At 46.1% G+C, this 144,179-nt stretch overlaps 2 pseudogenes; both read left to right on the top strand.

Annotated features, from left to right (window-relative positions):
* Window positions 1-18,410: 18,410 nt before the first annotated feature.
* LOC136637058 (5S ribosomal RNA) lies at window positions 18,411-18,529 on the top strand (annotated as a pseudogene).
* Window positions 18,530-35,734: 17,205 nt separating this feature from the next.
* On the top strand, window positions 35,735-141,444 carry LOC136645985 (interferon-inducible GTPase 5-like; annotated as a pseudogene).
* The last annotated feature ends 2,735 nt before the right edge of the window (window positions 141,445-144,179 follow it).

The raw sequence follows: 144,179 nt of genomic DNA, 5'->3' as shown, positions 1-144,179 counted from the left end.
AAGCCATATATGCTTGGGAGTGTGTTTGGTTTTCCGTGTTACTGTATCTATCTGCTGATGCCACATGGGTGGGTAGATCAGGGCTCAGAAGACGTTTCAGCTGTCCCCACCCTCCCCCCATCCTGTTTTACTTCTCCCAGCCCCCATTCTGCTTGCCCATCACCACTTTCCCCCACTCTGTTTCACCTCTCCCCTTTTGCAAAGGGGCCCAAAAGAAACTTTGTACCCCCTGATAAAATTTCTCTCAGAGGCCCTGTCTGACATTATTTCATCAATCCATGCTCCTAGGAATCCAGGATTCCTCCTAGGAATCCAAGTCTAGTGTTATATAGTGGGTCTCACGCATCAGTAGACTTGAATAAAAGTTTCATCATAGTTTATTCATACTCCAAATGAGTTAAAATCACACTCACACATACACAAACACCCCAGATATATATACAACTCCAACAAGCCTACATCCCTCTTGATTGGACAGCCAATCACATATAACCTGTTGCTTTTCCCACAGGTGATAATACTCACATACATAACATCTAGAATATTGTGAACCTGAAGATTCCAATGGCAGTTATGGTTCTCTAGATCCACTTTGAATTGCAGAAGGTCATGGGGCATGTGGAACCAATGGGGATCTGGTCCTCTCTGAGCATCCAGAAAACCATGGTGTCAAGATCCATTCCAGTGCTGAGGATTGCCCATGACCCAGGATGTCCAGCAGGTACGTGTGCCCTGACAGCATGTGGCACTGATGACTTCCTAAATGGTGCTGAAGAAGGCTTTGCAATACCTGCTGTACTGTATACCCTGGTCCCATCCAAGTGGCAGCACAGGCTTCTCAGCAGCCTGCTGGTACAGCACAGGAAATTTAGCTGGCACCCAATTGGAAGCATGGGAGAACTAGAGCCTTCTTGTTCTTGGGGACACCTGCAGAATGAGATTCAGCAGCATCTGCGGAATACTGGGTGCCCTGGGGGATCTTCCTCTGCCCAGCAGCTACCCCCAGAGAAGCTATGCACCAATTGCATAGCAGGATTTTTGTGCCTTTGAGTGTTCCACTGATGGCCAAGGAACAGGCGCCAGTTTGGTCTGGCTGTGTTGATTGGTTGGTTTTCTGTCTGCCATGGGGTTTGTAAAGTCACAACGCCCTGGCTGGACAGATTCTCAGCAACCTCACCTGGGGCTGCAGGGCCCCACTGATCACAATGAGGAGGTTGTGGGCTTCCCTTAGGGTAGCAAGGCACTAGTGACAGCAGTCTCATCTATCTTTCCTGGCATTGCGGGGAGGGTAATGTCCCAAACTCTGAAACAGCAGGTGTCTTATAAAGACTCTCATAAATAAAATTATTCCAATTTCTGCAGGCCAGGCAGTCAGAGCAGGGAACATACCAATAGGGGCCTGTCCTTGTAGAGAAATGCATGTTTTGAAATAACTTGGCCCTGTGAAATTGGCATGCTCATATCGGCACTATTAATCCCCTGCTTGCTTAGAATCAAGCATGATTTTCCTGTTTCAGTTGTCGGAATGCATTTGGCTTTCTTTGCTCCATTTTCTGTAAGAAAGGAACACTGCAGAGATTTCACATGATTCACTTTTCATTTTATCCACTTTGTGTGTACTGTAAGCCTCAATGAAGTTTATTACTGCATTTTTATTATTTATAATGGCAGGCTTCGTACACCTGTGTCTGTGAGCTGTAGGTCATGCAGTGTGTGTCCCACCCCTGGCAGCCTTCTCAGTAATGATGATTCTGCAGTAAAAAGTTACCTAGCAATTCAGACCAAACTGAAGTAAAGGCACCATAAAACAAGGCCTGCTTTCATATTGGTAGCACCGCACTGAACTGATAGGAATATACAGTGTTTCTCCATGCTACAGTTGCTTTTTTCTGTCCTGGGGTTGCTATCCTGGGGTAATCCCAATTGGAAAGAATGGTGCTTGCTTCAGCAGATGTCAGATTTTGAGCTTGAGGTAGGCCCTTATGTGCTGACTAATGCCTTCTTTCTCATCTGCAGCGAATGGCTCCCTAGCTTTTAGAGCCAGGATGGTGTAGTGGTTTGGGAGGTGGACTTAGACCTGGATGATCCAGGTTCAAATCTCCCCTCAGCCACAAAGCTTCCTGGGTGACCTTGGGCCAGTCACTTTCTCTCAGCCTCACCTACCTCACAGGGTTGTTGTGAGGACAAGATGGAGGGGAGGAGCAGCTGTGTAAACCGCTCTGAGCTCTTTGGAGGAAGGGCGGTCTAAAAATGTGAATAAATAAATAAATTTTAGATAACAAGTTTGGATCAGAGAACAAATGTGTAATCTGTAGAACGAGAAGTGGCAATAGATATTACGGACATTGGTGGTTTTGTGCTCCAGATCTGTTCATAATCTAGCATCTGTGCAAACAGCAATTGCAATTATTGGTGTTCAACCTGCCCTTGTGTGATGATCCTATAAGGAAATTCATTGGAAGTCCCATTTAACAGGGAGAAAAATGAGGTTGTGACTAAAGTTTTAGTGAAGTCATAATTGGTTGAGCAATGTTTTTTTTGTACCAAGGTTTTCCTGGTCTACCTTTTAACACTCTGTTGCCTGGTGAACATAAGAACAGCCCCACTGGATCAGGCCATAGGCCCATCTAGTCCAGCTTCCTGTATCTCACAGCGGCCCACCAAATGCCCAGGGAGCACACCAGATAACAAGAGACCTCATCCTGGTGCCCTCCCTTGCACCTGGCATTTATATACCTTTATATGGTATGGGGTGCTGCTTATATAATTAACTACCTCTTTTGATGCCAAGCCACCCTGAGGGTACTACATACTGAGCAGAAGCCCTGTCGTATTTGGGGTGCCTGTCAATTCCCCTGCCTACATGCTGCTGCCTGTTTAAGTGAGTGACACTGTGCCTGCACCCTGCTCATGCCCACAGTCCTTAAGGAGACTGTGCTCCCATGTTTCTACTACTGTCTGGCTCAATGAGAGACAGAAGGAGAGAGATCATTGGTGCTACTATTTTCTTCAGGGGAGCAGAAGGGAGAGAGGCTACCCATGGTGTCCTCACGCTGTTGCTGCCTGTTTGAAGGGGGGGGGGGAGAGAGGTGCTATGTACCCTGCCAACTCCTTTAATGAAAGAGGTGCTGTTTGGGGAGGGAGAGGGCTTTCTTGAACATATTTAAGAGAATGGAAAGCAACACAGTTAACCCCTCTGTCAGCACTGCTACCCCCGGGGTGACTGAAATTGAGTCCTTGTGAGAGGTTCCTGCTGGACCCAGAGAAGGTTGTGGCCAGGCTCCCTCTAGTTTTCCAGTCTGTCACAGGGTCTAGTTGCCTCAGAGATAGGCAGGAAGAGGAGGTTCCATCAGCCACTGGTCCTCTAGTGAACCAGGTTTGTTCAGGTTCACTGGCTGGCCAGCATCCTACTTGCTAGCCAGCTTCCTCCAGACTGCCCTCATCACTGGCTAGCCTGGGGTTATATGGCTCATCCCCACCCTCCTGCTCTACCCCTTTCTGTTAGCTGGGCTGCAGCAGCCTGCTCTGACAGCCTCTCAGCTCCCTGATCCTATGAGTACTCACAGCTTCTGGTTCTCCAGTGCCTGCTGACAGCAGCTCTACTCCCCTTACTCTGGACATCAGTTGCCCGACCAGGCTTCTCCCTTGATTACAGGGGGATCCGTGGCAGGTGAACCGTAGGGGCAAGCCACCTCCTGGCTCAGCACATCCTCCTTGGGGTTGGCCCTGCTAGTGAGGTGGAGAGGCCTCACGTTACTGTTACCGCCACAGCAGGGAAGCCCACCGACTGGGCTGGGTACCCTGGATGAGTGGAGCCCCAGACTGGAAACTGAACAGCCTTCCTCTTATGCTGGCAGAGGGCTCCCTGAGGGGATCCTCCTCAAGGAGGCGAGACAAATCCGTGTTTGCAGGATTCTGTTGTTGTGATAGTTGAGCTGGTACAAGCACAACAGGGGTGTGTAGTCTGTGATGAGGACAAAGACATTAGCAGTCAGATAATACTTCCATGATGTCACCGCCAATTTCACAGGCAAGGCCTCGTGCTCTACTGTGGCATAATAGTGCTCAGCAAGCTGCAGTTTGTGACTCAGGGTAGGCTTGGGCAAGGATCTCTCCCAGACCCATGATGAATGCGTTAGCTTGTACCAAAAAGGGGTGTGAAAAATCCAGGCTGTGTAAGACCGGGTCTCTCAGTAGCATTGTCTGTAAATCTATAAAAGCCTCGCATGCCTGTTGCCCCAAAGGAATCTGTAAGGGGGCCGGCCCGAGTTGTGAAGTGGGGGATGAAACAATTATAATACACCGCCAAGCCCAGAACTTGCTTTAGCTGCTGCCTGGTCTGCCAGCAGGGAAAGGCTTTTAGCTTCACCACCTTCTCATACCCAGGGGTTTATTCCGGGGGGCAGGGGGGGTGATTGTTCACAGCCAACCACATGCCCAAGATATCTCAGGGAGTCGGTCCCTAGTAGGCTCTTCTTGGGATTGGCATGGAGCCCTGCAGTTTGCAATGTTGCCAGAACCTGCAGCGGGTATGTCAGGTGGTCAGACCATGTCCTGCTGAAAACAAGGATATCATCTAGGTAGGCCACACAGAAAACTCGACAGGATCCCAGAACCTGATCTGCTAGTTGCTGAAATGTGGCAGTTGCTCTGTGGAGCCCAAATGGCATGATTGTGAAGTGGAATAAACCCCTGGGTGTGGAAAGGCTGTCTTTTCACAGTCTTGTTGGTGTAACAGCTCTTACCAATACCCTTTTGTAAGGGCCTCCCTGCCCTAGTTGAGGAGAACGTCTGCCCAAAGTATGGGGTGTGTCAAATTTGGCCTGCTGATTGACTCCCAGAAATTGATATAGAATGGGATGGAACCATCGGATTTCAGGACAAGCACTATAGAACTGTGCCATTCTCTCTTAGAGAATCATTCCCAGACATAGCATATTGTCGACTTCCTGGTTCACTGCTTCCCACTGTTTCTGGAGCAAGGCTGCCAGGCGGTCTGCATCACTGTCCCCAGGGTAGTCTCCATCTCATTTTCCCTGGTGGTTGCCCTGCTGTGGGTGGCTGTAAAGGCAAGGGGAAAATTGACCAGCAGTCAACAGAGGGACTGTTGACCTTCATTAGGGACAGGATACAGTGGGTGCCAAGCCCATCGTGGCTTGGTGTGTCTCTCATATGGCAAACAAGATGGTGTCCAAGTTGATATCCTAATATGAGAAACAGTCTTGGGCCAGCTTCTGTATCTGTACCAGACCCTTTAGGGTCTGGTTAAAACATTCAATCAATCCTTCTGTTTAGGGTGATAGATCGCCTTGAACTTTTGGGTTATGCCCAAGGATGGACAAAGAGTTCACAGGATTCCCAACATCTTGTGAAGGGTTTGTTCCGGTCCTGGGGTAAGTCAGCCCCCACACCAGCCCACCAAACAGAAGCCCCACACTTTAATTCCACCCAAAGGATGGCGGTCACAGGAATGCAAACAAGAGAAAACCTTAAGACTGCATAAGAAAGATAGGAATGTGAGACATACTTAAGGATATTGTAATGGGACTATATTATTATTATTATTATTATTATTATTATTATTATTATTATTAACAGTACTTATATACTGCTTTTCAACAAAAAGTTTAAAGTGGTTTACAGAGAACACCATATAACTAAATGGCTCCCTTTCCCAAAAGGGCTCACAGTCTAAAAAGTTGCAGAAGAACACCAGCGAACGGCCACTAGAAAAGATACTGTGCTGGGATGAAAAGGGACAGTTACTCTCCCCCTGTTAAGTACAAGTGAAACACCACTTGAAAGGTCCTTTTGCCCATTCTGGAGTGATGAGTGTTTCTACATCTGTGTTGCCATCAACATCCAGATGTTATAACAATTGCTTACTGCTCCATAATCTTGTTTCTAGCTTATTAAATTATACCCACTGGTAGGTCGAGACCCATAGTTTGAGAATCGCTGTCTTAACCTATTGTTATAATATAAATCCTTAACAGAAAAGAACATGTAAGCTGGTCCTGGGTTGGCATTGCTCCTGACTATTAGGAGGTTGGTGGACCCCTGGCGTTTGACAAGTCCTGGGGCTAATTCTTTTATTCCTCTCATTTTTTCAACCTGTTCTACAGCCAACCGTGTCTTGGTTCCATGGCATGGATCAGACAGTGATGGATTCATCAATCAAGACCTATTACTGTCTTAGATCATGCATCCATTATATCCATAAGAAGGCTTGATGAGAAACCCCATAGGTTAACATTGCACTTAAACTCTATTCCCTAATAGACAATGCTCAGCAGACAGGTTCAAAGTGAAATTGAGTAGTATCTTTGCATTAACAGGAATGGTTATACATCATGGGCCACAGTGGGGGGGGGGGGGACACGGCATCAGTGAATTTAGCACCATTAAGAAAACAATCAATCAATCTTATAGGGAACTGCTGACCTGCGAGTTCTCCACAAACACAAAAGCAACCACACAACTTACAGGAAGCTGGCAGGCAAAGCACAAAGAACTAAATTCACTGGATGTGGCTAAATGTACAAATCTATGTTAGGCAAAACAATTTATAACTTCGGAAATAGGAATGCTAAACTCTTGGCCAACCAAATGCACAGAAAATTAAACTGCAAGAAGATGCTTGCTTTATCTGCACCATTGCCAGGGCCCAACCCTGACAACACAGACTTCCTTGGGAGCAAGGGGCACTGAACAAGTACTGCCTGGATCCAGTCCCCAGGCAGGGGGTCTCCCTGGGAGTAGGGCCTGAAATCTCAGGCCATCACATGGCTGGAAGGGGTGGGGCCACTTGGGCTGGCTGCTGGGTTCATAAGGAGCCTGGCAGTCAGAGGGTGAGGTCATTCTTCCTGGGGCTCAGGCTCCTTGAGGACAGCTGGGGAACGCAGTAGTGGATCTGTTGCCCTTGCCTTGGAGGGGTGGGAATTGCTCCTCCGTTCAGGGAGACAACCCAGCCACCAGTGAGAGGGGGAGAGGCCAGCCAAGGACAAGGTGGAAAGGCTCTGGGATGAGTCATGCCTGGAGCCACATACAAGACTGGGAGTCAGGTCACCAGCCCCTCAGCTCCCCAAGGAAGGGGCTGCCCCCCCCCCAGCAAATCACTCCAGATAGGGCAAGCAAGGCCCTGCAAGACCTGGTACTGGGGAGCCTGGGTCCAAGATGACCAGATGCAAAGGAGGACAGAGTGCCTATACCTTTAAAAGAGATAATTTTGGCAGGTGCAGCTCAACATGGAAGGGATTAAACAGCTGCACCTGCCAAACTTCCCTCTTCTGTGCAATGGTTAAAGGTTTAGGCACTCTGTCCTCCACTGTAGCTGCTCATCCTGCCTGGGTCCTACCTGTGGAGCAACATCCCCCTGGTCCAACAGCTCACTGCAGAAGCAACCCCACCACAGCATCAAGCATGCCAGAAGCACTCCACCCAGCATCACTAGCATTCATGTTAGTGCAAGAACTTTAAATCTGGGCCCTTGTGAAGCAACAGGGCCCCACTGAATGTCAAAACTTTGACCTGAATAAACCGCCTATGTCAAGCCAACCAAAGGTCTCTGTAGTCTCTCCCAAGGGGAGGTAAGTCAGCTGCACCTCGGGTCCCAGACCAGCTGCACTAAGGCTACCTGGGGGAAGGTGGGGTCCCGCCATGGACTTACAAATGATGGAGAATGCAGGCAGTGGCCCTTCAGAGGCTGGGGGAGCCACCCCCCCCAGAGTGGATGCAGTGGTGGCTGAATCAGCAGTAGGGCCAGGCAGAGGGCCAGCAGCACCTGATAACAGCATTAGTCAACCAACAAGTGGCCCTCTTGCAGTGAACAGCCAACAGGGACCCCAACCCCACAATAGCCATGTTCGGGTCACCACCACCGGTAGCCCCAAGTCCTAAGGAGCAGCTCCTGCCCATCAGGATGACAAAAATGGGGCCAGAAGATGACCCTGAGGCCTATCTGAATACTTTCAAGAGAATACCATCACCGGGGCGTGGCCCCCATCCCAGTGGGCATCGATCCTCACCCCCTGCTTGACAGGTCTTGCACAAGAGGCAGTGGACACTCTCACCCCCAGAGAAGCTGCATCCTATGGGACTGCCAAGTCGGCCATTTTGGGCACATTGAATGTCTCAGGGGAGACCTAGCGGAGGAGGATGCGGGAGAGGGAGTATGCCCAAGGAGCCAGCATACACTTCATTGGGAACTGTATATGAAGCGACGGGCTCTGCTGCCTCAAGCTGGCTACCCGGTCCTTGCAGAAAGTGGCCGAGCTGGTCCTCCTGGAACGTTCTGTATCCGTTCTTCCTCAAACCACCTGAAATTGGGTGCTGCGTAACAAGCCAACCACCTTGGAAGCTGCTGTCTCCCTAATGGAAATGTATGAAATGGCCACCAGCACCACCTTTGCAGCAGGCACCCATGGGATAGCACACTGAGCCACTGGGCCCAGCCCCAAGGTCCACTGGAAGGGGAATTATCCCCTTACCCATTATTAGGGTAGCCTTCGAGTGGGTGGGGATCAACACAGTAGGGCCCCTGCCAGTGGTCCAAGGGGACTACACCCACAACCTGGTGGGTTGTGAATGACATGAAAGTGGGTCCTGAATGACATGGAAGTAAATGTCCTTGCAGCCCTTCAATTTCAAAGTTTATTACCTTCAGGGCCGATGCTATGCTAATGCTGATTTTCTATCCTGGCAGAACACCTGGAACCCCGTCATGGGAGGGGGTCTGTTACCAGGGCCCGGCCCCAACAACACAGGCCTCCTCAGCAGCAGGGTACTCTTTGGGACCAGGGGAGTTGAACAAGTATTGCCCAGATCCAGCCCCCAGATGGGGATCTCCCTGGGAGTAGGGCCTCTCACAACGTCTCAGGCTAATCACATAGTCAGAAGGGGTGGGGCTGGCTGGGCTGGCTCCTGGGTTCATAAGGAGCCCAGCAGCAAGAGGGAGAGATTGCTTCTTCCTGGGGCTCGGGCTCCTTGAGGAGGGCCAGGGAATGCAGCAGTGGACCCCTTGCCTTCCTGTTGCCTTGGAGGGAAAGGAATTGCTCCTCCATTCAGGGAGGCAACCCGGCCCCTGGAGACATGGAGAGGGCACTCAAGGACAAGGTGGGAAGGCCCTGGGACAAGCGGCATACCGGACTGGGGATCAGGTCACCAGCCCCTGAGCTTCCCAAGGAAGAGATTCCCAGAGAGGGCAAGCAAGGCCCTGAGAGACTCAATGCCGGGGGTCCAGGTTCTAACAACAGCCCACCACAGAAGCAACCCCACAACGTGAAACACACCACAAACATTCCACCCATCACCGTCAACATTCATGTTAGCACAAGGACTTTTAACCTGGGCCCTTGTGAAGCAACGGGGGCCCACTGAATGTCAAAATCTTGACCTGAATAAACTGCCTATGTCAAGCCAGCCAATTGTCTCTGTGGTCTCTCCCAAGATGGGGTAAGTTGGCCGCAGCTCAGATCCCACACCAAATGCACTCAGACCACCTGGGTGAAGGCGGGGTCCTGCCCTGGATTTACATGCACCTAGAAGGCTAAGGTTCTTAGCTTACAGGAAATAAATAGCTACATTAGACATTTTGTAAATGTATACATTTACAATTCTTACCAATTTTGTTTGACCTTATTTGATTCTAGTAAACATCTTGTTAGAGGAAATGTAAGTACTTGTACTTGACCCAACTTATCAGTTCCTCAGAATGCTGAATAATTAAAAGCATATTTTTAAAGCTGAAGAACCAAAATATCCCAGGAGGTAATAGGCTCATAATCAAGTTTTATATTTTAAAAAAAAATTGCTAACTTTTTGTTCACATACTTTGTTCCCAATGATATTCTGAAAAGTACCATGATTCCCCATCTTATTATATGCCGATGATGCCGCTCTTCTTTCAATCTCCAGTTTGGGTCTCAGACATCTTCTTGCTTTATTTCAATATTATTGTCTGCGTAATAGCTTGTCCATAAATGAGGAAAAAACCAAAATTTTGGTTTTCTCCAAATCTTGGGGGCCCCTTCACTGGGTAATTAACAACCGGCCTATTGAGCAAGTTAAAACCTTCAAATATCTCGGCATTCTTTTACATTTCCAGCTTAAGTGGTCTTTTCATAGGAACTCTGTGATAACGTCTTCTTCTCATCTAATTGGCGCGATAACTAAATTTCATTATACAGCCGGAAACCAGTATGTCCCGGCAGCACTTCTTATCTTTAATACTAAATTGGTTAGTCGCCTGCTTTACGGGGTTCCTATTTGGATTCAGGCCATGTCTAACAAAATCGACCAGTTGGCTGCTTCCTTTTACAGGTGGATCCTTGGGGTCCCCAACTATATTAAACTGTCCACTCTGTCTTTTGAGTTGGGTACTCATCTCCCTTCAATAATGGCCTGGAAATTTACCTTTAAATTTTGGTTACGTCTTTACTTTAAGACTGATCCTGATTCCCTCCTTGTTCATCTTCTTAAAGACCCTTTTCAATCTTCTTGGTCTGCGTATTGTATATCCAAATTAGCCTCTATTGGTATTCCCTTAGACTCTCTTCTCAATAGTAATTTCAATCAGGCGCTTTCCTGTATTTATGAAAGACTCTGGTAGTCTGAACATCTTTGGCTATCTTCCAACTTGAATCGGGTATGCTCTCCCATCTATTATGGAATCCTTCCCTCTTTTGCCAACGGTTATTCTTATTTTCAGTCTCTTGTGAATCCCCTCGAGAGGAGGGCCTTCATGTTAGCCCGGTTAAACATTTTCCCCTCTGCAGTGTTGAATGGTCGTTATACTGAGATACCTTTTGATCAAAGGTGTTGTTATCGATGTGGTATTGAGCCTGATTCTGTTATCCATTTTCTTTGTGTTTGCCCTGCGTTTAGTAAGCTTCGTTGCTCTATTTTGGGCCCTGTCTTTTCCAGTTACTCTGGTCCCGCCCACCTTTTTGCAGCGTTTCTTTTACATGACTTTTCACAAGAAACTACGACTTGTAGCCGAGTTTCTTGCAGAAGTTCTTACTTCCAACAGTTCTAGGCAGCTTTGACTGGGGTATTTGGGTGAGTAACTTCCTTATGGTTTTGTTTCCTGTTTTATTTGTTGTTTTGTTTCTGTGACTGTTTATGTTTTTGTATGTATGTTTTCAGTATTTCTTATTCTATGCCAATGAAGGTTGCTGAATTGAAATTGAAATTGAGTACCATGATTCCTGAATCACTATGGGCTCGATCCTATCTGTGCCAGTGGGGCGTGCACTGCATCCTGCAGTGGGGGGCAGTAAACAGAGTCCTCTTCAAGGTAAGGGAACGTTTGTTCATTGGTTTGCTGCATTGGCACTGAAAAGGTGGATAGGACTGGGTTCTGACTCTTTCTAGAATTATAGCAATGCCCAAGCCTGTTAGGAACCACAGGCGAAGCTAACTCCAATAGATCTGGGACAATTGGATCTGGAGGGCACAATGTAGCCTCTGTACTCTACAATGTGCTGCAAAAAGGAGTCTGATAAGGACTGAACATTCATATGGCATTAAGAAACATGTGCAATGAGACCAATTCAAAGAGAAAAAAAAACCTCTTAAAAATTGCACACAGATCATTTTGCCAATAGTATTTATAATTTATGAATGGTAAATAGTATTTATGAATAGTTATCTATTCATAGAGAACAGTCTCGTCTATGCAGATAGTGGTTTTATATGGGGCTTGTACTATATGTGGCATTCTTGCAAAGCAAGAGAAAGAAGGAAGTGACTGGCCTTGGATAGGTCTGTTTGGGGAGACCAAACTGGAAAGAAGGTAGAAGCCTGATCCTAAACCAGCCCTTCTCTTCTCTTTTCATAAGTGAGCATTTCATTAGTTGTATTCCTCCAGGAGACTCCATAAACACCCACTTTTTCTACTATCTGGTACTCCTTTCCCACATCAGCATGTGCATTTCTGTTCCAAGACCCAATGGATGACATGTGTTCTTATGGAAAGACCCTCTTGGTTCACACTGACTCCTGTCGCTTTGTTGTAAACAATGATTTCCAGATGTAGTTCTAATTTCTCATGCATCTTTTCCCTTGGACTTTGTTTGTTCTTTAAGTCCCCTTTCCTTGATTTTATACAATTTCTGTATTCATTCTGCCAATTCTGAAAATACAACTAAAAAAAGGAAAGAAGACTGATGGTGCAGCGTTCTGAAAACAGAAAGAAAACATCATTCATCTTGCTTGACACAACCCATCCTTTCAAGATACCAGCTGGGAGGCGGGGACAAGATGGCTACCGAAGCAGTCGTTCTTATGGTCTGCTCCGGTTTTTAATCTTATTTATTGGTTTTAATTATTGTTTTATTGAGAACTGATGTGGCAGCTCGGGTTGTGAAGGTGTCCTCCTCCAGTTCCTGTTTAAAGGTATTTCCTCGGATGTTTTTGGAAGCTTTTAAAAACAATTTTATTATCGTCATTCCTTGTTCAAATGGGAAGAAAACGCTGACTTTCTTTGGAGAGCTCTGACCTTGGGTCTCCTCCCTCATCTGTTAAACAATCCAAGCAATCTAAACTTGAGGATTTTTTTGAACCCACAAGGAGTTCTCCTCAAGTTTCACATACGGAGGCCGATAGAGATTCGATGAGGACTTTCGACTATTCGCGCCTCTCTCCTCTTACCAGAGGCCTGATTAGAGACCTGATTGATGATCAGGGTCGGGACCCTCCAAGTGTCAAGGAAGCTTCATCAGACTCTGGTAATATAGAACTTTTATTGCAACAATCTACCTCCATGTCTTTGGCTGTGAAGCAAATTCTTAAGCATTTAGAGAATATTTTGCTTCTCTTAAAGGACCAGTGATCAAAAAATGTAAATTCTTACTGGCACTTTTGCAGACCTAGTTCTACTTCTAAATTTTCAGAGTCTCAGGCTTCCCTTCCCCTCCCAGAAGAGCCTCTTCTTTTATCATCTGGTTTTTCTGCTACTAAGTTAATATTGGATCCCAAGAGTGTTGCCTTTTCAATACATCATCATCCAAGGTACCCCCCGGACTGGACAAAGCCATGGAAGGTCAAGAAATATTTGTCAAATATTCTGAGGATAAATCCTAAGATAGACCTGCAGAAAATTGAGAAACTTTCTTCATCTCTACGGCAGACACGCGTTCTTTTATATTTTCGATCGCGCTCTGTTCCGGCCTTGATATTTTCTCATGCCTACGTTTTTAGAGACATTGGTATCTTTCCTCAAAGACATTTTAAAAATTTGATTATTGCACGGCTGCAACCGTTTAAATCTGGGAGGCCTTCTAATTTTTCAAAGGAGGCTCCTGCAATTTATAATAACCATACTGCATGCAGTGTGCCACAACCAGAATGCCTCTTCCATTCATTATCCAGCTCTCCTTCTTCTCTGATGGTCCCTAGTCCTAAGGACTTGAGCTGCCCTCCTGCCTCTACTCTTCTCCCCGATAAGCCTACTGAACTTAATGAAAGCGTGCCATTTTTATGCTCCTCCTCCTCCTCCTGGGGGTGTTCCCCTTTAACCTATCTGCGTTGTGGATCGATCTCGGCAGAGTGGTGTTTTTACTCTTGTCAACGCTCAGACGCAAGCAGTTCCTCCGAAGACTTTCCTCCTCTCCTCTACGACGTCCTCCAAGTCAGAAGCCCTTTCCACGACTTCACATCCTGCTCCCTCAGCCCCTTGTTCTATGAATATTCGATCCAATCGGAATGATAAGTCTTTTTCGCCTGAAATCTCCGGCTCAAACAGCTGTGTTATTTTGGAAGTTCCTTCAAATATTGATGCTGATGTTTTGCTTCAATGACTATTGAACTTCCCTTTATCCCTTTTTCTTTCTGGTCTTCCCTCCCAGTCCTTATCTCGCCACTCATTGTGTCAGCTTAAACCAAGAGTTGTGTATAGATCTGAGTTGTGCCAGGCTGCCAACTGGATCACAGAAAAAAGTTTATTGACTCCTTTGGAGAGGCCATCTCTACCTCCTGTATTTCATAGCCCTCCTGAACCTATCTCTTGCAACTCTGGTTTGACTGTTCCGGAATCTAAAAGGGTTCTTATCTTCAGTGTCAACTTCTTTTGATACTATAAACGTTATTTCTTGGAACATCGCTGGTTGGACTTGTAAACTCATGGATAAAGATTTTAAAGATTTTTGTACTTGATTTGACATAATTGCTTTTCAAGAGACCTGGCTATTATCGGCAGCATCTCCTTCTATTCCTGGGTATGCTGTCTTTGTCAAACCTGCTACTAAATCTCTGTTTGCCGGAAGGGCTATGGGAGGGCTAGCTATTTTAATTTCTACCTGTAAATTTTTAAAGTTTGAAGTGTTAGACATCCTTTCATCCCTAAGTATTTTGGTCATATTTGTAACTTGGTCTCCCTCCTTTAAATTTATCTTGCTAAATGTATATTGTCCCCCCAAGGATTTGCATTGTATTGAGAGTTCTACCTTGGCTGCTCTGGACCAGGTGTTGTCAGTATTGTCTGAGGAATACTCTAGCTTCCTCGTTTGATTAGTCGGGGACATGAATGCCAGAATGGGGCAAAATAATACTGTTATGGGAGATAAACTGGGTTTAACTCTGGAAGAGATTACTTATCTCCCAGAAAGATTTTTGCATGATGCTGGAGTCAATAACGCTGGCATAATTTTATTTAGTTTGATTTATAAATACCATCTTTTCATATGCAACGGTTTAACTCCAGACCCTGATTCTGCCTCCTTTACCTTTCTTGGCCAAAGGGGCAATAGCGTTATTGATTACATGCTGGTCTCATCTACCTTTTTGTCCTTTCTTCAGTTTTTTAAGGTTTTAGGTAGGCCAGAAAGTGATCACATGCCAATTTCTTTGGCCATTTCTTTTCCCTCAGGCAAACAGGTAAATTTTAAAGGACCAAAAGTATCTCCTTCATTGCCCTGTGACTTCATTGGTCAGATAAACTTCAGGATAAAGTATCTTGTTTTTTGGGATCCACTACTTTGTTAGCTCTTAGAGATTCCATTTCTGAGGCCCCAGATCCCTTGGTTATTTATAATCAAATAGCTGAAGAAATTAGACCTCTGCTTGTCACTACCAAGCCTATGGGACATGAATCACATTTGTATGGTGGTTGGTTTGACTGGGAGTGCGTTCAACAAAAATGTTTGTTGGCCAGAGCTCTTAGAATCCTGAGGAGGAGGGATTTGGCTGAAAATTTTGCCTCCTATATTCATCTGAGGAGAGACTATAAAAATCTTTTAAGATCCAAAAAGGCTGAGTAGGCTAGAAAGTCTTGGCAAGATCTCACCTTGGCTGCGCTTGAAAAGGATTCCTTTAAGTTCTGGTCTTTGATTTCAAGAGGTATGAGGCCTCAACATGGCGCTCTGGATAACCAGATAACCGCTCTTCAGTGGCATAATCATTTCTCTGCAATCTTTACTGAAAATGCTAATTTAAATTTCCTATCTCCCTATTGCGACTTGGTTGTTCCTTCCCTTCATCTCATACCTGATTGGGACCCTGTCTCCTCGGTAGAAATAAAAGATTTGATATCTTCTATTTCTAATAATAAAGCCCCGGGCCCTGATATCTACCAGGTGAACTTTTTAAACACAATCCAGACTGGTGGTGTAAAATCCTCACTAAAGTATTCTCCTACATAAATTATTCTGGAGATTTTCCTCAGGGCTGGGAGGACAGTATTGTGGTTCCCATTCACAAGAAAGGCTCCAAATCGGATCCTAAAAATTTTAGACCTATTAGTCTGCTTTGTTTAGTGTCTAAACTCTATTCCAAGTATCTTTTATGTAAATTGGAGGTATGGGCTAAGGACAACTCAATCATCGCAGAATAACAGGCTGGGTTCCAAAAGGGAAAGTCCACATTGGATCACTGTTTTGTTATCCATCATCTGATCCATAAGTACACCCAGATTGGCAACAAAAGACTTTATGCCGTTTTCGTGGATCTTACCTCGGCACTTGATTCCATCAACAGGACGCTTTTATGGAAGAAGTTGTCTGCCACCAACATAGATAGGAGACTTCTCTTTTTAGTGCAGAGGATTCATACGAACACAAATTTAAGAGTTAGACTCGGGACACCTGGTATGCTATCTGAGAAAATTCCTACTGACAAGGGAGTTCAACAAGGCTGCCTGTTAGCTCCTTTTCTTTTTAACTTTTATATAAACGACATTGTAAATGCTCTCCAAGGCCCGGAGTTTTTCACCCCTGCAATAGGGGACATCAAACTTCTGATCCTTTTGTATGCCGATGGCAATTGTACTTTTCTCAATTACAGCTATTGGGCTGCATAGGCTTCTGTCAAGATTAAGCTCCTTTTGTTCTCAGGAAAAATTGGCTATAAACCACAATAAGACCAAGGTGGTTCTCTTTGGTAAACAAAAGTTGAAGCCTAATTGGAGGATTGATGATAAACCCTTAGAACAACTTAGAGCTTTTAAATATTTAGGCGTCACCTTTAATGCTCAACTTGCCTGGTCCCCTCATCTAAAATTGGCCAAGCTTAAAGCAGACCACACAATTCAATCTCTCTTATATTTTATAAGAAATAAAGGCGGTAATCTTGTGACTCCTGCGGAAGAGGTTTTTGCAAAGAAAATAATTCCCCAAATGATTTTTGGTGCAGAAATCTGGGGTTATTCAAAAACCTCCACACTAGAATCAGCCCAAAATGCTTTTATATGTTCATTATTAAGTGTCCCTCGGCAAACTCTGTCCCCTCTCCTTAGAGCGGAAGTGGGTCTAATCTCAATAGAAGCTCATTGTCATTCTGCGTTAGCTTTGTACTGGTGTAAATTAGTTGCAATGGATGATTCTCGTCTCCCTAAGATATGTTTTAGAGAACAACTTATTAACCCTGCTTGGTTCTCTTAGGCAATTTTAGTAAAACTGATCATGGAGAAATATGAAATAGTCACGGATGCTTTGCCCTCCTATATATCTAAGGAAGTTAAGGCCATGGTAAAAGACAAAATCCGTCTTTACCATATGCGACGTGACTTGTGTGACATCTCCAGTTCACCTTTTTCATCCTGGCTTCCACTGTATAAGCTATCTTTTGTTTTAGAAAATTACTTAACCTACCTTACAGTTCCACCACTGCGCAAAGCTTTTACTGCTCTGCGCTTTCAGTGTACGCAGACGATGGTTCTTGAAGGCAGATATAAAAATATTCCTTATTATCTTAGGACGTGTATCTGTAATTCTGGCAAAATAGAGGATATTTTTCATTACTTATTAAAATGTCCTTTATATGAGCTTCCCAGAGCCAAATATCTGTCTAATATCATTGCTTTGCTTCAGGAGAGATCTCCTTCAGCCTTGATCTCCTGGCTTCTTGCTGATTCTGACCCTGATGTCACTCATAAAGTAGCTATGTTTGGCCTTGTGGCAAAGAAAATAAGAGCCAAAATTTTGCAGTCTTAAATTTTTTGATTTATGTTTAGTATTAAACCCCTTGTTCATTTGCCATGTTTTGTAGGCTGTGATGCTATTGTGTGTTTTTATATGTATACTTTGCTATAAGTGCTTTTAACATTGTAATGACCTATGGTTATATAATAAATTATTAAATTTCAAATTTCAAGGTACCAGCTTACATCATATGTGCCCAACAGAACTGGGTGAGGGGAGAGGAGAGTGAAGAGCAGGTAGACCTCTTAGGACGAAGGCCTAACCCGGTGCTGGGCTGACCCAAGTCCCTTGCGCTGGCCCAGGAGGGTTGCAAACGTGCCTTAAAGCATGTTTGTGCCTCCTCGTGTGTCAGCTGGCCCAGCACAGGGACATGCGCCAGCCCATGGAGGCTGCATCCAACCTCTGCACCAATGGGGATAGGCAGATGGTGCAGGCCCATGGTGGGACAGCGGAGGGGTGGGGCCAGGTCCTGACCCTGTTCCCAGGCAGCACGGAGAGGCTCCTGGTGGCTTGGTTCTGCGCCATCTCTTTAGGTGGCGCAGTTCCAAGTGGACTCGTTGGGGCTGCTGCAGCTCTAATCAGGATAAGAGGAATTATTTCCCTTGCCTCAGGCCGAGCCACAGTCAGCCTGAAACTCACACTGGATACAGCACAGGCCAGCTGGCCTGCCTGTTCCAGCTCAAGTTAGGTTTGCGCTGCCTGTGAAATTGGACCAGATTATGCAAGATTGCTTCAGGTGATTTCAAGAACAGGCGCTTCAGGATCACTATCTTGGACCAATAATACAAGGTGAGCTTATACAAGCTTTGTAAAAATGAAGTAAAACAAACCATCATTGCAAAAGGCTTGAAAGCTAATTATTTTATTCTTTTAGTTTGCACTCCAAGTTATAAGGAGTATATGTCTGTAGTGCTAAGAATGTATCATGGTGAATATATGAACATGGACATAGTTTGAACACTCTGTACATTTTCCTGTACTTTTTCCTGGTATTACTGCTTTGGATCTGTTATCCTGCAGATACCTGATCTCGTCTGATCTCAGAAGCTAAGCAGGGTCAGGCCTGGTTAGTACTTCGATGGGAGACTGCCTGGGAATACCGGGTGCTGTAGGCTTATACCATAGTCTTCCGAGACTGAAGGTTGCCAACCATGCTCTTGAGAAAGGGCTGTTGTTAATTTTTGCTAAAATTCTAGTCATGGTCTTGTTACAATGTGTAATTACATAAACTTTAGACTCGCGAATCAAGAACAGGATTGTATTGTCTGCGCAGGATACCCTTTAAAACTTTAAGTTTAAGCAAAATCATATTTCATATCTGAGCGAGGCATCACTCCTGCTGTTAGATGCAGCTTAAGGGACAAAGGCAAAGAACAAGAGGTGAGGAGAATTCTTACAAACTATTTTCAGATTTCGTTGCCAGTGACTTGTTTGTTATAGGAAATGCAAATTCAAAAATGAAAGATGAACATGCAGTACAAGAGGCACCAAGCAATTTAAAATTGTGCTGACATGAAACTCTCCTGCTATTTTAAAAAAAAGTGCTGTACTATACAGTTTGGGGTTGCAGGCACCATCAGTCTCATCTATCTCCTTTAATTTGCAAACCCAGGCTCTATATACTTACATCAACCAACCAATGAAACTGGATTACACTAATGTTAGTTATCATCAGTAAGACTTTTATTATTTCACATATGCAGAGAATGTTCTTCAACAAACTCACAGTAAACAAAACTAGATGAGAATTTTGAAAAGCAAAATATGTTTCAGCTTTTTAAAAAGTTGTCTTTAGCTTTGCTCTTCCATAGAATCTATTGATCTATAAATTAAGTGCCAAAACCACCAATGAGTGCTTAACCAAATATATGCTTCTGATTTAAATTTCCCATGCTATATTATAGTACCCTAAGGCAAAAGCTGGTGTTGAGTTTGTGAGAAAAGCCCAGCCCTGGTGATTATCCAATGACCTTCCTGAAAAAGGGTAGAGAGAGGATTAGCCAAAAAAAAAAAAAAATTGAGACCACATGTAAAGCCAAGTTCTTTACCTCTCAAGTTCTGAAAACAGTCAAAGACTTCTCTTTTCCCACATACATACAGCCAGCTAGGCTGCAATTCAGGTTTTCTACAAGGCAGAGCAAACTATTTCATTCTAGAATCTGTGACACAAACAAAGGATCTTGTCTTTATTGATGCTTGTAACAAGGAGATCTAGAATCCTGTACAATAAATAAATGTCTCCAGTCCTACAACTAAAGAACCAAAAGTGTTTTGATGTGACTATGTAAGGTGATTTTAGAAAATCACCTAAATTGTTTTCATAATTAGCATACTGGGATGATGGGGGGAGGAGAAATTTAGAAAAAGTGCAAGGGAATGAAGAATTAAAGACTTTTTGGGTGCTTCTCTTGATGTTTAAGCAAAGGGGTGCCTGGAGGAAAATTCTTATTATCCTTTAATTGAGTAATATGGAGTTCCCTGACTCACAATCACAATGCACAATTACTCAGAAGTAAATCCTACTACATTTAATAGGACTTTAACCAGGAAAGTGTTAAAAGATTGCGGCCTGATAGCCCAAACCCCCTGCAAGCCTACTCAGAAGTAAGTCCCATTATAGTCAATATGGCTTGCTCCTGGGTAAGTATGGATAGGATTGCAGCCTTAGAGTGCTCGAGAGTACCAGCAACTCTTAGGTGTTCAGGAAGGTGGCTATGAAGATATGCAATTGGGGAAGCTGCCCGCTCTTATCTTGAAGCCAAAGGGGAATTTTATTAATTTTTCACATTTTTGTACTGCCCTTCCTTCAAGGAGGTCAGTGTGGTGTACATAGTTTCTTACCTCCTTTTGTTCTCAGAACAACCCTGCAAGGTAGGCTAGACTGAGAGATACAAAACCAAAGTCAGCAGATCAAGGTCAGTCATGTCAGCTGCTGTCTAGGCTCCAACAGTGGCAGGGCTGTATCATAAGGATTGGGGATCATGCTTATAGGGGAGGCACAAGCCTGGCCGAAGATCCCTGCCCAAATAGATGCAACAAGAGACTCACACTGCTGCCAAGAGAGGTTTTCTTCACATCTGCTTCTCTTTGCAGATAAACTTACTTCTAGTCCCAAATAAAGCTCAAGCAGGGCTCCAGTTCCTGGCTTCAGTTACCTTGGAATAGAAGCCAATGAACTCTGGTCTTTAAATGGCTTGTCAGAAAAGTGCTCAGTGTCACCCTGCTTTCATGGGAATCTCCCTGAGGTCTCCAGTCGACAAGTGAGGGCCCTGAACTCCAATGCAGGGGCCAGTCCGCAGCACAAGGTGGCTACTGTGGTTCATGTCCTGGCACTGTGGTCAGCCCAACCTAATCCAGTGCTAGAACCACTGCTGTAGGGACGGCAAAGCAGCCTAAGGCATATCCTATGCTGACAGCACCATCATATCTCAATGGAGGCCACAAGGCAGGGGCTGCCAGTGGGCACAGACACAGTAGGAACACCAGAAACAAGGCACAGAGAGAACCAACCCAGCTCCAGCACCATGATCAAACAGCACGTGCGCACAGGCTGCCCACCAAGCAACCGAGGAGTGCCTGCACGGCACCGGTCAGGCATGCTAGGCCCAACATTGCCTTGCAACCGAGGTGAGGGCATCACACCCCTTCCTACCCCATGCATACCCACATGTGGAAAAGGCCTCCCGACCAGAGTGCCATGGACAGGTTCCACCAGAATGGTGATATATGATGCCAGCCCAGACACCCCCCCTGGTGCTGAGGACCTCTGGCCCATGCCCAGGGCACACTGGTAGCCAAGCAACCCCCAGTGCCTGACAAGGACACTTGGCTAGGCAGGTGTGCATTGGGGTGGCTGGACAGAGTATGGAGTACAGCGCTGCTTGCCAGTGGGCAGATCTCTGGAGCACAGTGTAGCCTACCAGCGGAGCACCGTGGTGCAGAGGGCCATGGGCATGGGCACAGCAGTGTCAGCTGGGCTAACAGGGCATATGACATGGGACCATGTGCATCAGCTGCACGCCACAGGCAGGGTGGTGGCCGGGCTGAGCAGCTGGCCAGGGCCTCCACCTGTGAGCAAGCACTCACGGTGGCCACAGCCAGACATGCTGCCACAATGCCTGCAGCATATGTTATCCCCCCCATGCCATGGTGAGGCTGCACATAGGATTCAGGCACAATTCCCAGAGAACCTGGCTCATAAAATTGAGCCCCTGGCCCATCAGGACTTTGGCTGGGGTGGGGATGTCCTGTCATAATGATTTGTCCAGGTGGATAGGAAGCCCACCCTACTGTGTAATAGGATTCCATCAGCCAGACCACCTCTTCTAAAGAATCCGGCTCATTGCAGTGAACGCTTTTGTGGGCCACCAGTGGCAGGATGGCCATGAATGGTTTGACCATGACCAACTGCTATGGCCTCTGCTGACCAAACCCCTGGTTTTAACCACCTGAGGCAGTTTGCCCTAATCTTATTCCCAAAAAGGTGGGGGATCAAGCCTTCGGGGTGCTCTACTTCTCTCAGGTGGCACCAATAGGTTTCCTTTGAGATGTTTAAGGTTCAATATTGCATATCCACCGCCTCCTGGGCAGCCCCCAGCAAACAGGAGGTAAGGAGTATTGCCCACCGTTGTATCAGCCAGGTACTAGTATTGGCAACCCTCTTGAAGGTATTGAGGTAAGCTTTGAGGTAGTCAACTACAATCATCTTAGGCCATGCCCCCGCCAAGTAAGCAGGAGAGCAGCAGCTAGCTGTCCCACAGCAGCCTGCTAGTTTGCGAAGGTGGTCAAGATCTACCTGTGTTTGACCGCCTGGTCCTGCTGAGCCAGGGTCCACCAGGTCCACCAGGTGGGGGCAGCGGCTGTGGCTCTGCCATTCGAAGTCCCTGGCATCTCCACCATTGTGACATAAACTGCGGATGCAATCACATCCCCTGGGAGGAAGCAAGGTTTCAAAGGGGTTACCTGAGGACATGGTACAGGTTCAGTCCAACGACTCTGATGAGGCAGGATTCAGATGCAAAACAGGGTTTATTAAGTAAACAGAAAAGTAAACAGGAATGGTGGGATGCAACCCAAGGCAGCTGTGATTCCAGTGGCTGGGACCTCTCTGGCAATGGGGGTAAACCACAGGGAGGCTCCCAGCAGCCAAACCACCTACTTTCCCCTTGGGGCAGGATCAGATATTCTGGATGGGCTATCCATTCCAGGTGTGTCTGGTTCTAGACCCTCTCTCAGCAGCACATTTGCAGGGTTGGCCCTGGCTCCTTCTGGGCAGGCCAGTCGGGCCAAACAGGTATCCACAGTCTCCTGGGCTAAGCTAGTTAGGCATGGGGTCAGAATAGTTGCCTATGCTCAAATCTTCTCCAGCTAAAAAAGAGATGAGGTATCGACAGGAAAGCAGCTGCTATGATTGTCTTCATGTGGCAGGGAGAATCCTCTGCTTGAGACCGGACTGCTGCTGTGAGCTAGAGTGAAGGGCACTGAGCCAGGTGGGACAGTGATCTGCTTCCATGAAAAGCAGCTTCACTTCTCAGTAAGGGAGGGCTATTGAAATGTTGAGTCAGAATCCACAAAATGAATTTTGCATCTGCCTGCTGGTATCCAGAATTAGCACCGAATGCAGCAGCCCATGCAGTCTTCTTGACCACATGACTCAGCCCACCACAGCTCTTGCAGGTACACTTGCTGCTGATTGGTGCCCAATTCAAGGTGCTGCTTTTCACCTTTCAAAACATAAAGCTTGGAAACAACATATCTGAGAAACAGCCTTCTCTCATACAAACTGACCCTCCCCTAAGATCAGCAGGGTGTCCGTACTCCATGTGTCACCTCTGGTAGAGGCCAGATTAATAGCAGCAAGAAACAGGGTCTTCTATGTAGTGAACCTTTATTTTGCAACTCTCTCCCAATGGGATTAACAACTGTCCTCTCCCAGTTAGCCTTTTGGCAAAGGACTGTCCTTTTCCTCTTGGCTTTCCCTTCTTAGTTGCTTTTGAGTTTTGCTGTTATATTCTGTATTTTTTTAACTGGACTTTTCTTTAATTAATATTGTTTACCTTTATCGCACTTAATATAGTTCACTTTCTGCTTCTTTCAGTTTTTTCCCTCTATTTTGTATGCCATCTTGAGCACTCATTTGGCGGGAAAACCAGGATATAAATAATTTAAATACGTAAAATGCTAAGAGGTATCAATAAGGTATCATGTTCTATACTGCACTATGGCTTATTCTTGCTTTTCCCCCCCATCTACTGGAAAAGAGAATTTTTAAAGAGTAATGCAATAGCAATAGAATGCTTAGGACAATTCAAGGTGTGTTCCATAGGTTTTTGCACTTTAAAGGAGGAGGTTTGTCTTAGGAACTGCTAACCACTTTGAAAACTTATTTCTAATGAAGTATCTCATGCTCAATTTAATCTAATTACTCCTGGTTGCTGGTTGCTTGCCCATTGTATTATGTTGATGTCCTTCAAGGTGGGGGGGGGAATCAAACCATGGGCTACAATCAAGAGGAAAGACAGCACATGTCAAGACAAGCTCCCACCAGAAGTGGTACAAAGAATTCTTGCCAACTAAAATATTTTAAGTAGTTCAAAGGACAAACACAAAAACCATCTTGCTAGATAGGCGATGCACATCGCATAGTTAATTAAAAAGAACAACTTGCTAGTGTTGTGGCCTGGCAGAAAGCAACACCTTACAAAGTGCTCCAAAAGTACAAAACAAGTTTTGTTTTTTGCTAAAACCTGGAAAAGCCTGAAGTTCTTATGGTACTCTCAAATGGCTGCCACTAAGGGCGCAATCCTAACCCCTTATGTCAGTGCTTTCCAGCACTGGCATAGCGGTGCTAATGGGACATGTGCTTCATCCTGCATTTGGGTGTCGCTCATGGAGGCCTCCTCAAAGTAAGGGAATGTTTGTTCCCTTACCTCAGAGCTGCTTTGCGCTTATGTCAGTGCTGGAAAGCACTGACATAAGGGGTTAGGATTGCGCCCTAAGTCTTCATGACTTATCCCAATGTGGAGGCAGTAAAGCAGCCCAGCCACGAAGCCAATTGAGCCCCCTTCTTTCAGAAGGGGGATGGGAGAGGAGGCAAGCTGGCAGGGAGATGCTCTGCAACCAGCTTTCCCATCCTCTTCTTGCATGCTGGGGGGAGGGCTTACTTCGCCCTCCATCTCTTCTGGCACTTCTTGTAAAGTGGTTGGCCGACAGAATGCTGGGAATCAAGAGGTTCTGATCCCAGAACTATCTGCTGAGCCAACTGACAAGCAGCAGCAGTAACAGAGCTGGACAACAACGACACAGGTGTTGAGATGGGTGTTTCGGGGGTGTGCGCATGCTGTCAGAGACTGGGGATGGATGGTAGAATTTGGGGGCACATTCAGACAGCAGATCAGCTTGAGCGGACTTGTTGGTAAGAAATCATATTCATGCTGACCACCTACACAAGAGTATGGAGTTTCTACACATGACTCAGGCTGATGCTGCATGCAGGTAGAGTAATGTGGTTTTTGAAATCTGCCCTTAGAGAAACTGACACTTAAATCAGACCTGTCTACGCTACTAGAGAAAGTCCATCTCTTAAAGATATACAGACCAGGAAGGAGATCAAAGAACAGGTAATATATAATATCTACTTATCATTATACTATGGACAAGTTCACCCACTTCAATACACTAAATTAGGATTTATGGGGGAGGGGGTTGCAGTGTTGTTCATGTTGGGTGTTGAGAGTCACTGGAGCTTCAGCACCACCTCAAAAACTGGATCCAGTGAGTAGGTTTTCCTAAATTCAGTTCCAGTACCAGGGCTCCTTAGTTAAGGGCTCAGAGGAAAATATTGCTGTTGACCTGAGGAATGCAGCAATTACCACTACTATAAAATTGTAGCAGACTAATGGAATTGTGTGGATCATGTGTTGAGACCGTTTCTGACCAGTTAAGAACTTTAAAACGCATGCATGATTTACAATGAAACCAGACATCAAACTAAGAACTGTGGCACTTCATCTCTCTGTTATCTGAAGTGGTTTGCTTCTTTCATCTTTACAGTTTTGCTAAGAGGCACTAACCTGATATGTAAATTGAGATTGAAAAGTGACCTTTAAGTGGTATTCAAGTCCCAGAGCAGCAAAAAGATCTATACTGAAGAGCTAACCTGCCAGTGGTCTCAGAGAAAACTGATCCGTTGTTGCCCTCTGCTGGATACCTCATTACACTTTCAGATATTCCACAAGACCATTTTGCAGCCTCCATCAGTGCTTTGCAATACTAGAAAAATGATCTCAATTCTACTTACAGCCCAATCCTATCGCTAGAGCCACCGGTGCAGAGACTGGAGGGAAGCCAAGGTGAAATCCTAGGCCTCTGGCACCACCATATCCCAAGGGAAGACACAACGCCAGAGCTGCTGGCCAGTGCAGACAGAATACCAAGCCCTGGCGGAGTAAGGGCCGATACGGTGGAGACTCCCCAGCCATGCCCATGCCACACCTGCACACAACTGACCACCTAGTGACTGTGAAGCACCTGTGCAGTGCTAGCCAGGGATGCAGGACTCCACGTTGCCTGGCAACTGTGGAACGCCTGCGCAACACCGGTCAGGCACTCCAGACAGCAGTCCCATAAAGGGCTATGCATACACATGAGAGACATGCCAGGGATGCCCCTCTGCTCAGACCTGAAGAGACCCAGCCAGTGCATGGTGCCCCTGGACCCAACCAGTGCACAGAGTGCCAGAGCGCACCTCAAACATATGCCACCCCCATGCCTACACAATGCCAGTCTGTGAACACACATACATGCCCACAGAGACATACAGGCAGTGCAGGGGAGCAGGGAGCCCTGGCCCATGCCCAAGGCACAGGGGCAGCCGTGGGCTGCCTGCCACACTGGGCACAACAGCAGCAGCCAGGTCATCTGGGCATAGAACCCTGTGCTTTCGCTGCCTGCTGCAGGGAGGGGAGGGGCCTGGCTGGCTGGGGTGAATGGCTGGGGTGAACACCAGCAGCCAGGCCCCCACTGCACATCAGGACCCCTGCTCACCACAGCTACTCATGCCGCTATAGTGCCTGCAGTAGGCATTGTCACCCCCACGCCATGGCTGCACATAGGATTCAGGAGCGGGGGTGAGCATGAGAGGGGGGAGGGAGGAAAGGGACACCGTCCTAGTAAGGCGATGGACACGGGCATCCAGATGGTCTGGGCATTGCCTCCAGCCCTTGGGTGGCTCTGGAGGTGGAGGCACTTGCCAGCCCAGCCCCAGGGCAGGCCCTGGAGCAGCACCACCAGCAGGTCCTGCACCTTGATGGCCAGATAGACATTGGCCTGGGCCTGTTGTTCCACACCCTCAATGACACTGGGCAGGCTGCTGCTTGAGGTGGGGATGGTCCGCCAGCAGCTTGCCCTGGCCAGCAGTGGATGCATCCCTGCTGCCATCCCTGCTTGCCATCCCTGCTTGCCCTGCTGCCATCGCCGGACTGCTTCATCCAGATCTGTTCCACACAGGTCCACATGCCTGCCAGTTTCCCAAGGAGCTGGTGGGCAGGGCATCGGCCCAGGGTGGGGGCCCAGCAAGGTGTTCCTGGGCATGTGCTGCCCTGGGCCGTGGACTCCAGGGCAGATGCGAGCTCCAGAAATGCGGGCTCCCAGGCGACAGGCAGCTGGGGTGACCAGGGTGGCAAGGACGACCAGTAGCTGAGCAATGGGCCCTTGTGGGGCATCCCCCTGGATGGTGTACCCCTGACGGCAGGCACCACAGGCAGTCCTGCCAAGGCGCGGCCCAGGACCTCAGCCTCTGCAATGGCTGACAGCCCTGCCCCAGGTGACAACCACCCATGGTCAACTCAACCTGGTCCTTCATCTCCTCTGCAGGTGGGCAGAGGGCGTGGACAGGCAGATTACTGTGCATGGCCCCACCCCCAATGTTCACCACTGCTACTGTCTGATTCGTCCATGGGCCAATTGCTGTCCAGTGGCAGCAGTGCTGCTGGGTCCTGGCTGGTTGCGAAGCAGGCTGGTCCTCTGCTGGTGGCGCCTGGAGCATGCCTGCAGGGGACAGGGCAGGGTGGGCCATGGAGCACTGGTCTGTGGGGAACCCCTAGGCAGGCACAGACATGGCTGTGTCAATGCCTTGGCCTTGGAGCTGGTCTGGGTGGATCAGGTGGAGGAGGACCTCGTCCCCTTTACGCACCACCTGGGCCACCTGGACATCAGCACCCTGGGCGACAGCTGTTCGGGCAGCAGCTCGCAGATCACTGTTGCTGTCCATGACATGCCTCTGGCACTGAGGGCCAGTGCACTCACAGTGCCTGAGAGCTGAGATGGTGTCTGCTATGCCCACATTGAAGGTTGCCTGCCTGCTATGGACCCCAGCCCATGGCCAGCTCTGGCTGTGCAGCAGAAAGCCGATGGAGCAGGCAGCTCATGCCTGGTCCAGTTGGGGGCCTGTTGCTTTCTGGCACTGTCATTGCCATTGCCAGCCAGGTCATGGTCCCCTCTGGCAAGAATGAAAGAGATGGGACCATGGGGAGGCACTCTGGAACACCTTGTTATATACAGTAGTTGTGCAGCACCATCCCGGCATGTGTCAGGTCAGCCCTGGCAACCAACCTCCAACCAGCTGCATATGGGGGGTCCCTCACTGGCTGTATGTGTACCCTGGCTGCTCAAAGGCCTGCCCCAGTATGCAGCAGGAGGAGCCCCTGGAGCTTGCAGGGGAACAAGCACCTGAGCAGCAGGAGGCAGGGGAGCCAGTGGAGGCTGGCTGTGGTCAGTGCATGGGGTGGGGTCACCAGGCACCTGCCAAGATGGGCCATGGGGGCAATGGAATCTGGAGCGCAGCCATGCCATCGCCACATGGCCACTTCCTGGCAATGTGCCCATGAAACCCTGGGCCTGCCATATGCACAATGGGCACTGCCAGGCCATTTGTGTGCTCCACCATCTGTCCAGCTGGCCAGAGTGCTGTGCAGAATGGTTGAGGGGAGTTCCCCATGCCAGACCCCAGCTGCAGAGGTCTGAGCTGGCCCATGGGCTTGCTGGCATTGGGCTTGGTGGCATTCCACTGGGGTGAACCTGGGTGAACAGCTGAACCTGGGCTTGCTGGCATTCCACTGGGGTGGCTGAACCCCCTTGCTCCCAGCTGGGGGCTCTCCTGGCCACTGCCCCATTATTATTTTATTATTTTATTAATTTATATCCCGCCTTTTTGCCCCATGGGCACACAAGGCGGCTTACAACAATTAAAAATACAAAGTTAACAATTAAAAACAATATTAAAAAAACAATTTTCAAATAATTAAAAACTAAAACAAACCCCGTGGATTCTAATATAAAAGGTGAAGAAAAGGGTTATTATGAGAAAGGGTTAACTTTCTTTTGGATTTGTAAGTAGCCCTGTAACTTTAAAGGGTATTGAAGAGCCAAACCTTGGGCTAATTCTCAGCTTTGGACTAGGATATTTCTGGCCTACGAGTGCTATATTTTGCTTTTAGTTTCGGATACAGTTTTTAGATCTTTCCCTTTGAGAAAGCCCTGCACAGTTGGGGTGAAACGTTAGGAATCTTTTAGGTTTTTCTTTTTAGTGGATTGTGGCCTAGAAACCCAAAAACGTATCTCTTTCTTGAGATAATTCCAGCCACAGAAGTCTCAGTTCATACATTAGACTTTTCTATGGGGAAAACGGGTTTAGGGACATGTGATACTTCGAAACTCTGTGTAGGAAAAGAACAGATACTTTTGTGCTCATTAGCTTTCCTGTTGAGACGTAGGGACAAATAATAATAATAAACTTTATTTGTATCCCGCCCTTCTCCCTGAAAGGGACCCAGGGCAGCTTACAACATGTAAAACAATTTTAAAAAGCATGATTTATCACAGATAAAAACATTTTAAAAACACATTAACAGAGGCCATAAAAACAGTAGTCAGGATAAAGTCAGAATAAAAAGAGCATAAAACAGCAAATCATAGAGGAATCCAGCCTGTCAAAAGAAACTAAAAGATGTATAAAAGTGTTAAAAAGGCCATGGAATCAGAAGGCTTGTTTAAAGAGCAGAGTCTTCAGGCCTTGCCGAAAAGAGGGAAGCCATTCTCAAGTTAAGGGGAAGGGAGTTCCACAACGTTGGTGCCACTACTGAGAAGGCCCTATTTCTTGCCGCTGCCCCACGAGCCTCCTTGGGCGGTGGCACTTGTAAAAAGGCCTTCTCTGATGACCTGAGAGGACGAGCCAGATTGTACGGGAGTAGGCGATCTCTAAAATAGCCTGGCCCAGAGCAGTATAGGGCTTTAAAGGTCAAAACCAGCACCTTGAATTGGGCCCGGAAACAAATGGGCAGCCAATGTAGTCCCTGGAGAAGCAGACTGACCGAGTCAAACCGCCTAGCTCCAGTGACCACACGGGCCGCCGCGTTCTGCACTAATTGCAGTTTCCGAACCGTCTTCAGGGGCAGCCCCACATAAAGCGCGTTACAATAATCTAACCTCGATGTCACCGTAGCATGGATCACCGTGGCCAGGTCTGCACGATCCAAGTAGGGACGCAGCTGGCGTACCAGCGGAAGCTAAGAAGTTATTCCAAGCTTTTTTATGGTTTAAGAGAAGATGGTTTACACCCAAAGCCCAGAGAATGTACAGCCCGGCAAAGAAGGCTTTATTGTGGGAAAGGCTGCAGCATATGAGGCAGCAATTGTCTAGGAGAGATCATGAGCTTCTCAAAATGCACCTGAACCTGAGTAATGGATTGAAAAAGGAAGACTGGGACAAGGGAGATGCCTTAATATCCACAAAAATGGAGAGGAGGAAGGAGGAGAATAAAAGGCAGATAAGGAAATTCAATAGGTTGTGGGAACATAAAAGAAGTTGGCAGTCAAATAATGAAAACCAGAAGCAGGTGGTCATTAACCTATCCAGTCACAAGTGAAGACCAGCTGTGTGTCCTAAAAAAGGGGGCAACTTTGCTATTACTCCCCAGAATATATCAGTTGAGGATATTATAGCAAATGTAGAGGGGGCAATACAAAGTTTACTAACGGACAGGGCAGAGGAAATTAGGAGTGAAGTATCAGGGTACTGAGAAATGCTTGTCCTCCTGAAAGCAATATAACTAAGGGGAAAAGTTTGGCTCATATGGAGCTGAAGCAGACAGTGATTCTGCCAGCAGACCAGAGTATTGCTACTCTTGTTCTCAATACAGCAGATTATTTATTTATTTATATCCTGCCTTTCTATCCTGCAAAGGGCACTCAAGGCGACTTACAAATAAAACATTTAAAACAACAAAACACAATAAAATTTGGATCCCAATTAAAATCCATTCATACAAAAGTGCCATCCCCCCCAGTGTCAACATAAAAAAGTGCCGCCACTCCAGTGTCAGCGTAAAAAGGCTTCCCTGATTAAAGAGGGAGCTGTTCTCAATTCCAGGAGGAGGGAATTCCACAGATGGGGCGCCACCACCAAGAAGGCCCTATTCTTGCCGCCATCCCCCTCACTCCTGCCTGGTGGCAGATTACCAACGTAAGATGAAAGATCTCTTAGACCCTGCCACATACAACCTCCTACCCAAAAACCCTACTATGAAAATGGTCTGGAGAACCAATGACCGCATGACCAATGAAATCCAGCCTAAACCGCATGATAAAGAAAATCTATGCTGCTCAGAAGCACTTCCCCCTGGAGTTTATGAACTTCCAAAAATACACAAGGAGGCTGTTCCCTTAATACCCATTGTGAATACTATAGGGTCTCCAACTTATGGATTGGCACAACATCTCGCCAACATTACAACCTTTTGTTGGCAATACTAATACTTATATTCATGACCCTACTCATATTGTGAAGAAACTAAGACAGTATAGGGTGGAACCTCAAGATTGTTCAGTTTTGGTGTTAAGTCATTACTCACCAGGGTTCCAGCAGATGGTGTCATAAACCTTATAGACAAACTATTCCAATCAGATTTGATAACTTTTTTCTGTCCTTGCTTGACCTCTGCATACTTCTTATGGAACCAGGAAGTTTACGAGCAAATGCGTAGCCCCTTGAGCCTGGTAGTGGCTAATTTACATATGGAGGATTTCAAGATCAGGGGGCTGAGCACAACCTTCTATGAGCAATTATCTGGATAAGATATGTTGATGACATCTTTGTCAAATGGAATGAGGGAGAGGAGAAGCTGCCTTTTTTTTTTTTTTTTGAACTTTCTTAATAGTATACATCAGTCAATTCAATTTACGGTGGAGATGGAAAAGGAGGGTGAACTCCCCTTCCTTGATATATTCATTATCAGAAATAAACATGGCACCCAAGGTCACAGGGTTTTTAGAAAACCCATGCACACAGATTGCTATTTACACTTTACTTCCAACCATCATCCCAAACAGAAAAGGGGGCTTATCAACAGCCCAATCCCATGCAAGGCCAATGCCAGCGGCAGAGCCACACCACCGGTGTAGAGCTGCACCGCCAGCGGGAGGAAGCCAGCGCCAGTGGTAGTAGGTGCCGGCAAGTGGTGGCGCCATTCGGCCACTGGTGCAGCACCAGGAGGCAGTGAGGCGCCTTGGTGGTGTACCACGGGCGTTCCAGAGGTGTGGCGGAGGGCATGCCTGAGGCGGGTGCAGGAGAGGCGCCGCCGACGCCAAATCCAATGCCCCCAAAACAAAGCTGACATGCCCCTTCCCGCCCCCAGCTCGCAACGCCAGCAAAACACTTGCTGCAGAATGGAGGAAACCCATAGGAGCCCATGGAACGGTGATACCCTGCAACCAAGTCTAACAACCTGCAGCCCTGCACTACACCAGGCCCCACCCATGAGAGGATAGGATATGGTGCTAAGCCAGTAGTCAATCACTCCACACCTGCCCAGCCATATAAGCTCAGTCCCAGCACACCACACTCCAGAACAGAGGGTGCATGGCATGGGGCTATGTCACCCAGGAGGGACTTTGGTGGAGGGGAGCACTTGCAGCACTAGGAAACACCCACAACTGCACTCTGCACCAAGCAAGCACCCAGGGCCATGCACACCCTGCACGGTCCTGGTGGGGGAGAGGGGTGATTGCCAGTACAAACTAGCAAACACCTATCATCTATCTTCCCAGTTATCTCATTGCAGGTGAACCTCAGCAGCAGCTTGCATGCAGGTAAGGTCCATGGAGGGTCCTGCTGGTGGGAACCATGCACTAACACCCACAGCTCATCCTGCACTCACAAGTGATTCTTGCACTGAGTGCACACAGGGCTGTGGATCGGGGTACTGGAGGAACACTAACAACTGCTCTCACAGGTCCTCCCACAGGTGTGCCAACCTCTGAAGCTCCAGGCAGGTACAGCCAGTGTGGTAGCAGTCTGGCACCTCTCTTGCTCCCCACAGGCTGCAGCTCTGCCAGGCAAGTGCTGGCCAAGACAGGGGGTCCTAGGAGAGTATGGGGGGGCAGTTGCCTCCCCCTCCTCCTCGCACCTCTCTTGCTCGCCACAGGCTGCAGCTCTGCCGGGTGAGTGCTGGCTGAGACGGGAGGCCCTGGGTGAGTATGGGAGGGGCGGCTGCCTCCCCCTCCTCCTCACACCTCTCTTGATCCCCACAGGCTGCAGCTCCCCTGGGTGAGCGTGGGCCAGGACACACCTGCTGGACAGCCCTGGCCAAGGACATCCCAGAGTCAGATCAACCTGCCTGGAAGAAGCAGAGGGGGAGGCCAGGTCCACCTGCCAAGCTGACCTAGGCTCCAGGCACATCCACCAGCTCACACCTACCTGCCTGGTTCACCCAGGCCTGAACTGAGTGCGATGCAAACGCTAACAGTGGAGGAGCCCCTGTCCCAGTTAACACAAGCATATCCCCCTGTTTGCACAAGTACAACACACACACCCGTTTGCGCGCCCCCCCGCCAACCCTAGCGCTGTTGCCAAGGCTCACCAGCACATCTGACTAGCCACGACCAAGACAGTCCAGTCGGGTGCCACTACGGCACAGATATGGCATGGCAACGGTGCAGCCATGGCGCCCAAGTGCCTTGCAGCATGACGACGTCATCAACGAGCAATGGGGTCGTATTCGGGTGCGGAAAATTGCTGCCATGCACACTCGCCACCAGCCCTGGTCTCCAGCAGCCACAGGAGCCCTTGTCAGGGCAGTGGGCAACCACCCACAGCTGCCCATCCTGATGGGAAGCACCATAGCCCCCAACAGGGAGGCCTGGAAGGAGGTTTCCAGGGCCATGGGTGCCCATGGACTGAGGTGCAGGGCCAGTCAGCTTCGGGGGAAGTGGAAGGCCCTCAAGGTGGCCTTCCATACCGAGCGGGCTTACCAGGCCACCCACCGTACCCCCAGCCAGCACCCCCTCCCCTCTACAGGGAGTTGCGGGACCTCTGGAACCATGCAGGCCACCCACAGTACCGTGACCACCAGCACACAGGTGAGTGCTGAGGGCATCGGGCCCAGCACCTATCTCATTGAGTGCCACCAGCTCCAGGTAGCAGGCAACCCTTGTGGCAGAGGGGAGGGGAAGGAGGAGGCCCAGGAACAGAGGTGGGAGCCTTTACCAATGCCCTCCCTGGAGTCGGAGGTTGAGGTGGGGGAGGCCACCCCCCCAATGGAGCCAGAGGAGGTGGAGGAGGCCCAGGGGCAGCAGCAGTCATCACCTGCTCCCTCACCAGGGCCAGCTGCAGCGGCACAGGAGGTGCTCCACAAGGTAGGAGGAGCCAGCCACCACAGCGTCCACTGTGCCTGCCACACCTGTAGTGGCGGCAGCAGCAGCCGCAGCCAGAGCAGCGGCCACACCATCTGCAGCGGCGGCAGACACCATGGCTAGATGTTCTGGCAGCATGGGACCATCCAGCCAGGCACACCTGCAAAGACGGCAGCAGTGGCAGTGGCAGCGGTTCAAACTTTGGCACCCCTACCAGGCCCTGTGCCATTGTGAGTATGCCTGGGCAGCTTGCCCAGCCCTTGGGCCCACTACAGCACTGCCAGTGTGATGGTGAGGTGCTGGGTGGGCAGCACACCAAATGGCCATGTCCTGGAGTTGTGCCCATTGGGCATAGGGTATGTCCTGTGCCTGCTAAGTGTTGTTGGGCTTGCTGCAGCCTGGAGGGTTGCCCAGGTGTCCTGCCACCTGCTGGGCCAGCTGCAGTGCTGGGCAGGGTGGTGGTGGTGGGGCAGTGGTGTCCCTGGAGAGAGGGCACTACTGCATGTGTCCTCAGGGGCAGGGACACTGGTGCAAAAAGCCCACCCCCCTGCCATTGGAGCCAGTTGTGGCAGTGAAAGCCATGGTTCAGAGGGGAAGGAAGGGGAGGGTCACTTTGCACCGGTGTCCTTGCTCCTGAGGACACATGCAGTAGTGCCCTCTCTCCAGGGACACCACTGGGCAGCAGGCTGTGCTGGGCTGCTGCAGTTTGGCAGGACTTGGCGGCAAACCACTGGGGTGGCTGCTGCCCCCCTGCTAGGGGCCCCATGGCTCCCACTGGATGGACCCCAGTCCCTGGGGCATGGTGCCAGCTAGTAGTGGCTGCTGCCATCACTGGGTATGTGGCCCAGGACCGAGACAGCCCAGTGCAGTGGTACCTTTGTCTTGCCTGCAGGTCCCCATCAAAGACCCCAACCAGGGCGACCTATGCTCCTTGGGTTTCCTCCGCCAGCCCCCACTGACCGCCTTCTGCTCCTGCACATGATAGTCTATCTCCTCGAGGTGGAGGAGAGGCACACACAGCCCCAGCAGCAACAGGTGCTACCCCAGGCCCAGCTTGGTAGAGCAGGAAACGCTCCCTCAGGCGGCAGGACTGCCTGCGGTGCCTGCCATTCAGGGGGCTGTTGGCCTGGGGGACGGCCCCCACGGACTCCAGCCTAGCAAACCAGGCATCTGCTCGAGGTGGAGGAGAGGCACACACAGCCCCAGCAGCAACAGGTGCTACCCCAGGCCCAGCTTGGTAGAGCAGGAAACGCTCCCTCAGGCGGCAGGACTGCCTGCGGTGCCTGCCATTCAGGGAGCTGCTGGCCTGGGGGACGGCCCCCACGGACTCCAGCCTAGCAAACCAGGCATCTGCTACCCAGGCACCTGTTTCCCAGGGGCTTGGGGGTCAGGAGCCCGTGACCCTGCTGCCTGCAGTTCTGGAGCCCTCCGTCCAGTTAGTTCCGGAGCCCGCAGTCCAGCTGCCTGCTGCCCAGGGCCCCGTGGCCCAGGAGGCAGCTCACCCCCGAAGCACCCTGCTGGGCTCCCGCCCTGTGCCCATGGCCCACGTCCTGGCCGCCAGATACCTGGGGATCTAGCAGCCATGTGGGCTCGGGTGGAACAGATCCGGGTGGAGTAGGGACAGCATTGACGCAAATGGAGAATGCTGCCAATGTCCACTGGGTCGAGGTGCTGGCACGCCTCAACCAACTCACTGGGGATGTGGAGCAAATGGACAGGACCCTGGTGCAGCTCGTCACCGAGGTACGGGACAGGAGGTCACTGGGGTGCTCTGCAGAGCTCCCCAGGGCCAGGTTGGCCAAGGTGAGCAAGAGCCTCCACCCCTGGAGCCACCTGTGGTCCAGGGGCCTTGCACCCGGGCACAGGGTGCAGTGCAGGACGGTGCTTCTCCACCTCGTGGCCGTCATCGTTTTGAGCCCTACTAGGGCTGTGTCCCTTGCCTCTCTCCCCTCCCCTCCTCCTCCCCCACATAAATCCCATATGCAGCCTCACCATGGAATGGGGGTGGCAACGCCTGCTACAGGCATTGTGGCACCATGGCTGGCTGAAGCAGGCAGGTGTCCCAGGATGCAGTGGGGGCCTGGGTGGCCTCTCCCCCCAGCCAGCCAGCCAGCCACCCTTCCTACAGCATGAGGCAAATGCACAGGGTGCCATGTCCAGGTGGCCTATCTGCTCTCTCTCTTGCACTGTCTCTATGGGTACATGTATGCATGCACAGACTGGCATTGTGTGACACGGGGGCAGCATGTCTTTCCAGTGTGCTGTGCAGTGTCTCTATGGGTACATGTATGCATGCACAGACTGGCATTGTGTGACACGGGGGCAGCATGTCTTTCCAGTGTGCTGTGCAGTGTCTCTATGGGTACATGTATGCATGCACAGACTGGCATTGTGTGACACGGGGGCAGCATGTCTTTCCAGTGTGCTGCGCCAGCCCTTGCACTGGCCAGGTGCAGGGGCACTTGTCCCTTCTGAGCAACAGGGCATCCTGGGCCCTCATGTATGGGTGGCCCTTTATGCAGCTGACATCCTGACAGACGCTGCACAGGCACTCCGCAGTTGCCAGGCAACGTGGCGTCCGGCATCCCTGACGGGCGATCTGCCATTGCTGGGTGGCCATTTGCCTGTGGGCACAGCACAGTCTTGGCCATGGCGCCACTGCTGTACCAGCCCTTGCTCCACCGTGGCTTGGCACCGTTCCTGCGCCGGTCGGAACCCAGAAGATCCTGGACCCAACACATACAGCAGGGCAAGTGCTGGACCTGGTGTTCACAGCTGAGCAAGGGGGTGGTGATCTGGATGTAGAGGGGATTAAGAGCACTCCGTTGTCATGGACAGATCACTTCCTGGTAAGGTCTAGGTTTGTTGCAGCTTCATACCTTTGCAGAGGCTGGGGACTGGATTATATGGTCTGCCTTGGAGGCTAATGGATCCTGAAGGTTTCTTTAGGGCTCTGGGGGTTTTCCCACTGCCAAGACCAGTGTCTCATCTGAGGCCCTGGTTGACCTCTGGAATGGGGAATTGACCAGGGCAGTGGATGAGATTGCTCCAGAGCAACCTCTGCCACGTCACAGACTCAGAGCGGCTCCTTGGTTCACTGAGGAGCTGTGAATGATGAAGCAGCAGGGTAGGCGTCTAGAGCGAAAGTGGCAGAAAACCTGTGATGAATCTGACTGGACACGGAGTAGAGCTCACTATAGAGCCTATTCCGTGACTATGGTAGCCGCAATCTTTCTACTCTGCTACCATTGCATCTGCTCAGAACCATCCAGCATAATTGATCCGTGTGGTGCAAGGCCTACTCCAGCAGACCCCTCCAATAAATCAGGCAGAACACACGGTCAGCCGCTGTGACATGTTCGCTAAACATTTTGCAGATAAAATCGATTGGATTTCCTCATGACTTGGATGCCACAGTGACAATGTCGGATGATGTCCCCTTGGTAACGGCTTGTTTTTGTAGGATTCTTTTCAGCTTGTACAGCCAGGATGTTGACAGACTCCTTTGGAGGGTGAGGCCATCTGCCTGCCTGCCTGCTTGACCCTTGTCCAGCTTGGCTCATTAGAGCTGCCTGGGGTGGGCTGGCTGAGTGGATTTGGGGGTGGGGGGGGGAGGGCAGATGGCAGGTGTTCACGAGGGTGGAGAGCAGGAAGCAGGGCCAGGATCAGGCAGTTAAACAGGATCCTGACCCCATTCCCTGGCAGCACAGGGCAGTCCTGGGCTGCTCAGATTTGCACCACCTCTGACAGTGGCGTGGATTCAAGTAGCACCGTTGGGATTACAGTGGCTCTCCCCAGGGTAAGGAGAATGTTCCCCTTGCCCCTGGCTGCCTGAAACTTGCACTGGATACAGCACAGGCATGTTCACCTGCCTGTCCCAGCACAAGTTAGGATTGCGCCCTTACAGACCAATCCTATGCAGGGCCAATGCCAGCGGTAGAGTCACACCGCCGGCAGGAGGAAGCCAGCGCCAGGTGAGCACGGGTGATAATGGGAGCCCAGTGAGTGCAGCGCTGGCAGGTGCTGAGGTGCCACGGGGGCGTGCCAGGGGTGGGTGCAGGAGAGGTGCCGCCACCAAATCCAATGCCCCCAAAATGAAACTGACACACTCCCTCCTGCCCCCGACCAGCAGCGCCAGCAAAACACTTGCTGCAGAATGGAGGAGACCCATAGGGGCCCATAGAATGGTGATAACCAGCAACAAAGTTAAATAACCTGCAGACCTGCACAACACCAGGCTCCACTCATGACAGTAGGACACAGTGCTATGCCTACTCCACTTCATGGTCCTGGGGCTCCTCCTGTTGCATCCTGGGGTGGTCCTGTAAGTATCCAGGGTATGCCATGCAGCCAGCCAAGGGGCCCCCCTATATGCAGCTGGTGGGGGGGGTAGGTTGGGGGGGCACACCCCAGAACCGACACCTGAACCAGCCACACCCAGCGTGTGACTGACCATACCCAGCTGTTGTACATAACAGGGTGTTCCAGGGTGCCTCCCCATCTCTGACCCTCTTGGCAGCGGGGATTGTGACAGAAAAGTTAACATTGGGTTGACAGAGGGAAAATCAGAGCAAGGAAGATTTCTGCCTTTGGCCATGTTTGCTGGGTATCAGCTGCAAATAAGGGTGCTCATTAGCGCATACCAGGACTTGTCTGTGGAACTGTGGAGGTGGCTGCTTCACAGAGCTCTTCAGATAAGGAACCAGGCTTCTAAATTGGCTTCAAGGCTACTGGATTAACAAGGTACAGCTGTGAACTTTTCAGGTTGGGCGAGGCAAGTCCACCATGAGGGAGAGGGCTGTGGCACGTCCATATCTAGAATGTTCGGCTGGATCCGAGTTCTAATTGGTGGATGGCCCAGAAGACCTATAAAGGTAGAAGGGAGTAGCTTTCCTTTGTCTTAGTTCATCTCTGGCCAAGGGGGCCTGAGCTTTGACCAGTCCTGACAAGATGGACCCGCCTTGACTGCAGCAAGGATGGGTTGGACTGGAACTCTGCAAGACTTTGGTGAGTCCTAGTTAGGTTAGGAGTTAGCTCTTTATTGTTTTTTATATTGCTGAGTATTGTATTGTCACCATATGCTCTAGTCTCAATTCTTAAATCAATGACTGACGTAGTGGCTGTCTATGACTATTTCTTTAACTCTCCTCAGTATATCCGATATGTTACAACTGAGTGGATTATTGGAATGATGGAACAAAGGGTCTTGGTTGTGGGACATAATCTATGACATCCACAGATAACATCCGCAGGTCGCCAGTTCGAGGCCACCGGCACCGTGCGACCTTGAAGCAGCTGACAAGCTGAGCCGAGTTATTCCATCTGCTCTGAGTGTGGGAGGATGGAGGCCAGAATGTGAAACCAGATCAGAAACATCTGGATGTTGTGGTTCTTGAAAGATAGAACCTTTTTTCAAATGTAAAAATCCCTACGGGGATTTAAATAGACTGCCTACGTAAACCGCCTTGAATAAAGTCTTGAATAAAGACCAAAAAAGGCGGTATATAAATACCTGTATTATTATTATTATTATTATTATTATTATTATTATTATTATTATTATGGTTGACTGGTATATGAACTGGATACTCCACTAAAGGAGGCCAGCTCCTGGGTTCAGGCCGAGTCAAGAGAGGCTCAGGCTGGAGCAAGGCTCTCAAAGGGGTTTGCCAAATTGACCTGACTATCCATTTTGGAAGCTCTTATACTTGAAGAGCCATTGGCAACTGGAAACAGGGAAGCCTAAAGAGGTGTTAAGTGGCTGAAGGGTTTAGGGCTGGTTTAGGGGCATCACCCAGATGGCACGACGCTCAGGGGAGGTCGTGTCGCCTGTGGCAGGGATTGTGGCCTCTGAGGCCAGCACTGGCAGTGTTAGGAAGCACTGAGACCCCAAATGGACCAAGTCAGAGTTGGATTTTCTGCATCAGCTTGCTGCTGAGAAGGCACAGCTGGCCATGGGCTGGGGCTCTGGTGATGCCTTCCATCACAGGCAGGCTGCCATCTATGTGGGCATAGCAAATGCTGTCTCAGCCCTCAGGCACCATGTGTGCACTGGCGATCAATGCCGGAAGCATGTCATGGACAGCATCAGCCATCTGCTTGCTGGAGCCCATACAGCTGACACCAGGGCACCAATGTCCAGATTGCCCTGGCCTGGGTGATAAGAGAGAGGGAGGAGATTTTCCTTAAGGTAATCCACCCGGATCAGCTGGAAGTACAGGGTTATGACACAGCTGCAGGTCTGTGGCTGCCCAGGGGTCCTGTATAGAGCAGTGCTCCATGGCCCAGTCCACCCCACTGACCCTGTCCTGTTCCTTGCAGGTATGCTCTGGGGTCCACGTGTTGAGGACCAGCCTGCCTGGGCCCAGCGGCACTGTCCAGTCTATCACAGTGGCTTGGCCCGTGGACAGCAGCAGCAGTGAGCATCGGTGGGGGTGCAAGTGTGGGTAGGGGGCTCAGCAATCCGCCTGTTCCAACTTTTTGCTCTTTCTATCTACAGGTACAGCATCTGGTACAGGGGCAGGTGGACCAGGTCGAGCAGGCCATGGACTGGATTTCAGATGGGGCAGGGCTGCCAGCTCTTGCACAGGCTGGGGTCCCCTGCCCCACCTTGACAACGCTGGAAATGCCCCCTTGGGCTGCAGAACTGCCTGCGGTGTCTGCCATCCAAGAGCCTGCTGGCCTGGGTGGCAGCCCCCATGGACACATGGCTGAGCTACTGACCACCCTTGCCACCCCGGCACCTGCTGCCCAGGCACCTGTCACCCAGCTGCCTGCCACTCGGGAGCCCAGCAGCCAGCTCATCCCCAGGAGCAACCTACTGAGCTCCCCACCCGTACCCGAGTACGAGTCCTGGCTGCCAGATACCTGGGAGGCATGTGAGCCTGGGTGGAGCAGGGTGAGTGCTGGCACACCTTGACCACCTCATTAGGGGTGTGGAGCAACTGAACCAGACCCTGGGACAGCTGGTCACTGAGGTGCAGGACCTGCAACAGCTGATCGCTGGGGTGCTCCAGGGCGCACCCTAGGGCTAGGTTGGACAGGATGAGCAAGTGCCTCCATCCCCAGAGCCACCTGAGGGCCAGGGGACTCGCACCCAGAGACAGGTTGCTGAGCAGGGCGGTGCTTCTCCACCACCTGCCTGTGAACGTCACTGTGAGCGTGGCTGTGTCCATTTTGTGCCCTATTGGGGCTGTGTCCCTTGCCCTCTTTTCTAAGGGGTAGGGTACATCTCGACAAAGCTAACTTTCTTTTGGATTTGTAAATAGTCCTGTAACTTTAAAGAGTGTTGAGGGGCCAGGCTCCTGATAAGTTAATAACAGCTGACCAAGTATAAAAGAACCACTCTATGCTGGGGTGGGAGAGTCTGTCCTCCTAGCACTCATTCTACAGATGGATACCTGCCTGACCATATCTGGTCAGAGTAGTAAGTTAAGTGACAGTTGGCAGCTTTTGTTATTTTAAATATTGCTTTATACTGTTTGTACTGGTTGGTGTTGATTGAAATGTTTGTCTTTTGTACTCTAGTGTAACTGGACCTAATTCACGAGTAAACTATTTACATTCCTAGAGATGTGATAGAGTACAAGAGAGGGATTTGTGTGTAACTAAATTCAGTTTAGTCATTTACTTGCTACCATATTGAAGGTTTGAATAACTTAGGATTTTGGCTACAGCCATTCCTTAAGAGAAGTGAGTTCTGTACTCAGGTGGATTTACTTACTAATTGGGGCCAGAGAGCTATTAGTAGCGGGGCAAGGGTAAACTGGGTTACGACCTGACTGGCTGCTAGAATCCTATGAAGTCCACCCCCCACCCCCGACAGACCCCAGTTACCAGGCATGGTGTCAGTCAGCAGTGGGCATGTGGCCCAGATGAACTGGTGCAGTAGAACCTTCTGTCTGGCCCACAGGTCTCCAATGAGGGCTCAGACCAGAGTAAACCATAGTGCCCTGGTTCTCCCTGCCACTGCACATGGTAATCATGCTGCTGTACCTGTGTGAAGTGGAGGAGCGGTGCACACAGCCCCAGCAACACCAGATCCAGCCCTGGAGCCACAACTCCCCCTCTGGCGGACCTGACTTGCATTCAGGCCTACTGGCTGGGCAGGGAAGCTGTGCCTGCTGGTGGGCTGCAGGCATGTACAGCAACCCAAAGGACCATACCCATCCCCCAGAAGGTCCTGATGGTTCTAAACTACCCGGGGACAGGGAGCTTCCAGGGGGTTGTCGGACACCACCACGGCACCTCCCAGTCTTTGCCCAGCCAGTGTCTTGATGCACTCCTGGATACGATGCTGCCCCACCTGCCAACTTCCATTGCCTTCCCTGCTGAGCTGAGCTGCACCACCTGAGGGAGGAGTTCTATGTCACAGAGTTCCCAAATGTCATCTCTGCCATGGGCAGCACACATGTAGGGGTCTTCACTCCACAGTACACACCTGCCATTCACCGCAACCACCACTACCACCATTCCCTGAATGTCCAGGTGCCCCGAGATGTACAAGGCTGTTCACCAGTGTGATGGCAAAATTCTCTGGCAGCATCTGTGATGCCCAGGTGTTCGACGACTCTGCCATCAAGGCTGTCCTGGCATCATGGCCAGAGGGAAGAGGCCGGCTCCTAGGTGAGGTGCTGGTCTGGGGGGGAGAGGTGGCTGGGTGATGTGTGATTGGAGCTCTGGGTGACAGCTCTTTGTCCCACCCCCCAGGTGACCATGGCTCCCCATTGTGGCCATAACTCCTCTCACCATATGCAGTGGGGGCCCCAGGCCCTGTCAGGAGGTACAACGTGCATCAACAGACTAGCATGGTGGAGTGGGCCTCTGGCATGCTGAAAATGTGCTTCTGGTGCCTGCACCTCACTGGTGGGCATCTGATGAGGACCACCAGAGAAGGCAGCCAAGGTATGTGCCATATTCCACAACATGTGCGTCTGGCGAAGTATCCCACTGCTGGAGGTTGAGGAGGGGACCCCATAGAGATCACACCTGCCTGCAAGGGACCAGCTCAGTGGGGAGAATAGGACCCCAGCGGCATCGCAATCCGGGACCTCACCATGGTCCAATACTTTGGCCACTGACAACTGGTGAGTGCCAGGCAGGCAGGGGATACAGCACCAGAACCAGGGGACACCCATTGCAAATGGGTGTGGTGGAAAAGACACAGGGAATTATGCCCTCACCCAACATGTAAGCAATCTGTGGACCTCCTTGCCACACAATGTGGCTGTGGCATCAGGCCTAGATGCCTGTAAAGGGGATTGCACAGGTGCCTGGGACAGGCCCCATCATAGGTTGTGAGCCATGATGGATATGGGCAGTCTGGAACGAGCTGGTCACCCATCATGAGGGCTGGGTAGGAACCCTCCTCTGTCATCTGAAGTGGCTGTGGATGGTGGTTCTGCCACCCACCCCAGTCTGGCGAGGGGGGGGAAGGTGTGGTCAATAGGTTTCCTGTGTGGTCACCTGTGTGTAATAGGATGGCCCAAGTGCAGTCTGGCATAGTCACAGAGGGTGTATGCCGCTGTTCCCTTCCCTCTCCATGGAACCAGAGGGCATCCACTACAATGTTGTTGTACAATGTTCCCAACGAGAGTGTTGGGAATGTTAGAATGGACAAATGAATACATACGTTCACCCAGCATGCGATTATTCCGTGGAACCCCCGCCACAGGATGTGGTGAGGGTGTCTGGCCTACTTGTCAAAATAACCCATTATAAGCCTTAAAAGAACTGCATTACTGGGAAGGGCAAATGGATATTGACCTTAGTCATGATGGAATCTCCTAACCCTAAGGCAATTTTGAGAAACTTCTCTCTCAACAATGCTTGAAAACCTTGAATTTTCTGCACTATTTGACCAGATTTCACTTCTTAAAATTGGCTTTCAGTATCTCTTTCCATAAGCCACCTTGAAAACTAGTTTTATTTGAAGAGCCATTGAAACTCCAGCTACTGGAGTGAAATTTGAGGGTTCCACACTCTCTCTTACTAGGCAGTCAAATTAAAGAGAAACAGGATTTCCCAACCACAGCGGGCTACCTATAACTGTTCATTGTGCAATGGATTTAACTGATCTATACCAACTGGAGTTAACTGGGAGTTAGCTGCTAGAATAAGCCCACTGCAATCAAGGCTAAAGGCACAGCTCAGCAGACAAACTTTGACACACTGCAGTTTTAATGGCACACCACAAGATGGAGTAGATTCTTCTGTCTCTCAAACTCTGCACCATGCATTGCTGAAAAGCTCCCTTCGTCACTTCAATCTTAATCTGTAAGTATGGGATTCACGAATTAATTGGCATTGACCATTTTAGTTATGTTAATCAGGTGAGCAGCACCTAGGATGAAGAACCTCCATATTGCTTTAAGACACCTGTTTCTAATATATGTACAGCAAATAATTCAAATGTCTCTTCACCACTACACCTTCTCTGTGAATGTGGAGAAGATTGGGGGAGAGATGATCCTTGGGCTTTCCCCACCTCAATTTGTTCCAGGTACTTGAGCCTCCACTGGCCAGAGATGCAAGTTGAGTGCCAAAACCCAAAGCGCTCTTTGCCCTACAGTTTGTGACCCAAGAGTGGCATAACAATGTACACCTCAGCTGCAGCCAGCCTGGCAACACCAACTGTCCTCAGCAGAGACCTCTGCTGCCAGACCCCAGCCACGGCCACTACAGCCACAACAACCAGGGGCCGCTACCAGGGACAGGGAGGCCGGGTGCACAGGAACACTGATGGGGACCCAGATCCCAAAGGTCAGTGGTGCAGCCTCCAGCCAGGGACAACAATGTTAGCTGTCTGCTCAGTCAAAGCCAGAGACAAAGCTAATAAGTTTGGTTCAAGGGAAGTTGCAGGCAGCTGAGTCAGCAGAATTACACTGCACCTGTGCCTGCCACGCCCTAGTTAGCTAAGCAGACTCTGATTGGATGCTCAGACTACTTAAACCTCAGTCTTCAGCTCCACCAGTGCAGTAGGTGAACACTGTGATACTGCTGCTGGAGACTTTGACGATTGGATAGCTGTGTATGTATATGTTGTTACTGACCTTGGACTGACTGACTGTGTTTTGTGGATACTGATTTGGATAAAGCTGGACTGCTTTACTCTACAGGTATGACCTGGACTGTTTTGACTACTCTGTCTGTGTAACTCCTTGCTCAAATATACAACAGCAAATTCAAAGACTCTGCTGCCTCTGCTGTTTTTGTGCACCCTGCTCTACACTGGGACACACCCAAGGTTCCCATCCAACCTTAACAAACAATTCTGTTGTAGATGTCCCTCCCTCATCTGATATATGTGTTCCTACTGCAAATGCCAGTAATGGAGATGTATGTCTTGGACCAGCAGGAGTGGCATGCCCACCCCGACAACATAGTCCCAATGTCCACAAAGCCCCGCTGATGGTTGTGGCCTGCATCCAGGTATACTAGCTGGATTGGGGTGCTGTGGAAGAGCTCTGGCAGCTAGTGGGCCCAAGGTTCCAGGCCCATGCAGAAACCCAGAGGAGCAGCCCTTTCCTCCAAAAGGTACTGATAGTGCTGCAGTATCTGGGGACAGGGAGCCTCCAGGGGGTTGCTGCCCATCACAACGACACCACCCAGTCCTTCACCAGCAGGTATGTTGATGCATTTCTGGATTGGCCATCCTCCCCCCACCCCATCAACTGCCTCCTGCTAATGCACATCCTCCTCCGGCACATAGAGTGCAATGCACAGCCCCAAAAGTGTCAGGCCCGCCCTTGGATCTACAACCCACTTCTGGAGGACCTGCAGTGCATCCAGGCCTACCACCTCAACAGGGAGCTGTGGAGAAGTTTTGCCAGCTGGTAGGCTCCAGGCATGCGCAGCAACCTGGATGAGCATCCCTATCTTTCAGAAGGTCTTAATGGCCCTGCAGTATCTGGGGAGAGGGAGCTTCCAAGGGATTGTTGCAAGCCACCACAGCCAGTCCTTTGACAGCCAGTGTACTTGTGCGTTTCTGAATGCAATACTCCTCCACCTACCCGCCTTCATTGCCTTCCCTACTGCTGACGTTGAGCTACGCTGCCTCTAAGAGGAATTCTGTGCCATTGCAGGGTTCCCAAGTATCATCTTTGCTTGGACACAATACATGTGGGTATGCTTGCACTATGTGACATGCCAGGCATTTTCTGTAATGAACACCATCAGCATTCCCTGAATATCCAGGTGACCTGTGATGTGTGGGGACTCATCACCAGAAAGTTATCCAGTGGCATCCATGACAGCAGGACTTTGACTCCTCCATCATCAAGGCCATTCATGCCCAAGGGGACCAGCTGGCTCCTAGGTAGAGCAAGGGCCCAGGAGGCAGGGTGATGGTTCAGGAGACAGATGGGCCTTCCATAATAGCCACCTGAACTCCCTGTAGCTGACAATGGCTATCCCTTGCAGCCGTACCTCCTCACATTAATGCTGACCATGACCCATTGTGAAGTCCTCTTCATGAGCTGCAAGTGACCAAAACGAACACAGCTATGTAGTCAGCCACCATCAGGGTGGGGGCTATCCAGTGTATTGCACAGAGTGTATGCCTATATGCCTCTGGGGCATAAGTCATGGGCATGCCCTCGGTGCAAGGAACTCCAGGCACTCAGGGAACAAATTTGCTCCCTTGAAGCCTCGGTTGCAGACCTAGAGAAGCAGAGGCAGACCGAGAGGGACCACCATGATACTTCCAAGGATTAGCAGGTGTTGTCCCACCTTCAGGCGGTCATCTCAGTTGCCAGGGTAGGAAGTCTTGGAGCTGGAGAACATTATTCTGAAGAAGAGGGAAACAATCCTCTAGGGGGGACCCGTTCTTCAGGTGACCGGCCTGTATCCAGTCACAGTAAAGATACACCTCAGGAGGAAGGGGGTGAGGAGCTTTTTGTAATAGGTGATTCTATTGTCAGGAACGTAGAGAGGGATGTATGTGATGGATGTGAGGACTGCATGGTGACTTGCCAGCATGGTGCGAAGGTTGCAGGCATCATGTCTTATCTAGTTAGGTTGGTCGAGAGTGCTGGGGAGGAGATAGCAGTTGTGGTACATGCAAACACCATTGACATGGGGTAAAGTAGCCAGGTGGTCTGGAAGGGAAAATTTAGGCTTTTTGGTAGGAAGCTTAAAGCCAGGACCCCAGAGGTAGCATTTTCAAAAGCGCTACCTGTTCCACATGCAGGACCAGCTAGGTAGGCAAAGCGCAGGGGTCTCAAATGTGTGGATGAGACGGTGGTGTTGGGAGGAGGGGTTTAGATTTGTTAGGCACTGGAGAATGTTTTGGGACAAGCCAGGCCTGTTAAAGAAGGACAGACTTCACTTGAACCAAAATGGAACTGGACTGCTGGTGCATCAAAAGGTGGCAGAGCTTTTAAACTGGGAGAAAGCCAAAAACAGCAGATGGTGCCTGGTTTGGGTCTCCTTATCCCTATGGAATGAGGGTGGAGAGGTTAGAGAACAACAAGGCAACGACAGATTAGGAATTAGTAGTGGAAGCATGATGGGGCATGAAAGTCAGTCCAGTAGAAAGAGAGTCTATGGGGATCAAGGAGCAAACAAGCAGCCCTTCTTGGGAGACAGGTGCTTTTATGCAAATGCCCAAAGTCTCTGAGCAAAGATGGGAGAACTGAAATGTTTGATAGCTATGGAAAATATTGATATAGTGCGCATAACGGAAACCTGGAGGAATGTGGAGAGCCAGTGGGATACTGCAATCCCAGGCTATAAACTCTATAGGAGGGTGTCAGGGTGTTCGTGGTATATTTTGGCATGTTTCATGTTATTAAAAATTGTTTGGCAGTAAGATTGCACAGTGGCATGCTACAGCAGGAATGTTGGGTAATAACAGTGGCTTGACCGACAACAATGAAAGGTTGAACTGGATCTGAGAAATACCAAGGACGTCTGGGAAACTGGTAATGGGCCATTTGGAAACAAAGACATATTGAGAACAAGCTTTAGGACGCAAAAGGCAAAGCAGGCAGAGTAATAGCATTTGACAAGCAAGACAACTCTTTTGTCTGAGTGGTCTGGCAGGCAGAGGCACCAGCAGGGACCTTGAAAGATAGATAATGGAGAAGAAGGAATGTAGCACAGGTGTGAGAGATCAGCTTGAAGAGAAGGAGACGAGGTGGACGTGACATAAAATCTGATTGGACAACAACTTGGGGAGACATGACTTAGTATATTTCTGATTGAGTGATTGGCCCATGACATCTCAGGGGTCCCATGGAGATTTCCTATAACTGCACACTAAGAAAGTCTAGTCTTTGCTACTGAGCCTGGCATCTGCCCAACAAAGTGCTGCAGAAATGAGTGTTCATCTGCCCAAGTAAAACTGGATTTGGTAGTTGGTCTTTAGCATTCAGAGTTAGTGTAGACCAAGTTAGCTTTATTATTTTCTTTGCTGAAAGTGTACTATCCTAGAAACCATTTTCCAACTTTCTCCTGACCTGGGCAAGATGAGCATTGGTTACTTGAGTAAGATGTAAATGAGCAGAGCATGGCAGCCTTCCCCACAAGTCTGCAGAAGCCCTTACGGCACGAAGAGGCACTGACATGGTGGCGCGAGTGGTCCTTTGAGCAATTTTGCCAGTTTGGAGTGCACGTGTGCATGTTATGGGCTAATTGTGCATGCTAGCAGGTTGTTATTTTGTTGGAGTTAGCAAGTCATGAGTCAGGGAGGCTCTGGACACATTGGAGCAAGAGCTTGACAGCAAAGAGTGCAATTAAACTCTGTGGACTGCAAGTTGCTGAATTCATTTCCGTCTCCTAAAAGAGAGGAGTTAACATCTGCCATTTCGTGGAAGCAGTCAACCCCTGTTGTGAACAGTGTGGAGGCAGATTCTGCTGAAAGAGAGGGTGCCCGTGGAGCAACAGAAGCCCAACCAAGACAACGTGAATTTTGTCTTGCCTCTTTCCCTTTAATTGAAAGTTATATTGCATGAAACGTCCTCTAATAAAAGTTTTACTAGCATCCCAGACCATTCTTGGTTGTGTTCCCTGACCCAAATTGTCTTCAAAAAATTCTATCAATTTCTTTTTACAATCTTGAATAATAACTGGGTTTTGTAACAAAGCTTCATTTAGTTGCCATCTATAAGTATGATTGGATTATGGTCTGAAAAGCTCTTTGGAAGAATATCCACTTTATTGGCCTTAGTAACTAAATTTCTAGTTGTCAAAATCATAACTATTCTTGAGAAAGAGCTATGCCTCTCAGAAAAGAACATATATTCCCTTGAGTCATCATTCTTCTACCTCCAAATATCCACTAAGGCCAATTTGTCCATTCAATCAAAAAAAATTTTTGGCAACTTGCCCTGATTATTTTTGATTTTTCTTTCTGATTTCCTATCCATCTGTGGTAATATTACTCCATTCCAATCACCCAACAAACATCAGTTCTCAAAAGGCAACTCTATAAGCTTAAGCATAAGTTGTTTATCAAACTTCTTTTTATCCTCATTAGGTGTGTACAGCCCCAACACCATAATTTTGGAACCATTTATAATTACTTATACTCACCCGAATCATCTGACATTACAAGCTCTGGTTTAAGGTGTGACTTAATATATAAAATGACTCCATTTTTCTTTTAACATTTGCTGACATGAACTTCTCCCCTAAGGATTTATAAACCAGGTATTTTGCATCCTTTTTCATTATATGTGTCTCTTGTAAACAAGTGATGTCATTCTTTAATTTCTTCAAATAATAGAATATCTTTTTTCCTTTTCTGGGGGACATTAACCCCATTGACATTCCATGATAACCATTTATAATCCATTTGCAAGACTTGGAGCTTCTGTTTCTTCTATATTTTGCAGTTCTTTCAGTTCCCTTCCCTCTCTTTCTAAAAAGTCTCTCATCTTCTGGATGGAATTCAACTTAAAACTTTGGTCTTTAAGCATAAATGACACTTCTTCTGCAACTTCCCATAGAAAAGGAATCTTTTTATTTTTCAGCTTTAACACCAAAGGGAAACAGTCTTTCCTCTTGTGTAAAATTCTAGTAGGTATTTCTGCAAATACTAAGCAATGTTTTTTAATCTGTGAAGCCACCAGATTTTTAAAAGCAGATTGATGGCCCCTTTGCTTGCTGCCCTGTTTACTATGGTAGATAGGACCAGCTTAATGCCAGAGGCCTGGACTAACGCCATTGTGATCTCTATTCATAAAAAGAGAGACCCTGGTGTACCATCTAACTATAGACCAACCAGCTTACTTTCTACCATCAGCAAACTCTATGCTAAACAGCTAAGCTCACCCTCTGAATGACAAACCAGAAGATTCAGGGACCAGAACAAGTGGGGTTCCAGCAGGGCAAATCTGCTTTGGACCACTGTATTACTCTGTCATATCTATTGAGAAATACTCCAAGAGGACCAAGCTTAAATTATTCATGGCCTTTTTAGACTTAAAAGGGGCCTTTGACTCAGTGGACAGAGATTTACGACAACTTAGAATTTCAAAGACTGCATAACATCAGAAGAGTTTGACAGTTCACCGATTTGCAGGAGCATTTCTGAGAGGAAACTCACAAAAATATTGTGAAAAGTTTAATATAGACATATCATCTAAATTCAAAGCCGTCTTAAAGCAAGGACTTTTTTGTTTATGTTATACTGCAAGATGTACATTTTGTGAAACAGAATTATAATCTATGCATTAAAAAGCCAGTTTCCAGCATTTCATGAAACCCAGTCAAATTTTTGTCACATTCTAGTGTGACAAAAAGAAAGAAAAAAGATTCCTGAGTAAGGCTGTTCAGAGAAGAGGTTGTTTGGTTCCCAATGGCTCTGAGTGCATACTTTAAGACACAGGTTACAGTCTTATGCACTTTTACAGGGTGAAAGCTTCGCCAAATTCAATGGAACATTTCTGAATCCCACTGCATAGGACAGAGCTAAAATTAAACAGGCTGTAATCTTGAACACAGCAGGTTTTGCTCCTCTACTTCTTGGGCCAGCCTCTGGTAAGAGTAGGAGACAGGTTTAGACTCAGTTTATGCACGTATATTTGAGTGTAAGTTCCATTAAACTCATTGTGTAGACATGTTTATGTGTAGACATGCTTAGGCTTGTTAGCCACTGATCCTACTTTTTCTTGGGGTTTTGATGCATTTTGTTCCTCACTGTGGTACTATGACATAAAGGGTGCAATCCTAACCATCTTTTCAGCACTGACCTAGCCATACTGCAGCCTCAAGGAAAACAAACATGCCCTTACTTTGAGGAGGCCCCCTTGACCACCTCCCTACTGCAGAATGCAGTGCATGCCACACTGGCACAGTTATGTCAGTGCTGGAAAGTTGGTTAGGATTATGCCTGCAGTCTTATTACGTATTATAGAAAAATCATCTGCTGGTTAATGGCTTGTTGCCCCCAAGTGCCAAGTGCATGCTTCATTTTTCCCAAATAAATGAGTGGCTGTCAACTTCTCTGGTTGCCACAAAGAGAGATTTCAGGTGGGAAGCAATGTCCACTTGTGAAGAAAGCTTCATTGATGTATGAGAGGAAGAAATACGTTTCTGATGTTCCTTCTTGTAGCAGCAATAACAAAAGCACAGGATGAGCTGCATTCCCTCTCATACATGTTTGAGAGTGGAAGAACTGTTTTTTTTTACCACCACATCAGGGCCTTGGGACCATGCCGGATTTGGGGAAACAAAGGGCAGAGTTAGGTTAGACACAAGTTTGTGTCAAGTAATGATGAGATTTGACATTCTTGTTCCATCTGAGGCAAAGGCTTCAATAACAGATAAGAGGGTGATAAGTTAGGGGTGGAGATGTAGCAGAGCAGGGATAATACTGGTCTCTTTTAAGGTAGAATCATAGCAAATAACACAGAGATGCTATGAAATGGCAGGAGGTGTGGAATGATGGTTTGAGCTGCTCTGCTTGAAGGGCTAAGCAGGAGAATCTGTGGTTGTTTTTGGGATGGGAGACAGCGTGTCAGGCTGCGACAAACTGCAGTGCCCATTGCAGCAAAATGGAGTTGCTGTTACACTGGTTAGCCACACAATGAGAAAAGCGTGGCACTGTGCGAGAAGTCCAGCCGGGAAAGAATGAAGAACGACCTTGTGGACATGTCCAAGCTTGATTTATGATTGCCTACTGTAGCTCAATGGCATGATGGCAGTCAGAGGAGATAACCACACTGGGAAGGCAAGACCTGGTGACCTAGGATTCTGTGATTCACAGAATGCATTTGAATATATTTTCCATTGAAAAATGGTGGTTTAGACTTGGCTGCCCATGTAAATTGTCTTTGAATGCTGTCTAAACAACAGAAAAAGGCGGTATATAAACACATATGCTATTTATTTATTTATTTATTATCTAAGGCTGGCCTTTAAGTTTGAAACCATTTTCAAGTTAAGTTTGTGGTATGCCAGGTACTACCTGTTAGAGTTAAAAAAAAAATCACACCAGAGACTTTCTATGTGTTCAAAGGAGAAGGGCTTGTTTTGAGGATTCTTCTTTAAACAGCATCATCTAAGAATTCCCTTAGCTGTAGAGCTTTGTATTTCATATCTAACCTCATATTGACATAATGTGCTCTCTTTGGAACAGAGCTTTTATAATAGACTAGCTTTCAGAATCCCTTGCCCTCCAAACAAAAACTTACACAAAATGCCCTGTTGCCTTGGGCTGTGGTCTTTCAGGCTTCACAAGATAATCCTGATCAGACTGTCAGAATGAGGTGGGGGATGCTCTGTTTGGAAACCATTCTGCAGGAATGCTTTCACTTACATGGATAATTCTAACTGCAATAAGGAAGTGCATAAATATCAAGAGACCAGTTCCAGGCCTCTCATACTATTGTGTAATACAAGCAGAGTACTAGTTGGTTGTCAGCTTCTGCCAATGGGATTATTCCTGAAAAATTCAGATGGGTGAGCGGTTTTAATGTCATGTCTACCTTGTTTATCTTTCCATGAGAATGATCCTAGAATTAACCTGCAGAGATGACTTGATTAACCGAGAATATAGAGCATCTTTGGACATGACAATGAGATGGAAGCTCAAGGAGTTTGTGCTCTCTGTTCCTTCACAGCGCTATATCATCCAAAATCTGACTTCCGCATCTTCATTGTTTGGAAATGAATCAGCTGTCTTTGCCCGGAGAACTTCACCTTGCACATTTCTAACTGTGGAAGTTATATTTTGAATGAGATTTGTCACAGCAGAACAGGATGTTCAAGCCACATGCACTTTCTGTTGAACCTTCAATACCTTTATGCAACGTCAGCCTCTGCTTTTGACCCAGCAGTATGGTACCAAGCCATCGCTGTGCTTCTTTGAAAATTTTCCCCTTTGTAACCAAGACTATGAACTCTCTCAGTGGCATATCTAAGGTATGGCAGGGAGGGCACATGCCCTGTGTGCAACTTGAAGGGGGGTGTCACTGAGCATTTTCTATTGGGTAACCCCTGCTAATTGGGTAAGAGGCACTTTTTCAAGTGGGTGCTCCTCTTTTTAGCAGGGGGAGAGTAACTGGCCCACCTCACCCCAGCACTGTCTGTTCTAGTGGCTGTCTGCTGGTATTCATTTGCATCTTTTTAGATTGTGAGCCCTTTTGGGACAGGAAGCGATTTAGTTATGTGATTTTTCTCTGTAAACTGCTTTGTGAACTTTTAGTTGAAAAGCGGTATATAAATACTGTTGATTGATTGATTGATTGATTTACTCTGGAACAAGCTGGCTAAGCTGCTGGTTGATAAGAGCCTCTTATTTCTTATTATTAGGAGATTACATCAGAATACTACCTGTCATATAAAATGCTCATATGCAGGTAAATCAACAACAAAAATTCATACCAACAAAGGAGTGAAACAGGGTGGCATTTTAACACCTACTTGGTTTATTCTGTTTATTCTCAACAATTTAACCCCTTTTTTGCCAATGGCAGATGGATACAGCCCTAAACTGGGACCTGTTCTTGCTCTATGCTGTAATAATATCCCATACACAGTTAGGGCTAAAACAGTTGCTCAGCAGGTGCCTTAAATATCTGACAGCTAACAAACTCCAGCTGAATTTTGAAAAGTTAATCCCTGTCTTTATGCAAAGATGGAGACCCTACAGATGGGATTTCAGGGACAAGAGGATAAAACAAGTAAAAAAATTTAAATTGTTAGCTCTTTGCTCCAACATAGCCAGAGTTGGTTGCAAACAATTGGTTCAAGGAAAGTTGCAAGCAGCTGAGTTAGCTGGATTGCACTACACCTGTGCAGCCACTCCCTAATTAACTGGGCAGGCTCAGAGTGGGTGCTGAAGCCCACTTAAGCCTCACTATGCAGCTACACCGGTGCAGTGGGTGAACTGTAAAGCTGCTGCCGGAGACTTTGTCAAACAATTACTGTCTATGACCTTGGACTGACTTTGCTTTGTGGATGCTGGACTAGAACATGGTAACTCTGGACTGCTATATTCTATGTGTATGACCTGGACTGCTTTAACTATTCTGTGTATGGCTCTGTGCTCAAACTACAACAGCAAGTTCAAGACTCTGCTATGTCTGCTACTTTGTATGCAGCCTGCTCTCAAACAGGACATATCCAGGTTCCTACCTAACAAAAATATCTGGGTATATGTTTTCATTATAACAGTTCTTGGGCTATGCAGCTAGCTAACGTTTCTGCCCAAGCCACTGCTAGATTTTTCTTTGTAAAAAAGGAATCGGTATGTCCTCGCTGCCCTTAAGATCTTTAATGCTAAGTTGATCTTACAACTAATGTTTGGTGTCCCCCTTTGGATTCGGGGCTTAAACAATATATTGGAACATCTTCAGGGCAAAGTCTTGCAGAAAATCTTGGGATTACCAGGATGTGTACCCTATGCAACTGTGTGCCTGGAAACAGGGCAATATTTAATTGAAACCACAACTATTTTATGATAATCGTAAAATTTTCTTGGTCACCCTTGATTTGATTCTTTAAATCTTCCAGAATGACCACCTGTGGCGATTGAAGAAGTGAGAGAGATAATTGAACAACCAAAAGTGGGGGTGGCAGTGGGGCCAGATGCCATCCCCCCATCTCTTAAAACGTAACCTTGATTGGTGGGCATCAGTTCTCGCAACCCTCTTTACGTGCATCAACAAAACAGGAGTAATCCCAGATATTTGGTCCAATGCAATAGTTGTGCCTATTTATTAAAAAGGAGATAGCAGGTTGCCATCAAGTTACAGATGTATAACTCTCCTCTCAACATTTTACAAGGTCTAAGTGTAACACCTTCAAAATAAACCAATGGACTGGGTTAATAAGCAGGTTATTTTAGGACCTGAGCAAACAGGCTTTAGACAGGGCAAATCGACTCTCGATAACTGCTTGATACTATCACATTTAATTCATAAGCAGGTTAAAATAGGGAACACCAAGTTATATGTAGCTTTTCTTGATCTGAGGAGTGCCTTTGACTCAGTTGATAGAGACATCCTCTGGGATAAGCTTTTAAATTTAGACATGGATAAGCCACTCTTACTCCTAGTAAATAAAATATATTTGAATACCCTTTTCCAGATACGAGTTTCCAGAATGGGAGAATTAACAGAGCAGATTGCCACCAATAAGGGCGTCAAGCAAGGTTGTATTTTAACCCCTGTATTATTTAATTTATTCCTGAATGTTCTGGAGAGTGTGGAGGGACACAGCCCAAAATTGGGGACTTGTCAGGTACCTCTATTATTATACACCAATGATGTAGTGATTCATTCCCGGACTCATATTGGTTTGATGCGACTTATCAAGAAATGTGTTATCTAAACAACAATAATCTTAATCTAAACTGTAGCAAGTCAAAAATTATTTTGACGCGTGTGGCCTCTGGGAACCAAGTGCCTCGGGAACTAAGTGCCAGGTAAGACACGAGAGTTTAGCATCTGGGCGAGGAGAAGGCAAGTAGACCTCTGAGTTTTGGAGGAGGAGGAGGAAGACGACGACGAGAGGGTAAGTGTACTCATTCTAACGCTTTGTCTTTTTAACTCCCTGTCTTCTAACCTTAACCTTACCTTTAAATCAACCTTAAATCAAAATTGAAAGTTAGCACCTAAGGGAGGTACATAGGTCTACTCTGAGCAGGAGCAGAGTCCTACTCATGAGTAAGAGCAGAAGGGTCAGGCATTTAAATCAAAGTTGAAAGTTAGCTGCACCTAAGGTAGCACCTAATCGAAGGAAGGGAGGAGGATAAAGTGGAAAGCAGGTTTTTCTACTTGTTTAAATTAAACCTATACTTAACCCAGGTTAAACTTAATCTAAGTTAGAACATAACCTAAACAGTTCAGTAAATTGGGACACAGGACACAGGATCTAGAGAGCAATAAATAATTAAACAAACCCAAATAAAAACTAGCTTGAGGTTACAAAAACAGTCCAGCATAAGAGAACAGAACTAGGAGGGAAAGAACCTAGGAAGGGCCAATTTCCAACCACCCAGGCATAGTCCATTTTAGAAATTCAGCAATCACCACCTTTAGGAGGTGATAAGAGCCCCATTAGGCTAATCCAAGCAGTCCATTCAGGAGCCTGCAGAGTAGGTCACGCCCATCAGCAGCCGTTTGCCTTCCTGAGCTTTTGTAAACTCACCTGGGAAGGCCAGCCCCCTTTCAATCAGGAAGGAAGGAGGGAGGAGGAGCCAGCCAGGAGTATAAAGCTAGGCCGGCCATCGCGTGAGGCTCTCTCCAGAAGCATGTGGCCTCTGGGAACCCAGTGCCTTGGGAACTAAGTGCCAGGTAAGGCACGAGAGTTTAGCATCTGGGCGAGTTCAGCAGCAGGGCGAGGAGGCCAGGGCCCCATACACTGCCCTTCCTCTTCCCTTGAGAAGAGGGCTGCTATCCAGTGTAGGGTTTTTAAAAGGACCCCTAAATAAAACAACAACAACAACAACAACAAAAAGCTATGCAGTCAGACAGCCAGCAGCAGGGTGGGGGCTATCCAGTGTTCTGCATCGAGTGCCACATGTATGATTATATGCCTCTAGGGCATAAGTCATGGGTGTGCCCTCGGTGCAAGGAGCTCCAGGGTCTCAGGGAACGTGTCCGCTCCCTTGAAGCCTTGGTGGCCGACCTGGAGAAGCGCAGGCAGGCAGAGCAGGACCGTGGGGAGACTTCCGGGGACGATCAGGCTTCATCACAACCTCAGGTGTGCAGCTCCTCGGCTGCCTGGGTGGGAAGTCTCGGGACTGGAGGACGTCATCCTGGAGAGGAGGGAAGCAATCCCCTAGGGGGGACCCCTTCTCCAGGGGATGGGCCCGTATCCTAACACACTTGGGATACTCCTCGGTGGGAGGGGGGTCAGGGGCTTCTTGTAGTGGGGGATTCGATTATTAGAAACATAGAGAGGGGGGTTTGCGACGGATGTGAGGACCGCATGGTGACTTGCCTGCCTGGTGCGAAGGTTGCGGACATCACTTCTCGTCTAGACAGGCTAGTAGACAGTGCTGGGGGAGAGGTAGCGGCTGTGGTGCATGTCGGCACCAACAACATGGGCAAGTGTAGCTGGGAGGTCCTGGAGGCCAAATTTAGGCTTTTAGGCAGGAAGCTGAAAGCCAGGACCTCAAAGGTAGCATTCTCTGAAGTGCTACCTGTTCCACACGCAGGGCCAGCTAGGCAGGTGGAGATCAGGGGTCTCAATGCATGGATGAGACGGTGGTGTAGGGAGGAGGGGTTTAGATTCGTTAGGCACTGGGGAACTTTTTGGGACAAGCAGGGCCTGTACAAGAGGGACGGGCTCCACTTGAACCAGAATGGAACCAGACTGCTGGCGCATAACATTAAAAAGGTGGCAGAGCAGCTTTTAAACTGATTCCTGGGGGAAGGCCGACAAGAGCCGAGGGGCATCCGGTTCGGGACTCCTCATCCCTATGGGATGAGGATGGGGAGGTTAGAGAACAACAAGACAAAGGCAGAGTAGGAGAAGAAATTGGGAAAGGTAGCGTGATGGGATGTGATAGACGGTTTGGCACAATGAGAGGATGCGGGGACAAAGGAGCGAATAAGCAGCGCATCCTGGGGCATTCTGTGTACAAATGCTTTTATGCGAATGCCCGAAGTCTACGAGCAAAGGTGGGAGAACTGGAATGTCTGGTGACAAGGGAAAACATTGACATAGTGGGCAAAACAGAAACCTGGTGGAATGCGGAGAATCAGTGGGATACCGCAATCCCGGGCTATAAACTCTACAGGAGAGACAGGCAGGGGCGTGTTGGAGGTGGGGTGGCCATTTATGTTAAGGAAGGGATAGAATCCAGCAAAGTAGAGATTGAAGGTGGGTCCGACTCCACCGTAGAATCTCTGTGGGTTAAATTACCAGGCTTGTGCAGCGATGTAATACTGGGGGCGTGCTATCGTCCTCCAGACCAGAAATCTGATGGGGACCTTGAAATGAGGAAACAGATCAGGGAGGTGACAAGGAGGGACAGGATTGTAATCATGGGGGACTTCAATTATCCTCATATTGACTGGGTCAATTTGTGTTCTGGTCACGATAAGGAAACCGGATTTCTTGACGTGCTAAATGACTGTGGCTTAGATCAGCTAGTCACGGAGCCCACCAGAAGACAGGTGACTCTGGATTTAATATTGTGCGGTACGCAGGACCTGGTTAGAGATGTAAACGTTACTGAGCCATTGGGGAACAGTGATCATGCTGTGATTCGTTTTGACGTGCACGTTGGGGGAAGAATACCAGGCAAATCTCTAACAAAAACCCTTGACTTCCGACGGGCGGACTTCCCTCAAATGAGGAGGCTGGTTAGGAGGTTGAAAGGGAGGGTAAAAAGAGTCCAATCTCTCCAGAGTGCATGGAGGCTGCTTAAAACAACAGTAATAGAGGCCCAGCAGGGGTGTATACCGCAAAGAAAGAAGGGTTCCACTAAATCCAGGAGGGTGCCCGCATGGCTAACCAGCCAAGTCAGAGAGGCTGTGAAGGGCAAGGAAGCTTCCTTCCGTAAATTGAAGTCTTGCCCTAATGAGGAGAATAAAAAGGAACATAAACTGTGGCAAAAGAAATGTAAGAAGGTGATACTGGAGGCCAAGCGAGACTATGAGGAACGCATGGCCAGCAACATTAAGGGGAATAATAAAAGCTTCTTCAAATATGTTAGAAGCAGGAAACCCGCCAGAGAAGCGGTTGGCCCTCTGGATGGTGAGGGAGGAAAAGGGGAGATAAAAGGAGACTTAGAGATGGCAGAGAAATTAAATGAGTTCTTTGCATCTGTCTTCACGGCAGAAGACCTCGGGCAGATACTGCTGCCCGAACGGCCCCTCCTGACCGAGGAGTTAAGTCAGATAGAGGTTAAAAGAGAAGATGTTTCAGACCTCATTGATAAATTAAAGATCAATAAGTCACTGGGCCCTGATGGCATCCACCCAAGAGTTATTAAGGAATTGAAGAATGAAGTTGCAGATCTCTTGACTAAGGTATGCAACTTGTCCCTCAAAACTTGCAACTTGTCCCTCAAAACGGCCATGGTGCCAGAAGATTGGAGGATAGCAAATGTCACACCTATTTTTAAAAAGGGAAAGAGGGGGGACCCGGGAAACTATAGGCCGGTCAGCCTAACATCCATACCGGGTAAGATGGTGGAATGCCTCATCAAAGATAGGATCTCAAAACACATAGACAAACAGGCCTTGCTGAGGGAGAGTCAGCATGGCTTCTGTAAGTGTAAGTCTTGCCTCACAAACCTTATAGAATTCTTTGAAAAGGTCAACAGGCATGTGGATGCGGGAGAACCCGTGGACATTATATATCTGGACTTTCAGAAGGCGTTTGACACGGTCCCTCACCAAAGGCTACTGAAAAACTCCACAGTCAGGGAATTAGAGGACAGGTCCTCTCGTGGATTGAGAACTGGTTGGAGGCCAGGAAGCAGAGAGTGGGTGTCAATGGGCAATTTTCACAATGGAGAGAGGTGAAAAGCGGTGTGCCCCAAGGATCTGTCCTGGGACCGGTGCTTTTCAACCTCTTCATAAATGACCTGGAGACAGGGTTGAGCAGTGAAGTGGCTAAGTTTGCAGACGACACCAAACTTTTCCGAGTGGTAAAGACCAGAAGTGATTGTGAGGAGCTCCAGAAGGATCTCTCCAGACTGGCAGAATAGGCAGCAAAATGGCAGATGCGCTTCAATGTCAGTAAGTCCTGCACATCGGGGCAAAAAATCAAAACTTTAGATATAGGCTGATGGGTTCTGAGCTGTCTGTGACAGATCAGGAGAGAGATCTTGGGGTGGTGGTGGACAGGTCGATGAAAGTGTCGACCCAATGTGCGGCGGCAGTGAAGAAGTCCAATTCTATGCTTGGGATCATTAGGAAGGGTATTGAGAACAAAACGGTTAGTATTATAATGCCGTTGTACAAATCTATGGTAAGGCCACACCTGGAGTATTGTGTCCAGTTCTGGTCGCCGCATCTCAAAAAAGACATAGTGGAAATGTAAAAGGTGCAAAAGAGAGCGACTAAGATGATTACGGGGCTGGGGCACCTTTCTTATGAGGAAAGGCTACGGCGTTTGGGCCTCTTCAGCCTAGAAAAGAGACGCTTGAGGGGGGACATGATTGAGACATACAAAATTATGCAGGGGATGGACAGAGTGGATAGGGAGATGCTCTTTACACTCTCACATAATACCAGAACCAGGGAACATCCACTAAAGTTGAGTGTTGGGCGGGTTAGGACAGACAAAAGAAAATATTTCTTTACTCAGCGTGTGGTCGGTCTGTGGAACTCCTTGCCACAGGATGTGGTGCTGGCGTCTAGCCTAGACGCCTTTAAAAGGGGATTGGACAAGTTTCTGGAGGAAAAATCTATTATGGGGTACAAGCCATGATGTGTATGCGCAACCTCCTGATTTTAGAAATGGGCTATGTCAGAATGCCAGATGCAAGGGAGGGCACCAGGATGAGGTCTCTTGTTATCTGGTGTGCTCCCTGGTGCATTTGGTGGGCTGCTGTGAGATACAGGAAGCTGGACTAGATGGGCCTATGGCCTGATTCAGTGGGGCTGTTCTTAAGTTCTTATGTTCTTCTTATGTTCTTATTGTTTTTGGGGAGATGGAAGTCCAGGAGGTGGAAAAATACTCTATTGAGCAAGTCAAACAATTCAAATATTGGGCATATATTTCCATTATATGCATTTTTGGGTAACACATCGGAAAGCCACTGTCCATGCAGCTAGGTTAACATCCCAAATGAATACTCGCTTTTTCTATAGCAAAGGCTATGGCTTTGTACCGACAGTTCTGAAGGTTTACAATGCAAAAATTACTGCGCAAATGTTGTATGGGGTCCCTTTATGGATAAGTTCTTGGGATCGTTCGCTTGAACAGAATCAAGTCACTTTTCTTCGCAAAATTTTAGGGCTACGATGTGTTCCATATGCTGTATTATGCTTAGAAACAGGCCAGCATTCATTGGAAACTATAGCATGGCTGAGAGTGGCTAAATTCTGGCTGAGAATACTATACAAAAATGGTGATGAGTGCCTTCTTCCCTATCTTCTATCGGAGGCAGAACCTCCGAATGATCTAGGAGACTTCATTAAGAAGATAAGGTCAATGGGCATAGAAGTAGATCCTAGTGGATCATTAACCCAAGCTGCAGCTTATCAGGTGATCAAGCATAGGTTTTTTTATACTGAGCAGCAGGAGCAGTGGGGATGCTGCAAATAAGACATTCTCCACTATACTTCTCAATTTCCTTAAAATATGGCGAGGCCTGAAGACTATTCTGTTCAGACAAGCCTTCTGAATCCTGGCCTTTTTAAGATCATTTTTAGATCACGCAGCACCGGTGATGGGGATTGGGAAGAAAAGATCTGCCCCAAGAACTCCCCCTGTGGCCTCCTGTCACTAGTGATGAAATTATTGAGCTTATTTCTTCACTGAAAGCTGGCAAGTCTCCAGGGTCTGACGGGATTTCTAATGATCTTTTAATCAACAATGCCTGTTGGTGGGCAGCTCCATTAGCTAATCTGTTCACCCTTATCGATAAACATGGGGTTATTCCAGAGGATTGGCTTACTTCCATCTTAGTCCCTCTTTTTAAAAAGGGTGACCTGTCAGTACCCGGTAATTATAGGCCAATTTGTTTACTCTCAGTACTTGGGAAGCTTTATGCTAAGCACCTTTTAATCCATCTAGTCAGTTGGGCCTCCTCTAAGAATCTGTCAAGGTGTGAACAAACTGGTTTTCGGCCTGGCTCTACCACATTGGACAGTGTCCCTACCCTTTCATTCCTGGCCGAGAAATATTCTATTCATTTTAAGGGTAATCCATTTGTGGCATTCATAGATTTAAGAGCCGCATTCGATTCAGTTTGCAGAAACATTCTGTGGGAAAAACTAGCCTCGTGGGATATTCCTCCCCGTTTACTTTTTCTAATCCGCAAACTACATGCTGCGAATTCTTGCCAGGTCCGTTATGATAGCAAAGGCTCGTTATCAGAAAGGATACCAGTTACTAATGGGGTTAGACAAGGCTGTATTCTCGCCCCTTTTTTGTTTAACCTCTTCCTAGCTGATCTTCGGGCCCATTTGTCAGCAGCTGAGAAGTCCACCCCTCTTTTAAATAAAACGCCTGTCCCCATCTTATTATATGCCGATGATGCCGCTCTTCTTTCAATCTCCAGTTTGGGTCTCAGACATCTTCTTGCTTTATTTCAATCTTATTGTCTGCATAATAGCTTGTCCATAAATGAGGAAAAAACCAAAATTTTGGTTTTCTCCAAATCTTGGAGGCCCCTTCACTGGGTAATTAACAACCGGCCTATTGAGCAAGTTAAAACCTTCAAATACCTCGGCATTCTTTTACATTTCCAGCTTAAGTGGTCTTTTCATAGGAACTCCGTGACTCCGTTTTTACTTTAAGATTGATCCTGATTCCCTCCTTGTTCATCTTCTTAAAGACCCTTTCCAATCTTCTTGGTCTGCGTATTGTATATCCAAATTAGCCTCCATTGGTATTCCCTTAGACTCTCTTCTCAATAGTAATTTCAATCAGGCGCTTTCCTGTATTTATGTAAGACTCTGGGAGTCTGAACATCTTTGGCTATCTTCCAACTTGAATCGGGTATGCTCTCCCATCTATTATGGAATCCTTCCCTCTTTTGCCAACGGCTATTCTTATTTTCAGTCTCTTGTGAATCCCCTCGAGAGGAGGGCCTTCATGTTAGCCCGGTTGAACATTTTCCCCTCTGCAGTGTTGAATGGTCGTTATACTAAGATACCTTTTGATCAAAGGTGTTGTTATCGATGTGGTATTGAGCCTGACTCTGTTATTCATTTTCTTTGTGTTTGCCCTGCGTTTAGTAAGCTTCGTTGCTATATCCTGGGCCCTGTCTTTTCCAGTTACTCTGGTCCCGCCCATCTTTTTGCAGCATTTCTCCTACATGACTTTTCGCAAGAAACTACGACTCTTGTAGCCGAGTTTCTTGCAAAAGATCTTACTTCCAACAGTTCTAGGTAGCTCTGACTGGGGTATTTGGGTGTGAAATTCCTTGTGGTTCGGTTTTCCTGTTTTATTTGTTGTTTTGTTTCCGTGACTGTTTATGTTTATGTATGTATGCTTTCAGTATTTCTTATTCTATGCCAATAAAGGTTGCTGAATTGGAATTGGATTGGAACATCATTTTTAACATCTTCTAATACTTTTTTTTAACAGGCCTGGATCCTTTTATAAACTGTTGCTCTGTGCTCTTTTACACTTTTATCCGACTGCTGTTTTTAAGATGTGTTTTGCAAATGTTTTTATCTTGTTTTTAAATTATGTTTTTAATTAATGTTTTTAACTAGTGTTGTAAGCCGCCTTGGGTCCCTACGGGGAGAAAGGCGGGATATAAATAATAATAATAATGATATGGACAGATGGCCCCCTATTTACATCTCTTACTTTGCCCTCAGAACCGTAGAGCCCTCATTCACCAGGTCTAACGTGATGCCATCAGCAATTCCTTTTGGCAGATTTAATGGGACTCCTTATCCTGAGAGATGGTGTGTATGTCAACTAGGAGGGATTGAAACTTTAGTGCATATGATCCTATATTGCCCATTGTATAATGATTTACTTTCATATATTTGGATCCAATTTTGACAAAGATAAGTAGGCGGTCTGATCAGGATAAGATTAGGTGCATCCTTATGGTGGAGGACGACTACCCTCCTCTTGGGAGGGTTGCAGTTTTCCTGAAATTGGTGGCTAGGCGGAGAGGAATTAATATGGTTGACTCCTGGGTTTTGTTTTTTTGGGGGAGGGGGATGTTTATGTGTTTATTGTATGATTGCTGTACTATGCCAATAAAGGTTCATTGAATTGAATTGAGCTAATTGAAACTAGGACCTGGCTGAAGGTTGCCAAATTTTGGCTGTGCATTCACTTCAGTTGTGATACTGGCAGCATCCTTTATTTGCTACTTTTGGACCGGTCCAACCATCCAGACTGGTCCTTCTGGGAAAAAAAAAGCATGCTGACCCAACGTGAGGCAGGTACAGAGGGATGCAGGTACAACCAATGTGGGAGCAGTCTGGCATGTGGTAATGCAACCCCACCGGGTGAGCGCTGGCCGAGATGGGAGCCCTGGGTAAGTATGGGGGGGTGACGGCAGCTGCTGCCCCTGCCTGCTCTGTTCCTCCCCTCTCATACACCCCTCGCTCCCCACAGACTGCAGCTCCACCAGGTGAGCGCTGGCCGAGATGGGAGCCCCTTTATGGGGGGAGGGCAGCAGCAGCTGCTGCTCCTGCCTGGGCCATGCCTCCACCCTCATATCCCCATCACTCCCCCCTGGCTGCAACTCCACTGGGCAAGCATGGGTGAGGACACACTTGCTGGACAGACTACCCAAGGAGATCTCAAGAGCCCAGATCTACCTGCCTGGAAGAAGCAGAAGGGGGGCCCAGGTCTACCTGCCAAGTTGAGCTGGGTTCCAGGCATATCCACCAGCCCAGTTCTAGCTGCCTGGTTCATCCAGGCCTGGAGTGACTACAGTACATACACCCCTCCAACCACAAACAGTGGAGGAGCCCCTGCCCCAGTTAACACAAGCACACCTCCCTTGTTTGCACAAGCACAACACACGCCTCTGTTTGCGCCCTGCTGGCAACCCCAGCACCGTTGCCCAGGCCTACCAGCCTACTTGACTGGCCATAAACAAGAGGGTCTGGCCTTACCAGGTCTGCTCCCTCACCAGGGCCTACTATAGAGGCAGAACAGACTGCACCTGGCATGCACTGGAACTGACTGAGCCCAAACTGGCTGCACCTGGCATGCACCTGAATCGACTGCGCCCCTGCTGTATATAGCAGGGTGTCCCAAGATGCCTCCCTCTCTAATGCTTTTGGCAGAGGGGATCATGGCTTCACAGGCCTCTGATGCCAGCACTGGCAGTGGTCAGAAGCACCAAGCCCCCAAATGGACTAAGCCGGAGCTGGATTTATTCCATCAGCTTGCTGCTGATCAGGCAGAGCTGGCCATGGGCTGGAACTCTGGTGATGCCTTCACTCACAGGCGAACTTCCTTCTATGTGGGCATAGCAAATGCGGTCTCAGCTCTTGGCACCATGTGCGCACTGGCAATCAATGCCGGAAGCGTGTCATGGACAGCACCAGCCATCTGTGTGCTGCAGCCCGTACAGCTGCCGCCCAGGGCACTAATGTCCAGGTTGTCCTGGCCCAGGTGATATGACGGGGAGGAGTGAGCAAGTGGTCAGCTGCCAAGAGGGTGGAGGAAGGAGCTCATTACTTACACCTGTTGTTGGACCCTGGGACTAACAATTGGTTCCTTTCTCTCTGCAGGTAACCAGCTTAAGCCTCTGGCTTGCCAAAGGGCTCTTGGCCCGTGGCCCTTAGCACAGGGATCGTGCCCAGAAGATCAAGTTCCTTTCCTGGTTGGCGGACTGAAACAGCAGTTGCATTATTCCTCCCCTTCTGTTTAAAGTCAGGGGAGAGAGGAGCAGCATGAATTCTAGGGCAGCACAGTCTTCTTTCCAGCAGAAGATTGGCCTGTGAGACACCCAGTGCTAGGCTTGCCTTGTTTTTATCTTTTTCATAAGCAGGCCTGCTGGGTGTTTCTCTCCATATAGGCCAGTCTCAGAAGGTGGGCCTCGCCACATGTGTTTCTTTTTAGGAGGGAGCTCAGGGGAAGGGAGGGGTGCCACTATCAAAAGAGTGACGGGCCAGGGGAGATATGGCGGCGGGGGTTGGACAGGCCATTACAGGAGAAGGAAAGTTCATCACAGGCAGATCATCTCTCCTTCTGGTCCTTCCCCCAATTCTTGGATGCCTGGTGGTCTTGGCAGTGAGTCCCTGGATCTGAAGCTGCTGCTTTTGAATGCCAGGTCGGTGAATAACAAAACCTGCATCATCCGGGATTTAATCCTGGATGAGAAAGCCAACCTGGTATGTATTACGGAGACCTGGTTGGACATGGCGGGAGGAGTTAGTCTCTCCGAACTTTGTCCACCAGGTTTCCAGGTGTTGCAGCAGCCAAGATTGCAGGGACGGGGAGGGGGAGTTGCAATGGTCTATCGTGAGTCCATCTCCCTTGCCAGGTGCCCTGTCCAGCAGTTTGCTGGGTTCGAGTGCCTGCATGTTGTGTTGAGAGGGCCGGAAAGGATCGGGATTCTGTTGGTGTACCGCCTGCCCTGCTGCCCAACAGTCTCCCTGCCTGAGCTGACCGGGGTGATCTCGGGGGTAGCATGGGGGCCCCCCACCTGTCAGTGCTGGGGGACTTCAATGTTCATGCCGAGGAGATCAAGATAACTCCATTGTCATGGACAGATCACTTCTTGGTAAGGTTTAGGCTTGTTGCAACTTCCTACCTCTGCAGAGGCAGGGACCGTTTTCTATGGTCCGCCCCCGGAGGCTAATGGATCCTGAAGGTTTCCTGAGGGCTCTGGGGAATTTCCCCACTGCCAAGACTGGCGTCTCCTCTGAGGCCCTGGTTGACCTCTGGAATGGGGAAATGACCAGGGCAGTGGATGAGATTGCTCCGGAGCGACTTCTGCCATGTCGCAGACTCGGAGCAGCTCCTTGGTTCACTGAGGAGCTGCGAATGATGAAGCGGCAGGGCAGACGTCTAGAGCGATGGTGGCAGAAAACTTGGGATGAATCTGATTGGACATGGAGTAGAGCTCATTACAGAGCCTATTCCGTGGCGGTGGTAGCAGCGAAGAGATTGTTCTTCTCTGCTACCATTGCATCTGCTGACAACCGTCCGGCAGAGCTGTTCTGTGTGGTGCGGGGCCTCCTCCATCAGGCCCCTCCAGTAGACCAGGAGGAACACACAGTCAGCCGCTGTGATGTGTTTGCACAACATTTTGCAGATAAAATCAATTGTATTCATCACAACTTGGATGCCGCATTGTCAATGTCTGACAATGTCCCCTTGGCAACTGCTTGTCCAGTGTTGTGGGATTCTTTTCCGTTTGTACAGCCTGAGGATGTGGACAGACTCCTTTGGAGTGTGAGGCCATCTGCCTGCCTGCTTGACCTTTGCCCAGCTTGGCTGATAAGAGCTGCCCGGGGTGGACTGGTTGAGTGGACAGGGAGGGTGGTCAACTCTTCCTTGATGGAGGGGACATTGCCACTCGCTTTGAAGCCCTCCCTGGATTCCACTATGTTGGATAACTATCGGCCAGTCTCCAACATCCCGTTTCTGGGAAAGGTAATTGAGCAGGTGGTGGCGTCCCAACTCCAGAGGGTCTTGGATGAAGTGGATTATCTGGATCCTTTTCAATCTGGTTTCAGGCCCGGCTTTGGGATGGAAACTGCCTTGGTTGCCTTGGTGGATGACCTACGCCGGGGACTGGACAGGGAGAGTGTGTCCCTGTTGGTCCTGCTGGACCTCTCAGCGGCTTTTGATACCATCGACCATGGTATCCTTCTGGGCCGATTGGCCGAATTGGGAGTTGGAGACACTGTTTTGCGGTGGTTCCGCTCCTACTTGGAGGATCGGTCCCAGATGGTGGTGCTGGGGGATGCCTGTTCGACACTCTGGCCCTTGAGGTGCAGGGTGCCACAGGGTTCAATTCTGTCCCCCATGCTATTTAACATCTACATGAAACCTCTGGGAGAGGTCATCCGAAGGGTTTGGAGTGGGGTGCCATCAATATGCCGATGACACCCAGCTCTATCTCTCCTTTCCTCCAGACTCCAGGGTGGCAGTTGAGGGCCTGGAGCACTGTCTGGAGGCAGTGAGGATCTGGATGGGGGCTAACAAGCTGAAATTAAATCCGGATAAGACAGAGGCTCTCCTGGTTCGGAAATCCTCAATGCAGGTGCTGGACTATTGGCTTGCGCTGAATGGGGTTGAATGCACTCCCCCTGAAGGAGCAGGTCTGCAGCTTGGGGGTCCACCTGTACTTGCAGCTGCTCCTGGATTCCCAGGTAGCGGTTGTGGCTAGGGGGACCTTCGCTCAGCTTCGGCTGGTGTGCCAACTGTGGCCTTACTTGGATCGTGCAGACCTGGCCACGGTGATCCATGCCACGGTGACATCTAGCCCCTGTTTACTGGGGAACAAAATACAAGCTGACTGCCTGAGATGGTTGAAACTAGTCATGTGGTCAGTGGATACCTATTGCAGAGGTGGTGATGATAGAGCAATTTGTGGCTGTTCTTCCACCTTCTCCGCTCACAATTAGGTGTTAACAAATCAAAGTGATACAGCCGATAAAGAATCCTTTGACACTGCTGGGCGTGTGTCTTACCCTCCCCCCAACAACTCATGGCCCAGCATTGGCTAGAGCCCTGCCCCACTCCTGGACCATGCCCAATGCCAGCCTCAACAAAGGACACACAGCTGAAGAAAGAACAAGAAGCCAATAGCCACCCAAGGCAACAACTCTGGCCAGCCAGGGATTGAGACTCCCTGAAGGGAGACTCTGGGGACCTGCAAGCCAACTATTCCTCTGGGAGTGATGGGGGACCCGCTTGCTTTCAATGCAAGCAGCAAGGGCACATCTGGAGAGATTGCCCAATTATGGAGTGTTCTAAGGAATATGGAATACGGAATTATGGAATATTCTACGGAAAACGGAAAGCCTGTTTCTTATACAGGGAAGAAATCATGACTATAGTGCTGAGGTATTCAATCTGTGCATTGGGGCTCCCTAGGGAGGTGTGGCTAGCCTCCAGGGGCGTCATGAGGCATCTTGGGGAGAGAGGTGGCCACAGCTGCTCAGCTCAGCTGCACATGCTGTCTCCCTACTTGCTGCTTTTCTGAAACTGTGAAAGAGGTGGGTGGTGCAATGTGAGGTGGGGAGGGCATGTGAAACATGGTGGGGGGGAGGTGAGGGAGTCTCCCCTGCTAAACCGAGACAAGGCTGGCTGGGCAGCTGCGGAGGTGCTGCATCTCATCAGCACCGGGCGCGCTCCTGGCAGGCTTCTCCTACAATCTATTATTCTTCAGGTTTCCTTGAGACTCTTACATATCAGATGTTAAGCAGACTTTTCAGCAGTCATGCACTTTCTAAATCTCTCTCAAGGATGACGTTTCTGGGATATCCTTGCCACTAAGTTCCTTCAGTCTCTCTCTTAAAGCTACTGCAGGATATTGGCTGCCCAAGTAGGACTTGGTATCATTGATGAAATTGTTGAATGTTAACGTGTCTATTTGTCTCTGGTAGCAAAACAGAGAAAGGCTGCCCTTTCTGCCAAAATTCCAAACACTGTGTAGTCTAAGTGGAAGCTAAGGCACCATCGCACAGCACGGCCTTCTTGTTCTCTTCCCAAACTATTAGTCAGAACAAATGATCTGTTCCTCTGAACCAGTATGTTAACTTAGAACTAAATGTCTTGTTAACTGGTTCTGACAGACTGCACTTGCCAGATTGCTCCTGGAACAAAACCAGCAGCAAAATCATGCCAGCACAGATAAAATGAGGCACAAAATAATGGAATTCTATACACTTCAGTGGCAAAGGCTAAATCCTACTTTTATAGAAAAGATTTTTCAGCTGGAGGAGGGGGACTCCAAGGAGAAGTCACAGCAGCCGCCGTGACATGCTGTATAGCCTAACTGCTTGTTGACCTATGCCAATCGCTTCTCCCCTATCAATGTATCCAAATTGCATGTATCTGTACCACTGAAGAGTCTTCCAACAAGTTCAGTGACAGGAACAGAGGCAATTGAAAAGGACCTTTGCATGTGACAGTAAGAAAGTTGGGCAGTGTACAGTTGTGCTTGTGGAGCTGGTGTAAATAAAATGATTTCCACATACACTTATGCAGGCATTTCAGGATGCACACACAATTCAGCATCTGACCCACTCCCTCAGAGTGCAGCAAGTCCAAAGGGGAGGAATCAGTGCCCCAACAACCAACTTCACAGAGCACAAGACTTCTGGGTGCAATGGACCAGTTGCTATCAAACAGGGCTGCCTGCCCAGTGACTGCATAGCATGTCATCTGCTATTTAAAAAAGAGCGTGAAAATGCCAGAAGGGAGAGAATGATTCGCTGGAAAGGAAAACATCAGTGAAGGAAGGAGGAGGAAGTGGGTGGAATAGGAATATGCCTATTGTGTTTCTCTGCTGAGGCACAGCCAGGACTTGCCTCTCATCTCAGACCCAACATTCAGTAATTCTAGCCTTCTTGCTCCTAGAAAGTGGTGGATTAAATATCCCAAAATGCTTTATCTGAGGAAGACTGTAGAAACTGAACACTGCCAATGGCAGATAAATTAAGCATTCGCTGCTAACATATCGTTAAACCTATCTGTAGGCATATGGGGTTATTTTTAGGTTCCTTCCCTACCCTCAGACTTCCAAGCAACACTTCATGTGCATTTGTGAAGCTTTGTAGTTTTATTACAGTTTGTTACAAAGCAGACAAAAAACAAATAGAAACATGCACTGCATACAATGGAGCAAGCAAGGATGGTTCTTGCCTTCAAGTAGCAGCAGATTTTTGAAAAACCAAGCACATCCCAGCCTGACTGCTAACGTAGAGAGCATCCAGCTAGCTTCAAAGCTGCTGATCTTCAGAGAAGAATTCACAGTGATGCTGGGGCATGGCCTTCATCTCAGTTTGGCCAATCGTCTACTATTTCTCGGCAAATAAGAGCCAAGACTAGCATTCCTTTCCACTGTCTGCCAGAGGAAGCACAATTTGGCTCCTGATCTCTGTTCGTGCCCCTGTGCCCCTTCCCAAAACCTGCATTCTGACAGGGTTTCATTGCATGCAAAATCCCAAGCTGAGAGCTCATAAATCAGTTGTAGCCAGAAGACTAGATTGTTATTAACCCCCTCGTGGCCCTTTCTAGGGACTCCAGAAGTTCGACATGCCCTGAGAGGAGGAAGGATGTCATTGTCCCAGACCAGAAGGAGCTTACAACACAGGCTCCCATAGAGACCAGCACTAGCCTGAGAGTTTTATTACTATATTGTACCTTTTAAAATGATACAAGTCACCTTGCGGGGGCCTCTTCAGAGATAGAAAGGTGGGATAGAAATACCTGGGCAGGTAAATCATTTAATAAATTACTCTCTCCGCATCTCTCTGTGGCTGTATGCCTAGCTGAGAGCAGCAGTATGGAGATAGCCTGTCTATCCAGATCCACTCATGTTTCTCCTCTGTAGGCTCAGAACCAGTTTCTGGGGAACCTGGGGATAAAACCCTGTACTGCAAACATGCACGTTACCCTTCTGGCTATTCCAGAAAAAGTAGGAAGGGGTCATAAGCCTGGTGACACCGAAAAAAAGAACATCCAACTCAACCTTCCCATAACCCTTCCTTGTCAGCAAGGAAAAAGTAAAAGGACAATGGTTGGACACTCCTCTCTCAGAAACTCTAGACAGTCTTAGCTCTCTGTGTCATTTAAAAGAAAACTTGGCTGTGATGAAGGATGCATTTCATAAACTACATCACTTCTCCTACAAAGATCAGCCATCAAGTATCTATGATATGATACCTTTTCGGCAATTCAGGAAACCATTTATTTTTGTCTTCACAAGCATGAAAAGTGAACATAAAAAGTCTTCTGCAAAAGCACATTGAGCAAGATACATAGCTAAAAACAACTAAAAATAGTTCTGGGGGTGACTGCACAATCTCAAAAAGGTAGAATTACACTCAGCAATTTCTTTCCCTTTCAAATTTGTAGGCACACTTCAGAGAAAGATGCCAAACTTAAACTTGCAAGAGATCTCAGCATACTTGATCCTTAGACATGGCCCGTTGGTGAGGAGTACGTGCTGGGGGGGGGTAAGAAGATGATGCAACACCCATCCTGATTGGCTCACAGATCCTTATAAGGAAGGCTACGAGAGCTCTCATTTGTGGGTCATTGGTGGTCGTGGAAAGTCGTGTCTGGTGTGTCATTTGCTGTATCCTCTCTGCTGCGCTGCTTTGTGTGTGCTGCTGCTGCTGCTGTAAATATTTGTAAATACAGACTTAATTGGTGGTGGAAATCTGCCTGTCAGTGTATTCTCTGCTGGGTTACAAGCTCCATCCTTGAAGCCGCATTCCACTGCTCTGCCTGATAAGGAGATACTCCCTCCTCGACACAAATACTGTGCACAAAATGCAGGGCAGTGGAACATCCTGATCAGATTGGATTTACATATGGTCAGCAAGGGGTTGATCATTTAAAACTTATAGTAGACCTGATCACTTTGGAATCTAAAAAGACCCATCAGTCCACCATTATCTCATAGGATAGTGAGAAGGCCTTTGATAGGATACACTGGAAATTTATTTTATCTAGCCTTACAAAATTTGGAATACAGGTCACGTGGGGAGTCCTAGCCGAGAAGACGCCGGAGTAGGAGCTCTGCTACCCTTATCTCCCTTTTCTTGTTTTTTAAGCCTTCGGCAGTTTATTTTTCTTTTCCAACACATTGTCAGGCTATTGGAACGATTCCCCAACCTGCTGTGACTGACTTCGGTTGTTATAAGAACAAAAAGGGAGTTTTATTATCTCTGCCAATTGGGTTGTGCTTCCAGGCACCATACTTTGAACTGTGAGTGGGTGTTCCTTGTTTATTACCTGGCATTACCATTCCATTCTAATGGGGGGGGGGGAAGAAACTCTCCCCTGGGAACCCTGACACTGGCGTGCTTTTTCCTAATATCAAGCAGTCAAGGCTAGAGGCTTCCCCCCCCTTCTCAACCCCCACTGCCTCCAGCTTTACCACAGAGCCCATCCCCCTCCTTTCCTGAATCTACTTGCTTGGAGCTCAATACTCCCTCCAGCATACCTCAGGGGAACCAGCAACATCTACAGTCGCCTGGCGATGCTACCCCTGATGGTGGAATACCCACGAGCCATGAATCGCCTGACTTGTTAATGAAGCACTCATCATTGACTGCCAAAACTGCTTCAAATATTTTCTCAACTCGGCCATGTTATCGATCTCTTAAAGGGGCTGCACCAATCTGTCTTCATGATGCACTCTGCCCGTCTTGATACATTTGCTGACTTGAAGACTTGTGTCCCTCAGACTTTCACCACCCCCTTACCAGAGGACCTTCATGTCCCTGCTCCTCCCAAAATTACTTCCCAGCTAATATATCAACCCAAATGCACAGTGATCACAGTATTTACCTTCAAAGGAAGAATTCCTGACTGGTCTCGGATCAACTTGGCCAAGAGCCATCTGGCCACGCTACTGAAAGTAACTCCATCTACTATCAACCTTTCCAGGATCGAGAGACTGTCCTCTTCCTTACGTTCAGACCTCTTTTTGTTGCATTTTAATTCTGACTATATTCCAAGATTGCTGTTTTCACATGCTAGAAGTTTGGAGGGAGCAGGTATCTTTCCTCATAGATATTTTAGGAACACTGCTACCGTGAGTCTTCTTCCGCCTAAAACCATCTCACATGGTCATCCCCCGGATCAACCACTTCTGTTCAACACTCCCTTTCCTTCTATGGCTGTTTCCATCAATTCCGGTGCTCTGAATGACTCTCAAATGAAAGCTTCAGATCGCCCGGTTGGCCCACCTTCCAACCACTGCTCCTCTGATTCTGTGGTCTCCAGTCGTCCTTTGAAGACATCATCTGATTGTGACAACTTAGTTGAACCATCTGCCTTCAATGAGTGTGCTTTTCCTTCCTCCCCTGCTGCTCTTTGTCAGAGCATCCCTTTATCCACTATTTGTATTGTGGATAGGCGCTCCCAAGGTGGCCCCTTCCTTCTTGTTGATGCCTCAATCCAACCCAACCCCCCCTGAACTATGACCTTACAGGCTCCAACTCTGAGGGGGGAAGACCGTCTATTTCTTCGGAGACCTTTTCGTCGCTTCCTGCCTATAGCCAGTCACTCACCTCTGCTAATTCCTCCCTTCCTTTGTCAGCTGAAGCCCCTGCAAGAGCGCATTCTTCTACAATGGAAAGAATCTCTTCTGGTTCCATCAATTGCACAACCACTGCTAACCCTACTTGCTGACTATTAGATCCCTCTCAGACCTCTCAGACTCGACTCCCACGCTCAAGCTGGTATCATGGAACATCGTGGGCTGGGAGAAAAAGAAATCTGATCAAGATCTAATTAACTACCTGTCCCTCTTTGATATCATTTTCCTGCAAGAGACTTGGTCCCTATCTCCGTTAATCATTCCTGGGTTTACCTCCTATCATCTTCCTGCTTTCAAATGCAAACAAATGGATTGCCCCCGAGTAGGCCTATGTTGCTTGATTAGTTCCTCCTCTTGGTTTTCTCTATCCCCCCTCAATCTCGGTTTTTTCAAGCTTTCTTACTTCAATGTAAGGAGCTCAGGATTGTTATGTTCAATATATATATGCCTCCCTCTGACCCCTCCCCTCATGTTTTTTGGAATGAGGCTGCCGAAAAATACTTGGCCTCCATGCCTACAGCTTTCCTCTTAATTATGGGTGACCTCAACACTAGATTGGGACCAAGTAACCTTGCCCTGGCCCACTTCATGAACTGGGACCTCGACGAACAATTTCCCCCTTGGTACCAGGGCGTTAGGTCTTCTAAAGATCTCGCTATTAACAGTTATGCCCCCTACCTTATCGATATGTGTCTTGAGCTCAATCTAGTCATTCTCAATGGCTCTACTGTAAGGGATATCCCGGGTGAATTTACTCACTTCGCACCTAGGGGGACAAGTGTTATAGACTATGCTCTTGTTCCCCCGGCTCTCCTTCTGCTTCTTCTGGATTTCTTTGTTAATCCCCATTCCGACAGTGACCACTTGCCTATTCAATTATCCTTAGCCTCTTCCTTCTTCAAGATCCCGCCTAGGAAACCTTTATCACAGCCTCCACCTCGTCTTAAATAGTCTCCTAGGATTGAGGATGCTTATCATCACTGGTCCAGACTGGAAGAGTCTATTAATTTAAGACGCACGTTGGCAGGGACTGACTTGCCTTCTACGGCCATCTTAACTTATGACTCCCTCTCTGAATCTTTAACCCAGTTTCTTAGAGCCTCTCTTCCCTCCCACTCCGACAACCGTGCTCCTACTTGGTTTGATTAGGAGTGTTGGTTAGCCAAGGGTCGAGTCAGGCAGTCTTTTCTTATAGCACATCATAACTCCTCCCCTGCCTCTTTAAGATCTTATTTCCACCTGAAGAAATGTAGCCAGATTCTCCTGGAAAAACAAAACAAAACATTCCTTTGCCCAGCATAAATGGCTACAACTTTATGATGCAATTTCATCCAATATATCCTTTTGGTCTTTAGTTACCCGTATCAATTCGCCTCCTTCCAATAGCGCCCGTTCCCCTATTTCTCCGTCCACTTGGGTAGCCCATTTTTCAGGAATTTTCTCTGCTACTGACTCCTATGAACCTTCTATCCTTACCCCTTTAAATTTCCGAGAATGGCCACCCATTACCCCGATGAGGTGGTAGCGCCGATTAACACCCTGAAACCCGGGAAAGCTCCCGGCCTCGATGACATCCTGAGTGAAATCTTAACCAGCAACCCCTCTTGGTGGTCAGAACCTTTATCTAACCTTTTTACCCTAATCAATCAAACTGGTCTTTTTCCAGATTCCCGGCTTTCCTCAACCCTCGTCCCTATTTTTAAGAAAGGTTACTCTTCCCACCCGGGCAATTATAGACCAGTTAGCCTTCTTTCCTTCATAGGGAAGCTTTACCAAATATCTACCTGCCAGACTATCATCGTGGGCTCTTTCCAAAGCCCTATCGGGTAGAGAACAAATTGGCTTCCACCCAGGTGCATCTACTGTTGATCATGCCTTTCTGCTCTCCTACTTGGCCGAGAAGTATTCTGTCCACCATGGTGCCAAACTCTTCGCGACCTTTACAGACCTCCGCGGAGTGTTTGATTCTATTAATAGGGCCATGCTGTGGAACAAACTGGCCAGTTGTGGGATTGATCCCCGTCTCCTTTTCCTAATTCGCCGTCTTCACTCATCCAATTACTGTAGGGTCTGTCTTAATGGCCTGGGTTTCACATCTGATAAAATTCCTATTAACAAAGGAGTTCACCAAGGCTGTATACTTGCTCCTCTCCTTTTTAATTTATTTTTGGCAGATCAACCCCCGCACTTATTAAGTTGTCAGAACTCCCCTCCCTCCTTCAACGGTGTCCCCCTTCCTATCCTCCTTTATGCAGATGACACAATCCTCTTGTCTGTCACAAGACTTGACCTACATCACTCATTGTCCTCCTTTCAAGATTACTGTCTATTCAATGATTTAATAATCAATTCTGAGAAAACCAAAATTTTGGTTTTTGCTAAGTCTTGGGCTTTGTTCCCTTGGAAGATAGGTAATCTCTCTTTTCAACAAGTACAAACCTTCAAATACCTGGGGATTACTTTTCATTTCCGTCACAGTTGGTTCCCTCACAGGAAATCTGCTATTTCCTCATCTTCACTTCACTTAAATGCGATTGCCCGCTTTCATTATTCCAGTGGTAATCAGTATGTCCCCGCTGCCCTCCATATATTCAAAACCAAAATTGTTTCCCAATTGTTGTACGGTGCCCCCATCTGGATAGAGGCTGCAAACCAAGATTTGGACCACGTTGCAGCCTCTTTCCTTAGACGAATTCTGGGGGTCCCTAATTTAATTAGATTATCTACTCTTATCCTCGAACTAGGGATTCACCTCCCTTCTACCATCACGTGGTCCCTCACATTCAAGTTCTGGCTTCGTCTGCACTTAAGTATTCATTCTGAGTCCTTCTTAAATGATCTTTTAAAGGATTCCTACCTCTCCTAGTGGTTCCAACTTATTGATTCCAAACTTTTATCACTAGATCTGTCCCCTGAATTTCTTGCAGATATTAACCTCCATAGAGCCCACTCAATTATCAAATCCAAACTTTGTGAACTTGAATTCAACCAACTCTCTTCCAATCTCAACCCCACCTGTTCTCAGTTTTTTGGCCTCCCTCCCTAACTCGGTCGTCCTTTTAATTATTTCAGTATGCTGATCAACCCTATTAAGAGGAGAGCGTTTATGCTCGTGAGATTTAATATCTTTCCCTCAGCCGTTCACTCTGGCAGATTCTCCAATATCCCGCAGGATTGCAGATTGTGTCCTTTTTGCTTTTTAGAACCGGACACAGTGGACCATATATTACTTTGCTGCCCAGCCCACCAATCTATTCGTGAAACACACTTGTATTCCTTATTTTTTTCTCCTTTTGGTACCCTTATTGATCCCTTACTTGCCCTCCTGAGTGACTACTCCGTAGTCTCTACCAATGCTGTAGCAGAATTTCTCTCTGCAGTTTCCAAGTTAAAACCCTCACCTTGACTGCTGTTTATACAAGCCTTCTGATTTTTTGGCCTTCTTAACATTTTTTATACATCTTTTAGTTTTTTACAGGCCTGATTCCTCTGTGACTTGCTCTTTTGTGCTCTTTTTATTCTGTCTTTTAATCTGACTACTGTTTTTATGGTCTCTGTTAATGTGTTTTTAATATGTTTTTTATCTGCTATTTGTGCTAATTTATGTTTTTTAAATCTGTTTTTTACATGTTGTTAGCCGCCCTGGGTCCCTTTTAGGAAGAAGGGCGGGATACAAATAAAGTTTATTATTTATTATTATTATCTTAACTTTGTTTCCCCTCCTTTTTTCCTTATTAGCCCCTTGCTGCGACTCTTCCTCTTGGCAACACAGCCATTGTGCTGGTTATTGTTATTGTATTGTAATTTATTGTTTTAATGCCAATAAAGGTTTCGGAATGAAATTTGGAATACCTCGAGAATACATATATAATATTATCCCTTGTATTATATACGTATTACATGAATCTTTTTATATACATCACAAAATTATATTAATACATTTTATACTTTGTTTAGGAAATTTTATGGGGCTCTACAACACCAAGGATATCCTTAAAACAGAAGTAATTGACATACAAAAGAGGGAGGATTTGGACTTCCTGATCTTAGTTTGTACCATTGCGCATGCCTGTTAACTTCTAGCAAAAGGTGGGACAACCAGCAATGTCTGTGTTGGCCCCAATGTGTAAATGGATAGCATTGGGGTCTACACATGTAGACCTACCAGTATACTCCAACAAGGTATATTTGGAATATGATGGCACAGAAATTTGAATTTGATCCCTATTTGCACTATAGATCAACGTTAAGGATGAAACCAATCCATTTTTAGGAATGGGTTAAGTTTTTAGGAATGGGTTAAGTCAGAATGCCAGATGTAGGGGAGAGCACCAGGACGAGGTCTCTTCTTATCTGGTGTGCTCCCTGGGGCATTTGGTGGGCCGCTGTGAGATACAGGAAGCTGGACTAGATGGGCCTATGGCCTGATCCAGTGGGGCTGTTCTTATGTTCTTATGTTCTTATGTTCAATCTTAAAGATCAATAGGGAATCCTTTCTATGGAAGACCTAGTCCGACAGGGCAATTTTCACATTAGATCAACTTATTGATCAGAACCACGTATTGTTGACCTTACCTCAGCATTTGATTCTATTAACAGAATGCATTTATGGCAGAAGCTGTCTGCAACTAACATCGATAGGAGACTCCTTCTTTTAGTGCAGAGGATTCATATGAACACCAATTTAAGAGTCAGACTTGGGACATCAGGCATGCTCTCTGAGAAAATTTCTACCGATAAGGGAGTTTGACAAGGTTGCCTATTGGCTCCTTTTCTTTTTAATTTTTATATAAACGATATTGTACATGCTCTCCAAGGACCGGAGTTTTTTCCTCCTATGATAGGGGATACTAAACTTCCAATTCTTTTGTATGCCGACGACATAGCACTTTTTTCTATTACATCTATTGGACTGTGCAGGTCATTGTCTAGATTAAGCTCCTTTTGTATACAGGAAAAACTGTCTATAAACCACAATAAGACTAAAGTGGTTCTTTCTGGTAAACAAAAAAAGAAGCACAAATGGAGGATTGACGGTAATTCCATAGAACAACTTAGAGCTTTTAAATATTTAGGCGTCACCTTCAACGCCCAACTTGCCTGGTCCCCTCATTTAAATATGGCCAAGCTTAAAGTAGCTCATACAATTCAATCTTTATTACACTTTATGAGAACTAAAGGAGGTAACCTTGTGACTCCTGCGGTAGAGGTCTTTGCTAAGAAAATAATCCCCCAAATGATTTTTGGAGCAGAAATCTGGGGTTATTCAAAAACCTCTACATTAGAATCAGCCCAAAATGCTTTTATATGTTCATTATTAAATGTCCCTCGGCAAACTTTATCCCCTCTTCTTAGAGCGGAAGTGGGTTTAATTTCGATAGAAGCCCACTGTCATAGTGCGCTAGCTCTGTACTTGTATAAATTAGCAGCAATGGATGATTCCCGTCTCCCCAAGATGTGTTTTGGATAACAACTTAACTCCTGGGCAACTTTAGTAAAACAGATCTTGGAGAAATATGAAATAGTCACGGACACTTTGCCTTCCTATATATCTAAAAACGTTAAGGCTATGGTAAAAGATAAAGTTCGACTTTACCATATGAGACGTGACTTGTGTGATATTTCCAGCTCACCTTACTCATCTTGGCTCCCATTGTTTAAGTTATCATTTGTTTCAGAAAATTATTTAACTTATCTTACAGTGCCAGCATTGCGCAAAGCCTTTACTGCCTTGCGCTTTCAGTGTATGCAGACTACGGTCCTTGAAGGCAGATATAAAAATACTCCCTACCATCTTAGGACTTGCATTTGCAACTCTGGTGAAATAGAGGATATTTCCCACTATCTATTAAAATGTCCTTTATATGAGCTCCCTAGATCAAAATATCTATTTAATATTATTGCTCTGTTCCAAGAGAGATCTACCTCAGCTTTGATTTGCTGGCTTCTTGCTGACTCTGACCCTGATGTCACTTATAAAGTGGCTAGCTTTGCCCTTGTGGCAAAGAAAATACGAGCCAAATTTTTGTTATCTTAAACTCAAATTTCTTTGTCCTCTTTATTAGTTGGCAAGATCCCAATAATGGTTGAAGCTTCTTTTATTTTTGAACTATTCTAAAAAATATCCTCCATTTTATGGTTCTGACCTATGCTGAGTACTAAAAATTTTTGCCTCATTTTATGTTTGGAAGGCTGTAATGTTATTGTTTGTTTTATATGCGTATATTGCAGTATGTGCTTTCATACATTGTAATGACCTATGGTTATATAATAAATTCCTAAATTTTAATTTAAAATCAGAACCAGGAATTCTTCTCATTTGAGAGAGTTGCTGAGCTGTATGACCTTCCAAAGTCCGCTAGCTGGCAATACTTAATAACTGCGACACTTATTAGTGTCTAAATTCGGTTCCTCGGCATTATCTACTTCACAAACTCTTCCACTTCTTGACATACTTATACAGTCAGCTGATAAGAGGAAGTCAGCAATATTTGTTTATAAATATTTAATGACATGTACTAAGTTCGATACACACTTCCTCAGCATTAAATGGAACTCCAAATTGGATCATCCTATCCTGAGTGACCAGTGGGATGTGGCACTTGAGTATACCCACAATATCTATGGATCTTAGATTACACTTTTACAGCAAAAAAAATTTTTTTAGGGTATTCTAGAAACCACAGAGATTATATTTAAAAGGATTTAGTAGTGAATCTAGATGCTGGCAATGTTTGAGTGTGAATGCATCACGTATACATATGTTGTGGTTGTGTCCTGTTATTGTAAGCTTTTGGAGATAATTAATATTATAAATATAGTTTTTGTGTTGATATTGCTGCCATTTGGTGGATATTGTTCATGCCAATCAAGGTTAAATAAATAAATAAATATTGTTCTACAATATTGAGTTTTACTAATTTTTACTGATATGTATGTAATGCTCAATTATTTATCTGTTATCTGGAGATTAACACCTGGCCAAAGGAAATGTACTCTGTGCCCTCGTGATGGCAAAATTACTACTTAAGCCATTTCTGCCCAATGTTGCATATATGCAAGAGGGATCGAATGTGTACACTTGTGGGCTGAGCAGAAATTGGTTAACTAGAAGGAAAGATGCCCAATGGATGGATGATATTTTGCATTTATTGGTATTTAAACACATGGCATATTGGCGTCAGTTGCACATGGACATATTAGAGAGTATCTAGAGGCTATTCCTTGATATAACAACATAAGCCACATAAGTGTGTTGATATATAGATTAATTTTGGTCATGTGTATACCTGTGGTTTTTCCCCCACGTTTTCTTTTTTCAATATGCAATTTATAACATTGTATCTATGTAATACTCTTTGTTGGTTTTTTCATTCACATAGAACAGCGGTCTCTAAACTTTTTGGCCGAAGGGTCGCATCAAACATCTGGCAGTGTTGAGGGCTGGAAAAAAAATTAAATTTAAAATTTAAATACGTTAGAGAGAGAGCTTAGTTGAATGAATGAATGAATGAATGAATGAATGAATGAATGAATGGGCTCAAATGTCCAGGATTTCTCCAAACACCAATACAGCCCAAGAAACAAAGCACACATTTAAATGGACCCCAATTCCCCCACTCCACAAGTACAACTCTGATTGTGTTTGGTCAACTGGGCCAGAGGCTGGCCGTGGGCCAGATAGAGGCTCTCCTCAGGCTGCATCTGGCCCCAGGGCCAGGTTTTGGAGACCCCTGACATAGAACAACAATAAAAAAATGCAGGGCACTGGTAGGTGATGAACGCAAACACTTAACATCTCTCCTTTCAGGCTCACCTCTCCAGCAGTAAGTAAGGCCAATGCAGGTGCAGTCCTACACGCCTGGGGAGCCAAGCAACATCTATCAGACATGAGGCCAGCACCCTATGCTTGCGCACAGATGTCCCCCATCCCCTGTCAGTGTTGCCACCTGTCACAGAGCTGGTTATAGAGTTCGGGACTATTTTAATATGGAATATGTACATGGCAGTAAGACTGCAGAGTTGCAATACTTAAAAAGGAGTACAGAGTGAATAAGTGCTTTGATCTGGTAACAACAAAGGTCATGCTGACTCTTTGATGTAATGGAGAACATCCTGTAAGCTGGGTTCAGAGTAGAAAATATTAGATATGTAGAATGAGCTTCAGAGGACCAAATGGCAGAGTAATAATACAAGTGGCAGTAGACAAATGATGTTGCCATGGCAGGCTGGGGTGCAAGACTGGATGGCCAGGAGCACATAGAGCAGCAGCTTGACCACACTGTGTAGACCATGGAGCAGCAAACGCTGACCACAGATGTGGAAGCTGGTAGCAGTGCTTTGAGGAGGCACCAAGGCCAGGCTGGCCGGGACCAGTGCCTCCACTCCTGGAGCCACCTGCAGCCAGGAGAAAGGTACCCAGCACGAGCTGCCAAGCAGGATGTGGCCCACCAGCAGCATAGCCGTGGCCATCCAGCACCCTACTGAGAATGTGTCTCATGTCTCTTGTCTCTCTCCCCTCCCCTGTGTCTCCCATGAATCCCATATGCAGCCTCACTGTGGCACGGGGTGGCAACACCTGCTGCAGGCACTGTGACAGCATGGCTGGCTATGGCCACCAGGGTGCTTGCCTACAGGTGGGGGCCCTGGTCAGCAGCTTGCCCTGGCTGGCCAGCCGGCCGCCCACCCTGCAGCATGAGGCTGATACACAGGGTCCCGTGTCAGTATGCCCCAATGGCCCAGTTGACACTGCTGTGCCCAGTAAGGCACCTGTCTGGTTCCATGCCTGAAACCAATGGCGTGTTGGCCTACTGCACTACAGTGTTTACTGTGGCAGACAACACCACACTCCAGAGGTCTGCTCGGTGTCTATTCAGCCACTCCACTGCATGCTGACCAGCCACTCCTATGCACACCTGACTGGCCAGGGGTCCCTTGGGAGGCACTAGGGATTACTTGGCTGCTAGTGTGCCTTGGGCATGGGCTAGGTGCTCCCAGCAACCCTGGGGCATGTGTGTGTGTGTGGGGGGGGGGCTGGCACCATGTGTGCATGGTTATATAGGGATAACACTGTGGAGGCTGCCTTCTGCCTGTTCCCTCAGGTAGCTGTCCCCCTGGGGTTTGTGGCACACGGGCCCTGGGTGGGCTGCCTGGGTCTGGTGGAGCCTGTCCATGCCACTCTATGCTGGGACTCCCCAGCACTGTCTTAATACGTGGCTATACCTGAGTTGGAAGGGGTTGTTGCCTTCTCCAGGCAGGTATGCCTTGGTCACCAGGCAATGGTGGGCCTGGCCTGCCTCTCCAGCACCAGTTGCTCCAGTTGCTGGCTGGTTGGCCTGTGCTGCTCAGTCACTGTGCTGCTGCCACACCGGTCCTCTCCTTGCCTTGTTTCTCATGTTCCTATTTTGTCTGCACCGGCTGGCAGTCCCAGTCTGTTGGCCTCTGTTGGGATATGGTGATGCTGTCAGCATAGGATACGTCTTAGGCTGCACTGCTGCCCCCCTGCACCCAGTGGCTCTAGCATTGGATAGGACTGGGCTGCCCTCATCTTACAAGGGGATGCCCACAACATGCAAACTTTAAATTTGGACATAAATTTTAATCAAAAAAATTAAAATTTTTGATTAAAAACTACATGAATATAGAAAATTATTATGTGCTGTATGGAAATATTCTTAACATGATCTGAACTATTCTGGTGACGCCTACATTTTCATAGAGCATGCCAAAAAGTGGGCAAGAGTTCCCACGGCCAATACATCACCACAAATTAATCATCAATATGGTTCCTGCAGAGAAAGGCTTGCCATACTCAAAGGTCCCAGTTAGTCTCAGAACAACCACAGCTCAAAAGAATCCTTCTAAACATTTCTTTATAAAGCTTCTAAGCCTATACATACTCTTCTCAAGGAAAGAAAGCTATGCAAAGAGAACGCACTGTTACAGGTCAACCATTTCCTAGGGTGGGTGCGCTGCAACTTTGATTGCTTCCATACGTGCGAGAAATTCTGATGTGCTAATCAGTATTGATCATAATGAAAGAAAAGTACAGCAGAACTAATGCTAGGGCCATGGTTAGTTGCATGAACATTTTAATCAGTTTCCTATGAAGATCTAGGAACATTCTTCACTTAAAAAAAAAAAAAGGCAGATAACTTGATGGGTGTTTTTTTCCCTTCCTACTTCAGTGAAAACAGCGTGGGGCAAGCCAGCTACTGACATCCTGGTAATTCAATGAAAAGTTTTGCATTCCCATTGTGGCTCTGAATGACAACATAATGTGGTTATTAAAAGAAATTGCTTATTCTCAGATTTTCCACATTGTATGCTTGTTGACAACTCACAACTCAAGGATATCAGTACTTCAAATAACCTTGGATCTCCACAGCAATACTCAAATCCTGAAAAAGGCTTATAAACTTGCATTCACACCATTGCCTTAGAGTCAGACAATTTACACCCTGCCTTTCTCCCCAATAGGTGCACACAAGGCAGACTTGCAATATTGAAGATTTTTCCCGTTATGACTCGTACAGTGCATGTTGTACACACATGTGATACAGAAAACACAAATCACAGTAGAATATATCCACTGATCCACTGTTGAAGTCTTGGAAGGTGCAATGCAGGGCTGGCCCATTAAGGAGACCAACTGAGGTACCCCTCCCTAATCTGCCCACTAACTTCTAAAGTTCCTCCTGCACTCCTTGTTTGGAGAAAAGAGGAAGGATACAGCGGAAGAGAAAGTAGGGAAGGGGAGTGGCATTCCTGAGCCACAACCTCCATTACTTGGCCCTCTGCCTTCTCTACTTCTGGGAGAGGAACGGGGGTGGTGCCTCACCACAGTGCATTTGGCACCCTGCCTCAGACTCCAGCAGATATAGAGCAGCTTTCAGCACAATCCTATCTTGTGCTGAAACAGGCAAGCCAGGAAGCTTGTGCTGTATCTAGCACAAGATAGGGTTGCAAAGTGGCTCAACCCAAAGGTAAGGGGAAACTCTTCTCCTTATTCCTGGGTAAGCTACTGCAGCCCCTATGGGTCTCCTTGGACTTGCACCACCTCCTGAGGTGGCACGTCCGAGGAGAGTGGAGCGGCTTGAAGCCGCTTCGTGCTGCTCAGGTATGGGGGCTAGGATCTGGCATAACGGCTGGATCCCAGTCCCATCTCCCACTCCCCACCAGCCCCGGGTCAGCCCTCCACCTGCCCTCCCCCCACCCAAGAATGCCACCCCCCGTTTCCTCCTCAGAGCCTTGTGTTGGCCGAGCTTGGTCAAGGCTCGCTCCCTCCATCGGCATGGAGGCTGATTCAGCCTCTGTGTACCAGCCCAGTCGATTCTCAAGGAGGCACAAACGTATCTTACGGCATGTTTTTGACCCTCCTGGGCTGGCGCAAGTAGGGCGAGTCAGGATTGCACCCTTTGTCTGCTTCTCTGGCTACAGGCTACCAGTTGTGCGATTATTATGTTGGAGGATTCTTCAATAACGCCACTCGCATGATCCTTCACAATGATGGGGAAAACCTTCAGTACATTGAAGGGTGCAGAATCATACTTCAATGTACGATCCTACCTGCAAAACTTCAACAAGAAGGTCAGTGCTTCTTGAGATCCTGGAGATGTCTGAGAACCCACCTTCTTCCATACAATCCAGCTCATCTTATCATTGGAGAAAGCCCTTTTATGGGTGTTATCGCCTATGGAGGTGTGAGGGGCAGCGGCAAATAGAACCTTTTATGTTAGAACATTTTATGGACTTCGTTTTTACTGTCTGCTGCTGGCTTTAATTGAAATTTTTTGTTGTATACCGATTTAAGATACAGAACAAATACCAAATATAAGCATTAAAAGTATCTGGTTTTATATTTGTACTGTTGTAAGCCGCTTAGAATGCCCATTGGGAGATTAAGTGGGGTATAAATTAATAATAATAATAAGCCAGAATGGGATGAGTTTCAAGATGACCTAACCTAGAACTCCATATGTATCTGCTATGTGCCATAGTTGAACAGAAGAATATAAAAGAACTCTTCAACAGTGGTTCTGCAAGCCAAATTCTCATGGACGTTTAGGAAACAGAGAGACTGAAAAATTATGAATCCATATGTGCGTTGTGTGGTGTGTCTTTAAGAGCCAGGCAAGAAGTGGTATTCAAGGCCTTACAGTTTTAGTTTCACTACAGAGATCCTAGTACATGGTTGCGCCTGCTCTCCTCAGGACGAGAGTAACCTGAGTCACATTAGTGTTTAGTGTGTAGGCACTTTTGCTGACCTCTGGAAAGCTTGATTCCATCTTACTGAAAAGAAACATATCTTCTTATGGTGTATTGTATATCACAAAACTTCTGTAGTAGAATTCTGCTTCTACATGCAGAAGGGCACCTTTGGGTTCCATCCTGTTGTAGTTAATGAGATTTCTATCTCACTTACTAAAAATGCCCTTGAACACTACCATATAAATAGAAATTCATCCACCTAAGGAAACTAGTTACAGAAAAAGGACAGAGCTCCTCAACCTGTCTCTCAGAGGAATACAGAGACATTGTCACAAGAATACACAAGAAGATACTGAACCTACCAGAATTCTTTCTACACAAAAGATACAGGAACCAACTACAACCCAGAAATCCATTACAACTTTCACTACCTCATCCCCGTTATCTATGATAAAACAACAAGTTTTAGACTTTAGAAAATTCACTTCCATTAAGCTTTTAAAATGAGCCTCCTGGTCTGCATTTATTTAACACAAAACTTGTAGGAGCTACAAATGCACCAAGACATTTAAGAACGTGCCAATCAAAAATGCACATTCTCTCAATTCAACCTGAATTAAATTTCTCTAGTGAAATAAACTGTGGTTGTTATGAATACTTGAAACTCATAGCTAATTGAAACAGATTCTACAAACCAAGTCTAGCTTTGTAGCAGAGTGTTTTGAAGAGAAAAATCACTACAATTATTTCCAAAGCCATAAACACAGCAGCACAAAACTCAATTCTCACATAAAATTTATTACATGCAATTAAGGAGCTTGCTTTTTCTTTGGCCGGACCTCAACTGCTCAGCATTTTAATTTCCTATCACAAACAGAATGTCCATAATTCTATAATTAGTTGTGGAATCTTATGTTTTTCCCCCCTCCACGGACTACTAATTAGGCAATTTTAGCAGAACAATAACTGAAAGTATAGGGGGCAAGGAAGCTAGAAAAATTAATATTCATATTATGTTGTTGCTTGTACATCTTTCCAAATACAAGAGGCAAAAGAAAGACTTTAAAGTCAATGGCAGGATGCACTTATGATTTCACAGATGCTATCCTGCCTAGCAAGGAGCACACCCCTCAGTTACCAAGCGCAGAGGATAAAAAGACAAAGAATATTGTGCCCAAGTTTTTATGGAACATGGCATTTTTATATCAAATAGAGAACAAGAAAAGTGATTTATACTTATTTGTGATGTCAACTTCAAAGTCAACTGCATTTCCACAGTGCAATGGAGTCACATCTTACAAAGAGGTTAAGCTCCAAATTCAGCGCATAAAGAGATCATTCACATGTAGTCAAAACCTATTTTTAAACCAGAGATTTGCAACCTTTTTCATCTCGTGGCATACCACCAGAATTGTCAAGGTACACCAACAGGTTTTTTAAGGATATATTTTATTATTTTTAAAAAAGAGTACTAAGATTGTATTTAAACTTGAATAGCTAAAGTTTTAATGAATAACTTTTGATTAAATAAACTTTTACTCAAAACTTTAAAGTTCAGTAACTAAACTGTTATTTAAAAAAATAAATCAGTGAGAAATTTGTGCTTGGTGATGTTTCATGATGTCCCTTGTCTGAGGATGGATGGTTGACAAGCATACCCTCAAGTCCTCCTCCAGTGTTTGAAGCCTTGATCTATTCTTGCTCTTCATTGTGTTCATAGCAGAGAAACCGGCCTCACACAGATAAGATGCTGAGAAAGGAAGAAGTGCTTTAATTGCCATCATTGTGATCATGGGGTATTCCTCTCAGAGAGACAACCATTGAGAAACACCAAGGACATCCAGGAAACCGGTAATGGGCAATATCCTGCTCTGGGCCAGGATATCTTAGAGATCGCCTACTTCTGTACAATCCGGCTCTTAGGTCATCAGAAAAGGCCTTTTTACAAGTGCCGCCGCCTAGGGAGGTACGTGGGGCGGTGGCAAGAAATAGGGCCTTCTCAGTAGTGGCACCAATGTTATGGAACTCCCTTCCCCTTGACTTAAGAACGGCTCCCTCTCTTGAGACTTTTCGGCGAGGCCTGAAGACCCTTCTGTTTAAACAAGCCTTCTGAGCTCATGGCCTTTTTAACATCTTTTCTACATCTTTTAATATTTTTTACAGGCCCAATTCTTTTATGATCTGCTGCTCTATGCTCCTTTTACCTGATTTCTTATCTGATTACTGTTTTTATGATATCTGTTAATATGTTAATGTTTTTATCTGTTTTTTAATATTATGTTTAAATCTGCTTTTAACCTGTTGTAAGCCGCCTTGGGTCCCTTTGGGGAGAAGGGTGGGGTATAAATAAAGTTATTATTTATTATTATTATTTTTATCCTTGTAAGTATGGGTCATTCAAAAACAAAGGAAAACGGAGAACAAGTTTTAGAAGCCAGATGGCAAAGTAGTCAGAATGGTAGCAGAGCAATAAGCAAAAGGGTTAACTTGCTCTTTAAATGCTGAGTGATGTGGCAGGCAGAAGTCCCAGCAGGGACCTTGAAAGTTAGATAGTGGATTAGAAGGAATGTATCACAAGTGTGAGAAATCAGCTAGAGGAGAAGGAGATGAGGTGGATGTGACATAAGTTCTGATTGAACAACAACTTGGGGTGACATGACTTAGCATATTTGCAATTGAATAATTGGTTCTTGATACTTCGTGGGTCCCTGGGATATTTCCCATAATTGTATGCTAAAAAAGTCTAGTCTTTGCTACTGAGCCTTTCATTTGCCACACAAAGTGGTGCAGGAATGAGCATCCATTTGCCAAGGTAAAATTAGACAGGTAGTTAGTTCTTAGCATTCAAAGTCAGTGTAGATCAAGGTAGTTTTGTTGTTTGCTGAATGCGTACTGATCCCAAGAACCATTTTCCATTTCTCTCCTGCTCTTTACCTGAGTAAAGGTAACTAACTTTCTGTAATAAACTTTTCTCCTTTGAATGTATGTGTGTCAGCAATCTGGTATAAGGTTGCTCAGAAGGAAACCTCTGGGGTGCAAGCACTGGCGGTGGGTAATTGAGGCTGAGCGTGGGCGGCCTACCCCACAAGAGTAGGGCAAGAGCCCTTAAGGCACGGAGTGGCACTGCCAGGGTCAAAGAATTTCCGTACATTGGAACTAAATCTCTTTTCCCTTCCCTTTGAGATCTGGTTGAGACAATTGTTGGGTATCTAAACAAAAAGTCTTGTATTTCTCAGACTATATAATCCTATATCTAATCCTGCCTATATAATCTAGAATACAGCTGAAAGTAAAGAACACCATCTGCAAGATGCTCACAGCTCATGGGAAAAGTTCTCTCTACTGCAACTGAAGCCATAACTCACTCTAAATTTGAAAGAGACTATCTCTATGCCTCTCCCACCTCCCTAGTGCAATATCAGTATACTGTTTCAGGAATTTGTAGCAACTTCTTCATTTCAATTCTACCAGCAAGGTGTAATTTCTCGTGATGAGATGACTTAGCATGGGACGTGAAAGACAAGCTGTGGTTCAAAACAGAAAAATGCCATCACTGGAAACAAATAGACACCTATCACTCCTTGCTAAAAGCACATCATTGGGCAGAACCACTTATAGGGCTAACAGAGATTAACCTTTTACTACGCTAACAATTCTGATAGTGAGTATTGAACAGCTAGACCATTTCTCAGAGTGTTACATAGTTCAGCTAATCTGGAGTCCAGCATAATAATTTAGATAAGTGCTTCAACAAGCAGCAAGCTGTTAATTTTGATTTAAAAAAAAAAAAAAAAAAAGGTTTCCTGCTTTTCCACTACTTGACATTGTCCTTCAGTGTTGATATGCAAAATAAGGCTTCTCATTCCTGTTCAACCACTCTCCTTCTGTGCTTATAGCAGTTCTAATTCTGTATCAATTAAACTTAATTAAACCAATTCCTGTATAAATGTACACACAAGGCAATTTGCTGAACAAACAGCTTGACAAATATTGTCATTGAAAAGCCTTAACACACACATCAAGCCCCCTAATTGGTAAAGACAAGTTTTAAATTACTGCAAGACCTTCTTTCCCTCTCCTCCAGAAGAGGAGGAATGACTAGATGTCCTCCTTCAGACTAGTCCTTCCCACTGCAAAATAAAACTAGGGAAACAGATGGCAGGAGACTTGTACAAAGTGGCACACCTTGCATTTATGAAAAAGTATGGAACTGAGCAATAGAAGAGGCTTCTCTCTCAATCTCAACTATGCACTAGAGCTTGTGCTGGGTTGTAGCAAATCAACAGCCATTACCCTGATCATTAGAGCTTTATAGGTCAAAATGCTGAAGTATCACCTTCTCCCATAGGAAACTACATATTCCTTATGATTTTCCAAAGCCCCATTTCAGCTGCCCCTTAGGGAATGTATGGGACTGACTCACCCCTCCAGATTGCACAGTACAATGTTAGTAGCTTCCCTTAAAGCAGCAGGACCATATACAATGCTGGAGAGCCTGGAGCAAGTCAAGTAATATTTTGATTTCTTTATTTACAAAAAAACTCAAATCTATTTCCCATGATGAGGTGTGTGTAAAGGGCGTGCTTGTCTTCATTAAATATTAAGCGTGGCATTAACATCCACATTGATGTAAGGTAGGTGCAAGGAGTTTGACAATTGCAACTTGTTTCTAAATGTGTTTTTTACTTCTATTGTTGCCAAAAATCCAACTTCACAGACTTAGGAAGATGAGAAAGGGAGCAACACTTTCAAAGCTTCAGTTGCAATAGCTGGAAATCTTTCTTGACACAGAACTGTGCCTTATTTTCAAGTATGAAAACCATTAGTGCCATCCTGCTATAGCAGCAGCCTCCCGCCCAGCCTCATACAGCCAGGCCTCGAAGGCTGATGGATCTAAATGGATTCCTGAGGGCTCTGGGGGATTTTCCTGTTGCCAGAGCTGGAGACCCACCCGGCGCTCTGGTCGATCTCTGGAATACGAAGATGGCCAGGGCCCTGGATGAGATCGCTCCCGAGTGTCCTCTGCCCAGTCGCAGAGTCAGAGCGGCTCCTTGGTTTTCTGAGGAGCTGCGGATGATGAAGCAGCAGGGCAGACATCTAGAGCGTCAGTGGCGAAAGACTCGTACCGAATCTGACCATACACGGGCTAGGGCCCAGTTGAGAGCGTACTCTAAGGCGGTGGTGGCAGCTAAAAGGCACACCTCTCTGCCACCATTGGTGGCAAATCCTTGTCTCATTTACCTTTAAACACATTATATGTATTAATATTATATAAAAATAGCAATGTAAAGCATGTTTTACGCAGAGTACAAAGAACCCGCCCCCTGGTGTGCAACCGAACGCGGGGGGCTTAACCTGTTGATGACTGGCGGTCGTCAGTGGAGAGAAGGACGGGAGACACTGTCGCTTTGCACAGTCGATTTACTTGAGTCAGACATTTGACATTCATGGGGCCTGTTACGTCACAGGCCCTTTTGGCTTACATAGGTTTGTGCCGTCAGCGCACATTTGGATCGCTCCCCGACCCTTCCCAACCCCTCGAGGTTCCAGGCAGAGCTCCCTGGCAGGTGCCTGATGCCCTGGGATATGGGTTCCCCAGGGGTTGGTCACCTGCTGCACTGGTGTTCGGGGTCAGCCCAGATGTCCTCAGGAGGATCCCAGGTACCTCAGTGTTTGGACCTCGATCAGCTGGCCAGCATTGGGCGGAGTTTGCTGAGAGTCCGCAGGCCTGCAGCCCTGCTTCTCCTGGGGTCACCCCAGGGACCCAGGAAGCCCAGGAGGGTCCTGGTCCTGGGGGCTCCCAGTCCCGATTCGTTCCCTCAAGGACCAGGGCAGCCAAGACCCCTTTCAGGTGATGGACTGGCATCATAAGGCTGGGGTTGCCTTATAAGGCTCTGGCTGTCCCTCTGGTGCTGCTGCTGCCTGGAGAGGAGTGACCTCTCCCTAGGCCGCCCAGGCTTCTTGTGAAGACTGTCGCTGGCTTAGCCAGCCCCATGGCTGTTTCAGGTTCCTAGGAGGCCATGGGCCCTACTCCCAGGGAAATGCCCTGCCTGGGGGCCCAGTCCTGGCACTACTTGTGACTTACCCCGAGGAGGCCCCTACCCATGAAGAGACCCCCGCTCCTGAGGAGACCCCGGGGGAGGGGCTGGGCCCAGGCAACATGTATTAATAGAGAAATTGACCACAAGGGCTAGAATTTTGAGAGGTGAAATAAAAGGAGATAATTCTATAAAAATTTGGTTCCCCTTGTTGACCTTGGATATGGAAATAGATACTGAGATAATCTGTAGGGGAAATTTATTTACATATTGGTCTTCTGCTTATTATATGCATAAAAATATATATATGGGGTGTACCTTATTTTGGAACAGTGTTTGGAAAGAGTGAAATATGGATATTGTTCTTGAATAGATAGAAAGGATGGAAGGTAAGTATCTGATTGTACTTACTGTTATGGATTGTTATTGTCTAATAATTTAAAAAACCCTAAGTTAGATGTCCCACTTTTTAGTGTATGCCGATGACATGGTATTGTTAATCGTGCACAGGTTGGTTTTGAGATGTATTGATTATTTGGAAGATAATAACTTACAACTAAATTTCAGAAAAATCAAAAATAGTGATATTTGGTAATTCCTGGAAACCTTATTCAAGGTTATTTAAGGGGCAGAGGATACAGCAAGTCAAAGAATTTACGTATTTAGGCTTATGTTTTCATTTTAGACACAAATGGACTTCTCACCCTTCTGCTGCAATACAATCAGCCTATCCATTTGTTCAGGCCATAATTCGTTTCTTTTTTACTTGGGGGAACTCTTATGCCTGTAGCTTTACAGGTCTTTAATATTAAAGTGATATCACAACTTCTCTATGGTATCCCTATTTGGATAACAGATACAGTCCTCTTTTTTAATATAAAATTTGTGGAGTACCTCACTGTGGGCACAATCCTTCAAAGATTGATCTGATGCTTGTTGCAGGGGTAAGGTGGAGAGAGAGAGAGAGCAGCATTTAACAGGAGGCAGAGCATTTAAAAAAATCATATGTGGAATTTGATAGGGCAGGTTCTGCCCCATACTACCCACTAAAATTGGATAGCAGATAATCCCACTTCTTTTTCAAATAAATGGTATGTTTCTGGTTTCTTGAAATGATGCAAACATGGTGTCTATGCATATGAACCCAGCTCCTCTGTATGGTGTTTGAAAGAGGTTTTCAAAAAGGAGGGGGGAGGGAAGATGAATCTGAACACCCCAGGAAGGAGCATTGTATTGCCTGATTTACCATGGTAGATAGATCTGGCATTATGCCCATCTCTTGGAGGCAGTCAATAGTTGTCCTGATTTTTAAAAAGGGGAACAAAAATCAGCTGGTCAATTACCAACCAATTAGTTTATTGTCAAATATTGGAAAAATGTATGTAAAACCCCTCCTGAAAAAACTACTCACATGGCTTGATAAAAACATTATCGGCCCCGAGCAAGGAGGCTTCAGGCCAGGAAACTCCATCGTGTGTAACTGCCTGGTTTTATCTCAGTCCCGGCTCGTTCTCTCAAGGACCAGGGCAGTCAAGTTCCCTTTCAGGTCATAGACCGGTAGAATAAGGCCGGGGTTGCTACCCCCTCTGGCCTTTCCTCTGGCACTGTTGCTGCCTGGGGAGGAGTGACCTCTCCCTAGGCTGCCCAGGCTGCTTATGAAGCCTGTGTCTGGCCTAGCTGGCCCCACCCCTTCCAGCCACATGGCTGTTGGGTTAGCATGGGCCAGGACACACCTGCTGGACAGACCTGGCCAAGGACATCCCAGAGTCAGATCAATCTGCCTGGAAGAAGCAGAGGGGGAGGCCAGGTCCACCTGCCAAGTTGACCTAGGCTCCAGGCTCATCCACCAGCCCAGACCTACCTGCCTGGTTCACCCAGGCCTAAACTGAGTGCAATGCACATACCCCCCAAACACTAACAGTGGAGGAGCCCCTGTCCCAGTTAACACAAGCATACCTCCGTTTGCACAAGTACAACACATGCCCCCGTTTGCACCCCCCCCGCCAACCCTAGCGCTGTTGCCAAGGCTCACCAGCCCCCCTGACTAGCCACGACCAAGACAGTTCAGTCAGGTGCCGCTATGGCACAGATATGGCATGGCAACGGTGCAGCCATGGCGCCCAAGTGCCTGGCAGCATGATGATATCAGCAATGAGCAATGGGATCGTATTAGGGTGTGGAAAATTGCTGCCATGCACACTCACCACCAGCCCTGGTCTCCAGCAGCCACAGGAGCCCTTGTCAGGGCAGTGGGCAACCACTCATAGCTGCCCATCCTGATGGGAAGCACCATAGCCCCTGTGGAATCTGGAAGAACTGGCGAGGAGGTAGGCTGTGGTGTCAGCAGTGGCCCCTTTAAGGGTAAGGCCTGGGTATCCAGCAGAGCGTGCTGCACAGCTGCAGCCACTGGAAGGCAATAGGGCCCTCAGGGATATAAGGAGTACCAGAGGCAGAAAGGGTTTGTGGGTTTTGAAGGAATGCAGGTTGGAGGTAGGAGAGGAGACTGACTTGGCTTATTGAATTTGGAATCTGACTGTGGATTGTGACTGGACTTTGGCTTTGGACTTGGATACCCTGACAGATTTGACTGACCTACCTGGAACCTGACCTTGGACTGTAACTTGGCTTCTTGGCTCTGGACTCTGATTTGACAACTCTGATTGATGGGACTGATTTACTTGGCATCTGTGGACTGGAACTGGACTCTGACCTTTGCTTGTTGCACAAAGGGGACTGATCAGCCTTAAGCGGGCACGAGGTCCAGTGGATTGGGATTTGGCAGAACAGCCCCCAACAGGGAGGCCTGGGGCCATGGGTGCCCATGGACTGAGGCGCAACAACAACAACAACAGTATTTATATACCGCTTTTCAACAAAAGTTCACAAAGCGGTTTACAGAGAAAATCAAATATCTAATGGCTCCCTGTCCCAAAAGGGCTCACAGTCTAAAAAGATGCAAAGGAATACCAGCAGACAGCCACTAGAACAGACAGTGCTGGGGTGAGGTGGGCCAGTTACTCTCCCCCTGCTAAATAAAAGAGGAGCACCCACTTGAAAAAGTGCCTCTTACCCAGTTAGGTGCAGGGCCAGTCAGCTTCAGGGGACGTGGAAGGCCCTCAAGGTGGCCTTCCATACCGAGCGGGCTTACCAGGCCACCCACTGTACCCCCAGCCAGCACCCCTCCCCAGGGATTTGTGGGACCTTTGGAACCATGCAGTCTGCCCACAGTACCGTGACCACTGGCACATAGGTGAGTGCTGGGGAGGGGGTGGGCCTGACAGACAGCCAGGGCATGGTTGGAGCTCCTAGGCAGGGTCACCGAGTCCAGAGTGACCAGATGTCCTAACTGCAAACTTGAAGAGGGCATCCCAGAAAGGGGGACATCCAGAGACAATACAAGACATGACAAAAGGGAAGCCAAAACCAGTTGTATATTGCTGTCATGCAGTTAATGTAAATGCTACATGACTGTAAAGCAAAGTAACAGAGCATCATTCAATACATGTAATCCATCAACTACATGAAGGGCATGCACTATATGAAAGGGTCTACTTACAGGGAAAGAAGGGCTCATGTTCTTTTCTAGGACATATGGCAAAAAAAAAAAGAGTGTATGTCCTGGAAAAGGAGGACAATCAGTCACTGCGTGTGAGGCCAGTCCCTGGAATCAGGTGGTGGGAGGGGTGGGAGAGACATGATGAGGGGCTGGACACAAGAACACTGCATCTCATTCTGTCTGGGGGATTGTTGCTTGTACAACATTAATAAATCCTGGTTTCTGTCTTTTCATGCTTGCATATCTGAAAAATATCCTTGCCCTTTTGGCAATGCAACCCCTTAGCCAGGTCTGGAAGAATTTAGGTTTGACCCTGTAGGATGGCAGGGGATTCTTGACACTTGGCAAGGAACTCCTTGCCACAGGATGTGCTGACGGCATCTGGCCTGGATGCCTTTAAAAGGGAATTGGACACGTTTCTGGAGGAAAAATCCATTACGGGTTACAAGTCATGATGTGTATGTGCAACCTCCTGATTTTAGAAATGGGCTATTTCAGAATGCCAGATGCAAAGGAGGGCACCAGGATGCAGGTCTCTTATCTGGTGTGCTCCCTGGGCATTTGGTGGGCCGCTGTGAGATACAGGAAGCTGGACTAGATGGGCCTATGGCCTGATCCAGTGGGGCTGTTCTTATGTCCTTATATACTACAAATTCCATTGGGCACATTTCTGGGGCTAGATTTTTCCAATATTTGTGCCAAATTTTCAGAATTGCTCTCCTTATTTCATTTTGATTCTCCATTTGCTACCAATTTTTCTGTAACCGTATCCATGACTAACAGAATTTCTATCCCCATGTGTTTAATTCCTCAAGCAGATGTCCCTTGTTCCAAATCTGACCATTGTAACATAGCTACCAATATAGTAGTGTGATAATATTTACTTATATTCAGAACATCCAGTTATTAGTTCCTGTGCAGTCTTCTGCTTTATTCTGTTTTTTGTCATTCCAAATGAACTTCATAAATAAGCTCTGTATGCTATCACATATTTTTTTCTGGTATCCACAATGAGGTGGGTAAATGCTGGTGCCCTCACCCATAACGAGCTTCCCACCTAACATCCTGAACCAGCACCCTAGCCAGGATGCCCAAGTGGAGATTCTGCTCCCACAGGGTCACCACCAGCACCTGCTCCTGCAGCTCCACACCCTCCTGGCCCACTGCCAAAGCAACCATAATGTCCTCCCAATGCAGCTCCATGTGGTCAACAGCTTCCACAACCCAGAACCACTAAAAGCTGGGCCTGGCCTTCAGGGGCTACATTAGTTGCCCGCTACTACAGCTGGCCACACCCTATGTCCAGAGTGGTGTTAGCTTTGACTTTATAGCTTGAGACCAGAGTATTTGAGAGACCCCTACCTTCCATATAATCTGACCTATCCTAGGATTCAGAAAGGCCCTTTTAACCATGCCAGTATTGATGGAGGTGAGGGGGATGGCGATGCCACAATTGTTGAATTGCCTCCCCTTGAAATCAACAGCTCTTTTGGCAAGGCCCAAGACCTTTTTATTCAGGATGGTGTTTGATGGCTGACACTGTCTGACGTAAAATACCATTTCTATTGTTTTTTCTGCGATCCACTGGGGTTTTTCTTACTTTTATCATTTTAACTGTTTTTAAATGTTTTATAATTGTTATGTTCTAAACTTTGTAAGCTGCCTCTATTGCCCTTACCAGGAGAAAGACAGGGTAGAAATTCTCAACAACAACAACAAAAATCTTGAGAGCTGCTGGAGAACAGGAGACATTGTCGAGAACTTGAAAGGCAGCAGTGGTTGTAAGTTTTCTAGCAGCTGGGTATGTCTCCTTTCTCTGGGACATTTTTATTTTGGTGCCAAGAGGATGGCTCAGAGAGAAGAGACAAGGTTTGCTACCACAACTGTGACTAAACGATAAGGAGATAAGAAGCGTCAAGGTCCTGCTTTTCCTTCACATTGTGAGACTAGAAACGTGGGTGCCAGATGTGCAGAAAAAGTATTATGTAATATTGCATCATTCAATTTTTGATTGGCTAGAAAAGGATATAGAAAAAGGGATGACACCACACCAGGTTGCTGTTTGCCATACAGACTCCCCAGGGACCTCCAACTTCATCCTCCTACTGATCTTATCCTCTAAGGACACTTTTCCCATGGCTCTTAACCCAGGGGATCACACCTGGAAGATGGAGAACACTTCTCAGCAGGCTTCATGACCCAGCATCCAGACCACTCTCCCTCCATACCATTTAACTAGGGGGAGAGGAGAGCAGAATAATAGCTACAGCAGCCAGCTCTGCTGGATGATTGAACAAATAGGCCCATCTCAGAAGGTGGGCCTTGCTGGGAGAGCAGGTATTTCTCGTCAGGAAGGAGTTTGGGTGAGGGGTGCCACAATTGAGAGTGACGGGACATAGAAGATACAGATGTGGGGTCAGACAGGCTATTCCATCATAGACAGATTGTCTACCCAACCCAACCCTCTGAAAATGGGTGGTCGTGGAAGTAACTCCCTGAATCTGATGCTGTTACTTTTGAACAGCAGGTAATAATAAAACCCACATCATCTGGGACTTAATCCCATATGAGGCCAACCTTTTTTTGGTTCTGCTTCACAGCAGCTCTGACTGTTCAGCTAGCTGCCTGCCTGCCTGCCTGCCTGCAGGGAAGGCTGGGCTGTGCTCCATTCCATCGCCTTCCCAGCGCTCCAGCAGCCCGGCCCGGAGAAGCCTGAGCAGAGCACCTCCCCCCGGCTGGCGGCCCTGGAACAACAACCCTGCCAAGTCCCAGGTGGCAATCAGGGTCCATCTTGTTTAGCGAGTCATCTGAGCAGCATTTGGTGGCCTCTCTCTCCCTCCTGCTTGCCATTCACCTCCTGGAGCCTGGATCCTCCTAAGCTATGCATCCATTGCTGGAACCACTGTGAGCAACAAGTACAGCGGACAGGTCAAGTTGGAGCCTTTGTTACTTTGTGTGTCTCTTCTATGCTTAACCTTTTGGGAACTTGTGTTCTCCTTAGGTAGTGTTGTTCTAAAAAAAGCAAGTTCTTGACTGATTGTGGGAATACAAAGCTATTCTAGAGCCTTCAGTCCAGAAGCCTTAAATTAAGCTTGGTGAAACTGGGGAATGAAGGTGTCTATTTAAAAGGGGCTTTGGCTCCCTGCAAAAGACATAAACTATGCAGTCAGACAGCCAGAAGCAGGGTGGTGGCTATCTAGCGTTTTGCACTGAGCGCCACATGTATGACTATATACTTCTAGGGTATAAGTCATGGGTGTGTCTTCATTTCAAGGAGCTCCAGGGTCTCAGGGAACAGTTCTGCTCCCTTGAAGCCTTGGTGGCTGACCTGGAAAAGCAGAGGCAGGTAGAAAGGGACCACAAAGTGACCTCCAGGGACGTGCAGGCTTTGTCCCACCCTCAGGCAGGCAGCTCACCAGCTACCAGGGTAGGAAGTCACAGGGCTAGAGGACGTCACTCTGGGGAGGAGGGAAATGATCCCCTAGGGAGGACCCCTTCTTCAGGGGACAGACCTGCACAAAGGATATTCCTTGGCAGGAGCAGAGTTGGGGGCTTCTTGTAGTGGGCAATTCGATTATCAGGAATATAGAGAGGGGGTTTGCAATGGATGTGAGGACCACATGGCAACTTGCCTGCCTGGTGCAAAGGTTGCAGACATCACTTCTCATCTAGACAGGCTGGTAGATAGTGCTGGGGAGGAGGTAGCAGTTGTGGTGCATGTCACCACCAATGACGTGGGGAAATGTAGCCAGGAGGTCCTGGAAGCCAAATTTAGACTATTGGGTAGGAAGCTTAAAGCCAGGACCCCAAAGGTAGTGTTCTCAGAAATGCTGCCTATTCCATGCGCAGGGCCAGCTAGGCAGGCGGAGATCAGGGGTCTCAATGCATGAATGAGACAGTGGTGTCGGGAGGAGGGGTTTAGATTTGTCAGGCACTGGGGAAGGTTTTGGGATAAGTGGGGCCTGTACAAGAGATGGGCTTCACTTGAACCAAAATGGAACCAGACTGCTGGTGCTTAATATTTAAAAGGTGGCAGAGCAGCTTTTCAACTGACCCCTGGGGGAAAGCCGACAGGAGCCAAGGGGCATCTGGTTCGGGACTCCTCATCCCTATGACATGAGGATGGGAAGGTTAGAGAACAACAAGGCAGGGACAGAGTAGGAATTGGGAGTGCAAGCATGATGGGATGTGATAGCTCATCCAGCAAAACAAGAGACTGCAAGGATAAAGAAGCGAATAAGCAGCCCACCTTGGGGAATTTTGTATACAAGTGCTTTTCTGCTAATGCCCAAAGTCTCCGAGCAAAGATGGGAGATCCAGAATGTTTGGTGACTCATTTTGGAGGGTTTTGTTTTGCATGGCTGTTCATGTGCCTTCTGGTTTAGATAAAATGCCTTTTTTCAGAGTTTTTAATTGGGGTTGGCATTTCTATGTGGAATGTTGATATCAGAAATCAAGACCTGCTCACACAGTTAATCTTAATTATTCATTTGAAAGATTCATTGTTGCAGGCCTTTAAGAAAAGGCAGGACAAGAGACCCTTACCGATTCCCAAATGGTAGGTAAAAAAATCTGAATAGTCTGAAATTTCATGTTTTTAAAAACGTAATCCACACCCTCTCTCAGTCCCAGCCTGGCTTGACAGATCCATGCCTGAAGAGACAGGACCTTCAAGCTTTCTCCAGGTAATTCCCACTAATTTAAAGCAGAAAAGCCCCTTTTCTGTTTCTGCAAAATGCTGAGGAACTCTTGCGTTTTTGTTCTAGACCTCCTGCTGCAAAGGACACCTAGATGCACACTGGTTTTTGGTAAGGATATTTTATAATACTGGCATATGTGCCCACAAGTCCTGGCTAATCAGTTTTCTAAAAACACAATGCTTTTTTCCCCCTTTCAGGAAGAGCCTCATCCCCCAAATCTGGATCCTTAGGAACTTATACCCTTGATCTTTTTTTTTTTTTTCACTCTTCATCCAGGCAATAAATTTTTTTTCCAGTGGATGGTTCCAGAATGGGGGGACTGAGAACATCCTCCAGCTGGACTCCTCAGAGAGGCAAGCACGTCCCCTTTTGTAACGTTTTTTCTTACCTGCTCCTAGTTGTTTTTTTGTGTTTTTTTTAAGTTATTTTTAACATTCTCCTTTTCCAGCAAGCAGCAACTCTCACAATTCAGGCCAAATGCAGCACTAGGCCCAGAACAACATAAAGAACAACAATTCAAACAACTGCACCCTTCAAAGAGGCAAGCATATTCCCTTTTAAAGCTGTTCCCCGTTTTTTGCAGGCATCCAGTAAAAAAAGTTAATGTTTAATGTTCTCCTTTCCCAACAGGCAGCAACCCTCAAGAGCATGGTGCAACACAGGGTGACAACAGAGAACCCCCATATAAAAAGCAGACCCCCAACATCAAAGTTACCACATGTGGAAGTGGTGTCTATGCTCACAGATTGTAAAAATACCATTCAGGAAAAGATCTCTCATCTCTGGTTATGAGAAAAAAAATGGGTAAATTTAATTCAGATCTGATCGTGTATTGGTGTAAATTCTTTGAAGCAACTCTTGAGAAAGCAGAACTTGTGTCTTTTCAAGAGGATATTAAAATTTCCACATTTACTCAGAGTCCACATCTACCGGGGGAAGGAGGGGGTCTGGATCAAGTTGGGGCAGGAATTCAGCACACACCCAGAAATGAGGCTATTTAGTCTGATGGTTGCGCTTCTTTTGCTGCAGAGGCCCCACATTCACCTGCTTCAGTCGTGTCTGAAGTCTGGGAGCTCCCAGACCCCACTGCTTCAGCATTGTCTCATGGCTATAATGACTTTGAAGCAGAGTTCCAAGACCCACCCACGCACCCCACCCCCAGATGCACAGGTATCACATGACTGCTGTAGACTGCTCAGACACATGTAAATGCTTCTGCATTGTCTCATAGTTGTGATTCTTCTGTTGCAGAGCATCACAAGAGTCTGGGGATGGTTATGATTCTGAAACAGAGGCCCCTGCATCACCTGACTCTAAAGCAGCAGTCCCCGAGTCTTATCTTGAAAGCTTGAACCAATGGGGAGTGGCAGGCTCCCCATCTCCCAGTTTTCCAAAATTTCCAATTCTCCTTCTGGTTTTGAAAGTTGGAGCAACTCAATCATCCCCTGCTGGTGCAAGAAGCTATTAACAATTCCATCCAAGAACTTCTGGATTGGATAAATGGCCAGCTACAAGATGGTGATTTAGTTCAAATGCACCTAGATCGGGGGGGGGGGGCGGCAAAATGATCTACTTTTCTGTGAGAAGGCACGGGAGAGCTCTGACAGCTACAGAGGTTATGAACAATATTGCAAACCTGATACAGAGCAATGCCAAAAATTCATCTTGATGGCACATTGCATTTGGTTGTAGCTGTAATAGAAATCAAGGGGGGGGGGGTGGCCATTGCATGGTGAGCAGTACACTTTAGTCAGAACACACATTTAAAGACTATTTAGCGGATCTCAACAGTGTAGATGACGATATGTTTTGGGGGAAGCCTTTTAGCAGTTCTAGCAGCAGGGAAAACCGACACAGTTAATACAGGACACAAGAGCTTGGGATTGCACCTGAGAGAAAACTGTTAACAGATGCAGCAGCCTTTAAAGGCATTTACAGATTAATATCAGGGTGGTCATACATGGTGATAAAGGCTAGAATATTTTTAGAATTAGGTTCCCTTTATGTCAGTAGTCCTTCTTGCAGCCACTGCACGATGATGATTATTACGGGATTCTAAATGTGAAAGGCTTCTTTGGTAGTAAAAGTTACTGCACTCTATGCGGAAGTGCTTATACCCATATGCGCAACTATAAGTTTTGCTGCCATTTGTTTGGAACTTCAATGTGCACTGGGTGTGGCAAAGGTGCCCCAATCGTAAACTCCCGTAGACACTTAAGTATAAGTCGATCTCACAGATAAGACAACAGCAGGGTTCCAAAATCATGGAATTTGATATAATCCTCAGATAATTTGGAGGGTAAAGTTTAGGAGAGTGTCTATAATTTTGTCCAATTTTACCCATGGCCAGATCCTGAAATATGAATTACCAGTAATTGTTATCTAAAAACGTACAGTCTATTTTTGATAAAGAAAAAGGTCATAAGATACAATTTATTCAGTAACTTTTAAAAATTCTGGTCAACATCTTTTTAAACATCTTTTCTACATCTCTTAGTATTTTTTACAGGCCTGATTCCTATGATCTGCTGCTCTATGCTCCTTTTACCTGATTTTTTGTCTGATTACTGTTTTTATGATATTTGTTAATATGTTAATGTTTTTATCTGTTTTTTAATACTATGTTTTTAATCTGCTTTTAACCTGGTGTAAGCCGCCCTGGGTCCCTTTGGGGAGAAGGGCGGGGTATAAATAAAGTTTATCTTCACAACCTTTTTGGAAACACTAACCAGAATACCAAGTGCACTGTAAACATACTGGTGGAACCATTACAGTAACCAAATCTTTAAGGTGCCTGGTATGAGGCTCTACATTTAACACATAACTGTAACATATAACACAACACTTCAAGAGTGCTATTTAACGTGCTGGTTTCTCAGTCTTCAAAGTCTGACTTGTTCTCATCAGAATGTCCACATAACTGCTGGAACTGTTCTTCAGTGGCATCATCAACATAAATGTCCTCTGTCACCATCAATTGAATCAGTGTCAGATGCTGATTCATCTGTGCCCTCATAGATGGCATCATCTTCTGTGCCATTCATAGCATTGCTGATCCCACATTTTAGGAATGCCTTTCACCACCATTTCTGGTGGAATTGCATCCCAAGGATCCTTTACCCATTTAACAACCAAATCAATGTCTGGTTTCATCATGTTTCCTCCTTTGGACAACTAAGTTTGACCAGAGCACAACCAGTCCCTCCACATAGTGCGCATTCGGTCTTTGAATGGCTTGATCAGGCAGACATCCATTGGCTGGAGAACTGATGTGAGGCTACCTGGAATAACTGCTAATGTAGCAGCGAGGAGGTGGGCCTTGCCCACCTCTAACCTCGGACTATATGCCACCTGAGCAATACTGTACCTGCTTATACACGCTGTCAGAGAAGGACTGACATATGCCATCTTTCTGCTTTATTCTCTTCCCCTTCACCTCTTATTGCCTTGTATTATGGAACTCCATTCCCCTTGACTTGAGAATGGTTCCCTCTCTTGAGAGTTTTCGGCGAGGCCTGAAGACACTGCTGTTTATACAAGCCTTCTGATTTTTTGGCCTTCTTAACTTTTTTTATACATCTTTTAGTTTTTTACAGGCCTGATTCCTCTGTGACTTACTCTTTTGTGCTCTTTTTATTCTTTTAATCTGACTACTGTTTTTATGGTCTCTGTTAATGTGTTTTTAATATGTTTTTTATCTGCTATTTGTACTAATTTATGTTTTTTAAATGTTTTTTACATGTTGTTAGCCGCCCTGGGTCCCTTTTAGGGAGAAGGGCGGGATATAAATAAAGTTTATTATTATTGTATGTCACCTTGTGCTCTGATCTGTGTCCCATTGTTGTAATGCATGCCTAGAACAAACCCACCCAGAAGCCAGACACACCAGCAGCGACTGTGGAGACCACTCACAGAGGACCCCCTGGACCCAGGATCCATGATCAGATCGGCGGAAGAAGCCTGACATGGCATAGCTGGCCATGTGCAAGACGAGACTAGGCACATCTCGCTCTCTAGCCTTGGACTTAGTGACTTATGAACTCTAAACCCACCAATTGTAACTCCCTGAAATGGACTTGCATACTATGCCTGAATACTCTGTGCTTGTGATCACCAACATTTTTCCAATGTATGTAACTCTGTTTCAGGACTTTGTATTTTCTACTCGGTTGTTCTTGTTTATAAATGTGAAACATTCTCTAATAAAGTTAAATTTTTTTTTTGCTTCTTTCTTTACTTCCTCTATTATGTGCTCAGAACTGATCCCACACCAATAGTGACAGTCGTTTTTTTTAGCCCCACGCCTGGTTGCCTACTCCACACATCACGCAGTGACCATTTAGTACTCTCTTCATTCGTCCAGCCTTTAGGACAGACAAGTACAATCACCCTGGCTGGAATTTAAGTTCTTTGGCATGGTTTTCCTTTTGAAAATTAGCACTGGACACAGCTTTGTGCCATCTACCAGACAGGATATTAAAAGGTTCAGTGTCCTCGTTGTCTTCATTAAAAGGTTCAACCAAAAATTCAAGAGCCCCACATTCTCTAGTCATAATGCCAAGGGGTATGACAGCTTATCATTAAGCAGCTGTTGGTGGAAAGACAGAAGTAGACTTCACAAGTGGCAAGACAAGGTGTCTGACAATAAGATAGAGCCCCCCCCCCCAAATACACATTTTAACACAGCAGAAAACTGGAACTATGTGGAACCTAGCCTAGCATAAAGGACTATGGGGCCGGTACCATGAGGCCAGCTGAGAGAAAGTTTGATGGTTTGGGGAGAATCAAAACAGCACTTTTGATCTCCAAGACGGTTTGCATATTACTATCAGGATGTAAAAATATTGAGAAAAAGTTCTGCATCTTGAATAGGGAAGAAATCATGGCCATGACTACAGGGGATGCTGGGAAGAGACCCTTTTCAATTCCTAGCCCATGTTTAGATAGATGACCATACATAGAAATCGCTCTTCTCTTCACATAACTACCACAGGTGAACAATGAGGTACTCCATCCCTGCAATACAGTGGTTTTTCTATTTTGAATATAAAGAAGCAATAGAGATAAAATAGGCATGACACAAAAGGTGATAATTAAGTAGGCCCCTATTTTGTTGATGGGTATACAGATGCTCAGGGGCAGCTTGTGACCATTTGAATTTAATGGTCTCCCCCACCCCACCCCCAGGCTAGTCAGCTTGTTACTGTGAGTATATTTGAAACACCATGACTGTTACATTTCATGATTTTCATCATATATAGCGCAAAACTAGCTCTCTCAGAAGTCAAGAGTTTGAAGTCAAAACCATTTGGGAAAAAGTTGTGAGAGATGGTAGAAGACTAATTGCAAAAATAGGTTAAGGAAAGTGTTTTAAGAGAAATAGGAGGGAGCAATGATAAGAGAAATTTAGAATCAACAAAGGGGAAATTAAGACGGGCTGTGTGATATAGATTCACATTGATGGCCCTACAAAGATCCTAGCAGGGGATGCCCTTCTGGACTCTGATCAGTGGTGAGAAACTGGATTAATGGCTAACTCCAAGGAAAGATGTCCAAAGTAACTTCAAAAGCTGAGAAGTTGCAAGTTTTAGGGAATCTGTCTACACAGTGCTTTGATCACCCTCATATAGGTGGTCTGTGGTTAAGCTGATGACCATTAAGCAACGCACGCCTGTACTTATGTTGCAGGTTCTCTTGGCACAAGAGAAAACATCCAGAGATGAGAGCTGACAGAGATGGGACAATCAGGAAAAGGGAGATGTGAAGATTAGGAGATCCTGATATTTTTAATAGCTCATAACAAGGCAAATTTTTCTAAGCTGGATACCAGGATTGATTATGTGCCAACTTGTACAGAAGCGGACAGTTATCGTCTTTTTTTGGTAAAAATTAGAAAAGTATAAAAAGAGAAGTGAAACCATTTTGCCTTCCGCAGTTCTGCTTTCCTGGAGGGTTGCTGTCAGATAGGGCTGCTGTGCCCTATCTCCTTGAGGGGAGTTCTTGGAGGAAAACCCCAGTCTGGTTTTGCTACAGAGGGCCTATCAAAGGCAGGCCCCAGCAGAGGCAGCTAAAGCCTGAGTGCGTTTGCCTGCTGAGTGACTGCAGTCGCAGCTAGAAATGGGTGGGGCTCATTAGCCCAAGCCTACCCTCGCACAGGCACCCACTGGCCAGCAGTGGAATAAAAACAGAGCAGCCACCACTGGTCAAAGAGGGGGCTCGTTGGATGGCTGAAGGCGGAGCACTCTGTCGCTATGCTCCACGCTTTGTGAGAGTGGGTAACTCTGGTTCCCTGCGTTGGAACCCATGCTTGTTGTTTTCTTTTTGAATACTATGTACCTGTAAATATAAGTTTGAACGGACGCTGCTGTCTGCTGTGTGCTTCTCCTTGCCGATGCAAGCTTTGCGGCCACAGCTGACACAGAGCGCGATACCATAGTCTTTCGAGACTGAAGGTTGCCAACAACAATGCCCATACTCCCACAGCGCCTGCTGCAACGGCTAGACAAAACAATGTGGAGGAAGCTCCAGGCGTTCTTGTAGTGGGAAGATGTTTTAAATGTGGCTCAGAGTCTCATCTACAACATTCCTGCCACCCCCGCGGCTCCATGACACCTGGGAGGAAGCCTACAAGGCGAAAGAAGTGCTATCGACCAGCGCACGTGTCCGCGGTCGACACAGTTGATGGAAATGATTGCACTGACTGGCTTGTTGATTCTGGAGCAAGCCAACACGTAGCCTGTGAAAGAATGCTGTTTGCGTCCTTGAGGCCAGCGGCGAAAGCCTCAGTCAGCTTAGTAAACGGCTTGTCCTCCCCAATCAAAGGGGAAGGAGAGGTGAAATTACATGGGTTCACTGAATGGCTGGAAGAGGCGTTCGTCCCCCATCTGAAACACAACCTCTTAAGTGTATCTGCACTAACTAAGCAAGGGTATAATGTTCTGTTTAAAGATGTTAAATGTGTGATACGCAAGGGTGAGCAGGTGTGTGCCCAAGGCACTCAATTACGAGGGCTGTACCAGTTGGACACTACCCTGACTCAGAGCTCTGTTAAATCAATATTTGAAAATGCCTGTGAACATCAAGATTGTGTACATTTGCTACATCACCGTTTTGGACATACTAGTTATCGCATGATTGCTAAAACCGTTGCATGTTCACAAGGTTTAAAGGTAAACAAATGCTCCAATTATCTAGATTGCTGTTTGAAAAAGGGAAAAAAGCCGTGCCGCTCCAGTATGCAAGCAAAGCAATAGGGAAACCACACACCCGTTTGAATTATGTTGTGCTGATTTAATCGGCCCCATGCCACCAACCCACGGGGGGCGCACGTTATGCTTTAGTTATAATAGGCCATTATTCACATTTTAGCTATTGTTTTCCTATTAAATCAAAGAGTCAAATCTTTAAAGTCCTGACAGACTGGGTAAAACATATCGAAAGACGTTTCCATCCACATAAATTGTCTCAGCTTCAAACAGACCAAGGAGGTGAATTCTGTTCAGAACGTCTTGAAAAGTGGCTTAAAAATAAAGGAATAAGGCACAGATTGATTAATGTCGCCGTGCCGGCTTAAAATGGGCTGTGTGAAAGGAGGAATGGACTCCTTCAGCAGAAAATGTGTTGTTTACTAAGAGACTCAGGGCTTGGTAAGCAATACTGGGCTGAAGCAATCCAGACAGCTAATTACCTAACAAATAGGCTCTGCAACTTGGCCATAGATAAATTACCCTATGAACGGCTTCACAACCAAAAACCTAACCTAGCACACTTAAGAACTTTTGGCTGTTTTGCCTGGACCCATATGCAGGCAAAATTAAGATGTAAAGGACAAAACAGAGCGCAGCGTTTAATCTTTTTAGGCTACCAACAAGCAGCAAAGAGTTGCAGATTTGCAGATCAACACAATAAGTTAATATGTTCACGTTCAACATCGTTCACTGAGCAAGGATGGCAAAGGGTTAAGGAGAGTTATGTGTCTTTGCCAGAAATACGGCCTGGAGAGTTGTTACAGAGACAGGCTGATAAGGAGTCACCTCCTTCTGAGAGTGAATGGGAACCTCTAAGTGAGGAGGAGGAAAAAGAAATTCCTTTGCAGATCAAAGCAGAATCGCCAGTGCTAAGGCGTTCCAAAAGAGCAACCAAAGGGAAAGCTCTTCAGAGGTTTATCCCAGGTGCAAATGATGTGCAATTGTGTACTGTGATGACCGAACCCCAAAGTTATAATGAGCTGTTGCTGTTGCCAAAACCCGAGCAGGACTTGTGGCAACAAACAATGAAATGAGAGTATGCTGTACTTTGTAAAAAAGGAGTGTTCAGCAGAGTGCTGCTACCCGCTGGAGAGAAAGTGATAGGCTCTAGATGGGTATTCAAATTAAAAAGGGCTTCAGTCGGAGGTCTGACAATGTGCAAAGCAAGGCTAGTAGCCCAGAGATGTGCGCAAACATTTTTTTTTATCACATGTGGTGGCTTTGCCCTAAGGCAAAAGAATTTTGGAAAAAAATACATAGAAATATCCAAACTATTTTTAATTGTTTTATACCTTTCGAACCAGAATTGTTTTTATTGAACATTTTCACTGAAAGCTATAATAATGATTTCAGACATATTTTGCTATATGTAATTATTGCAGCAAGATTAATTTATGCTAGGATGTGGAAGAATTCAGAAATTCCCACTATAGAGATGTGGATCAAGAAACTGTATGAAATTAATGAAATGGATGTTTTGACGGAAAGACTGAGGGATGGCGGGATGGAGAGAATGCAGCAATTATGGAACTCGTTATATGAGTGGTTGGATATACGATTATGAACTATTTAAGTGATGAAAATTATAGAAGCAAAATACGTATTAGCTACAGTTCTGCGATTCCATAGTGTTTTTCCCTTTGTATTACCTTTAACATATGTATTTTTTATTTTTCCTGTACCCATATCCTAAATAAAAAAAGAGATGTGCGCAAACATCTACAAATTACGATGAGACGTTTGCACCTACATTGCGAAGCCAGAGTATAAGATTATGTTTGACATTGGCTGCTAGTCAAGGGTACCATGTCAAACATCTTGATATCGATACTGCATTCTTGAATTCGCCCCTGCAAAATATTTATTTGAAAATCGCTCCTTGTTTTGAAAGTGGTGTACCCGGGGAAGTATGGAAACTACGGAGGGCACTGTACTGTTTAAAACAGGCAGCACATGAATGGAATGTCTGTCTGGATAATGCCCTAGGAAAAATGGATTTCAATCCTTTCAAATCTGACCCCTGTATATACAAAGACCACACAAATGCCTTTGTGCTTGTTTATGTAGATGATATTTTAATTATGGCAAAGGATGAGAACCGAGGGGACCAAATAATACAAGAGATGAAAAAGCACTTCACTCTTAAAGAACTAGGTGATGTGCAACAGTATCTTGGGGTGCAAACTGAACAAATGCCAACAGGTGGGTACCTGCGGCATCAGAAAAACAAAATAATGCAAGTACTTAAAACCTTTAACATGGAACAGTGTAAAGGGGCCAAGACCCCTATGGCCACTGATTTCCTCAAGGGAGATTACAGTAACAGCCCCCAAATCAAGAAATACCTGTATCAATCCCCTACTGGCTCTTTATTATATCTCGCCCAATGGTCATGCCCCGCTATAGCTTATGCTGTGAACTTAGTCGATCTGCATCAGACCCACCACAGGCCCATTGGTCTGCAGTCAAAAGGGTCATAAGATACTTGAAGGATACTAGCCACTACAGCCTGAAAATCGAGCCAAAAGAAACATTGACATTGTCTGCTTATGTGGATGCAGACTGGGGAGCAGATGCTCAAACTAGAAAATCTACCACAGGGCTGCTTATCAAATTTGCAGGTGTTTTGGTGGGTTGGGCTTCCACCAAACAAACGTATGTATCGATGTCTAGTGCAGAAGTGGAATACCGGGCCTTATCGCAATTATGCCTAGAGCTAACGTGGTACGCCCAGTTGGTTAGGGACTTAGGCCGAGACAGCCCACAGCCTATCCTGGTGCACGAGGATAACCAAGCTTGTATCGTCCTCGCCACCACTGATAGACTGAAGGCCAGGACCAAACACATCGGCATCAGGTATGCCAACGTAAAAGATGTGATAAGCAAAGGCCTTATCAAACTCCAATACTTCCTCTCCGAAGAAATGGTTGCAGATGGCATGACCAAGCCACTGGGAGCAACCAGACACCACCAGATGGTGGAAGACTTAGGAATGGTGATAGAATGTAAACCGTAATATTGTCACATATGGACCAGCAATGTATATTATCTAACCAACCATGTAATTGCCACACAATATGTATATGTGATAAATATTTGTATATGTGATATGAAACATGCATGTATCATAAAAGCGTGCTTATGCACAAAACCCAAAAACCCTCTCTCTTGGAGGAGAACCCCGGTCTGGTTTTGACAGAGGGCCTATCAAAGGCAGGCCCTAGCAGAGGCAGCTAAAGCCTGTGCTGAGTCACTCAGCAGGTGCAAAGCGTTTGCCTGCTGAGTGACTGCAGTCGCAGCTGGAATCGGGTGAGGCTAATTAGCCCAAGCCTACCCTCACACCCTCACCCATTGGCCTACCCATTGGCCACCCATTGGCCTACCCTCACACAGGCACCCATTGGCTAGCAGTGGAATAAAAACAGAGCAGCCACCACTGGTCAAAGAGGGGGGTTGTTGGATGGCTGGAGGCGGAGCACTCTGTTGCTATGCTCCATGCTTTCTGAGAGTGGGTAACTCTGGTTCCCTGCGTTGGAACCCACGCTTGTTGCTTTCTTTTTGAATACTATGTACCTGTAAATATAAGTTTGAATGGACGCTGCTATCTGCTGTGTGCTCCTCCTCGCCGACGCAAGCTTTGCAGCCACATCTGCTACACACACACACACTCCCCGGGAACTGTTCCAGGCTGACCAACCTTGGGCAGTGGGAGTAGGTGGGAGAACAAGTGGAAGTAAGCATGACTCAACAGTGGAGACATCAGGTTCTGCTGCTAACCTATAACTTGAAGATTGTTTCATGGATCCAACTTAGAGCTAAGTATTTTAAAGTTAAGTTTATTATATAGCCTCTTGTTTTCATTATATTGTGTGTTCTCTTTGATGTGCCTTTTCCCCCATTGAGGGCTTTTTGCTGTCATTACTATCTTACTCTTAATACTGTATGCCTGCGTTATCTGTGGTTGTTGCATCTGCAGATAACACCCATGGTAGTCCAAGAGGAAGAGGGTGCAGAACTGGAAAAGGCTGAGCCATCTGCAGGTGTTTGAACACATACAAAATTAGCAGAAATTTTCCAGCAGGCACAACAGGTAAAGGACAAAATCCCAGAGTATGACCCTTCCATGGAATATGCTATACATATAACTCAGGTCATTACAACCTGCCTACAACTGCTACAGGACATGTTTGATGAAGTTAAAGAAGGAGCAGCTTCCCATAACAATGTTTCCCCCCCCCCCCCAAAGTACAAACTGCAAGCACAGAGTTTGGACCTTCAAAGTTTGGACAATCTCAGCCTTTGACTTCAACCTCAAGCCCGAAGCCCTCAGCATTCACATGCCCACAACCCTCACCTAAAACCAGTGGCAACGCCTTACATGACATGCGAGGTTGCAGCTCATTGGATAAATGTATGAGTGATGAGATACCAACTGTACAGTAAAGTGTTAATACTTACAGCAGCACAGTGATTGTATAGGAGTTATAGTTTATAAATGTAAAAAAATGGTATAAATGAGAATAGTTTATATAAAGTATTTTATAGTTTTATAATTCATGTAAGTACTGTACGTGTTTATTTACATTTATACAGCCAATGTTATTTATTTATATTTACTGTACATTTACACAGTATTTACATTTATCCTTTATAGGTACAGTATATTTATTAAAAATGCCATTTGCACAGTGTTAAACCATGTGTCTTACTTAAATGCCATGTTTTTAGAGCTATTTACAGAACTGCAGGCTGTCTTTCCGTGTCTCTTAGGCTATTTTAAGAGCTGCAGCCTGTCTCCTTGGGTACTCCATAGAGCGCAGTAGCTATTTAAGCAATTGTGGGCTACGCTCATGCCTCCAAGGCTATTTCTGTAGCTATTACAGAGTTTCTGTAAGGCATTCTCCAGCACAGCATATTGTATGTAATTTGTATAACATTACACAATTTGTGTATAAATTACATCATTTCTATAAACTACATTTTTTTAGCAATTTCCAGCTGGGCTCCAACAGCCACAGATTTTCTCAACCGTGGGGGTTCCTGAACTGAACCCCCATGGACAATGCAGGAGTACTTGTAAACTAAGTTACATTTGCACAAGGAGTAGTGCTTGGATGAACCAGAATCAGCATGTGCCTAGCTAATTTGGAACCCCAGACCAAATTCAGCCATATTGGCAAAACAAAATTTCAAAGCTAAGCAGTTTAGCTGATTGCCCTGGGCTGAGTTCAAAGATGATGATAACAGGGCAGTGGTGGCACACTACCAGTTTTGCATAAGAATCTAGTCTTCTGGGAAAGGCAGATTGGGGTGGAATAATTAAGTGCATCCTTTTAAGGTGCAGGATGCAATGAGGAATAGCTAGAGCTCACATGTTTGTTGATTAACCACCACCACCACCCCCAAAAGCAGGCCAATATCTTAATATGTCAGACCAGTGGGATAGCCTGGCAAATTTTTGGCACTAAGAGAATTTATAAACTCAAGTGAAAAGAAACTGCTGCAGCATAGGGATGCACTTTTGAGGGGCGGAACAACAAATACTCCATCACTTTTATAAACCCAAGGCTGGTGAGGAAACCCACCATTACAACTTCACCAGCTTGAATCCTTTGTTAAGAGCACACATCAGACCACCCCAAAATAATCAAAAGTCTTGAACCCCTTTCCAACCACTGTGGCCTTGTAAAAACTGTGCCATAAATGTTCAGACGTTAGACAGCAGGATTCATGTGTAATCTCACCTGGGAAGACCAGCCCCCCTTTCAATCAGCAAGGAGGGAGGGAGGAGGAGCTAGCTAGGGGCATAAAGCTAATGCCTGCCACCGCGTGAGCCTCTCTGCAGAAGCACGCATGGCCTCTGGGACACCAAGCGCCTCTGGGAACAAAGTGCCAGGTAAGGCACCATGAGTTTAGCATCTGGGTGAGTTCAGCAGCAGGGCGAGGAAGCCAGGGCCCCAGACACCACCCTTCTCTTCCCTTGAGAAGAGGGCAGCAAACAGTGTAGGGTTTTTTAAGTACCCCTAAATAAAACAAAAAAAGCTATGTAGTCAGACAGCCAGCAGCAGGGCAGGGGCTATCCAGTGTTTTGCATTGAGTGTAACAAGTATGACTATATGGGGCATAAGTCATGGGTGTGTCCTCGGTGCAAGGAGTTCCAGGGTCTCAGGGAACGCATCCGCTCCCTTGAAGCCTTGGTGGTCGACCTGGAGAAGCAGAGGCAGACAGAGGAGGACCATGGGGAGACTTCCGGGGACGATCAGGCTTCGTCCCAACCTCAGGTGTGCAGCTCCTCAGCTGCCCGGGTGGGAAGTCGATATCCTGGAGAGGAGGGAAAAAAATCCCCTAGGGGGGACCCCTTCTCCAGGGGATGGGCCCTTATCTGAACGCATTCAGGATACTCCTCGGCGGGAGGGGGGTTGGGGGCTTCTTGTAGTGGGGGATTTGATTATTAGAAACAGAGGGGGGTTTGCAATGGATATGAGGACCGCATGGAGACTTGCCTGCCTGGTGCAAAGGCTGCGGACATCACTTCTCATCTAGACAAACTGGTAGACAGTGCTGGGGAGCAGGTAGCGGTTGTGGTGCATGTCGGCACCAACGATGTGGGCAAGTGTAGTCGGGAAGTCCTGGAGGCCAAATTTAGGCTATTAGGTAGGAAGCTGAAAGCCAGGACCTCCAAAGGTAGCGTTCTCTGAAGTACTACCTGTTTCATGCGCAGGGCCAGCTAGGCAGGCAGAGATCAGGGGTCTCAATGCATGGATGAGATGGTGGTGTAGGGAGAAGAGGTTTAGATTTGTTAGGCAATGGGGAAAGTTTTGGAACAAGCGGGGCCTGTACAAGAGGGACGAGCTTCACTTGAACCAGAATGGAACCAGACTGCTGGCACATAACATTAAAAAGGTGGCAGAGCAGCTTTTAAACTGATCCCTGGGGGAGAGCCAACAGGAGCTGAGGGGCATCCGGTTCAGGACTCCTCATCCCTATGGGACGAGGATGGGGAGGTTAGAGAACAACAAGACAAAGGCAGAGTAGGAGAAGAAATTGGGAAAGGTAGCGTGATGGGATGTGATAGACGGTTTGGCACAATGAGAGGATGAGGAGACAAAAGAGCAAAGAAGCAGCCCATCCTGGGGCATTCCATGTACAAATGCTTTTATGCAAATGCCTGAAGTCTCCGAGCAAAGATGGGAGAACTGGAATGTCTGGTGACAAGGGCAAACATTGACATAGTGGGCATAACGGAAACCTGGTGGAATGTGGAGAATCAGTGGGATGCCACAATCCTGGGCTATAAACTCTACGGGAGGGACAGGGAGGAGCGTTGGAGGTGGGGTGGCTGTTTACTTTAAGGAAGGAATAGAATCCAGCAAAGTAGAGATTGAAGGTGGGTCCGACTCCACCGTAGAATCGCTGTGGGTTAAATTACCAGGCCTGAGGAGCGATGTAATACTGGGGGTGTACTATTGTCCTCCAGACCAGAAATCGGATGGGGACCTTGAAATGAGGAAACAGATCAGGGAGGTGACAAGGAGGGACAGGGTTGTAATCATGGGGGAACTTCAATTATCCTCATATTGACTGGATCAATTTGTGTTCTGGTCACGAAAAGGAGACCGGATTCCTTGACATGCTAAATGACTGTGCCTTAGGGCAGCTAGTCATGGAGCCCACCAGAGGACAGGTGACTCTGGATTTAATATTGTGCGGTACTCAGGACCTGGTTAGAGATGTCAATGTTGCTGAGCCATTGGGGAACAGTGATCATGCTGCGATCTGTTTCGACATGCACGTCGAGGGAAGAATACCAGGCGAATCTCTCACAAAAACCCTTGACTTCTGACGAGCGGACTTTCCTCAAATGAGGGGGCTGGTTAGAAGGAGGTTGAAAGGGAAGGTAAAAAGAGTCCAATCTCTCCAGAGTGCATGGAGGCTGCTTAAAACAGTAACAGAGGCCCAGAAGAGGTGTATACCACGAAGAAAGAAGGGCTCTACTAAATCCAGGAGGGTGCCCACATGGCTAATGAGCCAAGTTAGAGAGGCTGTGAAGGGCAAGGAAGCTTCCTTCCTTAAATGGAAGCCTTGCCCTAATGAGGAGAATAAAAAGGAACATAAACTGTGGCAAAAGAAATGTAAGAAGGTGATATAGGAGGCCAAGAGAGACCCTGAGGAATGCATGGCTAGCAGCATTAAGGGGAATAATAAAAGCTTCTTCAAATATGTTAGAAGCAGGAAACCCGCCAGAGAGGCAGTTGGCCCTCTGAATGGTGAGGGAGGGAAAGGGGAAATAAAAGGAGACTTAAGAGATGGCAGAGAAATTAAATTAAATTCAGGGAAGTAGAGGACAGGTCCTCTCATGGATTGAAAACTGGTTGAAGACCAGGAAAAAGAGAGTGGGTGTCAATGGGCAAATTTCACAATGGAGAGAAGTGAAAAGCGGTGTGCCCCAAGGATCTCTCCTGGGACCGCTGCTTTTCAACCTCTTCATAAATGACCTGGAGACAGCGTTGAGCAGTGAGGTTGCTAAGTTTGCAGACAACACCAAACTTTTCCAAGTGGTGAAGACCAGAAGTGATTGTGAGGAACTCCAGAAGGATCTCTCCAAACTGGCAGAATGGGCAGCAAAATGGCAGATGCGCTTCAATGTCAGTAAGTGTAAAGTCATGCACATTGGGGCAAAAAATCAAGACTTCACATATTGGCTAATGGGTTCTGTGACAGATCAGGAGAGAGATCTTGGGGTGGTGGTGGACAGGTTGATGAAAGTGTTGACCCAATATGCGGCGGCAGTGTAGGCCAATTCTATGCTTGGGGTCATTAGAAAAGGTATTGAGAACAAAATCACTAATATTATAATGCCGTTGTACAAATCTATGGTAAGGCCACGCCTGGAATATTGTGTCCAGTTCTGGTCGCCACATCTCGAAAAGGACATAGTGGAAATGGAAAAGGTGCAAAAGAGAGCAACTAAGATGATTACTGGGCTTATGAGGAAAGGCGTTTGGGCCTCTTCAGCCTAGAAAAGAGGCGCCTGAGGGGGGACATGATTGAGACATACAAAATTATGCAGGGGATGGACAGAGTGCAGAGTGGACAGAGAGATGCTCTTTACACTCTCACATAACACCAGAACCAGGGGACATCCACTAAAATTGAGTGTTGGGAGAGTTAGAACAGAAAAAATAAAATATTTCTTTACTCTCGCAGCGGTGATACAAGCTCCTAGTCCATGGACTTACTACTCCAGCTGGATGTGGACATGCTAATCGGGGAGGCTCTGGAGGCGTACAGAGTTCTCCCTCGACAAAACCAACTACAGATGGTCAAAAAATTGAAATGGTCTGGCAGGAATTAACAGACATTATATTGACCCAATGTTCTCCTGCATCTTCAAAGAGCTCATCTCTACAAGACCTTCAAACACCATCCCTAGAAGTAGACCCCCTTTGAAAGTTGCCCACTCAGGCTGGGATCCATCAGGAGCCTTTAGGTGGAGGAAGTTTGCCTCCCTCCTCTGTTCATGGATGCCTCCCCTTTCCAGGGTCACTCTCTGTAAATGGTCCCCAAAACAACTGGGGAAATTCCCTGGCCAGTCTGAATAGTGGCAGGAGTGATGTTTTACGGACAGTTGATGTTCATTGTGATTGCTCACCACAAGAACTTCTAAGGAGGGAATAAAGTACAACTGAGCGTCCGGACAAAGTTAAAGCAAAATCTATTAACGACACTGATGATGTGAGAGACGCCAGCCCCCGAAGAGACTCATTAAAAATGAAACAACAAAACATAGCAAACTACCCGGAGAATGACCAAGTGGATACCAGGATCAGTTTGGAGCTTCAGGAGGAGACATACCACATTGTCACCTATTCGACACAGATATCTGCTCAATGTCCCAATACTGATGATCTTACAGTAATTCCCTTCCCTTCCCAATCCGGACTTCAGTGCCTCAGGGAACGATTCCTACTCCATGTGTGTCCTCTGATACCTTGGAAATTGAGGTCCTGATGCAAAATGATAAATGACTAAATAATCTACCTCTGGCCCATGCCCCCTCTTCTCATGCTCTGAAAATACTATCATGCAATATAGCTGGTTGGGGCATAAAAAAGCATGACAAGGAACTGTTAGATTATCTTAAGACTTTTGACATTATAGCATTGCGGAAACTTGGGCGAAGGATTCAATACACATTCCTGGTTACAATGCTTACTCCTGTCCAACCATGCAAGTCAGTACTAGGGGACGCCCTTCAGCAGGCCTAGCTATGTTTGTCACAAAATGTCTCAATTCAAATCATTTGGAGATAAGGCAGGGCTGCTGCATAGTGCAAGCCATAATGACATTTGTGTTTGAGATGAAATTAATTTGTGTTAACGTCTATTAATTAACCCCTTCCCTTAATTCCACCCAACGATCTTTATACTGGGGCAATCTTTTGTCTTATGTAGAAACTATAGAAAGCTTGCATCCCTCAGCTCAGGTCCTGATTATGGGTGATATGAACTCCTGGGTGGGCAGCTCAAGGCCAGTTTTCTATAAGGCATTGAAAATATATGAGGATTCAGCTCTCCCCCCGATCTGCTTGCTCAATAGACATTCTAAAGACTGCCACCTTAATGCTGCTGGTATTGACTTTGCTAAATTTAGCATCAGCCTTGATAAGGTATGGCTAAATGGTCTAAAAGACTTTCCATATTCGGGGGAGTTTACCTATGCCTCTGCCCTGGGTGCTAGTGTGGTGGACTTTATTTTGGTCCCTATAGGACTGAGACCCCATGTGACAGATTTCTACATAGGTGATAATACCATGAGTGACCATCATGACTTTGGACCTATATGTCCCCACATTAGAGACTTTATCTAGGCTAGAGGATAGTGTGGAACATAGCTATAAAATACGGTGGGATAGCAGTTCCCCTGCAAAACTCCAACAATTAATTATGGGAACTCAATGTACTAAATACCTTTCAGATATTTTAAGAGAGGAGGATACTACCGTTATAATTAGATCTTATGAATCCCTCGTGAGCTGGCTTCGTCAGGAATTAGGATGTAAGATGGGGCTGATGGGCACCTGGAGAAAGGGATTTAAAAGGGAGGGATTTGACTATGAATGGAAGGATGTGAAGCAGCAAATTAGAGAAACATACCGCAATTTTAGAAAATCCAACAATCCCAGGTACCTGCTTAAGTACTCTGAACTTAAAAAACAGCTAGGTAAAATAACACTGGAGAAGAAACAGAGGTTTTACCAAGGGCAACGGGGGAAGTTATTACAAGTAATTCTCTCTAAAAATAGCAGAGTTTTTTGGTCTATTGTAACAGGCTCACTAAGACTGGAAGGAGGTGTTTCAGCCCAAATCTCTCTCTCTCTCTTTGGGTACAACACTTTGAAAAAATGTTCTTGGATATTAACCTCCCTCAGGAAGGATGTGTAGATTTCTCTGAATCTGAGCTTCCTGTATGGGCCCCAGTGGAACCAGAAGAGGTTAGTCAATTAATTGGACATCTTAAAAGTAAGGCGGCTCCTAGAATTGATGCAATACCCCCTGAATTGCTGAAAAATGATCCTGATTGGTGGGCATGACTACTAGCTCCTCTTTTCTCTGAAATTAACAGAACGGGACAAATCCCACAAGATTGGTTGACCGCAATCATTGTCCCAGTCTTTAAGAAAGGTGATCCTGACTCCCCGGCCAATTTTAGGCCTATCAGTTTATTGTCAACTGTCAGCAAAACCTATGCAAGTTACTTATATAATAAGCTCAGGACCTGGGTTAGCTCCCACTGCATTCTCAGACCACAGCAAGCAGGTTTCAGGCAAGGTAAATCGACCATTGACCTCCTGCATCTTATTGACAAGCAAGTTATGGCATCCAAGGCAAGGCTGTATGTAGTCTTTATTGATTTAAAAGGGGCATTTGATTCAATAGATAGAGGATTGCTTTGGAACAAGCTTACCTTACTAGGGAGATAAAAGACTTTTGCTTCTAATCAGATCTCTGTACACCAACACATCCTGTAAGGTGCGGTGTCCCCAATCTGGGACTTTGTCCCAGAAAATAACTACCAATAAAGGGGTCAAACAGGGTTGCATCCTGGCACCTCTACTGTTCAACCTGTTTATGAATGACCTCGCTCCAGCCTTGGAGAATGTTAACAGCCATTGTCCTAAGCTGGGCAACCTTCGGGTGCCACTGCTTTTATATGCAGATGACATGGCTCTAACCCGTGTTGGCCTTTTGAGGTTGCTTAACAAATGTGCTGAATATCTAGCAACCAACAAGCTGGAGATTAATTATACCAAGTCCAAAGTTATGATCTTTCCAAAGAGTTGGAAGTCTTACAGCTGGATCTGTAAGGGTAATAAGATTGAGCAAGTCCACCAGTTTAAATACTTGGGTTTTACATTTCACTATAGGCACTCATGGGCTTCCCATCGCAGCTCAGTACTTAACTTAGCTAAGCTTTCATCGTCAGCAACTGCACAATTTTATCATACCCAGGGCAACAGATATGTTCTGGCCGCCCTGGAGGTTTTCAAAGCCAAGACTGTTAACTCAAGTTTTATATGGTGTTCCGGTCTGGTTCAAGGCACTAAATCTAGCTACGGAGCATATTCAATCTATTTTCCTTAGGAAAATTTTAGGCATGCCGAGATGTGTCCCTTACTCCGTTTTATGCCTTGAGACAGGTCTTATCAGGTTGAACACAAAGGCAGGGCTAAGATTTGCAAAGTTTTAGCTTGGTATCCTTTTCAATGTGGTCAATGACAATCTGATGTTCCAATTGGTATCAGACTCGGTCCTGCCTTGTGGGATCACCATTTTACACACCAAGTTAAAATTAATTGGTCTCGATATTGAGTGTCTGGGTATTAGGTATTGGCAACCTTCAGTCTCGAAAGACTATGGTATCGCGCTCTGAAAGGTGGTTCTGGCACAGCGTCTAGTGTGGCTGAAAAGGCCAATCCGGGAGTGACAATCCCTTCCACACCAGGAGCAAGTGCAGTCTGTCCCTGGTCTGTCTCCCTGGCTATGGGCCTTCCTTCTTTGCCTCTTAGCCTCAGACTGTTGGCAAAGTGTCTCTTCAAACTGGGAAAGGCCATGCTGCACAGCCTGCCTCCAAGCGGGCCGCTCAGAGGCCAGGGTTTCCCACTTGTTGAGGTCCATCCCTAAGGCCTTCAGATCCCTCTTGCAGATGTCTGGGTGTGTCTGGGTGCGTTGCAGTGTCTGGGTACGTTGTGTCAAACAGCAGCATATAGAGTTGTCAGGGAGAGAATCATGGACATTGAATGTCAAGAGCTAATAAGTTTGGCCAACACCTCCTGTTCCCCATTGCACTTTCATGTACCCATCCAGTTAGGCAGAATGCCATTTTATTTATCCCAGCTGTATAATCTGCAGTTAAGAAGAGCCTTCATGCTGGCAAGATGTAATGTCCTTCCTTCAGCCCTTCTATGGGGCCGGTTTAAAGGGATACCTCTTTCCACAAGGCTCTGTCTTTGTGATCTGAACCATTTGGAGTCAGTTGAACATATCATTTTGTTCTGCCCTTTCATAAGACCTAGCGTCAGAAACATCTTATGCCCATCCTAGCGCGCTTCTGGGGATGGGCAGAGGCAGATGTGCTACAAGCACTTTTGTCAGCAGAGAAGGGAGAAACCCTTATCAACATCTCGTTTTGTCGCCACCGTCATAAGTACATGGGAAATGAGACAGGAAGCTTAGCCCTGTATGAGATCAGCTAATGGGGGCACTATTGACTATTGGATTTTTCCTGTGTATGTCATGCATTTATGGATTATGGAGCCATCTTCTGATCTTATATAAATTTTGAATTTTATTTGTATATTGTTTTGATGTATATGTATATGCCAATAAAGGTTACAACAACAACAACATCATGCTGTGTCATTATATCTCATTGGTTCTTCAAACAGTCTCATTGATCTATTTTGAATTAAGGAAATGTACTTTTGTTACATAAGATTTTGGCCTTAACTTTTGATAGAATTGCAATATTTCACTCAGGTTTTTTCATTGCATTCTGCTGAAATTACACACCCAATGGTATATAACATGATGGCATTATTCCTAAAAACCGTGATTTTAGCCATTTTGGTCACTACTGCGCATCACCGCCCCTGTGTATGTCAACCAGTGCGGCCTGCCCCCTTAGCGGCACCACTGCGCAACCCGAGGAAGAGAGAAAATAACTACATGAAATTTCTCAGCAAAAAATATTAAGGGTCATAGCCAAGCATGATCTTGTTTCCTTCACCTGTCTGCACCAGGTGGAACTCCTGCCTGTCTTAACATTGAAGATGTTGTCAAGTCCCTTAATGCAATGCAGGCATGAAATTTTTTTAATGCATTCTGAAAGGTTACCCCAAATGATGGTATTGAATGCTGCAAAGGAGTCCAACACAGCCCAGAAGATCCCATCTGAGGTCACAAGAGTAACCCAAAAGTTGTTTCAGTCCCCAAACTAAGTCAAAACCCAGATTGAAAGCTTCTCTAAATACTCAATTTCATTCAGGAGTCTCTGGAGTTGGGCTGCTGCCACTGCCACCACACCTGCATATCCAAGAATGCTCTTCCTTCCAAGAATGCATTGGGCTTGCAGTTTGCTAGAAACTATTAGAGAGACTTGGTATGCCTACTCAGAAGTCAGTCTATGCATTGTTTAATACACTTGGTGGAAGTGGGAGCATTACCTATTAGAGAATCAGAAACCATTTTGCAAGCTGGTGTGATGCAATAAAAGTTTGAGCAATGAATCAACCGTGGTTCAACTCTTATCTATGACTTGATCTTATTACACAGTCTTGCGCAAGTCATGTGCTCTCAGCCTCAGTTGCTCCTTCTGCAATATGCAGATAACATTACAGAATTATTGTAAGAAAAACTATTCACACTTAATACTTTGGCTTGAATAAAAGTCTAAGATCATTTGCAAATTCATCAGAACCTACCAAAAATTTTCCTTACAGGTCCAAAGAACCAGTTCTCCCAAATGCTTTGCAATTCTGAAAGCAGAGGCAGGGAGAACATTCCCAGGAGCCTTATGGTACTTCAAGTTAAATGTCTAAAATGAAGCTATTTGCATTTATAGCATTTCAAACTTTCCCTCAAAGAATATTCTTTCTGGTAAGAATACTTTGCTCCTATGTAGGGGAGCAGAGTGGCATGCAGCATTGCCACCATTCCCTCTTGGTCTTTTCTGACTAGGTAACCTCCCTGTCCAATAAACAGTTTTGCTAAATTTCATGCTATTTGCTACACACAGAGGAAAGGGCAGTTCGGTTAACTGCTTCAACACTCTTAAGTCTTGCAAAAAATTCTTTCAAAGGGAGTGTCTGCCTCTCATATAAACTTAAATTCCAGAGACCTTCACTATGGAGTAGACAAGCTCCCAATTATGTACAGCTGTGCTGGTGCTTTTGCAGAGGTGCAGTACATTCCTTACTGGTGCTTCTATGGAGGCACAATTGAGCTGGGCAGGCAAGAACTAGCTATTCTGACCTTCATTGGTTCCAAGTTACATACAGACCTTCTAATCTCTTCATAAGTAGTGGGGTTGATGTACAAGGACTTTTCCGGTAGGAGAAAAAAAACAACAGTTAACCTCAACCTAGAGCAAACTACTAAGAATGGAAAATGAAACTGGACAGGAGGAACTGCTTTCTACCAAGGGATCATCTTCAAATTACCACCTACTCCAGCAGGGAAAAGAAAGGTTCCTTGTACAAGCACTGAGTCATTACTGATCCTTGGGGTGTCACCACTTCTGCAAGCCTATCAAAGCAGATTATAAGCAGGGTGGTTTGTCATTGCCTTATCCAGTCATGTTAACTTTCCCCCAGCAAGCTGGGTACTCATTTTACTGACCATGGAAGGCTGAGTCAACTTTGATCCAGCTACCTGAGATCCCAGTTGCTAGGATCAAACTCAGATTGTGGGGAGAGTTCTCAGTTGCAGTACTGCAGCCTACCACTTTGCACCACATGCAGCTTATTCCAGTAGGGGGTCATCACCAAATTCCCAACTGCTGACAAATTGCAATCCTAGAAAAGTCAGTGATGATTTGTGTTCTTTTGTAGGAAAAAAAGCCATGTGTGAAGTATTCCGTGCTTTCAGCAATCCTGCATTACACACCAACACTGCTTACTCATGCACTTTTGTAATACAAGTCTTTTCCCCATATCCTGACAGTAAATGAAGAAAGTTCACTATTGAAGTTATAATACATTTCAAATTAGTGTTCATGGGATGAGGCAAGTTTTTGACTGACCACTTCTGCCTAAGCTCATCTTCACCACCCCTCAAGAACAGATGGGTGGCTTGGTTTAGGCCTGCTGGCTGACAAGTTCTTTGTTGGAAAGTGTGTATTCAGTGGAATCAGAACTTTGTTAGCAAGGATAGAATTTCACATTGGTTTAACTCACTAGCAACTGGAATTTTGAAGGGAAAGGCTCTAGCAAGGGACATCTTTTAAAGATAGCAAAAGAGTCTACTAGAGTAAGAAACAACCTAGATGCGTAGTTTCTCCCTTAAAAATCAGAACCCCCTGAAATTTATTAGTGCTAATCTCTTCACCCAGGATGTTCACATTTTATTGTGAGTGGGGGTGGAGGATGAATGACTCTTAGGACACAATGCCTGTGCGCACTGATTGAGTGCAGGTGTGCAGTTCTGAGATTTTTCCCCAGGTGTTACATTGCATTAGCAAGACAACTAAATAGATTAATAGGACAGCACTATATTATCTTCCAATGAATCCAACACAAACCAAGCCTAAAGCTTACAAATTCAGCCAAGGTGGTGTAGTGGTTAGGGTTAGTGTGAAATTAGGGCCTGGGAGATTTAAGTTTTCCACTCAGCCACAAGATTCACCTTACACAATGACCTTGGACCAGTCATCAGCTCTCAGCTGAACCTACCCCACACAGTTGAGAAGATAAAACAGGGAAATATGTACTACCCTGAACCCCTTGGGGAAGGCTGGGATATAAGAATGCATTATAATTTAGTGTTTTTACATTGAGAGGAGAAAGAGCCAGGTTGCTACAAAGCAGTAGAGAGAGCACAACCACCATAGCCCATGAACTGCACCTTTCAAGAAATACATTTCAGCTAACTGGCAAAGAGTCAGGCTTTTTCTAGCTTGTTTTGGTATTCAAGAATAAACTTTCTAATCCAATGCAGAGAGCCTGTGGCCTTGACCTGCCCAGGCTTCTTTCATATCACTCTACCCCACTTAAGTTGAGGTATTTGTATGCTAAAAGTAGCTATCTGCCTATTTTTTCACAGCCAAACAAGCTTTTGTCAAAAAGTTTGTAAGTCAAGAAGAGCTATCTTAATAGCTAGTCAGAATTAAACTAGACTAGCATTCTTTACTCCCAATTAGGAAAGACTATGCAGGGGTCTTTACCAGGCCCACTACCAAAGTTCATAGGAGGTGAGGTCAGGAATTGAGCCTAGGATATCTTGGATGCAAACCAATTGCTCTACTTTAAGTTCTAGGTTCATTTACCCACAGAAGGGGTTCAAACAGCTATTGCATTCAACCATGTTTACCTCATAACACTTCCCACCATTCCACAGAGCTAATATAAGTCCTAGGGAGACAAAATGAAGACAGTTCTCTTTTCTCATGACATAATTATCTCTGTGAGCTACATACTTGCTATTTATGAAGCTCTATATCACATTGCTTATATCACTAACTAGAACTATTAGAATCCATGAAAAAAGATAGAGATAGGATTTTTACCTATAAAAAAAGATAGTGGCTAAACCCTAAAGCTTGTTACCAATTTTCATGCCATTTTGTTGGCTTTAGGTTTGCCTAAGTTTTTTAGTTCTGTTAAATCCTCTTCTACAAAACCCCCTTGTAGCTATCTTTTTTTCAAAACTTCCATTCTCCTACTCTCAAGTCAAAAATAAAACACCCAAGCCTCCTAAATTAGTTGCCTTGCCAGTAACTCCATCACCCCTAAACAACCCTTCAGCAATGAACATAGATAGGGGAATTGCCCTATTTATACATATTCTTTAGCTCCACCCATAGCTTCTTCCACCTATCACATACCTGTTTCACTCTTAACCAAGCCTCCCTATGGCTTTCTCAAATGATTTGTGACACATGTGATTAAAACCTATTGTCTGTACACCTGAAAGTAAATCTTATTCAGTTTAATAGGAAGTAAGTGTGCATAGAACCACAGCATTATAATCCAATCCATGTTTACTCAGAAGTAAGGCTGCATTCCTATATACCTATATTCCTAACCTGGGAGTAAGCTCACTGAACAGTGAAATTTACTTTTGAGTATGTATACATACCTAAGATTATGCTGCAAGTCTCATTGATTTCAGGTGTATTTCAAATCAGGTGTACAGAGTTTGAGCCTGAGAAATCATGCATGCAAAGAGAAATTCAGCAAAGTCTGAAATTCATAGGTGCAGTTGCAATGCAGCCTGGAGGTAAGGGAAGAAATGTTCTGATACCTTGAGGAGGCCTCCAAGACTGCCTCCTCAACACAGGAAGTAATGCATACCCCATAGGCACAGCAGCACTGGCTCTGGAAAAATGGATAGGATTGGGTCCTAAGTTGGCTAGGATTGCAGCCCTTGACATGTTTGGGAAGTTTAAAAAAGTATCAGCAACTTTTTAAACTTATTGTAAAATTTTAATTTAATGGATTTGATTTGGTTTTGTTGTATGGGGGTGTTAATGGCATCAGTTCCGGTGGGTCCCAATACATTTATGTTCTTAAAAGTGGATCCCAATACTAAAAAGTCTGAAAACCACTGCACTAAGAAAATGCTGGGGGGGGGAAGGGTATTGGGGGCAATCCTTATATTACGTACATGAATTTTTTGGGGAAACCACTATTCCCCCCCCCCCAGTAAATATTGGACTATGCCTGTCTGTACCTGGCATGGACATTCTAGATTTGCATGCTTTGTTTGCTATTTTGCATGCCCCCATTGTATTGAAACAGCTGTCATTTGCATTTGTTTTTGTGCTGTTTTCCATGCCCCCTTAGCTTCCTTCAGCACCCTTCCAGGAGCTCTGGAATGCCTGTGGGGTGCATCTGCTTTTACTATATCACCTATGTCATCTAGTTCATGTATACTCTACCTGAACACTTTAACAGAAAGTGATGCAAAAAAAATATATCTTGCAATAAAAACACATAACACCACTTCTTTGTGCTTCACTAGCCATTGGCTGATGTGGCTGTGGTGTGAGGGTCAGCAATGTCCCCCAAAAGAAGGGGGTGGAATCAGCACCTGAGGTGAGGATGCTTCCAAGGGCCGTCTGTTGCTAGGATCAGTGGAGTGCAGGCTGGTGAAAGAGAGAGTGCAGAATGGAGAGACTAGTGGTGTAGCTAAGGAGGTGCAGGGGGTAGCAATTGCACCGGGCAACAAGCTTTAGGGAGGCAACAAGCTGAGCTTGACACTAGTGGCCAAGATTGTGAAAATCTTGGTATGTATGAATAATACCATCATGTTGTATATCAGTGGAAAGGTAATTTAATGCAGAATGCAATGAAACAAACTGCATTGCAATAACTGTATTCTATCAACAGTTATGGTCAATTAAGCAGAACATGAAAACACAACTGCCTTTATGGAACACAAAGTGGATTTGCTTAACTCAAAACGGACCTATGAGACTGATTGTTGTGAAAGCCAATGACATGTTGTTATGATACTGCATTGAACCAATAAGGTGTTAATATGAGTCAGCTCTCATTTCCATGTATCATAATACAGTTACCCCTGCTAACTGGGTAAAGAGGTGCTTTCAAGTGGTGCTCCTCTTATAAACAGGGAGAGAATAACAGTCCCTCTTCACCCCAGCACAGTGTTTCTAACCAATAAGGGGCACACTATTTATTTATTTAATTAAATTTGATTTTTGTTGGGGGTGGTGGCTACAAAATCTTCTTTGACCCCAGGTATTATTATTATTATTATTATTATTATTATTATTATTATTATTATTAACAGTATTTATATACCACTTTTCAACTAAAAGTTCACAAAGCAGTTTACAGAGAAAAATCAAATAACTAAATGGCTCCCTGTTCCAAAAGGGCTCACAATCTAAAAAGATGCAAAAGAATACCAGCAGACAGCCACTAGAACAGACAGTGCTGGGGTGAGGTGGGCCAGTTACTATCCCCCTGCTTAAAAAAAAAAAAAGGAGCACCCACTTGAAAAAGTGCCTCTTACCCAATTAGCATCAGGTAGCAGGTAGATGCCTTAGCTATGCCACTGGCTGGGGTGAAGCGGCAGAGCAAATGGGTGGTGAGCTTCTGGGGGGAGGTTTTTCCCCTAATTTGCACTTTTTAAAAAGCCCAGGCATGATGTCACTTCTGGTTGTGATATCACTTCTGGGGCATCATTTTGAGCTCCTCACCAGGCTACACATTCATTAGCTACACCACTGGGAGAGAGAGTTGGAGGGGCTGCAACAGCCCTTTAGTTTAGCTTCAGAGGTCTGGTGGTGTGATGAAACAGTTGTGGTTTCTGGGAGGATTTTTCCCTCCTTTTCTGTGGTGATTAATTTCCCCCCAATTGAGGTGTTCAGGTTTGATGGGGAGTTGGCCAACTGGAGAGCTGGGGAGGCACGGCCAGAAGAAGGTTTAAAAGCCTGAGGAGATTTTTCTCTGTGTTTTGGTGCTTCAGCCTGGGCAAGATAGGGAGAACCCACTCTCTGGTGTGGAGAGTGGAAGGCTGCTGGGGACAGCCCCAGGGAGAGAAGGGACCAAAAATAAGATAGGCACATCAGATTTTGTTCATGTTAGTTTGTTCTCCCCATCCAGTCATTGGGAGCTCTCGGTTACCTTGGCTTCAGGGACCTTTACCTATAAGAAAATAAGTCTGTTTAAATTGCTTTTTCTCAATGAAACATTTTGTTTAAAAGCTTGGAGGTAGGAAGGAGAGAGAACTAAACTGATGGATTAATGAGCTGAGGAACTAATGGACTGGCTGACTGATGGGTGAATGGACTTTTGAGAATTGCTGGAATAGAGATTGCTGGAGACTGGTGTGTACGTAGTTGCCATGCCCAAGACCTACCAAGGTGTTGCTATGGTGGCTGGAGAAGCTGCTGGCAGGAGAGGGGAGGAAGGAAGACCTCTGCAGGTTGAACAGGCGAGCTACCCTGGTGGTGGGATCCAGCAGTGCAGATCTAGGGCCACTGTTGGGGGAACAAAGGGGAGGTAATGAACTTAATGTGGGCATAGGTTCTCTGTGAAGCTTGGACAGGTCATTTTTCAAAACAACAAATGATCCCCTTTTTACCCTTCATGTTGCCTGAGTTGGGCAATGTGCTTCCAGGATAGTGTCAAACTGTGGCCAAGGTTCTCAGAGATTTGCAACAGCTCTGAAGGTCCCAATTTTTTTCCTCAGTCAGCCTTCAGGATGGGCCAGCCCTGTGTGCACCTGAGAGTAGGAAACCTAGATGATAAGTCTGTACACAAGTCATGTTCACTTTATGTGCCATCTGTGCACAGGGGTACAGGTTACTGTCAATATGTCTGCACAGCAGCTCACACTATGTCCCATAGAAGCACAATGTAATCTTTAAATCCTTGAGAGGTCCAGTCCCCAAGTTGATTCCTGAAATGAACATATGTACAGACATTCATACAAAAGACACACTGACCAGGGATCCCCGCACATTAGCACACATGGCACTGAATTGGATGAGGACCATGGTTAATGACTGTACAGCCAGACAACAATTTGATTGCCCAAACCTATCATTGGACTGTGCTGCTGGAACTCTACTCAATCTGAGTTGTCTGCTGAGCCTGGCCCTGCAAGCACCCCACACAATCCCAGGGTTCTGGCACCCATGGCAACAAGAATTCCAAGTGATGCTTCAGGAGACTGTTGGCTTCAAAGTGGAATCCACATCCTGCCAACAGACAGGGAGATGGAGATGGGAATGATATGGCAGTACCCAATTGCCCCGGGAAAGCCTTCCCAGGTGGTAAGAAGGTTCACATTTCCGGAAGTGGAAGCTAGAGGTGAAGGAGGCTGGTGGGAGAGTAGGTTGGCGCATGACTAGGAGGAGGGGTGCTGGTTCCCAACGGAAGCAGGAGGATGAATCTACTTTCCAAGAGCATCAAGGAAGAACACTCTTTCCTTTCCATCTGTTTTCAGCAGTAAAAATGCTGAAATGCAGCAGGTTGTGCAGCCTGAGCACTGCATGGTGCTTTACAGATCACATATATGAATTTATGAGGACAATATACACTCACCCAGGCTGTCAGAGGTTGAACTGTTGAGGAAGTGCATCCTAAAAAAGTCTTGACATCTGCACTAGTTGGGAGGGAGATGCTAGGGATAGTGACCTTCCTAACCTCACTTTCCTGCCTCATATGCTATACCCCGCTAACCGGTGCAAAGAGGTCCTTTTCCAAGTGGTGCTCATCTTATATTTAACAGAGGAAGAGCAACTGTCCCTTTTCACCCCAGTATAGTGTCTTTTCTAGTGGCTGCTGCTGGTGTCTCTTATGCACCTCTTTTGAGATGGTGAGCCTCTATGAGACAGGGTGTTAATTTGTTGTTTGATCTGCTCTGTAAACTTTTTCTTGAAAAGTGGTATATAAATAGTCATAATAATAATAATAATAACAATGAAGATTGATCCAATACTAGGGGGTGCTTTAGGAGCTATATCCCAAATCTTGGAAAAACACCTGCACCACTTCAGTGTAAAGGAAATATCCACATATGAGTTGCAAAAAGCAATTTCCTTGAAAGTGCACTTATTTTATGTAAATACTACTAGATAGCCTCGGTCTGAGGTTTCCAGCGTGAGAAGCACGGCCACTTAAGGGGTGGGGGAAGGCAGCATAGCAAAACCTGAAGTACCCGTTTTTTGCTATTTTTATATGTTGAGAGGTGCGGAGAACTGTGCGGAGCACTCTGCAGGCTCCCTGGACCCCCCGAACTTTAGGGCTGACTGCAGTCAAGTTTTAAAAAACCCTCACATCCCCAGAGGCAGCATGATCCTGGTGATCACATTGCTGCCTTAGCCCCCCACTCACCAGTGGCATAGCTAGCAGGGCATGGGGGCAGTCCACCCTGGGTGCCAACCAAGGGGGTGACACCACTACTGACCAAAATCACAGTTGTTAAGAATAATATGTCTGACTATAATTTTGCCTGATTTTACCGAGGGTCAGATCCTGAAAAATAACCTGCCAATAATTGTTACCTAAGAACTGCACAGTCTCTAATATCTTAAAAATAAAGGAAAAGATCATAAGACACATTTTTATTCATTAACTTTTAGAATTCTGGTCTTCACAATCTTTTTGTAAACACTATCAGAGTAAGTGCACTGTAAACAACACACCAGCAGAACCATTAATTAAATCCTTCTTTAAGGTGCCTGACGTGTTAAGCCAGAGGCTCAACATATAACATACATAACACTTAACTGGGAGTGTGCAAGTCAATTTACAGCAGAGGTGAGCAACAAGGAATAAACATGACCAAGCACAACTACACATAGTGGTAACCTGATTTACTCAGAAGCAGACTCACTGCTTTTCATGAGTGTTATTATTCAGTAATAGTGTGTTGAATTGTAGCCTTGGATTTTGTTTCAGATGGAAATGAGGATTACATCTTGGTGTTTTAAAAACCAGACCTCTGCCAAGCATTTGCAAAATGGAACAAGGGTGCAGAAGAGACAAGTGTGATCCTACTAAAGAGAATAAGGCTTCTTCATTTAAATGGAAGTGTTGAGCCCTGGTGTACTTTTTTCACAGGAGGAGTGAAAAGGTTAACATTGCCCTGGAGACTAAATGCCCTGTAATTATCATTGCTTTCCTCTGGGCTTCTACAGGCTTCTGCAATGTGACTGAACAGCCCTAACCACTGAGTGACCCACAGATAAGGCGAGGAGAAAATTTACACTTGATTTAATGGCAAACATTTCTTGCCTTATAGGCAAGTATTTATGGTAACTGTCTCTCTTCACCAAAGCACAGACTTTTTTCTAGTGGCTGCTGCTGCTGTCTCTTCTGCACCTCTTGAGATAGTGACCACTTTTGGAATAGAGAGGTAATTAATTACTTGGCCCTTTAAACTGCTTTGGAAACGTTTTCTTCAAAAGCGGTACATAAATATCGTTAAAAATAATAACAATAACTGTGCCTATAGCAGTGGGTGCTTTAGAAGCCATAACTAAAAACATGGGAAAACACCTGCACACCTTCACTATAAATGATATCACCATATATGAGCTGCAAAAACTTGCAACTTTACTCAGAACTGCACACAGTTTATGCAAATACCATTAAGATATCCTAAAGGATATTTAGAAAATACCAGCCACCATCAGCTGGGTTGTGAAGGAAGGAAGGAAATAAATAAATAATGTAGATCTCAAGCCAGCTATGGGTGACTTTCAACACAGAGAGGTTCTGTATTTCCTTGGTAATTAAAAACTAAACAAAAGAAAAACATTCTACCCACACACCCCACCAAGCTTCTACTTGGAATTTAGAAGTCTTGGGCTCAGGAAACCCTGTGAAGTGGGCAAGGGCTGTCTGACAACAATTTCCTGTAACCACCATCCAAATACTATTTTCAGGAAATCCCAGGAAGAAACAAAGATTCCATTTCAACTGGCATTACACTGGCAGCTGTTCTAAACCTCTCTAGAGATCAGTAATCCTTGAACTTTTTAGCCTTGGGACTCACTTTTTAGAATGACGATCTGTTGGGTCCTACTGAAAGTGGTGTCATGGCCGGAAGTGACATCATGAAGAAGAAAAATTTTCAACACACTCCCATACAAAAAAATTAAAATTAATTCAGTAAATTGAGAGGTTACAATAAGTTTTAAAAGTAATTTAATATAAAGAAGAACCCTCCTAAACCTCCCAGCAATTGCTGATCTGTTTGAAAAAATTCTCCAAACATGCCAAAGGCTTCAATCCTACCCACACCAAACCTGGGAGTAAGTGTCATTGACTACCATTGTTAAAATCATATGCATAGTAGCCTGTTAAAAGTACAGATCTGTAACATTTCCCCAAATGTAGTTGCATACTGTGGTAGCTTCAAGTCTATTACAAATAAACCTGTTCAAACCTCCAGATAGACCCAATGATGGAACTTTTGTTCACAGATCGGAACCAAATGCTGGAACCTGGGCCTGACAGCTATGCAGCCTGACAGTTCATGGAGAAGATCAGGCAGGTAAATCTTCTAATGCTCCAATGTTCTTGTATTCCTGTAAATGACGGAATGGGGTAGTCTGCCCAGGTTCTGTGTTCTTTAGACCCTTCTCTTTTCACTTCTCCTGGGCTAGGAGTTGCAGCTACAGGGAGAGAAATTCATGATTTTGGCATTCTTGTGATTGCTTAGCATGTTTTTATCTCCAGCAGTCATGGACTTTGAAATGTCAGGAAAGGACGCGCCTGTTCCTGAAGTGCCAAGTTTTTACCCTTTTGATCACAGGCTGAGCTGCAACAGACGAGGTTGCAGAGTGTGGCATCTACAAATGGGGCCCAGCAACCCTAATTATTTATGGCCACACACATTTGTTACCTGCAGCAGCAAACAATACTATAATTCCCATGATACATATTCAGGATGTAGGGACTAGAGTTGCTTTGAGAAGATAATTGAACAAAATTGACTTCCATCATCAATATCAGAGAACACAGTCTTGCTGAAACAAAACATAGGCCAATGGAGTGACATACCAACCAATGAGTGGATTCTGAAGCAAATCTCTTCACAGATGTCTCCCCAGGTCCCTGTGAAAACCTCAAAAACCTATGACATGGCTGTTTCCAATCCTGGACACAAAAGATGAGGAAGAGGTAAGGAATGGCCTCGCAATCTGTGCCTGCCTGGAGGAAACTGGCTGTGCTGTGAAGGAAGGTCACTTTACAGGTGCCTTTCCTTTCTTTTGTTGAATCCAGGCTCTTGAAGACAGACCCTTTGGAGGAGGAGAAAAGAATGAAGTAGAGGAGAAGATGGAGAAGAGGAAAAAGGAGAAAACTGAAATGGTAAGATCATGGATGATCCAGGAGCTGGACTGACTCTGGCAATGAGATATCGCCAACAGTTCAACAATACGAGTGTGGTTAGGGCCTGTAACGCTCATCTCAGAAGGATGGAGCAATCTGCATGTGGGGAAAACACGCTGTGAAAGGCCTACATTTTGAAAGACTGCAGTAGGCAATTCTTCTGGAGAGCAAAGACGTTGAGCCTCTCTGGTGGACATGAAGGTTGGAGAGATCATGGTGGGCGCTGTGGGCTGACATAGGGAAGTAAGGGCCATCATCCTAGATGGAGGAACATCCCTCTTGGCTTCACCACATCTGGACAAATCACTGTTCTTTTTTGGGGGGAGCTTCTACTTCACATAGGAAATTATTGGCACTCAGCCATGAGAGTTTGCCCATAGGAGGCACACTTGTAATCCCTGGTTGTCTTGCAAGGTGTTACTCAAATGAAACTCAGAAGATGCACCTCTTTGGCGCTCCCCATGGCGGGCATGCAGGTTAACATCTTCGTTCAAATCATAGACCGGCCATCTGTATCGACAGTATCTGTCCCTATCCCTGTGGTGTTTGTTGATCCTACTACTTTGGATTCCTTTCAGCCTTCATTCCCCTGTAGATGATCAGCACCCAGATAGGAGGGGACAGTGCGACCGTGTTGCTCACCCAGCTCTGTTTTTCTAAGTCATCTATTTCCATGGAAGGTGTTGAAATCTTTGAGCATCTCTGGTGACATATGTGGAGGAGGGTAACTAGGCTGAAATGAACTTCAGACAAAACGGAGGTCCAAGTTATTTATCCAAGAATTTAGACTCCACTTTTCAGCCTCTGGAAGGGGACTACTAGGTGGCTTGCAACATTTTAAGCAGTACAATGCAATCATAAAAGGGAAGAATAAAACTCTCAGGCAAGTGCTGGTCACCAAAGTAGCCAATGTTATAAGATCACTCAAGTCCTTCTTGAACAGAGTTGTTGCACTGCCTCTGCAAGAGCAGGTTTGCAGTTTGGGAGTCCTTTAGATTCTTTACTGCTCCTGGATCGCTAGATTATGGTGGTTTCTGAGCAAACTTGAGCCTCAGATTCACCACAGTGGTCCATGCCTTGTTATATAAAGATTTGACTGCTGTACTGTGCTCGCTGTGGGGCTGTCCCACAAGACTCTGGATACTGCAACAAGTGCAGTGTCTGGCAGCCCATGTGGTACCATGAGGTTGATAATTTGATTCTGTCATACTGTGATTCTGATGGCTGCATCAGCTGTAAATCCGGTTCTATGCACAAGCCGTTCATGGTAGCCAAGAAACCACCTTCACCCATATGAATAGGCTCATCCCCTGAGCTCATCTGCAGAGGCCTTGGCCAGCCTCCACCTATGGTTAAGGCTAGAATGCTAGCAACACAGGGTAGGGCGTTCTTAGTGGCAGCACCCATATGATGGAACTCGCTCCCAGTTGATCTGAGCTCTATGTGCTCCTGGATGCCCTTCCCCTAAGCATTATACATCTTTATACCGTCTTAGTTTTTGGAGAGCTTTTCCATCTATTTTTATTCCTACAGTTGTTTGCATAATAGTCTTGTTTGGCTGTGTAGTTGTTTTTTGGGAAAGTGTTCAGTTTCCTCTCCTGTTGTGAGCGAAGAGTCCATGACTCGCTGCAGTACAGAAGCGTACTCAGGACGCAAGCTCTGTAGACCTGGATCTTGGTATGTTCCGTCAGCTTCTTGTTGGACCAGACTCTCTTTGTGAGTCTGGAAAACGTGGTAGCTGCTTTACCGATGAGTTTGTTTAGCTCGGTATCGAGAGAAAGAGTGTCGGAGATCGTTGAGCCAAGGTACACAAAGTCATGGACAACCTCCAGTTCATGCGCAGAGATTGTAATGCAGGGAGGTGAGTCCACATCCTGAACCATGACCTGTGTTTTCTTCAGGCTGATGACTGGGACGCATGGAGCTCTCTTGTGAAAGAATCTCTAAGTGATGGTGCCATGACTGAAAATGTGCTCACCCACCACATTTCTGAAGGGGCAGATGAACCTAGAGGGGATTGTTTTGTTGAAATATGTCAGACTCACACCCTCAGTTTCAAAAACTATGTCTTTGCACCAAGGAAGGATGGCCAAAGGATTATCATCTCAATTCATTCCTGGGAGGACACTGCCTGCACATTGAAGGAAGGTCACCTCACAGGTGTCTTTCCTTTCTTCTCTTGAACCCAAGCTTGTGAACAGAGACTCCTAAGAAGAAAGGGAGAGAAGAAGCTTCTGACCTTCCCAGTAAGGAAAAAGCAAGCGAAGGAAAAGGTAGGAGCATGGATGCTTCAGGAGGTGTGTCTGATTGTGGCAGTGAGACAGTCCATTCTCTGTTTCCTTGGTAATTAAAAAACACACTTACACAAAAAACAAAACAAAGCTCTCCCTACACACAACACTAGAGTTCTTGGGATTTATAAGTCTTGCACTTCGGAAACCCTGTAAAGTGGGCAAAGGCTTTCTGACCACGTTCCCATTGCCACAATCCAAATACTGTTCTGAGGAGATCCCAGGAAGAAACAACATTTCCATTTCAACTGGCCCTAAAACTGGCAGCTGTTTAACTGGTAGAGGCCCGGTACTGATCTGCCCTAAATCATTTCAGGCAGGGGCCATTAAAAGTCTTGTCTGTGACAAGTGGGAGTACTTTAAAAAAGCTGAGCATTCCCATCATGTGTCTCGGTATTGCCCCATGATGTGTCTGGATTTCCCCTTTTGGGAAGCTTGGAGGAATCCTGAAAATATGTGGTTCAATATTCCTCTTCTTCCTTGACATGTTGACTTCTTCTGAGCAAACACCAATTCAACCCTGGGGTTACTGACTCAGTGATGAAACTTTTGTTCCCAGATCAGCACCAAACACTGGAACCTGGGCCTGGGCTGCACCAGCTATGCAGCCCACCATACCTACCTACCATCTGGCAGGTAAATCTTCCAACGCTACAATGCTCTTGTATTCCATACAGAATAGGAGAGGTAATCAGTAAAGGGATCAAATACCAAAACAAGGAGGCTTATTTTCCATAGTGTTCTTGTACTGAAAAAGAAGTGGGTCTCATGAGTGTCTTTCCTTTCTCCTCTTGAACCAGGCTAATGAACACTCCGAAGAAAGGAAAAGAGGAGGCTTTTTATCTTTACAGAATGGAAACAGCAGGAAAAAAGAGAAAAGGTAAGACCATGGATGCACCACGTAGCAGCTCTGACTGTGCTGCTGAAATGAAGCCAGCAGTTCAACAATACAAGAGCAGCTGGGGTCTGTAAGGCTCACTTCAAATGTGATGGAGTGATGAATATGTGGGGAAAACAGGACATAAAAGGTCTAGAGGAGGCAGAGGGATAGAGAACTCAGAAACCAAAGGGGAGAATTATATGATTATTGCAGTGAAATGCGCTTAGTAGTGTGGGGACCAGGGTTGCTCTGAGGCAGGAGCGGATGGAAGTCATCTTCACATCCTCAGCTTCAGGGAACATGTTCTTGTTGGGGGGAAATGGAAAAAGTGACTTCCCAAGGAATGGTGGTGAAACTGACTGCACACTGAAGCAAGATCACATCACAAATGTCTTCCATTTCCTCTGTTGGGTTTTCTGCAAGGTGTTTGGCTTGGATCAGAATGATCATGCTGCCATCGGAAGACTCACAAAACGGGCTGGCAAAAATGAAGCCGTTCTGAGATCTGCTATTAAAAAAACCCCATGGCCAGTGAGATCACCCCACTGTTTGTAGTCCATCTGTTGCAGAAGTCATTGGTCTGTTCATCACTAATGAGGCTGGAATTAGCTCTTGATTTTGTTCCTGTACTGGGCTCTATAACTGGCGCGGGCCTTTCATTCGCCACCACGCTCTACATGCTGAAGGGTTTTTTGAATGACGCTGAAGAAGATGTCAAGAATGTTCTTGCTGTGGTTTCTGGCCAAGCATGAAGAACCCAAAGTCAAGAGCCCAATGAAGAACCCAAAGCCTGCCATTGGGAAAGAAAGAAGCTGTATGCATTATACACAGCACCAAACTGAAAACTCTGTATTTGACTTTCTGATTGGAAACAGTTTTTCCTTTGAACAAATACTTGGTCTGAACCATGAAAAGTGAGCATTCAGTTTGCAGTCAATGCATCTCTGGTTACTGGTAGGTAAAGGCTTTTGTGGGGTTCAGGTGTGCGATTAAACTTATCTGGCAACAAAAAAGCGGTGTGTGGACCATGGATCTTTTAATGCTGGTCCCTCCTTGCCCAAACTAAAGATGCTGAGCCCCCATTTTTCAGATCACAATATCCCTGGCTGAAATGGAATTCAGAACTGTGAAATATCAGTGAAGGAAACCCCAGTGATAGCCTTTGTTTTGCTATGGATTTGATTGAGATTTGATTCCTGTCCGATGCTCTGGTTTCCTTGTGAAACAGAGCAGGGTATTAACTTTTCAAAAATGAAATGAATAAAATCCACATAAACCAGTCAGTCTTGCTGAAGAGTCCCAGGCTGACTGTCATCTTCACATCCTCAGTTTCAGGGAACATGTTCTTGTTGGGGGAAAAATGGAAAAAGTGGCTTCCCAAGGAATGGTGGTGAAACTGACTGCACACTGAAGCAAGATCACATCACAAATGTCTGCCATTTCCTCTGTTGGACTTTCTCAGGACCTGCCTGCCCAGAAGGCAAAACCCCGTAAGCGGTGGCTCAACCAGAAGATCACCTTAAAACTGGACAAAGAGCAGTATTCCCCTAAACCCTGAGAGGATTACTGTAAGGAAGAGCCCCCAGCAAGGGGGAGAAAGGAAGATAAGGTAAGGCTGTGGATACTCCAAGATAAAGCCCAACAATGGTGGGTTAGAACTTGCCAACTCTCCCAGGCCCAGAAATCCACTGACAGTAGCCCTGGAGTGTGTATGGCAAATGGTAGGGAAGAGTTTCCAGGAGTTGGCCAGTGCAAATATAATTTTCTGTAACGCTTTCGAGTTGTGTTTCTGAAGCAGAGAAGGGAGGGAACTGGCAGAGGTAGCATGGAGATGCCCAAAAAAAAGTGCAAATATTGCTGAACTTAATTCTTTCAAAAAAGTTGTGTTTCTGAAGCAGAGATGGGAGGAAACTGGTGGACAGCCACAGAGATGCCCAAAAAACCCTCCAGGCAAGTTGCTGAAGTCTTCCTCCAAAGAGTCACAGATAATGTATGGCCCCAAAGCTCTTCTCTTCAGAATGCTTCAGACAGGGAAATGGAAGTGCTTTTGAAAGACAGGGTCCTGATTTCTCCAGCAGCTTGTGAGGGTCACCTCTTGTTTTTGTTCTTTTTGGGAGGAAATCCTGGACCTTCCCAGTTGGCTAAACTCAGTGAGCCTTGGCTCCTTGAAGACCACTGGAAAAAGTGCCTGGTGGAAACAAGAAAACACCAGTGGCACCAAAGGGACAGCCTTCTGAGCAGGAAACAAGGAGGGCTGAGACACCACCTTTGGAAGGTATGTTAGCACTTGCTTCTCTTGGCACCAAAGATGGCTTTTGTGTTGGTAACCTGAGGTGAGGAGCGAGGGTCATAGCTTCTTGCCTTGCACATGCATCCCCTTCTTGTCACTCAACAAATGATAGAATGGAATGTGACTGCAACAGTGGTGGGATTCAGCCGGTTCGCAACAGTTCTGTAGAACCCTTACCTAATGTAGCTTTGGGTTCTGCGAACCGTTTGCTAAGCCGCTCACAGGACAAACTTCACGGCCACGCCCCGCAGGGTGTCCATTGGCCACAGAGGTCCCAACCAGGAAACCTGCTCCTATAGTAAGTTGCACGGGGCTGTGCCTCGGAGAGTTTCAGCACCCGGGCTTTGTTGGGCGAGGGCGCGATGGCAGACACCGCGGGCTTTTATTCATTCCTGCTTTCTCTCTTTGTAAAGTACCAAGTGCATACATGATGCAATAACAATAACAATAATAATTTCAACAGTCTCAAAGTCAACAATATTCCTTTCCCTTTCTAGATCAAGCGAAGGATCACAAACCTCCATGGATAGTCCCATCATGGAACCATTTGTACTAGAAAATTTTGAGGAACTGAACGCTGCTTTGGATCAAGCTGTACTGCCAGAAGTGATAGCTCAAAGCCATCGAAACTTGGATTTATTTGAAAACACCACCCTGGACATTGCTATCACAGGGGTGTCAGGTGCTGGCAAATCATCCCTCATAAATGCCATGAGAGGTCTGGGTGATGATGATGATGATGATAAGAATGTAGCCAAGACTGACATGGTACAAGGAACATTTCATCCAAAAAGATATCTGCATCCCTTATTGCCAAATGTCGCAATTTGGGACCTACCTGGAATAGGGATAGAAGACATCCAAGCAGCAAGATATCTAAAGCAGGTAAATTTTGACACATATGATTTCTTCATCATCGTTTCTGCCACCCGTTTCACTTAGAATGATGCCAAATTGGCCCGTGAAATTCAGAAGAGGAAGAAGAAGTTTTACTTTGTGCGTTCCAAAATAGATGTTGATCTGGGGAATGAACATCGGAAAAGAGATTTCAGGGAGGAGAGAACCCTCGAGAGGATAAAGAATGACTGCGAGCAACATTTGGGACAGAGAGGTCAGCCTACTCCAAGGGTTTTTTCTCATCTCAAGGTGGGATTTGGACAAGTATGACTTTCCCCTCCTGCAAATGACTTTAGGAGCTGGATGATCTCAAGAGTCAAGTTTTAATTACGGCGATGCCGGCTTTCTCCACAGAAATTCTGGAGAAGAAAAATAAAGCCATGAAAAAAGTTATATGGATGCAGGCTCTGTTGTCTGGTGTTCTTGGAGCCATTCCAGTTCCAGGTCTCTCTTTTCCCTGTGACATTGCCATCTTGGTGGGCACACTGAGGGTTTTCTGCAAGGTGTTTGGCTTGGATCATGCTGCCATCGGTAGACTCGCAAAACGGGTTGGCAAAAAATGAAGCCGTTCTGAGGTCTGCTATTAAAAAAAAAACCCATGGCCAGTGAGACCACCCCACTGTTTGTAGTCCATCTGTTGCAGAAGTCACTGGTCTGTTCATCACTAATGAGGCTGGAATTAGCTCTTGATTTTGTTCCTGTACTGGGCTCTATAATTGGCGCAGGCCTTTCGTTCGCCACCATGCTCTACATGCTGAAGGGTTTTTTGAGACAGAAACAAAAAATTTTGAATGACGCTGAAGAAGATGTCAACAGAAGAGAAGGTGGGCATCACTTCTGATCATCCCCAGGTTTCACAGCCAAGATCTGCAGAAACAACATTTATTATAGACTTCCTATCTCTAGGTAGAATGGATAGTAGTCAAAATGTGCACTTAATAAGTTCATGCAAGTTAGTGGACAAAGTGGATCTAAGTACATTTTAAGATAAAATTGCAGACAATACTAAATTACAGTAGTGCAGGACCCTCTCTAGGTTCTGGGTCCAATTGGGAGTAATGGGACAAATTGGCTTAAAGCCGAATCTGGGAGCTGAGAAGACAATGACGAACAGAGAGAAAGATGCACAACAGATGCCTAAGACCCAAGGAGATACAAGAGGTGGAATCCGGAGTATGAGGAACAGCTAAGAGGCCAGCATTAGGGCAAGGGATGAGGTGGTGGAGAAGGAGGGCCCAAAGATGAAAAACTGCAGGGGCTATAGGAGGATGACAGGGATGAATGGTGGTCAAGGCAAAGGGCCAAGGAACTAGATGCCTAGAGTTAGGAAGCATATTCGACCTCCTTCGGAGGACTTAATCCAATCCAAGACCTTCAGCTCTTTATCTGCAAATTTCAGTATCCACAGAGAGTCTTAGAAAAGATCCCCTGCGATACCAAGGCCTCACCTGTACTGATAATTCATTTCAAAAGAATCACAACGTAGTTTGCATAACAAAGGAATAGTCAATGCTTCCCTGTTCCCAAAGGACTTACCACTGACAAACAAGCAAAAGACTGACCATCCAAGAGCCATCAAACCATCACTCCTGGAAGACCTGGATGCCCTATGCGGTGTGCTGTGTAAGCGCATGCTGGAGGCAGGGCAAAAGAAGAGCAAGCCGGCATATAGAGTTCGACAGAGGAAGTGGCAGCAAGTTGCTACCCTCCTTATATTTTTATAACATCGTTTATATATATTTTTATAAACATCGTTTATAACATCGTTATTCCAAAATTCAGGATTGCTTTTACTAAAGACAGGTGCAATGCACTCCTATCAGCAGTTCTTTTGGGGTGTTACGCAAAGCGTCCTTATTCAGAGAGACTGTGCCCCTGCCATAATAATGTGGTGGAGACAACTGCCCACATTATTCTGCAGTGTCCAAAGTATGATGATTTGCGATCTAAATTTATTTTCCCGATCTTTGGCGCTGTAACGGGGATGCAAGTGGAGGAGCAACTTGCCTTTCTGCTGTCTGATGTAAATCCTGATATATCGCTCAGGGTGGCCCGTTTCTGTCATGCTGCACAGTTGATAAGAAAGAAAATTGAGAGTATAAATTGATGATTTTATGATTTTATTTATGTGTAAAGGGATGTTGGTTTTAATTTTGTGTATTTTGTTGTGTTGTTTTGTGACTAGCTGGTCGGATGACCGTTAATAAAGTATCTATCTATCTACCCTCCTTAAGGTCTGTGATACCATCTCCATCACAGACACTTATACTTTATCTGTATCTGTGAAGCATCTGTGATGGAGAATGTCAAAGGTATGCCTGGCAGGAAATCCAATTGCGTTGGTGCATTAAAGCAATGATGCCATTTACATTCTCACAGCCGGTGCACTGGAACAGCGGTGGGAAATCTAGGGCAACTCCTTGGCTGCCCTGGAGGTTGGGGGTGTGGCACAACTGGTTGCCAGGTGAATATTACCTCCCAGCTTCAGTTGCGAGTTTTTCTTCAAGTCCTTCCTGCCCACCTTTTGTACAGTCTGAGAATAGCTGGTTGCTTGTTATTGGGAGCCAGGTAGGAATTTTTTGCTGCTAACCTGATTGGCACTTGGTTAGCAGTTTTTTTGGCATACCCCAGACTGGTATTGGTGCAAGCATTGAAGTTGCTCCCCCTTTTGTTGTCTTAGTGTTTATTCACCTAGTTTAGGCAAGTAGTGTGCAGGCTGGGTAAACAGGGTTGAAGGATTGGCATCCATTCCGAGATAACAAGGTCAGGGGGACAGCCAAGACTTCTCAGATGACGCTGGTGAACCCCCTGGCTGGAACAAGCAAAGACTGCCATGTGACTTGGCCTGTGAGGATCTGCGCTGTCCAGCTGCCTTGACCCTTTGGGGTTGGCAGGGATCAGTTCACTTGGTCTATGATCAAGAGCAGCTGGGAGGCAGACGGCTAGTGCTGTTTCCCCCAAACTGATTGTCCACACTGGAGTTAGGTAGGTTAGGTTAGAAGGTAGGTTAGTTAGGAGTTAAGTTTTCCTTCCCTGCTGCAGAAGGGAATTGTTAGTTATTATTAATAAAGTTTACTGTTTATTGTTAATTGTTAATAAAGTTTATTTATTGTTTATTGTTTATTTTATTGTTTATTGTTAATGAAGTTTATTGTTTATAAAGTGTAATTCTGTATGTGATTCAAATATAGATAATGCCAGGAGATTCTCCCTCCATTGGATAATAGTGAATGGGTGTTTGCCCTTCCAAGTTTTTAGTATAAGTTGCATTCAGAAGATAATTTCATGTTGATAAACTTCTTGATATTTGGAAACCCTTTTTAGATATTTCTATATAGTTTTTAAACTCTTTTTCCTTATATATGGTGTTCTCACTTATTTTTTTTCTCTTTTATAAATAACACTATGTACTAAAATTGTATCATTTCTATCACATTATTCACTAATAAAAAGGGGGGAAATGTTTAGTTTAATTGCAAGTCTTTGTCTGGCATATTGTTACTGGGGTATGTGCATGTATAACACGTGCATGGTTGTGCTATATTGATTAAGAGTCAGTATGAAACTTATAAAGTG

The sequence above is a fragment of the Tiliqua scincoides genome, chromosome 1 (assembly GCF_035046505.1).
Source record: "Tiliqua scincoides isolate rTilSci1 chromosome 1, rTilSci1.hap2, whole genome shotgun sequence".
Lineage (NCBI taxonomy): Eukaryota > Metazoa > Chordata > Lepidosauria > Squamata > Scincidae > Tiliqua > Tiliqua scincoides.
Note: the sequence above shows the minus strand (reverse complement) of the source record. Positions and strands in the feature narration are given on the sequence as shown.